Source organism: Apis florea, unplaced genomic scaffold (assembly GCF_048593485.1).
Source record: "Apis florea isolate Af1SG1 unplaced genomic scaffold, ASM4859348v1 contig_3203_pilon, whole genome shotgun sequence".
NCBI classification, from domain to species: Eukaryota; Metazoa; Arthropoda; class Insecta; order Hymenoptera; family Apidae; genus Apis; species Apis florea.
In genome coordinates, this window is record NW_028256723.1 from 5923586 (window position 1) to 6045380 (window position 121795).

Below are 121795 nucleotides of genomic sequence, written 5' to 3' on the forward strand. Positions count from 1 at the left end.
GCCCACCTTTATCGTTATTACGCGATCGTTAACACGTTCGCGCGCTGGCATATACGGGGTGTCTCATTTGCATCTCGACGACGATGACCGCTCGATTACATTATGCATTATATCGTGTCTCGAATTCGAATCGCTTCGAAAATTCTTTTTACGATTTAATTGTGTTTAATTCCGTTAATTCGTTGTTCTTACTCGAATATTGTGAAACTCGATACTTGTATCTTATATATATATTACGGAGGATGAATTTTTTTAATGAATTCTCGAGACACGCATATATATATATACACGCGTGTGACAAATAATCGCCTTGTTCTATTATTAGATGCACATGCGCAACACTGTGTTGACACCTTCGATAAAGGAGACACTGTAACTAACGCCACCTAGTTGTACCTATAATATATGTAAATCTAATGATTATGACGCGAAAATAGCGCGATTCGTTTCATGGAATGATTTCGAATCGCCTTGCAGCGACACCGGTTCGCTCATATCCTGCTGCAATTAGAATGTTGTAAAAAAGGAACAGCGCAGGTAATGATCGGTTATCGAGTCAACTTGTCGGGTAATTTTAAGGTTATGTCGAACCGGGACTCTGAGACGAGTTGAACGAAATCGTGTATTTAAAAAATTTGCAACAAAATTAATTTCTCCCGAGACGAAGATAAAAATATTTTCGAAACGAGAAAGATCGTTTAATTAATTTAGCAATTTTAACAAGTGAAAACGATCCATTCACCAAAAATTCTCGAAGAAAAATAATCGAGGAGAGAGAAAAAAGAAAAGCGTCGCATGAATCACCATCGAGCGGAGAATTAATCTCGATCGAAGTCGTTCACTTTAGACTGCAATCTTGGAACCACCTTGGAGCCCGTGGGCTCGGGAATTACGCCCGCGGAACGAATATCCGGCCGGATGGCCGGAATTTCGTTGGCCAAATTAAAAGGCGGTCGTTTCGTGTTTACAGAGCCGGGGCGTACGTAGAGGAGATTGAAACGGACGCGGCCTAACGAGAGTAAGAGAGAGAGAGGGGGAAAGAGGAAGGGAGAGAGAGAGAGAGAGAGAAGTTCACTTGTAAATCAATTTATTCGTTGACGGGCCGCGCGCGTCCAGGCCTCCGCTTCCTTATTAAAATTCGTGGCACGGCCACGATTTTAACGATCGGCCGGGGATACCACCACGAAGAATGATCCCTCGTCAATGGGGCACAGGTACTCGTTTCGTAGCACTCTTATCATCTCGATGTATATGTCGAATTTTAGTAGATCACAATTTTACTCGCGTCACACGTTAAACGGTTCGAGAGCAACGATTTGCACCGTGATTCTCAAACTGCACGAGTTGTCGAACTCCGCCATCAGATGGAGTGGCGTTGCACGCGATGCGCCATCTTCGTTCAACGCAATAGATTTCGCCACGATAAAAATTCATCGACGATGTTTGGAATGAGGAGTTTGTTAATTAATGGCAAATCGAGAGAGTCGACCATCGGTAAAGCGATTTTTACTTCCGTTACGATGGAATCGAGCCAACGTTCCCTTCGATTGTCGTGGGAATCCGACTCGGTATTTAAAAGAAACGCAATCGAAAAATCAATCCAACCAAACTGTTTAAAGATTGTTATTATTGCAGGATTGTTAAATCGATCGCCATCGACGAAGCGTTCGGGATGTTTCGGAATGGAAGGAAACGAGATCAGAAGTGAAATCGGCGCGCGTGCACGCTCGCGTGGCGTGCAGCGCAAAGCTGGTCGATCGTGGCCGTCGATAACGGCCTGTTATCCGCAACGGCAACAAATTGGGCCCCCATAATCGCGCTAATGCATCAACCGCGGCGTGCACCGGTGTGACGGTAAAATTGCCGCTGGGTCCTCCCGCGAAAAGGGTCGATGTTATCGCGAGCCGAGTTGTAAGTACGCGAGAACCATTGTACTCGCTAATCGGGCGCGGAGACGGCGGCGCAAAGTGCCTCGCATTTTTGCGGAGGAGGCTGTAATCAACGCGCAATACGCGGTTGAATTAATGGCCGAGGAGCTAGAGAGCGCCACCGTCGCCTCCACGAGGAAGGGTGGGAGTAATCCACCTTTGGAAGCATTGGTAATAGCATAGTTAATTGGAGGATTCTTTTTATTCGCAACGAACGATCGGTGTAATTTTTTCTTTTTTATCTTCATCGGGCAGCCACTCGATTAAAATGTTAAATTGACATTGATAAATATTATGAATTTTTAATCGTTCAGTTAACGAATATCGAATATGAATAAATCTTGAAATAATCTATAGATAAAATATATGATGAAAACGATTAATAACTAATTAATCCTCCAATAGTAAATAAATTTCAATTTAATTTTACTCCGTGATAAGCTGATCGTCCAAAAACTTTAATTCCTATAGGAACAGCAATAATCGTCGTTGCTGAGGTAAAATAAGCTCGTGTTTAAACCAAGTGTAAATATAGGATGAGCTTTTAAAAAATTTCTTTTTTCCAGTTTCATTTATCACGACACGAGAGATTAAACCAAATGCTGGAAAAATTAGAACATAAACTTCCAGATGGCCAAAAAACCAAAATAAATGTCAAATAATAATATAGCAATAGCTAAAACTGATATAATGATATAATTAATAAGATTGCTGTGATTGGTCATCAATTTAATTTTTTATTATCACAGTAGTAACTATTCGATTTAAAGATGAAATTCCTGATAATGCGAGAAATTACAGCTTCTCGAATATTTTATTTTTCAAAAACAATCGTAAACGATAATTTTTTAAGAATCCACGTCTACCTATCTATCGCCTGTGTTCTCCTCGTTTCAAAAAAGAACAACGAATTATTCCCCTTACGGATCAGCATACAATCGCCGTAACAACGGTTAAGGATTTTCATCGGCATCCAACCATTCATTACCATCCACATCGTATCAAATAGTTTCTCGTCACAGGTTATAATTCTATTCAAAAATGGACTTCTACCTGTTCTACCGTTGAAAACCGTTATTGAAGACACGTCGCTTCCACTGCTTTGACTTTCGATTTATCTTCGTTCGAGGATGGATTTCGATCCACCTCGATTTTCGAGATTCCCGTTGCGACACTTACGAAGGGGTTGGTTAAACTGTGCAAAATATAATAAACAACAGAACAACGAATTTCACGACCTTCCAAGGAAGTCTCGATCCTCTTCCTTCGAGAATCACAAGAAGAAGAAAAAGAAGGAAACAAAGCCTTTAAAACTCGAGGAAGGCGAGGAATCTCGCGTAGAACAATAATCGGCCGACTCGCGCAATTGCACCGCGGCTCGGCAGTAAAACTCGATCTCTCCCTTTCTCTCCTCCTCCTTCTTGGCGAAATTAGAAAAGTGGCGTGGTGTATAAAGCCGAGAGTCGGTTACAAGCTGTATAAAACGAAACAGCTGCCGTGGCGACTCGCGTAACAAGGACAAGGAGGAGAAACGAGCGAGAAGAAGAAGAAGAAGAAGAAGGAAGGTTTCGGTTGGTGAAAATCGTGGAGAGGGAAGGGAAGACAACGACCCGCCACTCAAAGGGTCGTAAAAAAGGACGGAATGTCACTGAATGACGGGGCTTACCGGATCCATACTCCTGTAAGTAATTCTTCGGCAATTACATAATTACTCGTGGTTAGCGGCGTCAGGGCCGAGGCCGTGGCTCTCGACCGTCGTTACGATATTTACTACTATATAATGGCTGCCCCTGCCAGGAGAGAAGGAAGAAACGCGCGTCCACGCTTCGAGGCATCCTCGACGACGACGACGACGACGACGATGATGATGATGATGATGATGATGATGATGATGATGATGATGATGATGGCAGGTATTCGTCGAGGGACAGCTAGCTGGACGAAATCGACAGGGATGGAAATTTTCGTTTTTATTTTTTTTTTTTTTGCATCGGTTTGTTTCTATCGTTTTATCGATTGGCAAAGGATTTTGTTCTCTTCTTTTGATTCGTGTTCCAGCGAAGCTTGGAAACGAAAATTGACGATTGAAAGTTGTTCGTTGTTATTTTCCCTGCTTCTCTTTCCTCTCCTGAAAGGTGAGGGGTTGGAGAAGTTTCTGGAAGAGGTCGACTTATTCTCTGGGGTCGAGTTATCAAAAAATTATTCGTTTTCCATCGTGTTATCGAATGAAAATACAAATATTGTAAATTTTATTATTATTATTATTATTATAATTATAACGATCGATGACGAAACTTTTATTACGAAGCTTGTAGCTGGCCGTTCACATTCGCAACGAACAAAGCCAATAATAAATACGGAGAATGAGGAACGAGATGGATGGAACGAGGGGGGGGGGGGAGGGGGTGGTTTATTAAGCGGTTGGCCCGTTTCATTAAGCGATAGAGAAGGCAAGAAGAGGGAGCCGTGTCGCGAGAAAAGTGAGCACGATTAGCACGAGGGGGAAGCGGAGGGTGGAACGAGAAAGGTGGATTTCGCCGTGAGCGAAAGTTACACGCGTGAAAAGTGCATCCATTCTGGCCGGCTTATCGTGCGGCAACCACCAACACTACATCCATTACACACGTCGCGGTGTTGGTAACGCTACATCAATTCCCTGTAACCCGCTCGTCGTTCGCCGGGCGAAATCTAGAACCTTTCTCGTATCAAACGATAGCCGGCGATAAATCTGCGAACACGATCGACCACGTGTCGTCGTTGGATCGTCGTTCCTTGTTGTCGAGAAGGCGAAATTTTTTTTATTTTTGTTAAATTTGTCCGTCGAGAAATACAGGTTCAAATATACGATTCTATTTGAGGAAAAAGAGTCTTATCGAAAAAGAAAGTAAAAATCGTCTCTAGGGACTTTTTTTTACCAAATTTGTATCAAATATAAGCATGATTCTATTTAAAGAAAAAGTATTGTCGTTAAATCGTAGTTGTTATCGAAAAAGAAAATAAAAATCGTGTCTAGGGACTTTTTTTCATCAAATTTGTATCAAATATAAGCATGATTCTATTTAAAGTAAAAAAAGTATTGTCGTTAAATCGTAGTTGTTATCGAAAAAGAAAGTAAAAATCGTCTCTAGGGATTTTTTTTTTACCAAATTTGTATCAAATATAAGCATGATTCTATTTAAAGTAAAAAAAGTATTGTCGTTAAATCGTAGTTGTTATCGAAAAAGAAAGTAAAAATCGTGTCTAGGGATTTTTTTTCATCAAATTTGTATCAAGAAATATAGATATAATTCTTAAAGACATGAGTTGTTAACGAAAAGATAAATAGAAATCGTTTCTAGGGATTTTTTGTTCAAATACATACAAAACCGTATGTACTTGAAATTTTTTAGCATCGATATAGATATGATTCTACTTAAAGAAACAAGGTTAATTTTCACACGACGTACCAATTATTTAAAAGATAATTGTATTCTTTATCGTATGATATGCAACATAACGTAACAATAGTGAGCGAATTTTTGAAAGTATCCATTAATTTATCGTTTAAATCTAAAAATTTCTGTCGCAAGACGAAAAAAATACCATATTTTTGCTTCCTTTTGTTACGAAAGAAATACGAAAGAGAAAAATTTCCTATACATTTCGATCATTCCTCTCGTTTCCTTTCGTTATTTCCTTCAACCCAACGTCAACTTATCAATCAATAACGCGTGATATCATCGATTGCATGTGTGACAAAGTGGTGGCCGTATCGAGTATGAAAGAATTTCCATTAGGAATCGTATCTGTCGGGGAAATACGCGAGATAATTAGCCGAAAATAATACATTACGTTTCCGGAATGCAGCCGTGTGGAAAATGCATATCGCGTGCGAGCGGCATCCGCACGCGACCCGCGGATGAAAATCACGCGTGCACAAAGGCGCCACCCAACTCTTCGTGCTGAGACAACGTTGCCGCTGAAACCGAACGTGGCCAAGAACTGCGTGCACCCTGTTGCACGAAAATGTTCCCGCGCCCCCCTCCTCCTTGCTCCGCTCTTTCCCATGCCTTTGTCTCGATCGTTTCGTGGCACGGAAATCGGCCCAACCTGTTTCGTATTCGCCACGCCGAGCCGATCGATCCACCGAGGAGATATTAACATTTGCCTAAGCATCCCCTCCTCTCGTGCGTTCGCCCCGCGCTGGAGACGCGATAATCTCGAAACCAAAAAAATATTATTACGAACCGTCACAGCAACATCGAAAAGAAATTTTAAAACTATTCGAATCGAACGTATGATAATCTCGAAACCAAAAAAAAATATTAAATGGGAAAACTATTCGAAACCTTCATCAACCGAATCAAACGTATCACAATCTCGAAGTCAAAGCCAAAAAAATATTACTGCAACGAGCACAATCATCGTAGGAATACAGAAAGAAAATTTTAAAAACTATTCGAAACCTTCATCAACCGAATCGAACATACGATAATTTCAAAACCAAAAATATATTACTACGAGCACAATAGTTATAGAAATACAGAAAGGAAATTTTAAAAGGGAATACCATTCGAAACCTTCATCAACCGAATCAAACATATGATAAGTCAAAAAATATTACTGCAACGAACACCATCGTCACAGGAATATTGAATGGAAAGGGAAAACCATTCGAAATCTTCATCAACCGAATCAAACGTATAACAATCTCGAAGTCAAAGCCAAAAAAATATTACTGCAACGAGCACAATCATCGTAGGAATACAGAAAGAAAATTTTAAAAACTATTCGAAACCTTCATCAACCGAATCGAACATATGAGATAAAGACAAAACCAAAAAAATATTACTGCAACGAACACAATCGTCACAGGAATATTGAATCAAACGTATGACAATCTCAAAGCCAAAAAAATATTACTGCACAACCGTCACAGGAGTAGAGAAAGAAAATTGTAAAAACTATTCATCAAAAACCTTGGTCGACCGAATCAAACACAGGTGGTAACGAAAGTATTCAAACCTGGCTTGTACTCGCAATTTTCGAACGAAAAAAACCTCATCCAAACCTTCCTTCCTGGGACCTCCAACCCATCTCTCAACAACGACAAACGTACATACAGCTCGAGCAACAAAACGCGAACCGAACCTAACCTAAAAATCGTTCTCTTCGATCGCAACATCCCACGGCCGCCATCTACACCGCAATACGCAGCTTGCACCACGATTACGAGGCCCTTCGAAGGGAAGAAGGTTGTTGGCGCGCCATAAACAGCGTAACGAGTGGTGGACGGTCGTGATCCACCTTCCCTCCCCCCGTGGTGATTCGTTTCCGCGCGAAATCTCGGCCGCCATTAATCCAACCGACAGGTCACTCGAGTAGAACGGCCCCCCATTACAGATATTACCGGGCCCCCATCGAAACAATAATTATTATTGTTGTTTGCTTTTGCGAGTCGCGCAAGCCCTCCCCGCTCGGGGCTCGTCGAGGGTCGTCGAGAGGAACCTGGGCCAATTCCACGGCCGATTTATTGCCGATGACCGATACCGACGCGCGCCTTTCCTATCCGCCTTCGCTATCGAATTCGAATCGCGGCGAGGGAGAGAGAGAGAGAGATTGGTGAGGTGTTCCTCGGGCTAGGGGTTGGTACGCGGGGCCGTACGCGGGGTCAGAGTCACGGGTTGGGCGCAATAAATATGTCGGGAAAGCCGATCGGGGCGCTCGATGCGTTTTCGAGGGGGAGTCGAGAGGCGAGACGCGTCGTTGTTGCCTCGGGTCTGTTGCAAACCCGAGGTTTTCTCCTTGGGTCAGGTGATCGTGAGGAGGAGAGGGTCCGATTTGGAAAATTGGACGAGAATATGTACATATAATTATTTCTATACTATTCGTTAAATGATAATGAAGATGTCACATATATATATATATATATATTTTTTATGCAATGTGAAAGAAACTCTGTTTTCTTTCTATTCTATTCCATTCCATTCTATTTGTTAAATATAATGAACACGGAGTGTCACATATGTCACACATATGATCTTTTTAATATACGTAAAATCATCTTCGTCGAATGGAAGAAAATTAGGAGAATTAATAATGCGAGCATGCGATGTCACATGTATATATTGCGTAATGCGAAAGAAGAAAATCGAAGCGGTCTTTTTAATATGCAGAATCACGTTTGCAGAAATAGAAGAAGAAAAGTGTTAATGGAAAACTTCGATTCTTCCCTTCTCCTTCGAAGAGAACGAAATAACTATAGTAATTACACTACAGTCTCTAGGAGAGAAACGTTTTTTCCACGACAAGAGAAAAAGAAAATTAAAAGACCGAATCCACGGTCTTTCTCACGTTCTCTCGCGTGCAAAGCAGAACGAGAAGAGGAACGAAGAAGGGGGATCGAGAGGAGTGATGGAGAGAAACGAAGGAGAGAGACTTGGAGAAGACTTTGCAAATAAGATGTGTAAAAAATACTGTTTGGAAGCCGGCCTTCGAGACCCGGAGGAGGAAACCTCACCTTAAACACAGGTCACGCGTGTTTTGCCCAATGTTCACCCTCCTCCCCTCCAGGCCCCTGTCCTACCCCTGTCCTGTGCAAAAGTCATCGTTAGAGAAAGGCTGCCCCCCCCCCCCCCCTCGAAATCTCTGCCTCTGAAAAGGGAGAGAGAGAAAGAGAGAGAGAGAGAAGGTGTTCCCTTGTTTTCGGTGTTGGGGAGGATGGAAACGGTGGGAATGACGGCCGTAACGATTCAAATTACTAATCGCGTGCCTCGCGAGAGGGCCCCTTGCCGGGCCCCGCGAATTGTAGCATTCGAAGCTTGGCTGAATTACCGAAATTGCGGCCCACCACTTGCCTTCCCGCAACGCAGTCGCTCTACGTGTCGTGAAGCAGAAAGGAATCCTATAACTCGATTCTTTTCGTCGAGGAAACGAAGGATTTACTTGAAACTTCTTATTTTTTATCGTAAAATCGAAAAAAGAAAGGTTGAAATTTATAGAAATCACACTTGATATGATTATCGCTCGAGCAAAAAATTTTCTTTTCCCTGTCTGCCCAATTTTCAGAAATTCATCATTTTGGTCTGTTGAACGACAACGTGGGAAAGTGGGGAGGAGAGAGAGCCTGCCATCTGGCGGCAATTTTTCGAGGAAACCGGGGAACACCGGTGGAGGAGAGAGGGGGAACGTGGCAGCAACTCCTAATTAAAAATCTTCTCCCCGTGGAATACATTATCGTGGTCGCGAGAAAACAACGCCCATCTATCCCTTTTCGCCATCTTTTCGATTTGACACTTCATCATTCGTCCAGCACCCTGTCATTAAAACGAGATTAGAGTTGGAATCGTCTCGAAAGGGGCCGTAGCCCGCCTTTCGAAGCGGTGTTGATTCTCGAGAAAATGACCATCAGCCTGGGAAAAAAATGGACACTCGTCGTTTCATCGATAAGTATATTATTGACGAATGTATAATTTCGTGACAATATGTGTGTATGGCGTTCAAGTTAGTATCGATCAGACTCGAGAAAAAGGGAAGGAGAGACGAGTGACAAATCAAATTGATCGAGTTAATTGAATTAAATTGTCGAGAGGATTATTTTCGAGCCCGGGGGGGAGAGGGTGTTTTATTTCGATCTTCTTTCTCATATTATATCCGAGTCGATTAATTTATTCCTGTCGAACTCGCGTATATTGAACCGGTCGTAAGGCTTCCTGATCAAATCTTTTGGCTCCAATTGTTGGAAATGTTCTGAGGGGAAAAAAAAAAAAAGAAATTAAAATCGAAATCTGGAAAATTCGATGGAAAGAGTATTGGCGAGGGAGAGAGGATTGGCATTATTTGACACGTGAAAGAAAGAAAAAGAAAAAAAAAACGTACCGTGTTCGAGTTGATATTTCAACTCGTTCTGAACTCCTTTGAAATCCATCTTGACCTTCACCATATAACTCCTTTTCGGGATATGGAATCCTGCGTGGAAAATAATTTATACGTCGTTAACATCCTTTTCTCAAAAATGTTTCCATCTTCTATCGCTGGAAAGAATTAAAAAATACTTACCGCGAGCACGCGGTATTCGAGATGAAAAATGTCGCATCATTTTCACACATATATATATATATATATATGCCTTATATATGTACCAACAACTAGAAATTTAAACTAGAATTTTTTCCCCCCCTTTAAACTCGAATCTCGAAAGGTTAATTTTCCTTTTTCCAAAAAAAAAAAAAAAAAAAACAATTCAACGTCTATCGTTTATCGATCGAATTGAATCTCGAACACGTTCAGGTTCATCTGAAACAAATGGATTCCTTTCCAAATTCTTCCCTCGATATTCCAAACGTTTCCACGATTCGATCCTCTCCACAAGGATCGAGAGGATCGCGCAATAAAAATTTTGACCGCGATCGGGCGGCGAAGGCCGAGGAAAAAGCGTTGCTCGACGTGAAAAGGGGAGGGGGGGAGGGGCGGGGGGCTGGCAGCGAGGTCGAGTTTACGACTCGCGCTCTCTGCGCGAAGGGCGAAAGGGACGACAGCGAAACTCGTTATTATCCGGCCGTACTTCTTCGTGGCGTCCACCGGGAAGACGTGGATGGCGATGGCCGTCCTGCGCGCATTCTCCTCCACACTTTCAGACCGTAAAGAGACAAAGGAGCGTTCCTCCTCCTCCTCCTCCTCCTCTTTTTCTTCTTTCTTCTTCTTCTCCGCCGTTGCAACGCGCGATAAACACTCGTTTCCGCGTGAGGAAGAGGTGGATCGAAGATAGTGTCGATGATCGAGTTTCTTTCTCGATTGTTTGAAAATAATATTTGGTTAGGTTCCCCCTCGAGGGAAGATGAATATCGAATAGTCGAGCGAAATCATAGGTGACGATTATTATTTGGCGATTATTTTTAATGATGTATCAGAGAAAAGGAGACAGCGTGGAGCATCGTTTCGTGTTTAAAGGATATGCTAAAGAGATGGCCTCCATTTTGGGAGGGCGCGACTCGAGGATTGCATTATCGAAGTTTCCACGGTGGTGGACGGATGCCTAAGCGTGACATAAATCCTCGGTAAGCTGGACGTGTGTATTCGGATAGATGCACTTACGTATGCGCGATGGAACGCCACCACCCTCGTTCCTTTTCGCCGGATTGGGTTGAATGGCCACGACGTTGCACCGTCCCGTATCCAGCCAACCTCGAAACACGCCTTGAAATACCTATTTTCAACGGGGTGTCGACATCCCCTCGGTTCGTCTCGAGTCGAGTCGAATCGGGACCTTTCCAAGCAAATTTTCCCTCACCACTGTTCTCGCGCTTTCCGTTCTATCTATTTATCATCTGTTTATTATTATTTGTTTTCTCGTTCTACTCCCTTTGATGTATATTATCCACGTATATTGAAATCTTTAAAATTATTGTTAATCCAACATCTCAGATTCTTCGCTTTTTCTCTATACGCTTCGAATGGTATCTTAAATTCCCTAGATTTATTCTCATCGTGCTCGTATTATTTTATCGTATTACTTTAATCGTTAGAGATGAGAAAAAAATATTCCCTTCCCAATATCTAAGATATCGATTCTTCGCTTTTTCTCTATACGCTTCATATGATATCTTAAATTCCCTAGATTTATTCTCATCGTATTATTACTACTTTTATCGTTAAATTGTGTAATAATATTTGCAGAGACGAGAAAAAATATTCCCTTCCCAATATCTAAGATGTCGATTCTTCGCTTTTTCTCTTTACAGCTTCGAATGGTATCTTAAATTCCCTAGATTTATTTTCATCGTGCTCGTGTCTATTTTACTATTATAATCGTTGGAGACGAGAAAAAATATTCCCTTCCCAATATCTAAGATGTCGATTCTTCGCTTTCTCTCTTTACAGCTTCGAATGATATTTTAAATTCCCTAGATTTATTCTCATCGTATTATTACTACTTTAATCGTTAGAGACGAGAAAAGAATTCTCGTTCCCTCGATTTATTTTTATCATCGTTCGAGTCAAAATTCGTTGGAAAAAAGTAACAAGTGATAGCCTGATTATTATTATATCGTTACATTTGAAATTCTCCAAAGAAGAGAAAGGGAAAAAAGGAACATCGAAACGAATTTATCACGCAACGCGATAGGTCCTCTCAACAGTCCACCCTAACCTCAAAAGGAAGTCCCGCTCGATCGAGCACGTATATCAAGGTGTACGCGCGAGTACAACGCGCAAAGAAGATGAAAGAAGAAGAAGAAGAAGAAGAAGCGATATTTTTTTTTTCTTTTTAAACGCGTAGTTTCCATCGGCGTAACGCAATATTCGAACGGTATTTTTTTCCACCGGTGGTCGGTTAAGAGTTACTGGGCAGGTTATCGGGGAGGGGCGGAGGGGGGGGAGGGGGGGAAGGGAGGGAAGAGAAGACGCATTACCAGATTGGCTCGCGCCGCTCGCATTCACATCCAGTCTTTTACATTCATGAAGCTTTTATTCGCTTGATTTGACTATACGCTTCGTATTCACGGCTCTCGATTTGATTTGCATTGATTGGAGTGCCAGCTTTCCCTCCCCCCCCCCCCCCGATAACCGGCCTCGCTCTGCCCCCTCCTCCTCTTCTCTCGCCACGGCCGATAATATGGCGCGTATGTGCCACCCCTTTACCGGGGATAATTTCCACGGCTGGATATCTAGCTTCGTGTAAGGAAAAGAGGGGGAAATCATTTGCTCGAAATCTTTTCATCTTTTTCCGTCTTATCGTCGAGCTGTTTGGTTATATATTTTCGTATATACATAAAAATTGTTGTTTTTTTAAATGTAATTACGAATAAACAATTACGGATTATTTGAAATTTATTTTGAATCAAAGACGATCGATTTCGTTTCGATCGAACGATCTTTTTCTTTTTGTTTAATTTTTTTAATTAATAGTAAATTAAAAAATATTCCAGCAATCGATCGAGAAGATTAATAATTTCCACGACGGTTGAAAAGATTTCTAGTGTAAGGAATCTTTTATTCGAGGGGGAAGGAAATCTTTTTATCGATCAATCAATCGATCGAATGTGACGAAATATTTGGAAACGATGATATCTCCATACGATACCATTTCCCCTGAATGTAATCAATTCTCGTTTCGTATCCTTCCTTACGTACCTTTTGACCAACCAAAGCGACGTATATTATCCTTTCAAAGATTTCGAATTAACAATCACTTTTGGCAAAGAAGGATCGGAATGCTTAAAATTTCGAATCGAAAGCAAAGAAGACGAACGATCTTACTTTTTCCGTTAATCGCAAATTTACTTGCACAAGCAACTTGATAACTCGCTTAACAATAAAATTAATAAAAAGAAAAAAAATGCCCCCAATAAATCTTGGAAGAAGGATTTGAGAGAGAACTTGTTCAAAGAGGAATCCATCCGAGGACGAAACTCCCACAAACTCCACCGACGCTTTCCACCTTCTGTCCACCTTCTATCGTGGACCACCTTCTAAACGCGGTTGAATTACGAGCCGAGCTACGGTCGAAAGGATTTAATCAGGGCCCGCTCTCACAAAGGACAAGCGGCAATTTGCAGCGGCGCATAAATCATCTAGGGGGGGGAGTCCCCGCGATCTATACACTTTTTCACCATAAATAACTGTGCTAATAGCAGAGCCGCGAGATGAATGATCGCCGCGAACCGAGTCGAGTCGTACGAATCAATTTCGTCGAAGACCTGGTCTTTCTTTCTTTTTTTTTTTCTTTCCTTTTCTAACGCGTTGCGGGGACGACGAGAGAGAGAGAGAGAGAGAGAAGGAATTTTTCAAACTCATCGTGCGACGATTAAACGCATCTCTCCTTTCTCTGTGTGAGAAATATGGCCGATCTTTCTACGGTCGTTGCTTCCGTCGATTCATTTTTTATCGTGAAATCGAAGGGAAATAATCGACGAGTTTTCGCGATTCGAATGAATTTTCGCCTTTCCGAGATGATATGCTTAATTCTTACCTAAGTGGATTTAATTTCGTCGTTGCGATCCTCGAATTGGCGAAGTTTCGCGACGCGTTTGCGAAGATGGATGGAAACTGAAGCCCTTTCAATTGCATCATGCAACGACGCAATTGTAATATGCTGCTACGATTCGAGTTATCGAGCATCTCTGGAAACGTCAAGCATCATCGTCAATTTTCTTCTCTCGGTAAACACGATTTTGACGATTTTTCTCGAGCGCATTTCTGATCACGGCGGGGAAGTCGTCTATAACGAAATGAAAGTCAGTCGCAAAATTTGTACAATTTTCGTTCGAGCATTAAAGTTAAAGTGACGCGACAAGGCCCATTTTTGGACAAGAATCATATTTCTGTAAAAATAAAAAAAAAGGAAACAATTTCGAGCAATGGATGGACAACATTCATGGAAATGAAAAAGGAGCCTGTTCGATGAATAATAAAAATCGTAAAGTGAGAGGGGAGGGGGATTAGTTGGTTCGCGCTCCATTTCCTCGCATAACAGGCGCGGGAGAAGAAAAAAAGAATGAAAGAAAGGAAGGAAGGGGAGAAGAATGGACAGGGCAAGCCCTCGATGTCGAACTGTAAATATTTTCACCCTAACGATCGCATGATTTTTATTAATGAAGCGGGGCAGGATAGGGCTTTGCCCCCAAATATTATGCCGGTTGAAAGGTTATATTCATTGGGTTCCTCTTTTTGTTGCCGCGGTAGCCGTGGAATCCACGGGTTATCCGTGATCGATCAATCATCGTTTTCACCGCTGACATCGACATAATACTGTCGTCGTCGTCGTCGTCGTGAAAACAATCAAGTCGAGAGCCAGGCCACTGCTCCACTATTCCGTATGGGGATGGAATTTTTGAACAGGATCGAAATCCCCGATACTTATTCTCTCGATGGAAAAGAAGGGGAATGGTGAGACGCTTCGTTGATGGCGATCCAATAATTTGAACAATGAGAAAAAAATTATTTTCATTCGCGAAATTAAGGATATAATCATCCAACGTTATTAATTATTTCGATTGTTGATACAATTATTAATCTTAACTACTAAAAAATTATATATATGCATAGGATATAAATAAAAAAATTGTTGTTCTATTGTATCGATTGTATACGTTAGAATTCTCCGGATTTTTACGTTATTGGAACAAAAATTTTTTTCGACAATAAAAAGACCAGTCTCTTGATCTTTCGTCGAAAGTGTTTTAAAGTGAAATAGACGCTTGTTTAATTGTAAATGACAGAGATAAATGACACGTTTTTGGAAGATTGTTAAATTGGATAATAAATTCTCGAGCGATTACAAATTATTTTAAATTTACACAACGTTTTACTTTGCGATTAATTTCACAAACGAACTCGGATAGAATACCACGTTTAATTGGTAAAAGTCGCTAAATAAATGGTTGCCCGCGTTTCAACGAACGACTAGCGCTCCGCGTTTATTTCTATTCAACGGATATCCATCTCTTCGACCGGTTCAAAACAAATTCAAACCTCTCAAAACTCGTAAATCGCGCGCTTCCATCCGAGTCAAAAGCGGCGCGCAATTATCGAAATTACCCCCTCCCCCCTCGATTTCTTTCGCCAGTGATTTATTCGCTTCAATCAACGATCGTTTTTTTATATTTAACCTAATTTTCGAGGATCAAGTCATCATTGGAAAATACGATTAAAAATAAATTGGAATGACTCGAGGATAATTTTATCGATTTATCGAAATTACGCCTCCCTCGATTTCTTTTACCGATTCATTCACGATCGACGATTTTTCGTTTTTTGAAAAATACGATTAAAAATAAATTGGAATGACTCGAGAAGAATTTTATCGATTTATCGAAATTACGCCTCCCTCGATTTCTTTTACCGATTTATTCACGATCGACGATTTTTCGTTTTTTGAAAAATACGATTAAAAATAAATTGGAATGACTCGAGAAGAATTTTATCGATTTATCGAAATTACGCCTTCCTCGATTTCTTTTGCCAACGATTTATTCACGATTATCAACGATTTTTCGTTTTTTATATTTAACATAATTTTCGAGGATCAAGTCATCATTGGAAAATACGATTAAAAATAAATTGGAATGAGTCGAGGATAATTTTATCGATTTATCGAAATTACGCCTTCCTCGATTTCTTTTGCCAATGATTTATTCACGATTTATTCACGATTATCAACGATTTTTCGTTTTTTATATTTAACCTAATTTTCGAGGATCAAGTCATCATTGGAAAATACGATTAAAAATAAATTGGAATGAGTCGAGGATAATTTTATCGATTTATCGAAATTACGCCTCCCTCGTTTTCTTTTGTCAATGATTTATTCACGATTGAAACCATCATTGAAAAATACGAGGAGAAATAAATGATAATTGAAATGACTCGATTTGAAGGAAAATAAGAAAACATTGGATTGGATTTTACCGAGGATAATTTTTTGAAAACACATTCCCGTGGAATATCTTTGGACTGGATTTTTAAAAAATATAAATACAAAAGTTGTCGAGCAAGGCTTTCCAGTTTCTCAATTTTTTACAAACAATTTAAATTTTTGTCGATAGAGGCCTAACCTCGACCGATATATCTTTGTTCCACCCTCCTACGATCCCGTTTCAAGGATATCCACGAACATATATCAACCTTATATAAAATAATAATAAAAGTTTGTAACGAAAAGCTCGCAATCTTTTCAATTATTATTCCCAATTATCGATTCGAGATCTTGGACCACCTGTCCAAGAGCACCCATCCAACCCATCCAAAACCCAAAAAACGCCGAATCGCAACGAAAGCAAGCTTAGCAAAGATTCGTTCGAACGTTCCTCCGCGCCTCCTCGTTCTCCTCGTCGAGCATCCTGAAATGGAAGGTCGGGTATCGCTTGAGCCTGAGCAGCTCGTGCTCGGTCTGCAGCTCGACGAGCTCCGCGTAATTGTCCTGCAGCTTCTTGATCAGCGTGGAGCGGTGCATCACCATCTTCACCTTCCTCTCGAGGTGATCCTTCTGCCTCTCCTCGCCGGCAATGTCGCGCTTCAACTCCATGTCGCACCTGGCCATGTTCATCTCCAGTACCTGCCTGTCGAGCTGCTCGTTCCTCACCTTCAGGGAGGCGATCTCCTTCTCCACAGCCTCGAGCCGCGCCCTCTCCTCGTCCAACGCCTTCTGGAATTTCCGTTTCACCGCCTCTATGTCGTCGTCCAGCTGCTGGGGCGTCTTGTCGTCAGGCAGACCCTTCGCCTTCCGCTTCAGATACCCTTGCATCTCCTTCGTGACCGTGGTCGACTCCGTGAACCGGAGATCCTCCCTCAGATCCTCCAGGTTCTTCTTCCGGCACATGTGCTGCCACTGCTTCAACAGCGTGCCTGCGAACGAACGAATCGAAAGAAGGGTCGGAATCGTGGAATCGTTTTAAATATCAAGAAAACCTCTCTGAAAGCTCAACAGATCGTTCAAAGCCTTGAGCTTGCACTCGCCCGCTGCCCGGATGTACGAGTTGGCCGTGTCGATGGTCGCCTTCGAGACGAGGACCGCGTGCTTCGAGTCGGTCAGTTCCCCCTCGAGGTCGATCTCCACCTGGCCCATCTTCAACACCAGCTGCACCTCCACGTCGAGGTCCTCCATCATCTGCCTGGTCCTCTTCTCCACCAGATCCTTCCTCATGTCCTCCACGTCGGCCTTGCACCTCTCCATCTTCTGCTCGAAACCGAACAGCACCGCCTCCACGTCCATCAGCTCGGTCTGCGCCCCCTTTATCATCAGCTCCAAATTGATCTTGGCCCGTCGAAGCTTCACCAAGTTGTCCCAATTCGCCGCGTCTACGCTTGCCGGCACTGTGACCGGCCTCGCGTCGAAGTTGTGCAATATCCTCAGGTAATCCTTGCACTCGGGGGGCAGGTAGGGCGGGCTGGGCATCTTCCCCAACACGTCCTCGGCCAACTCGTACAAGTCGGACGCGTCCAGGTTCCTCAGGTTCACCCTCGGCCTCCGATTGCACTGCCGCTCCAGGATCTCCAGCTGCACCTTGTGCATGTGGTAGAACTCGGCCTTGAACCTCTTCGCGAACCCCTTCTCCTTGTTCACCAGGGACGTGTACTTGTCCGTGACCTTTTGGTGAACCGTGCGAAATATCTTCAAGTGCTCGACCATCTCGCTCCCGTAATCCTCCTTCCTCGCGATCCTCTCCTTCAGCGTGGTCTCCTCCTCGAACGTGATTATACGACGATGGATCAGGAGCAGGCCCCGCATGTACCTCAGGTTCAACTGGTTGATCGCTGCCTCGATGTTTATTTTCATCTAAGGATATTTCTGAGCTGTTTATGTAATCTTATTTAAATTAAGCGTGGAATAAGCGTGTCTGGAATGGCCAGATTTTTTTCTTTAATCTGGAAAGTTTTCGAGATGTTGTTTCGAGATGAGAAATGTAACGATATTTACTTCATTGTTGAAACATCGCAGGAAACGATTGCTTTCTTGCTACGCGTAAAAACACGTGTTAATTCGCGACTCTTGGTAAGAACGCATCGTTTTTATTGCTAAAACATCGTATCGTTTAATATACGTGAAATAATTCGGTGAATTTGAATAAAACTTTAATATTTTAAGGATGATTTGTCGAGTCAACCTTGCAATAACTATACCTATATTTCCATCTCAATGAATAGAAAAAAAATTTCATTACGAAAAGAAAAATCAAACGTAAGTAAACAAAAATTGTCACAATTCGAATCATGCCGATCCGTCCGAGAATCACAAATTGACTCACGTGAAAAAGATCGTTCAATTTCCCGTTGAACCTGTCTATCCCATCCCTCAACTGCTCCATAACCTTCGAATACTCGGCGTCCAGCATCCTGTGATACCGTTCCCGCTCCTCATTCAGGAACTGCACGTCCTTCTCGTACTGTTTCACCGCCAATATATCCTCGGACGTGTAGTCCTCGGGCTTCTTGGCCAGCATGCATGGAGGCTTCGGTACGTCTATCTTGATTATGTCCTCCCATCGAACCTCCAGCACGCCGTCCATCATCGCCATCAGGGCTCGCTCCCGAAAGTCGTCGGCCAGCAACAATTTTCTTATCCGCTCCTCCTCGGCGGCTTGCTTCATCAACATTTCCATGTGGGACGGGGAGATGTACGGCTTCGCCTTTATCTCGTCCATCCTCACCGTGATGATGCTCTCCGGCCTCTCCTGAACAACGTGGAAAACTCTGTTAACCCGGCCACGGTTGTAGGATGCGATTCAGGGGTTGCAATTTAATTTGATCGAGGGTGTACAAGAGAATGAACGAAGAATTCTTAACCCTTTGCGCTCCAACGGATCGATGCAGCGATTCGAACGACAACTTTTTAAAATATCGCTTTACGAGTAGATTCCTAAGATCTTTAAGTATAATCTTACAAAGATTGGGTTAGGTTAGGTTAGGTTAGGATAAGTTAAGTTAAGTTAGGTTAGGTTAAGTTAAGTTAAGTTAAGTTAGGTTAGGTTGGGTTAGGTTAGGTTAGGTTAGGTTAGGTTAGGTTAGGCTAAGTTAAGTTGAGTTGGGTTGGGTTAGGTTGGGTTAGGTCCGAATTTTATTCGTGAATAGAAATATATCGCGATGGAAATATTATTTTCAAAGTTTCTGAGTTTTGGAAGCGTGGAATAATTTAATATAATTTGATTAAAAATTTTCGTTATTAAATAACGGAATGATTTCTATTCGTTAAGAGATTGTTAATAGAGAGAAGGAAAATAGTGATGAAAATAGAAATGGTAGTATATAAGAAGATGAAAGGACAGTTATAGATAATATAAATATAAATCGTCTTCCCTTATATGTAAAGATAGATAAAAAAAAAAAATGAAAATATAAAGGTTTTACGCGTTAATTCGTGCGTGAAATTTACCAAGTGCGTGTGGAGTGCAAAGGGTTAATTCTAAAACGGGTCGAGTCGAATGTATGAATGGAGCAGAGTCGACCTGCCAGTGCCAGACAGGATCGCTGGGGACGTGGGGCACGTGTTTGTTGAACATGATCTTCAACTCCGAGTCGATGTAACGTATCCTCTCGATCCTGTCGCGTATCACGTTCATCTCTCTCTCCTTCAACGCGTATACCTCGTTGAACTTTATGTTGAAAAAGTCTCGAAGCTTGGCGCAATCGTGTATGAAGAAACGATTGTTTATCTTCGTTTGGGCGAATCCGTAGTAGCCGAATTGGGGATAATAAGGGGACGACTCGACGAATCGGTGGGTCGTTGTTCCTTTAAACGAACGGTGGCTCGATCAATTGAGGCAAAATCGTGACTACACATATTTTTATGAAAAAGAAAAGGAACGAAAGGTAGAATTATCTCTGCTTTTACCGTTCACCGCTTTCCGCTCTTCTACCTCGTTCTTGAACTTCTTCAACTCCTCCTCCTTGTCCTCCAACTCCCATTCGTTCATCAACAGATCGATCCTCTTGTCCTCCTCCCGATATATATTGTGCTTCCTGCTCGCCTCCACCTGCAACTCCTGCTCCGTGTAAATTTTCCAAGGCTCGAACCAATCGTTCTCCAGAACGCTGTACGCTGTCTTCTTGTGAAAGTGTATGTACTTGATGAAGAGGGCGTCGTTCGGGTCCTCGGCCACCGATGGATAATTCACCACCTCCATCTCGTCCAATATCGCGTACAAACTCTTGGCGACTATCTTCTGTGGGTCCCAAAAGTTCTTTCGTATCCACTTGGAAACCCGCTTCGTCTCGTTTATGTTGTGCTCGAACTCGAGGCGCAGGTTCTCGCAAATGTCGCGGCCCACCTTCAGCTTGTGATCCCTGCCCTTGATGTCCAAGTCGAACGCGGCTATGGGCAGCTTCTCTATCTCGGTGCTGGCCTCGTTCTCGTCCAGCAACTTCCTCACCTTCTCCCGAAGCTTCTCGAAATCGTTCAACAGGGCCGTCTTCTGCTCCCTGCTCGCCTCCTCCTCCTCCCTCAGCTTCATCTCGTCCCTCCACTCCGTCCACGTCTTGTCCCCCTCCTTCTCGGGGTCAGGGAATTCGTGCAACGGGCCCGCCAAAATATTGTGAATAGTCGGCTCGAGGCTCGCGTAGTCGACCTCGATCTTCTTCCTCATCCTCTCGTACAGATTGTGCTCCACTTTGCTCGTGTGTTTCTCCTTGGGGGAACGCGATCCTTGCAGGTCCTACGCTGGAGGAAGGAAGCGGAGAATATCAATCGACGATTCGTTGTCTGGCTAGCGAAAAGGGGGGCGTTCTCGAAGGAGGATTAATTGAAAGTGTCTCCAACGATTGTGAGGAAATTGGAAAAGGAAGATCAAATCTTTGAATAATTAACCATCTGAACGAACGAATCGAAACCATCGTTATGAGATTCTTGTTTTTAAAAAATAAAATATTCCTCCATTTTCTGCTTATTTGTATCATTCACCGGTAGACAATTGCAATTTTTTTCTCTTCCTATTCCTCAGTTTACTATTGTAATTACCAGTTTTAGCCATTCCTAAATATTATTATTTGACATTTATTTTGATTTTTTGGTTTAATCTCTCGTGTTGCAATGAAAATGAAAGTGGGGGGAAAGAAATTTTTGGAAACATATAATTTGTGCAATATTCGAGCTCATCGAATTATTGCTGTTCCTACAGAAATTATAGTTTTTAGACGATTATTATTGAGGAAGATTGATTAGTTGTTGGTGTTTTATCAATAGCTAAATGTTTAAAAATTCAATTTATCGTAATATTTATCGGTGTCGATTTAACAACTTCCTGCAAAAACGACCCGATATTTCTCCAAAGATGACAAGTTACCCCTAACCTTTAAAACCTTCCATAGATATCGCTTATTCGAGGAAAATTTTTCTCAAGTAGATCGAGTAGATCAAGTAAATATAAGTGAATACCTTCTTGGTGGAAAACTTGGTGGCCACCAACGAGCCGTTGTAGCCGAGAGCAATGATCAGATCCCCCTGTTTGTTGGCCATCGCCTTCTTCGTGCCCAATTCCTCCCTGTGATGGGTCTTGATACACGCCATCTCCCGCCTAACCGTCTTGTCCCTCACGTGAACTATCCCGTCGACGGCCGTGGTGACGATCCACCAACGGTCCACGAACAAATTGGCAAGTTTCACGAAATGGCCTGTCATCAGGCCGTCCTCGAACGTGATGTTCTTGAAATCCTGCACCTTCTGCACTCGAAGTTGGCGCGTCATGTACGGTGTCCCGACGAGGATCATCGGGTTGCCGGGCAGGTGGTAGAGATTCCGATACACGCCGGGCAAAAGCAGCTCGACGATCGGCTCGACGATCAGATTTTGATTCTCCACGATCTCGTATAGGAACAGGCTGTGGCCCACGTTCCTCACGATCGTGTATAACACGAGGATACGCAGCTTCTTGTACCCTTCGAATATCAGAACGTCGGAGATCGGGTGGCCGACTCTGATCAACGTTTGCACGTCGTACATGTTCCCCCGTTGCATGTTCACGTAGTAACAGTTGCCCGTCTTTTTCTCGGCTGCGATCAGAGACCTAGACAGAGAGAGAGAGAGAGAGAGAGAGAGAGAGAGAGATCGTTCCATATTCCATATTTCGAATGATCCTGACGCTACATACGAAAGTCAGAAGAGCTACAATTTGATCGTTCAAAATCGTAAATATTTGTTTTCGAGCTTATGTTGCAGATCGTGATCGATCCAGTTTGGGTTCTACGCCAATGCATCGATAGATATAATCGTTTCGGATTAGGATAGGATGAAAAGATTTCTAAAATCCACTCACTTTCCGGATATTTGTTTTCGAGCTATAAAACTATTGTTGCAGATCGTGATCGATCCAGTTTTCTACGCCAATGTATCGATAGACAGTCGTTTCGGATTAGGATAGGATGGAAAGATTTTTAAAATCCACTCACTTTCCGGATATTTGTTTTTGAGCTATAAAACTATCGTTACAGTTCGGATCGATCCAGTTTTGGTTCTACGCCAATGGATCGATAGACAGTCGTTTCAGATTAGAATAGGCTGGAAAGATTTCCAAAATTGGAATCCACTCACTTTCCGGATATTTGTTTTCGAGCTATAAAACTATCGTTGCAGTTCGGATCGATCCAGTTTTGGTTCTACGCCAATGCATCGATAGACAGTCGTTTCGGATTAGGATAGTCTGGAAAGATTTCTAAAATCCACTCACTTTCCGGATATTTGTTTTCGAGCTTATAAATCGAACTATCGTTGCAGATCATGATCGATCCGCAGTTTTGGTTCTACGCCAATGGATCGATAGAATCGTTTCGGATTAGGATAGGATGGAAAGATTTCTAAAATCCACTCACTTTCCGGATATTTGTTTTCGAGCTATAAAACTATCGTTGCAGTTCGGATCGATCTGCAATTTGGGTTCTACGCCAATGCATCGATAGACAGTCGTTTCAGATTAGAATAGGCTGGAAAGATTTCTAAAATTTTTGGAATCCACTCACTTTCCGGACAAGGATATTTGTTTTCGAGCTATAAAACTATCGTTGCAGATCGTGATCGATCCAATTTTCTATGCCAATGTATCGATAGACAGTCGTTTCGGATAGAAAGATTTCTAAAATTGGAGGAGGCGAGTGCACTCACTTTCCGGACAAGGAGAACTTGACGAAGTCCAAGGGCGTACGTTGGAGCCTGAGTCGCGCCACGATCTTAGGGTTGGCCGGGTCGATGATGGAGACGCAGTGCAATTCGCCGCGATTTGTGGCCAAAACGATCAACGGGAGTTCGGGGTGGGATGTCTGGCAGAGTATCTCGTCGTCCACGTCCGGTATCATGTTCGAGATCAGCGTCCCCTCGTAGCACTCGAGGATGACGTATTCCTTGTTCGCGTCGCAAATAGCGAACAAATGATGGCACCACGGATAGACGAAGTCGACGAAACGGTACAAACCTCCGTTGTCGAAGCATCTGGAGACAACAGGCTTGTTGTCCTCCTCCGTGATGTCCACCTTTATCAATTCCCCCTCGTACGTGTAATAGAAAAATCGGCGATCCTGAAACGGATTCGTGACCAGGAGATACGGCTTCCTCTCCGTCTTCACGTACCACATCTTCTTCCACACGTTCAGCCTGGCGAATTTCTTGTAGAACGTTATCTGACAGTAGGGCGTACGCAATATGAGGCCGTCCTGGAACCACTTGATTATAGGCAGATCCTTCTCTATACAAATGTTGCAACGTTGCCCGACCATGATCCGATAGATGTCACTCCCGTCGTAATTGCTCAGATAGATGTGGCCTTCTTGGTCGACGAGCGCCAGCAACGGCTCCGTGGACGTCGAGGACCAATCCGCGCCCAGGATTCGCTCGTGTTTCGGAAGCTTTAACTCGTACTCTGAAATTCAATATTGATCAGATTTTGGTGGTGCCAAAGATCAGGTTACTCTCGTAAAATAAATAATCGCGTAAAAATCGGCACGAAGGACAATCGATAAGATTGTTAGACTGTTACCTTTCAAAATAGCGGCTTCCTTGGTAACGATCAGATCCCAAACGTACGCCTCCCCGCAGGTTTTCCCCACTTGGGCAACGAGGAGAGGCCCGATCAGATTGATCCTTATGATCTGGCCAATCTCGTCGTGTATATGGGTTTGCACGGCGGCGATCTTCTGCCCTGTCCTCCAATTCCACACGCTCAATCTAAAGTACGGATAGGAGCCGATCGAGACCAAGTAATCGGTGGCGGTGAATCCGGTGGTCAGACAATGATTCGTGAACCCGTTCACACACTCGGATATTTTGATCAACGACGGGTAAGTGTATACCATGACTTTTGGCTGGGACGTTTTCTCGGCGAACGCGAACACGGGATACTTGGTGTGCGAGGAGAGGCATCGAACTCCCTCCCCTACGTCGTGGGACCAGCACCAAAGGATACTCTTCTTCCTCTGCCCGATGTCGTAGAACACGATGTGTACACCGGAACACCAAGCCAGAACGTCATTCCCTATCCAAATGATATCCTCGAATTTACTGCCGCGTGCCCACGCGGGTTTCCAATTGTCGTGACTTATCGTCATTCCTCGAGAAATTTGGATAACCTCGAAATGTTGCAAGTTTGGTTAACTTTTCATTTATATTTGGAAACAGTTGAATTTGAAAATTATGAAAACGAAGATATATCTCTTTTTTAGGAACGCTTATGAACGGGTTTAGGCTCGGTTTCTAATGAGGTTTGATATAGCGAGTTTTATCCTAGTTACTTTTTTCCTTAGTTACTTAAAATTATCGTCCGTCGATAAGTTATTCCTTTTTAGGTAGGTAAGTAGTTCGATTAAAAAAATTACGATTCAGAGAGGACGCTCGCGAATCGGATTTAATATTTTTTTTTTTTTTTTTTTTTTGGGGAGGAATTAGAAATTAATAAATAGAATCCGCTTTCGCGGATCGTTTTCAAAAAAAACGATGAATCTCGACGCGTAAAATGAAGAAGCGTCTTTTGAAGGAAAGTGTATAAATGAAAGGAAAGCGGAGGAAGGAAAGAGTAAACGGGTGGCCGGTTGCCAGAAGCCAGTAGAGTTTGTCTTGGAAGAAAGAGTTTGGCAGGGTTAAGACAAAAGGTGATTAGGATACGCGCAGTCGATCCTGGGTTTATAAAGACCCCCATAGCGTGGCGTGATGAGGTCAAGCAGCGGGGAGTCATCCGTATAGCAAAGGGTCGATCAAAAACTTATCCTTGCCACGTGATATACTACCCGTGGATGCCTGCCAACCTCCTTCTCTCCTTTCTTTCCCTCCCCCTGTTCGATGACCCGATCCTCCGACTGTCCGACCAATTTAAAAATCGATGCCCCGCCGCCGATAATGGACACCATATTATACCTTCGCATCGATTTTCGATCTCGCATCGAGTCGACTCGAATCGACCGTTTTTTCACCTTTTGCGAATTTTTCGATTATATATTGATGAAAATGATTATTTCTCTCCCGTTTTTAAAATTTTTTCGAAAGTTTCGTCCCTTTCGATCGAACGAATAATTTCTAAAATTCTCTACATTTCGTTAACTTTGATTTTTCTCTTTTTTCGAAATTTCGATCGAACGAATAATTTTCAAAATTCTCTACATTTCGTTAACATTGATTTTTCTCTTTTTTCGAAAATTCGATCGAACGAATAACTTTCAAAATTCTATACATTTCGTTAACATTGATTTTTCTCTTTTTTCGAAAGTTCGATCGAACGAATAATTTTCAAAATTCTGTACATTTCGTTAACATTGATTTTTCTCTTTTTTCGAAAATTCGATCGAACGAATAACTTTCAAAATTCTATACATTTCGTTAACATTGATTTTTCTCTTTTTTTGAAAATTCGATCGAACGAATAATTTTCAAAAATCTGTTAACATTTCGTTAACATTGATTTTTTTCTTTTTTCGAAATTTTGATCGAACGAATAATTTTCAAAATTCTCTACATTTCGTTAACATTGATTTTTCTCTTTTTTCGAAAGTTCGATCGAACGAATAATTTTCAAAATTCTGTTAACATTTCGTTAACATTGATTTTTCTCTTTTTTTGAAAATTCGATCGAACGAATAATTTTCAAAATTCTGTTAACATTTCGTTAACATTGATTTTTCTCTTTTTTCGAAAGTTCGATCGAACGAATAATTTTCAAAATTCTGTTACATTTCGTTAACATTGATTTTTCTCTTTTTTCGAAAATTCGATCGAACGAATAATTTTCAAAATTCTGTTAACATTTCGTTAACATTGATTTTTCTCTTTTTTCGAAAGTTCGATCGAATAATAATAATTTTCAAAATTCTGTTAACATTTCGTTAACTTTGATTTTTCTCTTTTTTCGAAAGTTCGATCGAATAATAATAATTTTCAAAATTCTGTTACATTTCGTTAACATTGATTTTTCTCTTTTTTCGAAAGTTCGATCGAATAATAATAATTTTCAGAATTCTCTACATTTCGTTAACATTGATTTTTCTCTTTTTTCGAAAGTTCGATCGAATACGAATAATTTTCAAAATTCTGTTAATTGTTCATTTCGTTAACATTGATTTTTCTCTTTTTTCGAAATTTTCGAAAATTTTACAATATCATCGAGATATATAATAACGAGATCTCGAATAATCTAAATTTCTTCTTAAATCGTTCCGCGATACCTCGAACGCATTAAAACTTCATTCCCAAATGATTTATTACGCGATCTTGTTAATGCATTATAATTATCGCTCCTCTCTCAAAACGAAATTTAGAAATTATCATCGATCGAAAAAAATAAATATTTCGTAGGATTCTTCGACTTATTCTCGCGCATTGACAAACGCGCGGGACAAATTGCTCGAAAACCTGTGGAAAAAAGGAGAAGACGATCGAAGGCTCGGTTCCTCAACAACGCCCCCTCCTACTCCCTGCCCGAACCCGTGCCCTCGCCATTAAATCGACGCCCGCTGAGCCTCGTATTTGCATAACCCATACGCCATATCCGACCGATCATCATATCGACGTCCTCGCGATATTTCGACTCTCGTGGGAAACAACCTCCTCCTCCTCCTCCTCCTCCTCCTCCTCCTCCTTTCCTCGCTTCGAGTTCTTTCTCAACTAATCCAACGACGCAACGATCGTTAAAAAATCTCTCTCTCTCTCCCTCCCTCCCTCCCCTCTCAAAACTCGTTACTCGAATTCGTTTCGAACGATTTTCAACGATCGATCTTCCAACCTTTCCTCCCCCCTCCCCCTTCCTCTTCCTTTTTCGCCCGATCCGAAAAATTCTGCCGAAAAGCAGTGCGTGCGAGGACGAAGTGTGGGAACGACGGAGGGTCGAAAGGAGGAGGAGGAGGAGGAGGAGAGGAAGAAGAGTCGCGAAAGGAGAAAAAGCGCGGCGCGAAGCGAAAAGAAAACGAGGGGTGGGGAGGGGATGAAACGAGCGAGCGAGTAGCATTTAATCAGGGGAGGAGGCGCAACGTGTACGACGTATACATACGGGTGTATGTATGGGTCCGGTTAGTTTTTGCTTTGGGAGGTTGGCTGGAAATTGGCGCCAAATTAGTAAGGACGAGGAGGAGGCGAGGCGAGGCGAGGCGAGGCGAGGCTCACGCTGCCTTGGGCTGCGTGACGCGAGACATTAAAAGTAACCTCTGCTCTCTCTCTGCTACACCCCCTCCGCGAGATCTCCTCTCCTCTCCTCTCCTTTCTCCCCCTCCTCCTCCTCCTCCTTTCTATATCATCTCCTCTCGGGTTTCGTGTGCCTCGACCGACATCGCCGCCACCTCCACGGCTTAGAATCCCTTCCACTCACCCCCCCCCCACCCGGCCTCCTCCTCGTTGGCCCCCCCGGTAATCACGGCCACTCGAGAAGAAGAAGAAGAAGAAGAAGAAGAAGAAGAAGAGGAAGGAAAGGAAGGACAAAGAGGAAATCGCACTTGAGCCTGCCTTTCCTTTCTTCTCTCTCTCTCTCTCTCTCCTTCTCTTTCTTTTCTTCTCCCTCGCGCGCGTGCGTGTGTGTGTGTTCGTGTGCGGTCGGGGGAGAGGGGTGCAGGTGATAGAGGCGGTCGAAAAAGGGTATCACGCCAACCACGGGTCCCCATCCGCCACCATAGCGCACGAAAACGTTCTCGAAAGTAGCCTCTCTCACGGGGCCGGCACCCGTTTTTTTCGCCGTGAGAACGCCGGAACTGGAGCGGCCTGCCTCCGTTTCTGGCCCTCGAGGGGAGGTCGATCCTGGAGAGAAGGAGAATTTCTGCAAGGAGGGAAGGGTTTGTCGTTTTTAGGGAAACTGATTCGTCGAGGTTCGGGTTCTTCTTTCTCGTGGATGGGCGACAAAATTCCGAAAAATTTCGAGGAGATTCGAAAGTAAAGAAAGAAAGAAAGAAAGAGCAGCTGCGTTTATTCGCAAGTTCGCAAGTCGTGATTATATGGACGGGTCGTCCCGTGGATAAAAGATGGAGAAAACGACGTTTAAATCGCTAAACGTCGAATTAGACGCCGGTAAAAAAAAATAATAGAGGTTCGAACTAGGCTGCCGAATTTCGGTAACGAATTTCCTCCTCTCCTTTCCAGCGATTCTCCTGCCAAGAAGGGTGAGAGACCGGCTCCTAGACTCGGCCTCTGTCTCGAAGAATTAATTCGGGATCCGTGATCAACAACCCTATCATCCACGATCGATCGAGGGGAGAGCGCGTGTCCGGGGCCACTCGTTTTCGTTACACGGATATGGTGGTTAAGAGCGTGGAAATTTGGGCCTTTCGGTTAGTTTTGGCGAAACCTAGCTTCTTATTGCGACCCGCCCGAATGTTCGTTTATAAAGCTTTCTCGATCTTCCTTACCGTCGCTCGGTAAAAAAGTTTCGAAAAATTTCTTCCTCCTTTTTCTTTCCCTCGAACACACGAACTCGAATATCGCGCTCGAGGCGAGGCCGAACGATTAAACGCGGACCACACACACCGAGGCCGGGTCACCTCGAGTCAGTAACATCAATTAGCATTCGCGGCGTGGAACGGCGGGACGAAAGGAGTGCCCTCGTAAATGGCCGCGGGTCTATCGCCGGTGGGACAAAAGGCGGGCCCGTAGACTCGATGCCACGATGACGTATGAGCCACCGGCCACCCCTTTGTGTCCTCTTGAATAAAGCTTAAATTGGGCAACCAGCCGTCCAAAGCTACTGTGAATATCGCACCCACACCCGGCTGGGGGACCGATTTATCATCCGAGCTCTGGGGATCGCGAAGATTTTCGAAATAATCGATACGATCGGGAGCAGAAGGTGTTCATAAATTTGGCGAATTTCGAGAGAGTGGATCATTCGTTGTATTGAAAGGTGTATCGAAAACCAGAGAGGGATTTTTGATATCGAGCTGTTTCCAGAATGAAGTTATGATACAAGTGATGATCTCCCTAAAAATACGCTCTTCCTTTTTTTTCTTTTTTTAAATTCAAACTTTGAGAAGCAAGAGCTTCTAAATTTCTGTAAATCTGGAAGAATGGTCGAGCGAATTCGGTCGACCTTTGACCGAAGTTCTTGGAAGAAGAAGAAGAAGAAGAAGAGAGGAAGGTGCGTGGAATACGGGGGACGAGGTGATGTTGCTAAATCGTCCTTACGGCTCGCCTCGGGCTCGAGAAGAACGCGAGCGAGCGTGACCGGTCGACGAGATTCGAGGAGGCAGAATGTCGAGGAGGGGGGGAGGGGGAGAGGAGGAAGTTGGATCGTGAAAGATCGATACATCGGTTGATCCGTCCGGCCAAGAGTGAGTTATTCTTCTCATCCTCGCTTTTCAGCAGAGAACGAGTTTCATCTCGTCGTTTGGAAACAATTTTTGGATACTTTTTTACCATCGGGTGGTATAAAGAGTGGGTTTCTACCGGTGAAGTGACTGGTACGAAGTGACTGGTATTAGGATTAATTCTCTCGAATTAAATTCCCCTCGCGAGCAATTTGGCTCGTTTGAGAAAAAAGAGGAATTAATTCCTCTCTGAAAGGGATTTTCATCCTTCCTTGATAAACCTTTTAACCACTCGAGTTGTTGCTTGCCGGTTGATCGGTTTTCGCGTTTGAAGAAATTGAGAGGCAATGTTTCGGTGGTAAAAATTAGAAGGATGGTATTACGCTTAAGCGAGGCTAAGAGTTTATTTTATACGAATGTTTGGACAAGTTTTATAGACACATATTTTGTGGGAAAGGTTAGAGGGAAAATACGATAATTTTTATATAAATTGAATAAATATGTAACAAGAATTAATCCTTTTTCGCTACATACAACAATCTATTTTGCTGAGTCTATTTTCATAATTTCCAACTCGTCCAGCCAAAATATACCGAGAAATAGCTCGAGAGAAATGCATCAAATATTTATTATACTAAAACTAAAATCAACCTGACCCGATAACAACAAACGAACAACAATAAGAATCACCTCATAAAAAAAAAAAAAAGAAATGGTTGGCTTCGAAATCGGCATCGAAGGAAAGGAAATTAGCCGGGCGTCCCTCGAGCAACGACCGGTAAAAATTGTTGACCCCTGCTCGTGGCGGGGGCAGAGAGCGGATAAGCCAGGTAGATATATAAGAAGCAGATGCGTCTGTCATTAATATGAGCCGGCTAAGCTATTAATAACCGGTTAATGAGGCCTCTCGTCCCACCCCGTGTCGTGCGTGTACGTGCGTGCCGGCCGAAACATCCGAAAGTCCATGCGCGTGTGTTTGTAACGAGACGCATTGTTGCGTCGGTGAGTCGGTCGTCAAAGGATCTTCGAGAGATCCTCGTGATTTATAATCGGCCGTGTCCCTCCACCCCTGTCGCGATCACGGGAAACTTTCGGAAATTTCCTGTCGATCGAGGAACGATCCTCGAGTCGAGTCGTGTCGCGTCGGTGGACATTTTGATCGAGGAAGAAATGCAAGAAGTGTCGTTCGAGCGAAGACACTTTTAAATATCGATTCTTGAATATTCCGATTTCTAAGAGATTTTTCGCAATTTTCAAATCGATAAAATGTGGGTGGAAATTTTGATGTGTCGTTCGAGCGAAGACACTTTTAAATATCGATTCTTGAATATTCCGATTTCTAAGAGATTTTTCGCAATTTTCAAGCGAGTCGATAAAATGTGGATGTGAATGGAAATTTTGAATGTGTCGTTCGAGCGAAGAGACTTTTAAAAAGTAGAAATCGAAAGATATTGATTCTTGAATATTCCGACTTCTAAGAGATTTTTCGCAATTTTCAAGTGAGTCGATAAAATGTGGGAATTTTGATCGAGGAAAAAAGTGTCGTTCGAGCGAGGAGATTTTTAAAAAAGTAGAAATCGAAAGACATCGATCCTATTTGACTCTTGAATATTCCAAAAGTTTTTAAGAGATTTTTTTGCAATTTTCAAATGGGTTGATAAAATGTGGATGGAAATGATTGGAACAATTGAAGAAATTTTTAATTTTTACGGAGATCGCAGAGAAAAAGAAAAGTGTGACGATTATTCTGAAATTTTGATCTAAAAAGTAAAATAGAAATCGAAAATGAATATCGATCCTATTTGATTCTTGAATATTCCAAAAGTTTTTAAGAGATTTTTTTGCAATTTTCAAATGGATTGATAAAATGTGGGTGGAAATTTTGATCGAGGAACAATGAAAAAAGTGTCGTTCGAGCGAGGAGATTTTTAAAAAATCGAAAGACATCGATCCTATTTGATTCTTGAATATTTCTAATAGATTTTTGCAATTTTCAAGTGAATTGATAAAATGTGGGTGGAAATGATTGGAACAATTGAAGAAATTTTTAATTTTTACGGGGATCGCAGAGATAAAGAAAAGTGTGACGATTATTCTGAAATTTTGGTCTGAAAAGTAAAGAGTAGAAAAGAATGAATATCGATCCTATTTAATTGTTAAATATTCCAATTTCTAATAGTAGATTTTTTCCAATTTTCAAGCGAATTGATGAATGGAAATGATCGGAACAATCGGAAGAAATTTTTAATTTTTATGGAGATTCGCAGGAAATGATTCCCTGATCATTCTGAAATTTTAATCTGAAAAGTAAAATAGAAATAGAAAGTTATTGATTCTTGAATATTCCAATTTCTACGAGATCTTTTTTACAATTTCTTTATTTTCAAACGAATTGATAAAACGCGGGTGGAAATTTTGATCGAGGAACAATGGAAGTTTCGTTCGGGCGAGGAGATTTTTTAAAAAAGTATTCCAATTTCCAATAGATTTTTTGCAATTTTCAAGTGCAATCGATAAAATACGGATGGAAATATGGATCGGAACAACCGAAGAAATTTTCACGAAGATCGGAAGGGAAAAAGACAAATTGTTTGCAATTTCTTCATTTCGAACCGAGTTGCATGGGTTGCGAGTCAAACATAATGTCAACCGAACGTTAACAACGATTAACTTGGAAGAGAGCGCGATGTTTAAGAACGAATTTTCTTTTTTCCGTTTTCGAAAGAAAATAAATTTCTCCCCGCTCGTGACTACAGTTTGCCACAGTCAAAGGATCGATCGTAGGCAACGCGAAAGGACAGCTGTTCGAGGTGGATGCTGCCTCGTTGTTGCAGATTCGACCGATGTGACCCAACCTCGAGACAAACTACCGTCAAATTGCACGTTGCTGCATTGGGAAATAAATAAGCAGGAAAATATGGACGATTCTCGGCCACGTACCGTTTATCATTCAAGTCCTTCGACTTATCCTCCAACCAACGACTTCCCTTCTTTTCGCCACGTGAAAATGTGATAGAAATGTTTGAATTAACTGAAATTCCTCTGAGACGAAGTCAATTATTCGGCAAGTATTATTATTCGTTCCGATCGTTCCACAAATTGTTGTAATCTAAAACATTCACTCGCTTGGACACTTTTCATCCGATCCACCGAGTATATTTCCATAAACGGCGAGAAGATTTTTCTCTCCCCCTTGCACGGGGGGAGAGATAATTACAACCCTTCGAGAAGCTTCAACCTCTCCTCGTTTCTTGGGAATCGAATTGGACGGGAAACCTCCTCCCCGTGTCTCGGAAAATCGAATGGGAAAAATGGCACTCGGTCGTGGAATCGAAGGAAATCTCGTGGTGGGAGCGGTGGAGGTGGACGGTAATTAAATGAGAACCCCGGCGTACGAGCGGAGGAACGCCCACGCCATGCATCAACCGTGACGTGGATAGGTAATGCTGCTGCAGATGGTCCTCGAAGATATAGCCCCCCGGTTCCTACGTTAGTTAGGGTCAGCTATCTCGCGCGACCCATCTCCGCCTATCCAATCACACACCGCAAGTATGGCACGCAAGCGATAATACACGGTGTCCCAATTATATCCCGCGACACGGCAGGGCTCTCTCTCGTGAGACAGGATTATCCTTCGATACAACGGCTTATCCCTTTCTTCTTCTTTTTTGCCTTTTCTCTTTATAAATTCCTTCTTCTCCTATCTTTTTTTCTAAATCCCTTAAGATCGTGAGGGGGAGTGGAGGAAGGAAAGGAGGGCCTGGTTGATGAACCGTTTTACTCTCATTCTCGTCTTTTTTTCATGGGTGGACGGGTTTCTTCCTCCTCGTCGTCGGGAGGATCCTCCCGTGCACAGGCGAGGGCGACAGTTAATGAACGGTTGCGCGTAATGAAAATGTCCGTACGAGGTGACGTTGAACGAGCAGCGTGGAAAGGGTGAAGAGATAATGACGGCGTGCGCGGCCGGCCACAAGTGGAGTAAATTGTGGGACATATCGAGGGAAGGTTTTAAGAATCGCTGGAAACAAAGAAGTCGGGGCTGTTGGTTCGGTAATTATAGTTATTAAGATGTTATTCCTGCGTTGTTCCAGCTTCGGGTCGAGCTGGAATATTTGTCGAAGAGGATCGGCAACGAATACGGAAGGATCGGTCGAATTTTCCACGATGAAATTATTTAGAACGGAAGTATCGTCGCGAATTGTTTGATCTCGAGCTAAGAGGTGAGAGCGCAGGAGGACGCAATTATCGAAAGACAGCGATGGAGGTTAACCACGCCCCTGTCCCCTCGGGCGGCCAATCGCGGCTGTCGCCTGCCGCGGGGACACAGCTCGGCGACATTCCGACTCCGACGCGAACGAATCAGGGACACCACGCTTTCCACTCGCGACACGGAACCACTTTCCCCGGCCAATCAACGCTCGAATAGACCCCCGATAAGGACCCTCTCCACGTTCCCTTTCTTTCCACGTCGCGATCGCTTCCCATTTTACCCAAGATTTGACGCGCTCCAGGAATAATTAATATCAGCCTAGTTCGTAAAATTAAGTATAATTTCTTTGTTTTTAGCCAGTTGCTCGAATTTTTCCATTTTATTAAATCTCAACGTGAATCCCTTAATCGTCTTGATCGACAGAATAATCCAATAATTTAGAGAATCCTCCATTTTGTACGAAAACAGAGGAAGGAAAGTTCCACGTTTGAGAACGAAAAAAGATTTGCAATGAAAGGAGAGGAGAAAGTTCGGGGAGAAGGCAGGGCCCCACCCACGAAGGGCGGCGGAAATCTGTCGCACGCTCGAGAAGAGTGGCGGTTGGTTGACAGTTGGAGGGAGGCCATGCGACACTCGAGAGCTGGCACGCGGGGGTGGTGGCCAGGGAGTGACAATCGCGAGAGGACCGTGACAGGGGCTCGGGCGAATCAGGAAGGTTGGCGACGTCCTGGAGGAAGCCAGGGCGCAAGCGCCTGTGACCGCTGGACACGAGGGCGACACATCGATCCGTCTCCACCACCACGCTTCCTCCGTTTCCGTTATCCGAGACCACCGCTCTTCTCTCTCTCCGCGACAGGAAAAAGAATCTCGAGGAGATATCCTCAAATGTTTATGAGGGAATCCTCCGAAAAGCTGATTAGCGCGGAGCACAACTCTGTTTCTACGTTATGCACGACATGGAAACCTCGCATACCCTCGAGCATTGCTCTTCGTGATCGGGACGAAGAAGAGGAGGAGGAGGAGGAAGAAGATCGTAGCGTGAGAACCGGCTCTCGCGTGAAATTCCAAACGTGGACACCGTAGCAGAACGCATCCTAGATCGTGTGAAAAACGCACGGAATCTGGCACGCCAACCGCATTGCGAGTCGCCTCTCTCATTTCGCCCTATATTTAAAATTTCTGGAGCGACAATAAAGAATTATTAAGCATAATAATTTTCTTTCTCTCTTTAATAAATCACATATTTCGCCCCCATCGAACGTCCGTCCAGATCTGCGCGAGTGAGACACGCGCGTGTTGTACGTGACGTGCACACAATGCCGGAAGAACCGTGCGAGGGACCATTATGGAGATGGATCTTCCTTCGAATAAAGCTCGGGAAGGGGTGGTTTGAAGTGCCGGCGGTGAAGCAGGAGGAGGGGTGGTGGCTAGCGATGGGACCCCTTCTCTCTCAAGCAAGTTTTTGATTCAAAGTAGTAGAGTAGGAATTTGCGAAAATCCCTTGTCAAATTTTCGAATTGAAAGGTCGAAATTTCTTTCAGAAACTTTTGGAAGATTCGTCGGAACGATTGGAACGATTATTGGATTGGAAAATCTTGGTATGTCTGGTTGGTCGAGGCTCGTTCGAGGCCGTCGCTAGCGGCGGAAAACGAAGAAGGAGAGCCGGCAGGGTGGAGGCGGGTGGTTGGTGGCAATATATCACCCTCTTGTCGTCCGTGAGACGCGAGTAAGCCTGTCGGCCAGTACCCACCTTCTTCTGCTCCTCCTCCTGCTCCGAGAGGTGCAAGTGGGAATCGATATCTAGGTACATTCGTGGCCAACTCTCAGCCGGACAAGTAGCATCTCCGACTGGTGTGTAAATAGCTGGTTCTATCGCGCCAATCGATGATCCTCCTCCTCCGGATCGACCTCGTATTATCGCCTTTATTAATCCCTACTTCTTCGTCGTTCCTTTCGAAACGCATTCTTATTCTCCTCCTCTTTTGCCCAACACAAGTAGTCCCCAGACAGACGAGCTATTTATAGTTTTCTGAGTGGAAAGAAATTCGAGGCGATAATTTCAATTATTCTTTCCTCCATCGCTTCGTTTCTCCATTTTAAACGACTTGGATCAGCAACTCGAATTTGTCATCCACCAACGAATAAGAGAAAACAGAAACCCGTCCAGAAATCGCGTCTCGATTTCATCCCCGAAGAACAAGCGATCGGACAGCCCGAAGGGGTTGAATCCACCCCGCCCCGTGTCGATACGGCTTTTCTCGGGCGCATCGTAGCGTGACCTTTGCTACCATTGACATCCGGTTGTCGGGTGCAGACGCAGCCAACCCCGTTTCCAAACTTCGATCGCTTTAAGCGGCCTCGGGCGAGCGATCGATCCGCCTCCTCCTCGCTCTCTGATCCTGATTTAAACGATTTTGCTCGAGACGTTGCTCGTAGCTGGGTAAAAAGGAGGTTGAAGGTTTTGATTTTTGGAGGGAGGGATTTTTGTAAAGAGAAGAAATGTTGAATTATATATATATGTATATATACATGTATGTATATGGAGATAGAGTTTTTGAGTCATGTGGACGAAGCTGGTTTGAATTTTCGATGCGAATTCGAGGATCGTATAAAAAAGTGATTCGAGTGGGTGTGTTAACGGTATTTTCCTCTCCTTTTCTTTTCGCGGATAACGGGAATGAAATAGAAAATAAAAAGTGGGCGTTTTAAGAAGGCTTGATGAAAAATCTCATACAGCGTAGTAGCAATCATTGGTAGCCATTCTGTTTAACAGGACTTTTCGACGAGTTATTTCAATATGGATGCATGGAATGAACCGTGTTTCAAGCAGACATTTGAATGCGCGACGAGTAAAGTGTTTCATACTTTTGATGCTTTTCTGATTTAGACGCATCGATGCGATAGCTCCATAACCACGCGTTATGAAATCCATGTCGTATTGGCAAATTCTTCGTTTTCGAAAAAAAAAAAAAAAAAAAAAAACGAAGCAAATTTTTCAAATTCGATCTCATACGAGAAACATAAAAGTAAATTCTGCCTTACTGGGAAGAGAAGTATACGAATACGAGAGAGAAATTCATCGAATTGGAATGATCTTCGAGGGAGAAAAAATCCCACCACCAAGTTTTCCGCGATTGAAAATTTTCGAACGATAAAAAAATTATGAAAATCCATGGGCGCAGGTGGGACGAGTTTTCCAACGCGAGAACGGATTAAGCTTTAGCGGGGGAGATTTATGGGCGGGCGTGTAACGAGCAACTTTTTCATGCGTCAGGCTTTGACCCGCGGGGGTGGGATTAGCATAAGAAGCGGCAGCTGCGGGCCGGGTGGTGCGTGTCTATGACGAGTTTGGAGGAGACAGGTGAACCGATACGCGAATTTCAATCCGCATGTTTTTCGATCTAAACACGGAGGAGATCTCCTCAAGCCTATGGCGAAAATCCGAGAATAAACCGGGAGCGGATCGAAATTGCTTGGAGAAAATGCTTGGAGAGGGAGAAAAATGGCGTTGCAGAGAGGTCGACGCTCTCCTCCTCGGATGGATGGCAAGCGGGGGATATTTAATTGAATACTCGGAGGATCGATGCACGTCGTCGGTAGCACGGATGCATCGGCCGGCCAATTATGCTAGGCTTTGCGTAACGCGATCGAGAAACGAAACAACTCGAATGATTGCCTCTCTCTCTCTCTCTCTCTCCTTTCCTTGTTGGACAACAGAGCTATGGATTTTTTCGACGCCGAATTTGTCGATTTTGTAGAAATTAGAATGCTAGCTTCGTTCGAAACAGCGGATTCTTAATTATACGTGGTGGCACACAAAATGAAAAACTTCCTCGTGCAGAACGATCCAGCTAGAACCATCCCGCGCATCTTGGCGGATGGAGATGGGATGGGGAGGCCGGGGAGGGGAGGGGGCGCAGGGGTTAGCAGCAAGTAGCAGCGGGAATAAAGTGGAGTAGACCGGAATAGAGTACAAGGTGTATGCCTAGAAGGTAGCTAGAGAGAAAATGGTAGCCAATGGCGTTGGCTCGTTGGCGTCGTTGCTACAGTATTGAACGTCTCCTACGTGGGCTCCAGATCCTCTCTCTCTCTCTCTCTCTCTCTCCCTCCCGCCCTCTCCCTGCAGCCTCTCAAGCTCCGTTTCCTCCTGGTCCACCTCCCTCCTCCTCCTCCTCCTCGACATTCCCTCATCCTCCACCTCTGCTGTCGCTGCAGCACACGCACACACAGAGAAAAGGGAAGGGAAGAGAGAATCGGTTCTCCTCTCTTTCTGCCGGTCACGCCGCCGGCCTTCCGTCTCCGTCCTTTCCCTCCAAAGGCTTCTCGTGACCCGACGACGTCCTCCTCTCCCTCCACTCCCAGGGTGGAGACACCCTCCCTCCATCCGCCTCCCTCTCCTCTTCCACCGCTCTCCTCCCTCTGTCCAGAGCTGCGTGGCCTCGGCCGCCTCTCTCTCTATCCTCTCTCATTAATATCCAGGAGACACCCAGGAAGGAGGAGGAGGGTTAACTCTGATTGGCTCCGAGGCGACATCTCGACGGGTACAGTTTCGAAGAATCGAATTGGAATTGGACGGACCTTCGCCTTCCGAAGGGGAGAGTTCTTCTTCCTCGCGAGGAGGAGGAGGAGGTGGACGACGGGGGCGGGATTATTGATTTTTTGGGTGGACATGGGTGGGATGGCTCGATTTTTCGGAATATCGGATTTGGATAAATTTATTAAGGGACGGGTGGTGAAATGATCGGTGGGGATGGGATGGGATGAGAAACTACTTGTATCGTATAAGAAGAGTCCAGTCTTGTCATAAAATGTTTCGACAAGGATTCGTTTCTTCGTGATAACGGAGGAGGAGTGGGATGCATCGTCCCAGTTGCGTAAACGAGTTTTAATCGATACGTTTTATTTGTAAAAAAATGTATCTTCAAGAAGCTTTTCAAACGAAAAGTGAAAGATTAATAACGAAAAAGTTCTCGTTTCTTTTTTTTTTTCATGGCGAACGCAATGAAAATGGATGGCGCGTTCCCCAAGCTTCCGGAGGAAGCAAAGATTGGTTGGTCGGTAGCGGACTTAGCTTCGAGCTAAATGGCATATGGCGGGAATAAGGAGAAGGCTCTGGCTTCAGATTACGGCAATTATCGAAAACGAAAAGAAATTAAGTTCCAACCACCTCTCCAGGAATAATTTGAAAAAGACGGAAAATTAGAATTCGGACTAGTTGCTCGAATGTGTCGTGACACGTTGATATTTGCGGTTTCTTGAATCGATTAGAATTTTTCCAAGATTTTGAAGAAACCAAGTTTAGGTAAAATTAAGGATACGAATTTTATATCTTGAAGAGAATATTTGACCGGTATCGTTCTGAACTATTGTCGTATTGTGGAAAATATTAAGAGTTTTATATAATCAATCGATATATATATATATATCTTTATTTTAGAAGAATTGTTATTTAAAAGAAATTGGCACGAAAATTATATTACGAATATATTATTTATACGATTAATTTTACGCTAATTGTAAAATCGTAGGGAACGAATAACATCGTTTTCCAATTCCACGGCTCGTTTCACAGAGATATAACAATTTTCACGAAAATTGTTACGATTTTAAGGCCACGTACGATCAAAACTAATATCGAGTTTCTAAAAAAAAAGAAAGAAAAAATTCTTCGCTTTTTTCCCCCCTCGTTCTATCTCCACATACCTATGTTTTTTTCGAAATTTAAATGCGAGAGGAACATTGTCACGAATTGGTATTATATTCAATTTCGAACGTCAAGTTTTTTTTTTTTTTTTTGATGTGCCAATTTTTTTTTATTTATTATTATTTCATCGATCGAAAATTTATACGTGTAAATTTGCCAAGTTGTTGATCGCCTCGAGACTTTTATGCCACGTAAAAATACGTGGATAAATATTTTCGATAACCTATCTTTCTGATAAAATTATGAAAACTTTTATATATATTCGTTATTTTTAATTTGGAAATTATATTCAGAGAAAAATAGTGAACGCGTGAAATCTTGTGGATTGGAATCGAAGGGAAACGATTTCATCATCGCTCACCGTTCGTTTCGTTTCCGTTCCAATAAGACACGCGCTTCCGGTCGACCGCCAATAATAGGATGCTGTGCACAAACTTTTCGCTACAGCTATTTTATTTAAACTCCGGTGCACGCTTCGACGGAATGCAATTCCACGTTCCGCAAACCCGACTCCCGATGCATTAACCCGAGTAATTCAAACGTTACTGCTCGCTACGAAAGTTTTTAGCGGTGGAATCCTCTGGATAATTCACATTACTGGAACAGATTATTCCCATCTACCCTTTTCGCTATGAGAATGCATCCTACGGTGGGGGAGGGGAGAAAAAAAAAAAAAAAGAAAAAGGAAAAGAAAAAAACGAAGGAATCTTGTGAATAGAAGTCGATTTTTCTGTTGTTTGTTTCGGGAATAAAGGAATCGTCTTGAAAATGGAATCGAAATTGATTGTTTTGAGGTTATGTAATTTAGTAGTTGCACAGGAAAGGTAAATAATACGTGTCGATAAAGGAATATTTAATATTTAAAGAGATTCATTCTCTCTTTTGATTTGCGTATTATCTGTTATTATAAAAATATATAATTACGATAAACAATAAATTTGCTTCTTCTTTCTCCTTTCTTATTTCATTCTTTTTTTTTTTTTTTTTTCCTTTTCTTTATAAAATATAATAGATGCTGCATATATAAATCGCAATCTTCTTGTTTTGATCATGCGAAAAGAAACATATTATATCACATAAAGTATATATTGCAATTTCGACATCGAATTTCGATGATGTTTCTTAACGACATGTTTTTAATATTTAATATCGTAATCGCTTCTATCTTTAAAAATATCTTTGTTGCCGTTTTCATCGCATCATCGATTCCGTTTGTTTTTAAAAAAAAATCTATCGATCATGCAAGTTGTTAAGTATTGAACAGATACGTATAAAAATATATAGATATAAATGCAAGTATTTTTTCTTTTTTCTATATTTAGAAAAAAATTAATTTATTAATTTCTAAATACAGATTAAAATTATTCTTTTCAGAAGTTGTGAGTGAATGTATCGTTCCAAGTATACGTATATTGAAAAATTATCTTAAATTTATTGGGTACAGTAGAAAAGATATTTCTATCGAAGCTCAATCGTTACTCGCAGTTTTTTTTTTTTCTCAATTTAAGTATTTTATTTGTATTATCAACGTGTATATTTCTCTTTGAACTCTTATTATTATTATCATATATTCAATATCATATTTCACGATATAAAAGTATCGATATATCAAATATCATTTGTATAAATTATGAGTAAAAATTATCGACATTATATGAATAAAAAATATATTCCATTGTTGTTTATAACATTTTTGAGCAATAAATGAAAATGAAATTCAACGTGAAACATGTGGCACACACAGACGTAACGAATTACATACAATACGTTTCTCAAGTTTAATCTATCATCTCTACAAATTATTATAGAAAATATAGATTTTATAAAAAAAAAGCAATTTAAAGTCCACGCGCAATCCAAATTGTAATGAATCGTTTTTCATTTCTTCCATTCCACATTTATCTTGCAATATACATACAATAGTATCAAAAAAGCGTTCACTATAATTATCTATAATAGCCATTATCAAGCGCCATTAATAGAATATAATAATATATTGCGTGTTAAAAATTATCCTGTTTCATATAACACGATATAAAATTGTTTTTATAAACAATAACAATTAATAATCGAAAAACATGTTCTCTCTTCAAAACAATATTTAATGTTAGATCAAGGTTAAACATTGTCTATATTGTTCCTTAATATACAGCTAGAATATTTATAGTACTCTTGTAATAACAATATAACAATTGTATCGTGTATATGTAAGATAGAAATATCGGATAAATTTTACAAAAATATAAAACAGCTCGGCAGCATTTTGTACACATTTGCAATATATATATACGATTAAATATGTAATACATTATATATTATACGTAGCAAAATGTGAAAAATATAAATATAGGATTCCAAAGCCAAGTTATCGTTTATATTTTCCAATAGCAAATCAATTAAGTCTGTATTAAATATTGAAGTAATTATTTAATTGATTTGCCGATTGAAAATTCGAAATTCAAACAAGCCATGCTGAATGAAAATGTAATTTGTATCGTCGATTATTTCTTTCTGAATCCTTTAAATATGCATGATCGATAATGCAAAACATGAACGCATCGGTAAAAATTCTAAAATAATATCAAAAATACGATTTATTCCATGAAGATGTTATTCGGACAGAAGTTATTCCGTCAAAAACTTTATTTTTTTTTTTTTCTTTTTTTCTCTTTTTTTTTAATCTATATAGAATTACAGCTGTGTCTTTATCACATTTTTGAATTCTTTTCTTTTTCTACGTTTAAAATATTTGAATCTGTTGAAACTTTTTTCACAAATTATTAACATTTTTTTTTTTTTTACTTAATCGCTGTCGATATTCATAGGAGTATCTATAGTTTTGCTCACACTCTTATCTTCGGATACAACATTCTCTGCCGAATTCTCAGATTTCAACGTTATAATACTTATATTGTCATCGTTCGATGATTCTTCTTCGTCGTTTCTCTTCTCCTCTTCAGACTCTGTATGACCCGCAACAAGTCTATCTTCGCTTTCCCTCTTCCCCTTCTTCTCATCGTTATTTTCATTACTCTTGGTGCACAGTACAATTACATCATCCGAATCATTGTTCTTGATCGAACCTTTATCCTCAACTTTCGCATCGTTGACCGCAAAATCTTTCAGCAAATTCTCCCTCGACATTTTAGGCAATTCTTCCCCTCTTTTAACAGAAATTAATCTCGCCCTTTTCGGAGGCTTCGCAGGCTTACTTTGCGAAGCGGTGCAATCAGGTTTGACGGCTAATTGTTTCTTCATCTCCTCCTGGGTGATCTTTTTAGTGAACTGAGTGATCAAAGGCACGCTCTTCCTCTCTTTATCCCTATCCTCTCTCTCCACTTTCTCACCGATTTGCGAGTTATCGTTTCTCGTCTTCTTCTTAGGGATCAGACTGTACGACCACCGGTTCGGCAACGACAGCTCCTCGCTTACGTATCTCTTCCTGATCTCCTCGTGAACGTACCAACAAGCCTTCGCATGCATCGGCCCCTCCTCTGGGCATGGCATCCATTTTCCAATGTCGCGAATCTTTTGCAACAAACTCGCCTTCGAGATGTAGTTATCATTTGCGTCCTCCCTCTTGCCCCAATACGTCATGAACTCTTTCACGAGGAATCCTCTGCCGTGCACGTTCCCGTGTACAAGTCGGATCAGGTCCGGAATAGCCGCCTCCGGGACTCGTGTTTTCTTCTTCGAGCTGGATGGCGCTTGCTGATGCGTGGGCGAAGGCGAGGCGTTATTAGCCGTGTCATTCTCACACGTGGTTGGCGTCGACAGCTGAACCGGACACTTTTAATTCGAACAAATTATTATTACAATACATATTTTTATCTCGTTATAAAGTTAGAAATTCACATTTCATGCAACTACTTGTAATTGATCCAAGTTACGATCTAAGCGTGCAATAAGCCTTCTTTTGTTCCTCTTTTTTCTTTTTTTTTTTTTTTTACAAAATATATGCGAATAAAATAGAATAGAATAGAATTTTATCGAGTAACAATTATAATTAGAGACAATTACCGGTATTTGACGGGTCCAAGCCTCGCGTTCTGTCAAAAAGTCCACGATCCTCGCTGGTACTGAAATGCAAAAAGATATAGATATAGATTTCTTCATCTTTTTTTTTTTTACGACTTACTACTCGGCCAATGCGAAATTTGAAAGTAAATCATGCATACTCACCGTTTGGTGGGAAATTGTTATCGGGCCCTCTCCAAATTATACCGATTATTTTTGGCTTCAATTTCGAAGTCTTCGTATTTCTCTCGGACTCGAATTGTTCCCCAAGCAGTTTCAATCTGACTTTTTGCGTTTCGGGGGACTGGATGATAAAATTAGAAAATTAAAAATTAGAAATTTTCTACTCACCCGTTGTTTTAGAAATTTTAATTACCATGTCCTCCTTGTCCTCTTCATCGGCGCGAAGTTCTTCATCGGATAAGTATCTGAGTTTGAAGAAAAAAAAAAAAGGAGGGAAAAAAATCAAAAGAAAGAGAAACTATATTCGAAAGTAGTTAAGTTTCGAAGATTATAACTTACCCATGAGGTACCATGAAATCGTTGTCCACGTCGTATTCGTTGTCCTCCGGATTCTCTTCGTCCTTTTCATCGTCCGAGCCGTGCAACGATTCACCCGGTTCCTCCTCCTCCCATTCCTCGTCCGAGTCGATCTCGTAATTGAAGTATTCCTGAAACGAAAGAGAAAAGGAAGGAAAGAAAGAGTAGGAGCGTTTTCTTCTTCGAAATTTTTCAATTTGTTGTGCGTTAAACGTTGAATGACGGATGATAAAAGTGAATTAAAAAAAAAAACGAAAGAAAAAAAATTGATACGAAGTTGTATTATTGAAGTTATACGAATAATCTATTAAAATGCGATTAAAGGCTCGAGTCATTTTTTATCGAGCATTTTTTCCGTTGCTGATAATAAAATGGCGGCTAAAAGTAACTGGAAACATTTATTTTATCTCCTTCCGATTTATTATTTTTTTCCTATTTTTCCAACTTCGTTCGAAACTTTAGAGAAAAAAAAATGAAAAGAGAGAGAGAGAAATTCTTTCTCGTTTTTTTTTTCTTCTTCTTCGAACTAACGAATCGAGCGTTTTATCAGAATTGAAGAGATCGATCGTTGATGAAGAAAGGCAGTATTCCAGAATAGCATTTTTGGAAATAAATATGTTTCAATTATACGATAATGAATATTTTACTGAAGTCTAGAGATGATTAAGCAGGACGTGGGTATCAGCGCGACTTCCTTCACGGGCGATATCGTCGGCGCACGTGCTCCTCTTCTCGCCGATTTTCTCTTAGTCGCCGAGAGATACAACGAGTCTCGAGATGTGGATGCGTTGCTCCTGCGTTGCTTCCGCAGAACGATGAAATAAATGAATAAAAAAAAAAAAAAAATCGGAGAAGAAGATCGACGAAGTAATCTCAGTGTCGTTCGTGCGAACGAGGAGGAGAATAAATAGAGAACCTGCTTCTTCTTCTTCTTCTTCTTCTCGTGAAATTTGTGGAGTTTTCTTTTTTTTTTTGATTTTTGAAGAAATTACAAGCTGGAGAGATCTCGAAATACCTCCGCGATCGTGAAAAATGTGAATTTTATCACTGTTCCACCTTTGTTATCGTGAAAGTACGAAAGATTTTTAAAGAAGAAACATCATCGAACGAGATGAAGGAATGAGATTTTTTCTTCGAAAAAGCTGGAAGAATTTCGAAAGAAGAAGTATACATTTTCCCTGGAGAATGGAATTTTCGATACAACGCAAGTTCTGAACGCAAGTGCGAAAAGGCGAGTACAACTGGAAGACCCGTGATGGGAGGAAGTGACTCGTAGGAATGATATTTCCAGACTGTTTAATATCAATTCAATATCAAAATCGTATATTGTGTATACATTTGTCGCGAATGTATTCGAATGGATTCTCTTCCCGAGAAAGAGAAATCTCTGTGTGCAGCTCGATAAGATAAAATAAAAAGGAAAAGAAAATCGGCGAGACGTTTCTCGAGGAGAACATTTCTTTTTTAAGAAGTAATTAGAAAATTAAAATGATGGAATAATTAGTTCGTCGATTGACTAACGTGACTTAACTTGGTAGCTTGTATCAGTAGCTATTTTATTTAAAAAAAAAAAAAAAAAAACACGGTATTCTAATCCTAAATTATACGTCGACCTTCCAAGGCAAAAAAATTCGAAAGATTGTCGAAGAAAGATGAAAAAGTAAAGGAGAAGAAATCTTCTCCTAAAATTCTAAAGGGGGGAAAGAAAAAAAAAAAAGATTTCTTCAAGATTGGAAGAAAGTAGGGAATGAATAAAATTCGAAGGGGAAGCTACACTAATTTTCTACGGTGAATGAGAAAGATTCGAGAAACAACGGGGAAGAGATCGTGATCGATCGGGCACGAAATCAACAACAATCGATTCGATCAATTACATTAATTCACATTAACGGCAGGAAATATAAAATATCGCGAATGATCGGCGGCTTCGACCGTCGTTCGAGGCGGAAAACCGAGGTGAAAAGGAGGAAGGGGCGACTATCTTCTTTGTTGGCCAGCTTCCGGCGGCAACTGGGCAGCAGTGGTGAGTGTCGATGATTTTATTTCCAAGGAGCATCGAATCCTTCCCTTTCCGTCCATTCTTGTTAATTTTCACCTCGATCGACGTTGAAGGTAAGTGGCCACTTTGCGCGCAAATTCGAAGATTTTGAGAATTTTGAAATAATGGAAGCGACGTTTATTCGGTCGTGGTATCTCGAAAAATTGCGCTGGGACGGGATGATGGCGTGTTCCTCTCTTTATCGAAGGCATTTCACAGCATTTTATCTCAGCAAATCGAGAAACGAGGGTCGTTTGCTTAAAAAAAAATCTGATATCACATATCTGAATACCAGTTAAGACCGTAGAAACGAATATAATATAATTCTTTATATCATTCGCAGCAATTTCCAAACTCGTTTTTTTTTTCTTTTTTTCGATATAATAGACAGAAAATTTATTGCGGAGAATTATTGCAACAAATTTTGAAACAATTATTAATTTTAAATTTCAAGGAAAGGAGGTAATTGTAAAACGAATAGAGATATATTTGGAGTAAATTCGTGCTCCATCTGGAAATCGACGGTGTCATCTGGAGAGAGAGAGAGAGAGAGAGATGGCACCGTCACACTTTCAGGACAAAATGCAGTCATCGGTTCGAGGTTGAGGAGCGGACCGTGCCTGGCAAAAGCTGTACGGTCGTGCGTTATTTACGGCGTGTTGTCACCCATCGGGCCATCTGTAATGGCTGTTTTATGCCCCATTAAGATTATAGCTGGTGCATCCCGCGGTTGCACACCGGAGATTAAATCCCTGCATGTCGAATTGATTTATATCCGAAATATTCGGCCGCTTTTTCATCACCGCCACCATGCTTTGTCGATTCAATAAATTCGCGATATCTTAATTTCTTTATCTCGGTTCGAAATTTTCTTCAATTTTTTTCAGCCCAATAATTTTTGGAATAGAAATTGTTTAAAGAGGAACGGTTCGACCAGAAATTTGTTTGAAGGAGAGAAATATAAAAATCGAAGCTGTTTCTTTTTGAGACAATTAGATGTGTTTTAGACGATATTAATTTCTATTCACGTGATTTTTAACGTTTCGCTGCAACGACGTTGATATCTCGCGTTTAAAATTGGATCACGGACGAATTGCTCCGCGAAATTTGTCCGCCAAATTTCACTTCCCTTCGAAATAATGAAATGATGATCTTCACTTCACGAGAGGTGAGAATTGGAAAAATCGAAACTCGAACTGTGAGATCGATTAAGAATGATGAAAAATTGATTTAAAAATGTTTTTTCATCTGCTCGATGAAAATTGGACGAAAAAAAAAAAAAAAATCTTTCGAAGTTTGATAAAAATCAAATTTCGAGAATGAAAATCGAGAGTTGAACGATGATCCTCCAACGAATCGAAGCAAGGATTTTTTTGTCGCAATTAATAAATCTCGAGGATGGATTTTTCATATTTCAATCAAAAACGCGACAATCGTACGCGATGACGCTTCTCTCTCTCTCTCTCTCTCTCAATTAGACAAACCGACATCTCCATGTTGCAATGGAAAACACGAACAATGTAGAAATAATCGATGATCGATTTTCTCGTATTACGTCAGAACTAGATCGAGTTCGAATTTTGTAATTGGAGGGATGGATCAGGTTTAAGTGAAATTTAAAATTTAAAATTCATCACATATCATACATAACGAATAAAACGAACAATTCTGAGTTCGAAAATTTAGAAAAAGTCTCAAAAACAAAATTCCTCCCCATCGATCGTTATATTTAACAACGAATGGAAATCTTTTGCGTTTCGGGGGAAGAGGATATACGTCAATGTATAATTAACAGTGGAAAAGATACGTTAACTACAATAACTGAAATAGAGAGATGTGTAAATGTTCTGCCGAGATACCGGATAGCGGATGTCATCTTAAGATACGAAAAAAGAGAGGACGCGGAGACAATTGGAAACGAGCAAGGTCAGATTATTGAATAAAGCGATGAATAAAGTTGTAAGCGATTATTTTTTCGTTTCAAAAAAAAATTTCCTCATTTCCTTTTCCAAAATGTGAGTCACACGGATAAGAAATTTCGAAGTGACAAGACACACAGATTTCCCAAAAAACGTAACGGGGGAACGCGCGTCATATTTTTTCAATCCTCTCTCGGCTAATCGGAGGATAAAAGAGATCGATATATCGATCGATGTCGACGACCGGTCGTCTGTTTTTCGTAACGATAACTCTCCATTCCCACCACTCGCGAGGAAACATTATCCAATTGATGTTCGTACGATACTTCTCTCTCTCTCTCTCTCTCTTGTTATAGGTAAACAATATTAATTGGCATAAAATCGGAATATAAATTTCGATACGAGGAGGAATACGAAATAAGATTATCAAGGTCGAGATGTTGCACTTCCCTCGGTCATTCAATTTAAATACTTGACATTTGAATTGAATAATATATGGAAAATATGCGCGTTGTATCTAAGGTCAACCCCGTCACGGATAAAACGTAGTACGCGATGCTTTATTTATCATCGGTTTCCCTCTTCTTTTTCTCGCTCTAGGTCAAAGTCACGGCAATTATAATATATAACGTTGCCCTCATTGATACATCGTTTGGAAATGTACTCTCTCCTCCTCTTCTTCTTCTTCTTCTTCTTCTTCTTCTCTTTCCCCCTCTCCCCCCCCCCTCCGCCTCCGCCCCAATCGAGACGAGCGACATGTTTCGCCACCTTTCGAGGTAATAATTGCATTTCCTTTTTGTACAACGATTTTATTGCGTATTTATTGAACAAGGTGAAAAATAATAGTAAAGTAAAAAAAAAAAAAGGTTAAAATTTGTTCCTTGTTCAAAGCCTTGTCTCGCCACATTTCATTTTGTGTATAACGATTGTATTTATTGAATAAAGGAATTGAAAGGATCAGAAATGGTTAAATTTTGCTTGTTGCTCGTTTAAAGCTTCTTTCTCTATCAATGTTGTTCGATGAATGGACGATATTTGGGGGAGGGAAGGGGGGAGGGGATCGAAAATATAGGAAGGAGATTAAATTTGTTCTTAAAAAATTAAACGAAAATGCGCAAGGTGAATCATCGTTTCAAAGCTAAACGGCTATAAACACGCTACTACTACATTTCATTGCCATCATCCCAGATTAACGGCAGACGGGCAAAAAATTGAAACGGCTAACGAATATCCTCTGAAGATCACGGTCTTCGATTGATTTAATAAAAATGATAAATCCTTGTTGCTTTATTGAACCCTCGATCGACGACAAAATGTAGCCGAAATAAATGAGTAACGGTAACTGTATTCATCCTTGAGATCAGACTAAAACTAATTAACAAAATTGACAAAATTAAATGCGAACAAAATCTCCAGAGTTTTAACTTCTTTCCTAAAATTTCGATTTAATTTCTATTCTAAAAAAAAGTATATTAAAAATCGCGTACCAAATGATTCCTAAACGTTACGATAAAATTTTCATACCACTTTTTCAAGTAAAAATCGAAGAATTCATCGCAAAGGAAGAGAAAAATTTCCAGAATTTCCAGAAGTTTCAAGACTTGTTCAAATTCAAATCCTCATCAAAATCAAACGATCTCTAAAAGAATCATTATTCGTAAGAAATTAAAAAAAAGAAAGAGAAAGAAAGAAAGTTTCAAGTTTCTTCCAATTCAAAATCAAAGAATTCCTAAAAAAAAGTATCATCGTGTCCTCGTCACTCGCAGAAATTAAAAAAAAAAAAAGAAACAAAGAAAGAAAGAAAGAAAATTTCCAGAATTTCAAATTTCTTCAAGTTCAAATCCTTATCAAAATCGCAAAAGAACCTCATCACTCGCAAAAGTAAAAAAAAAAGAAACAAAGAAAAAGAAAGAAAATTTCAAATTTCTTCAAATTCGAATCCTTATCAAAATCAAAAGGATTCCTAAATTTCCGCACGGAGAAAGAAAGCCTAAAAGAAAACCAAAAAAGAATCATCACCACTCACGTGCTCAAAAATTAAAAAAAAAAAAAAAAAAAAAGAAACAAAGAGAAAGAAAAAAAATTTCAAATTTCTTCAAATTCGAATCAAAATCAAAAGGATTCCTAAATTTCCGCACGGAGAAAGAAAGCCTAAAAGAAAACCAAAAAAGAATCATCACTCACATGTTTAAAAGTTAAAAAAAAAAAAAAAAAAAAAAAAAAACAAAAGGAAAGGAAGAAAATTTTAGTATGCAAAAGTACGAAAAGTTTCGTGAACTTGCGGAATCGGAACAATTCCAATCCTTCCCAACCAAATACCGAATTTTCTAAACCACCACCATATCTCCATCATCTCCATTTGCCTAGAAACCAAAAGGAACCAAAACGCAACACCATCACTGACGCAACCAACCAACGCGGCTCGCTCGAAAGAGGCCACGTGGTTGTGTTTCCCGTGTTTCTTTCTCGCGGATCTCACCCTCCCCTGTCGAGGCCTCCTCTCCTCGATCGAGGCGGAGGTCGCTGGTGGCCGATTACCGGGGGTGGCTGGTGTCGTAAATAACAAGGAACGCGCGAGCAACAACCGTGGCCGGCCAATTCGGCCGGGGAGCCGTTTCGTTCGGCGCGTCTGCCGGTGTTCTGGGACGCGGTGCTCCCTTGGGAGAAGTACGGCGACGGGACCGGGTGGCACAGCCTTCGATTATCTCGTGTGACGACAAGCCACACGCTCTTTCTCGTCTGATCTCATCGGGATCGAGGGGGAATAGGCCAGTTCGAGACCGCGGCCGCGAACGAGAGGGTGAGTCTTGTCAAACCCCTTTCCATTCTCTCGTTTCGTTCCTGTTTCTACTTGACTACGTTTCTCCTTGCGTCATTCTTTTGTATAATAATAGTAGGGTGATAACAGTTGGGGGAAAATTTTGAAGAATTTTGCTTACCGATCGAGGAGAATTCGATGGATATCTAAATGGATTCTAAAGATATTGGGGATTCTTTTTTTCTTTTTGGCGCGTAGAAGAGCGAAGATAATCGAAAATTTGCGTGGCGATACTCGTAGTCGTTGTACGGTAACCTTGTAACAGTAGTGGCAATCGGAAGTGATAGTGCGCGAGAGGAAATCAAGAGAGTGATTAATGGTGGAATAATTGCATGTAAAGCAAATAATAAAAGAAGGAAGGAACGTTCGTTGTTTTATTGAATATATGGGATATTGGTTGGGACAATAGATAATTCGAATAAAATTGGCAAGATGATAGAAGAAGCTGCTATGTTCGACGTGAGTAAAAATTAATACTTGTTGTTATCATTTAAGACGAATAATTTTCTTTTTTCTTTTCTTTCCAATCTTGACAAAGTATAAGAAAAATATATCACCTCGTAATCTATTAAATATATAACTTTCGAATTGTCGCGCTCGTTGAAGAAGTGACACTTTGACACCAACTCTAATCGAACAATTTCTAAACACCCAATTAATTTAACGCGATTCAGCCAAGAGGGAGCAAGATTCTCTACTAATGATCCCAAGAGAGAAAATAAACAAGAAAAATACAAAAATACAGAAAGCAATATCTCGCGCACGTCCACGTTTTCCACTTTATTTTCACAGCCGATAACTCGAAATAGAACTTAATGTTAATCAGAAACAGATATAGAGCGTTCGCGCCGCATGAATTATTGTCGGTATCTCGAAGAAACCGGCACGATTAATCCGAGACAAGTGATTCTCCGCAACAATAAACAGTTTCTCGAGTTAAATTGCTTGCGAATCGGCGAAAATTCCCCCTCTCCCCGATTATCGTACCGTAACCCGCCAATCCTTTCGACAATTTCCATCCCCCCTCCTCTCCCCTTCCGCTTCACATTTTTCACATTATTCGTATTTCCCTTTCGTTCTCGATCGACAGATGACGGACGAATTGCTGTTCTCCGCGTTGGGCCTGTCCATGGACACGGGACACGTCGAGAGGCAATTGTTCTCCTCCGATCCGGCAACGTACGCGCGCGAATACGAGGGATCCTCCTCTTGCAGAACGACGCCGCACAGCGACGACTCGGAGATCGGCGATCCCCACGCGACCAACGTCGGGAACGGGATCGGTTGTTACACGGATCTCAGTTGCCCGGCCAAGGGGCAATCGTCGTTGTCGTCGTCGTCGTCGTCTTGGAACGAGTGGTCCGACAACAATTCGACGTCCTTGTCAGGTGAGGAGAGGGGAAATTTCACGAATCCAAAATTCGAACTTACGTTTCGAGTACAAGTATAACTGGTTTCCTCTTCAGGCACCGGATGTCTGAGCGAGCTGAGCGAGCTGAGCGAGTTGGACTCCGAGCTGGAATGGTGCTTGGACAAAGGTTGGAACTCGGGCCTTCCCGAGAGGACGCCGTTGTGCACAGCGGGTTGCGAGGGCTTCCTACACCTGCCCTTGCCCGGCCCCCAACAACAAACGTTTCAACAGGGCGAGGAGCCGTTATGGGTGCTCGGGATCGACCTGAGAGCGCTCGACGACACGTTGGAGACGAGAGGTAAATCGATAATTTTCCGATCGATCCTTGCAAATTTTTTCCGACGAGGAGAAATTTGATAACGAAAGGAGAGAGACTCCGCTCGTTTGATGAATGCTCGATGAATGTTTCAAGATTACAACAACAATCGAGTGGAAGGAAATATCTCGTCTGCGGCTGCAGCGGCATTGGCGACGCACGATTACACTAATCGTAGTTTGGCGAGCGCGGCGGAAGATCGATGCTTCCCTTGTACTTATCAAGGATGCGTGAAGGTATTATTATATATATATATATATATGTTTAAGATGCGATATAAACATTTTTCACAGAAATCATCCGAACATTTGTTAACAATTTAACAACGAAACGCAGGTTTATGCAAAAGCGTCCCATCTGAAGGCCCATCTACGTCGACACACCGGCGAGAAACCGTTCGCGTGCACGTGGTCCGGATGTGGATGGCGCTTCAGTCGATCCGACGAATTGGCAAGGCATCGACGATCCCACTCGGGCGTGAAACCTTATCCCTGCGAGATGTGCTCGAAAAGGTTCGCGCGCAGCGATCATTTGGCCAAACATCGCAAAGTACACAGGAAAAACGCGTATTCGCTATTTCACGGAGGTAGAGGTCTGCGTGGAGGAAAGATGAATTCAATTCTACCAGCGGAGATTTAGTCAATTTTTTTTTTTTTTTTTTTTTGTCTATGTCTGTAACGTAATTAATAAGAATGATTTCGAAATGGGGAGGGACTTTCCTTCCAGATTTTCCGAATCAAGCAACTTCGTTATTTTCTTAGGATGATATTTAATCGCGAAGAGAAATTGTATTTCGCTCTTGACGCGTGAATGATCGATGGAAAATAATTTCCATGTAGAAATTTTACACGTAAATATATTTTTTTAATGATTGATTTGAAGCGAGACAATTACCTAATTAATATAACGATAATATCAATATCGACGAAAGAGATCGAATAAGATTACTCGTGTAATCTCTTTCTTCTAGAATGTTGAACTGAATTAAGTGACAAACTTTATAAAATGACAATAAATATTGTTAAAAATACAATAAATTATTTGTCAATCATTAAATACTAATCCTAAAAATGTAAAAGAAATCAGTTGATATGTACAAATTTTTTTTAATAAAAAAAGATTTAAAGATGTTCTACTATTTTACGCGTTAAAGTATTTTTTAAAATTTCAATTGAATCTATAGTGATGCATAGTAAATAATATAATATAAATAATATTACCGTATTAGAAATATATTTATCAGCTCTCTATATAGCTAATGAGGAAAACTATTATCTTTTTGCAACTTTTGTGATATTTAATCATCGCATTTTAACTTATCATTAGTTATAACTACTGTGATTATCATTACTGTGACTAATATGACTTAGTGTCATAAACTAAGAATAAATAAACTTATATTTAATAGAATCATTCTATAAACGTCTATAAATCTTTTAATTTCGAACTTACCATATCTTTTGAAAACGGTCTTCGAGGATTAATATTCTTGCTGCGTTTCCTCCATGTACCCCAATAAGGTGGACGCAAATTTTCAGAAAATTGTAATAATTTAGGTCGTTGTTTCTCTACAACAATATCTTGATTTACGATGTTCGAACTACCTTCGTTTTCTTCGTCTACAAATAAAAGATATTAATGATTGATTGTAAACAGATTAGTTGTTGTTAAAGAAAAAAATAATGCTTACCTAATAAAATTATATCATCTTTTGCTTCAAGTGGCCATGTTTTAAATGATTTGCGGGGAACAATTTTTTTATCTTTAATTTCATTAAGATATAAATCTGATACTTCCGTGTTTCCCTTATTTTTTTTTTCATCTAATATTAATTTCTCCTGTTCTTCTAGGATTCTCCTACAAACTGGAGCTATTTTCATATCCGCCTTAATTTCAAAAGGCATGAAATTTTTTACTGCGGTTATATTTTCATCTTCAATGCATTTCTCGTGTTTCTTAGCGACGAAAAAACTGGCAAAAGTTGTAGCTGCTTTTTGTTTCTTACGTTCTGCTTCTAACTTTTCTTCTTCTTTTTTTCTTTTTTCCTCTTCCTTAGCTTCTTCTCTCTTTCTACGTTCTTCCTCTTTTGCTTGTCTTTCCTTCTGTTTTTGTCTGTAACAAAATAAATATTACTGAAAAAAAATTTACAATTTTAAAATTATAAATTATTAGAATTATAAATATTCATACTCGATTTCCATTTGTTTTTTTTGTTCTTTTATTTTTTTTTCCATCATCTTCTGTTCTTTTTCGGCTTTTTCTCTTTCCTCTTTTTCTTTACGTTTCTCTTCTTTTTCTTTTCTTCGGTTTTCTCGTTCTTCCTCCAATTTCTTTTCTTTTTCCTAATAAATAAATGAAACGATTCGTTGAGAATTAAATCAACAAAATAAAATATTTAATATTATAATACATTATAATAGTATACTATAAATGCCGCAATACCATTTTCGATCTTCGCCTTTCTTCTTTCCTTTTAGCAATTAATAATTTCTTTTCTTCTTGTTTAGGTGTTAATCTTTTTTGCTTTATTTTTTCCATTTTAGGAGTCTTAATATTTTTTGAGATTATTACATCTTTTATTGTATTTGTAGTAATTGATTTTGTTTGTTCATCTTTATCTTCATCGGACGATAAAATAGCAATATCAGAATCAGTCTGATTCGGAGAATTATTTACAGTAGATGGTGAATCTTCTATTTTATTAGTTAAATTATTTTTTGTCTCTGACACGCTTTTTTCAGAAGTCTTTTCAAATAAATCATCTTTTCCTTCTTGCAAAGAAATCTGAGACACTTCCTTTGAACTATTTTTTTGTTTATCAGTCTTTTGGAGGAACTTTGTTAAAGGACTTGACTTTAATTTTTCTTGTTTTTCTAATGTTTTTTGTCCACTCGAAGTCTGTCTTGGAGTTTCACATTTATTTTCAGTTTTTAATTTATTAGATGTTGAATTCTCTTTCAAATTTTCAACTTCTATCTCTTCTATATTATCATTTTCGTTTTCTGTATCAATATCTGTATTATTCGATTTACTACCTACAATATCTGTATTCAAACTTTTTTTCAAAATTTTTATTGTTTTCGCAGGATTATTCTCGATCGAAGGTGATGTTAATTTCCTTTTCTTACTTTGAGTAACATTCGATGACTGTACTTGATTTTGCATTTGAAATGGCAATTGTGCTGAAATAAAATTTCAAATTACATATAATTAAAATATTACATATAAAATTAAACATCAATTATTATAAAGAATTATAAAAAATCACACACACACACACACATTATATATATATGTATATATTAATATTTCAATTTATTAAAATTATTTTGTAATAATTATATAATAATTATAAGATATTATATTATAAATTAAATACCTTGTTTCATTTTTTTTTTCTTAATAGGAGTAATTGCCTCAATACAATCATCTTGTCCATCATTGTCCATCATTTTCATGTCAATGATCTCTATAAAAAAAAAAACATGAATAAAATAAAAAAATATTCAATATTCAATCAAAAATAAAACATAAATGAATAAAATTTAATATATTCTCTGTCTTACCTAAATACGTGTAAATATAAAACTTTTCTTACAACATTACATCAACTGACAAGATCGACAAATCTGTCAATGACACATTAGTATAACCTAACAATAACTTATTACATGAATATGATAATAACAAAGTAAAGAAAAGCATATATTAAATATGTACAAATTTCAAAATTAAAATATTATATACAGATATAAAAATTTTACTATTTAAAAGTCTATTTTCAGAAATATAATACGAAAATACATCACTGTAACATAGTAAGAAAATCGGCGGGAAAATAGAGTATAGAAAGACAAAAATTTCGCGTGTTGCGTATTTCCATAAACTTTAATTTTACTAGATTCGCAATACTATCACTCACATAACAAAGAATTTAGTCAATTGGTAATTGGTTTGAATTTAACCAATTAAAACTTAATATTTTAGATGCAAATTTATAATATATAAAATTATAAATATTTAATTTCAGAAAATAAATCAGAAATATTGATTTATGATTTTTATATGAACAATAAAGTATTATATTTGAATACAAATAATATTTAAATTTATAATAAAAAAACAATTCATATCATAAATAAATTATTTATATTATTTAAGATGATTTTAGAAACTTTAGATTATTAAGAAAACTTAGATTTATTCATAATTTATATTTTTTATTCTCTCTTAATTTTAAAACATTCACTAATTAATTGAAATTTTGAATTTGATGACATCAATAACATTCAAATCAAATAATCTTTTTAGCATTTTATTGAAAAATTTTCTCTTTGTATAAATATATTATTATCCTTTTTATTAAATAAATATATAAATATATAAATAAATCCTGAAAACTTTGAAAATTCATTTAAAACATTAAAATATTAAAAAGTTTTCTTTTCTTTTTCTTTTTTATTCAAAAAATCGAGAGGGCGTTCGATCTTCGAAATTCCTAACCATATTTATTTTCTCCGCCAGATGACTCGTTGATAACTTTGCATTCGTTCGATGAGTATCGGATACCGATCGGACGGCTTACGAAGCCGTTTGGTCAATAAGAAGTTCTTCGCGAAACTTGAGAAAGCATAATGTACATGTGATGCGAACAAAATAACTATTGACGGAGTACGCGATGTGTATTTATTTAAGAATTTCATCAAAAGGAAAATATTAATAGCGATGAAATTGTGTAACAAATAAAAAAGAATAAGAATAGTGTTGACTTGGATCGTAGAAAAAACAAGTTGCAACGGAGTGTTCTTTCTATAGTCGAAAGAAAGGTCAACCCTTGTCTGGATTCTATGCAATGTACCGGCGCCCCACCCCCATTCACTGTTTGTCCTTTAAATCTAACCCCTTACTACGTATTGAAGGGTAGCATGCCGCATACTATGCAAATCTATTATCAGCGTTGTCATTGTTTGAGAGGTAAGATATGATATCATTGAATAATTTTTACTGATATATTTATGATTAGAAGATAATTTTACGAATTGTAGAATAATATAATCTTATCGCGAAATTGTTTTATATCTTGATATTTAGCGGTTATATCAATCTTTTTTTTGAAACGTTCAAAGTAATTATGTTCTGTAAATATGTATATATGTATATGAAAAGAAAGAAATAAGATTATCATAGTATAGTGTGCTGCAAAAATTTTTCAAGAATGAGAGAAAATTATATATTGCAACGTTTATTAGTTCCTGACTTGAATACTAAATCGATTGTCAGTGTGCTCGATGTACTCTATAGTACATATATTTACAACGCGGTATACTTGGTGAATACAAACGATAGATTGATTATTGTTAAATTGAATGATATTAATTACCGGATGATAGACATTCGTTACGAAATAATCTTAGCAACTTCTCGTTGGATAGCTTTTGATTTAATTTTACAAGTTGAAATGTGATTTTAAAAATTTTAATTTATAAAAATATTAATGATATTATATTAATATAAAGTAATTTATTGCTGCTAATGTAAAATTGTAATGTAATTGTAATGCAAAATTGTTTTTAATAATAAATATTATTAAATTAATAAAATAATATTATTAAATAAGTATTATTAATTAATATGGTAATTAGAAATATTTAAAGTTTTATATAATATCAATATTATTTTAATTACATAAAACTTTTATTAGAATAATTTATTAGAATAAAATTATTAAAAATTATTAATAAGAATTATTAATAAAATTCAGAAAAATTTTAATAGATTAATATGTTACTGTGTTTCAGTTACATTTTATTATATAAAGAAATTTTAAAATTTTTTAAAATTATTTTTGGATACACAAACTTTATTGTATCTATGACGTGATTTTGAAGTTGATATTAACGAATTCAACATGTATGCATTAAAAATGCAAACTGCCTGTCAAAGCGAAGGCAGTGGAGAGCCTGATGATCCAAGTAGTCATCATCAGGAACCTGTTAGACCTCCAGCACAGGATTGTAGTTCATTTGACATTGTTAGGGCAACTCAGGTAATTATTTCAACCTATAATTATCAATTAATTCCAAATATTATAATATTTAATTATTTAAAAATATTGTTGTCTGGGTAATTTATTTCTTTTAGTATGGAGCTTTGGATCGTGTGACTGAATTAGTAGAAGCTGGTGCTGATGTAAATCAACCAGATTCAGAAACTGTAACATTATTACATTGGGCAGCAATAAACAATCGAAAAGACATTGTAAAATATTTAATTGCAAAGGGAGCTATCGTTGATGCAATTGGTGGTGAGCTAGCTTCCACACCATTACATTGGGCTACAAGGTTAATTCTAAATTAAATATGTAATTTAAATTTCTAGTTTATAGTAAAATGTAATGCACATTTTAACAAATAAAATAATTAAAACTTATTGTTTCTAGACAGGGCCATTTATCTACAGTTGTGATATTAATGAGAGCAGGAGCAGATCCAACTCTTAGAGATTCAGAAGGATTCTCATGTATTCATTTAGCTGCACAATTTGGTCATACTTCTATTGTTGCTTATCTAGTTGCAAAAGGAGTAAATCCAAATATGCCAGACAGAAGTGCAATGACACCCCTTATGTGGAGTGCCTATAAAGTTAATAGGTAAATGTAAAAGAATAATTAAAATACTTATTTGTAAAAAATTTTATTTATAATTATATTATATAGGTTACTTTGAAGTTTTTTGTTTTACAGTTTAGATCCAACACGTTTGTTACTGACTTTAGGAGCATCTCATTCACTCGCAGATAATTTACATGGTAACACTGCTTTGCATTGGGCTATTATAGCTGAAAATAGTACAGCAATATCAACATTAGTTCATCATGGAGCATCTTTGGATGTACCAAATATAAGAGATGAAACACCAATGACATTGTTAGGTCGTCATATTGGTGCTGCCTGGTTAGGACATAAACTCAGTCAAGAAATCAGAGAAAAACAGGGCAGAACAAGAACATGGTGTAGAGATAAGGTATTTACTTTAATTATTTTTATTTAATTTCATTTTTTAAAATCTTAATTCATTTTTCAGAGAATGCGCTGGTATTGTATGGTCAGTACGCCATTTATAGTTTTCTATGTAATTGGAATGATTTTTCAAAGTGGATTGCATTATCTAGTAAAATTAGGTGCCTTTGTCACTCTTCATATAGCACTATATTTAGCTAATCATTTTATCTTCGACGAACGATTATTTCATATTATACCAATGTCAATTTATTTGGCTACAAAGGTGAATATTTAAAATAATATATAATATTAACTGTTATTATTATTATTATTAAGATAGTTCACTTACATAAAATCGTAATATTAAATAATATTATAAATCTTAAGTATTGAAAACTGATTGAATTATATCAGATAACATCTTTTACACAAGCGATATAGACAATTAATGTCTTATCATGACATTTTAGATAACATATATATAAAGAAATATAATAGAAACTCTTAGATTAATTCTTATTACAACGTGTAAATAATTTTAATTTTTTTTTTCTAATTAATGATTATTATTTTTATTTAAAAATATAATTTTTATTTAACATATAATTTGCATAGCAGATTATTTATTCTAATCAATATTTTTTATTATTGCACATCTGTTATAGATGTGGATATACGTGACATGGATATTTTGGCTAGGTATACATGCTGCTTGGTATTTATGGTTACTATTAGTTAGTGGATCTGTTCCACTTTGGATATGTTTCTTACAATCCTGGAGAGGCGATCCAGGTGTAATTACAGCTACACATGAAGATAAATTAAATGTAATAATCTTTGTATATTATAAGAATATTATTTAAATTATTAAATTAATTTATTATTATTTTATTATTTTATTTTTTTCTGAAATTTTGTTATTTTCAGACGATTATAGAGTTAGCAGAATCTGGTGGTTTTGAACCACAATCATTTTGCAGCAGTTGCTTGGTTAGAAGACCTATGAGGTCTAAACATTGTTCTACATGTGATCGATGCGTAGCACGTTTTGATCATCACTGTCCTTGGATCAATAACTGTATTGGTAAGTTGTATAAAATAATTTAACTCCATAACATGTATAACCAGTATAATTTGAGATTGCATTAATTTTAGATAATTTAATCTTTAAATAATACAGTTGTTTTCTTATAATTTTTAATTTTTTTTTTTTTTTAAACTTAGGTGCGCATAACCACAAGTATTTTCTGGGATTTTTAGCATCATTATTAGGTCTTTGTATTGTTGTTTTATCCGCTAGTGTACAGTATTGGCAATTTGAATGTTGGACAAATTTAACAAATGGGCATAGTGCTGATAATTATTTAGTTGCTGCAGCTACCTGTGATGCTTGGGTAATGTGGGTTGCAGCAAATACATGTCTCCATTTCTTTTGGGTTGGCACGCTGCTTGCGTGTCAGTGTTATCAGGTTTGTTCACTTTTTCTATTTTATTTCTACATGATCAACTACATTACAAATTTATCTGATTATTATCTCTTTTCCATAAAATAATATATATTTTTATATTATTTATTTATTAGATCATGGTACTTGGAATGACAACAAACGAGCGTATGAATGCTGGACGCTACGCGCATTTTAAACAAGGGAATCCTTTTCATCGTGGTGCTCTTCAGAATGCAGCTGATTTTTGCAATTTAAGCTTTTGCGGTGTAAAAGCAAAACCCAGTTCAGACTGGTTGCATAGTTTTGATCACAAACAGAGTATTGAAAAATTACCTCTACTTGCTACAAAAGATAACTTCCAATATATTTAGAATTTTTCTTAAGGATCACTGTCATAGAAGATAAAAGAATTTTGCCATCAGAAGCTAATATAATGTGTCATATCACTTATGCTTGAAGCATACTTTTGGATTACCAAAGAGTTACTACATAATTGGAAGTGACTTTTAAAAAAATAGTGATTTTGCATATATATATATATATATATATATATATATATATATATATATGGATTTAAATTGCATATTATAAGTAATTTCTTATACTGAATGAAATACAAATTTTAACATTCATCTACTATGAAAGACTGTTCTATGACGTAAGTATGCATATCCTATATTTGTGTATTCTAGTTTGTGAATATGAAACAGAAAAACACATTGCACAAGTACTTTGACTCTATTTTTACAACAAATTATGAGCCAAGATTCTTTTTTTCTCTATATATTACTACAATTTACTCGATATAAACGAAATGTTAATATATAATTGATTAAGAAGTAGTTTACTTTATATTGCATTGTAAATATTTATATTTTTCATGTGTAGATATTTCTATACATGATCATGTAATCATTAAACATGAATATGTTAATATTCGATTTTTTTAAATTAAATATTTTACATTCTAACATAAGTATCGTTCAATTTATAATTAATTTACATATACAAGTACAATTTTAATTGTATTGAAAAAGACGATACATATTAACAAAAACAACCATGACAGTCAGTCCTATGAAATCATTGTATAATGTATTTTTATCGACATTATTTATTATTAATTATTTGTACTTTGTAATTTTTAAGCCTTATGAAAAATCGTGAAAAAATCATAAACAGCAACATCATTACAGTTTCTGTTAATATTATAAAATTTTCGTATTAAACATACATGCAAAATTTGGAATATGTAAAAAAAAAAAAAAAACAATATCAATTTAATAAATTAATATAAATTAATAAAATTATCGGAAGAATTGGAAACAATGTTGCTTAATAAAAATACGGCATATTTTTATGTTTAAAAATTTATGAAACAATTTTTCAAAAAAAAAAAAAAAAACAATCAAATTATATTATATAATATGATTATAAAGTAAAGTTATATTATATATTACTGTTAGCAATTTTTCGTACTTACAAATAAGTTTACCTGATTTAAGTGCCATGCTTATATTGTTCAAAAGATATCCAATTGTACTACATATATATTATACATATTTACACGTACGTATTTACACACGTACTTATTTATGCTCTCATAAGATTTGATTAAAGTTTCCTGTTGTATCTAATCTATTATTACATTATGTAAAGAACGATAGCAATATAGCATAGCATATATAAAATTGTTTACTATGTCTGTTTGAATGGATGTCATACTTTATCATAAAAATTTCAAAAATTTATCTTATTAATTGTATGTAGAAATATCAAACATAAAAAAAAAGGAGAGAAAAGAGAGAAGCTTGACAGATACATTTTTTTATGACATATATTTATAATTACAATTGTACGATCACTCATAGAAAATAATTGTTGGACATAATTTTTACATTCCAAAAATTCCAAAAGTAATTTTGAGTGTATAATTGCGCGTTTCTTTTTCGTTTTTAACGTTAGTATGTAATTAAAAATGTATGCTTACTTATAATTCGAGTTTTTAGCATTATTGACACGCACGAAATAATTGCATTGTACTATTTGATTTAAAAATCGATTATGTTGGATTGAAATTAGATTAAAAATAGATTGAAAGTTGCGTTGCGCGTATAATTCAAACAAGGAAAATAAATATTCCTAATTAAGAAGATTGAAAAATTTGCTTTTATTAAAATTTAATTAAAAATAGAAAAAAAATTCCTTATTATACAATTTTTTATCAATGATCCCATTCAATCAACTATTTTAAGTATAAGTACTCGAATTGAAAAAAGTGCATATGTTTTTAACATTGCATTTTCAATAGGTGCCTAAATGTTTAATTATATTGTATTATCTTATATAAATTTAAAAAAAAAAAAAAAGAAAAAAACATTCTGAGAATTCTGATCAAAAATAATTTAAATTTTATTTTACTTGTTAAATAATTTTCAATAAATTTCAAATTGGACATAGACGAATGTCACTTAGGGATAGTTTTATTATTATAGTTTCGTTCGAATTAAATAATATCATTACGATAATGATAGAAGATTATTAATACAATTTGTATAATTTTATTGTTCTCAGATTGTTTTAATTTGCGCAACATATTGTATGTACAGATCATTTAATTTCATCACGTGTATATAATATCAACTTATTTTTATTTCTAATAATTTACACTTCATTCCGATGCCTTTGATACACGCATATACGAAACAAAATTGATATTTAACATATATGTCCAAATATCGTTTGTTAAAAAAACAAGTTTCCAATTTTGACTGCTTGTACAGAACGTTATGAAGTGTTTGTACAAAACGTTGAAACATACATATAATAGGTTTAATTATATATTCGATTGAGCGACGACGATATTGACGGAATGAATACTCTGTATCAGAATTATTATTATGACAAGAAACATGTGTATAAATATTATAAATACAAATGTAAGTTAAATGTAATTACTTCGTAACAAACTATTAACTATTACTTATCGAAATGTGGTGGAATACACATTTAGTATTTACGCATATTTCCATTCTAGTCCGATTGATATTACGACAATTTAGTAGTAATTTAGATTATACGTTTACCTCGTATGAACGACGAGGCATAATCGATTTACGTAATAATAAATAGTTTCTTTCATTTTTTAAACGAATAAGTCAAAAGCAAGAGAATTGTGTAGCTGGTGGCACGTTGTCAACGAATAAAAATATTGAAACTGTATTATAACATTTTGAAAAACATACAAATAAGAAATAGAGATAAATATATAAAAGTGAAACAAAAAAATTTTATAATTAATCAATATTCTTAAATGTTTAGGTTTTAAATTATAAATTGTTTGCTTCGAAAAAAAGTTAAAATAACGAACGAAAGGTATGGAGAAACAGACATGTACGAAGATTTGATTCTAGATAATATTTTTTTGTGAAAAACGAGTAAATATAAATGTAAAAGTCTCTTTGTGACTTGTTGTGAGTTTAAAAAAAAAATTATAAAACTCTTCGCTAGTGTTATTATATTGCATAGACGAGTTTTAAATTATTACATCGGATTATATTATACAGGCTTAATTATACAATTCTATTTCTAATTCAGTCAATGTAAATAACGGTCATTTACTTCGAACGACATCTCAAGGAACAAATAAAATTAAAAACGGTTAAAGCATTGGAGGTGGAAAAATTTTTGGTAACTAATTAAAAAATTTAATCAAAATCACTATATATTGTAAGCAAATAAAGACAAAAAATTGATTTACTAATTATTATTGTTTTGTTATTTATATTTTAATTTTATTTAATTAATAAAATCTTTATATATATATATATATATATATATATATATATATATATATTTCATTTTTTAAAGGATTCAATTTTCAGGATCAAATTATTTTAGATATTGAACGCTGCTAACAGTGAAAGGTATATAATTACGGTATTATAAACATATGAATGTAATTGTTTAGTTGCTGTCATTTGACAGTTTAATTTTGTTTTAATTCGTGTTATCTTAATTTCAATTTTTGTTCAATTTCTGTTCAAGATATGCGTTTATCATGGTTTCCGGAAACGATTGTTCACACAATGACGAAACAGAATCTTCAAATATAACATCTTTGCAGACAGATTCTAGTTGCAAAACTAGTACCAATGTCAAACAATCTTCACACGAGTCTGCCTTTCAAAAAGATTCGTGTAACGATTTTCAACAATTTAATTGTGGGTAAATCAGGTATATGATAATTTAAACATATACAATTTGGATATAAATATTATATTTATTAAGTTAAAGACTGTAAATGTCGAGAGATACATTCAATTATACATGGAATATCTTCGGAAGAAATCGATCCTGTAGAGGAATCATACAATAAAGATCTACCGAAAGATAAAAATTCGATAGAGCAGACGCTATGTCAATGTCACGCTCGTAAGATGTAATACAAATACTTCCATTCTATGTAACAATTATTAATTGACTATTTTTTTTATTTTCTAGCAGAGCTTATACTTTACCTGTGAAGTGCAAGGATGGTAAAAACTTCAGTATTTTAAATTATTTACATTATCACTAAATTATTATTATTATTATTATTCTTTTTTTTCCTTGGTTTTTGTTTCATATTTAAAAATTTTTATAAATTCTTTAATTTGCGTTCGATAGATTACCGATTTTCTTTTTATAATTTTTTTAACTTATTATAATTTCATTTAAAAATATTTCAGATGTACGAAGACCATTTTGGTGCCCTTTTAAGTGGAAGTGGCCAAAAAGAGATTTAAAAAGAAAAAATAAAACGTACGAAGTGAAATTAACACCAAAAAAATGTCCTCATTATAAGGAGGTAGACTGCAATATATAATATATATATATATATATATATATATATATATATATATATATATATATATATTATATACACGTTAACAAAATAATATTGTTTTATTTTTCCTTGTATCATTAAGTACGAACATTGAATATAAAAGATGTATACAAATAACAATTATTATACTTGATGTATAGTTAACAATGCACTTCGTTTAGCCCATTATGTGCTGTGAAATAATGGAAGGGATACCACATAAAAAAAAAATTACCCCTCCTGAACTGGAGAAAGTAAAAACTCATGAAGAGAAAAAGAAAAAAGAAGTAGTAACAGAGAAAATTGACATCTATTACTTCGACCATGGGAACTCTGCGTAGGTATAACTAAATATTTCAATAGTTATCTTTTTATCACTTATCACTTTTATTATGCAGGCATTTGCTCTTACATAATTCATTCAGCTTCTTGTCGTGTAACAACAACAACAAAAAAAAAAAAAAAAAAAATACAAACTTTTAATTGATTTTCAAATGATCATAATTAAACTTAAAGTTTTAAAAGTTTTAATTTCTTATATTCTATAATCAAGACATTATTGTTAAAAAATACTTAAAAAAAAAAAAAAAAAAAGAATCACAAAAAACAACAATTTTTTTTTTATTTGTATGCGTTCTAAAAAAAATTTATGCAACTCGGAAAATATGTTAGTTATTTTACAATTGTGTTCGTTAACGTAACACGTTTTACAATTTTTACAGATATTATCGAACAACGGATTCACCGCCCGTATTACTAACCGAGAAATGTGCCGAAAAAACCGATCAAGCAGCGATTCGTTTTTGGGCCGAAATATTTGGGACTATTCATATCGGCACTGCTTTCATCACAGCATTTATTTTACAATTAATTCGATTTATACTTTACAGTATAATCAGACCACTGACAGTGGGCATTTTGCAATTGTTTGCGGACTATTTTATAAAACCCCTATTGTCAATTGTGTTCAATGCCCTCATACAGCCTATATTGATATTGTTATACAATATCGCAACATCTTTCAAGGATCTTTGTGAACCTATCGCAGAAGCGATAGGATTGTTCCTACGAGAAATCGCTCACGTGTGTGCGGCAATTCGGATCGTCGAAGTGAAACAGGGTACCGCTCCCTCGGTTGCTTGCACTTGATGATTGAATGGAAGAAGAGAGCAATTCTGAATGACGAATATGAAATATAGTTTGTTTTAAGGGGACAAGGTACAAAAACTCATAATATTTTGCGATTCGTAAAAAAATAGCACCATGTAAGTGTTCGACTTAAGTTACTTCAAAATAACCGTTTCCAAGTTATTTCAACCTCACACTCCTATCTTGTTGTACTATATATCTGTTTTATTGTTCAAGGTTCAATAGAAGGTGAAAGAAAGAACAAGAATTTATTACATCTACGTGATTGAATTTTGTCTTGATTTTGAATTATGAAAAAAACTGAAGTAAAAACTGAATTATGATTGAAATAGAGTGAATCAGTTTTAACCCTTTAAGATCTAAGTATGTTAACTAAGTACAGGCCCTTTACTAGATATCCAGTTATATTTAGAATAATCCACGAGGCCATTGTTTTTATAACATATTTATTTCACTGAATATATACGACTTCAAAATACTAGGTCTCAAAGGGTTAAGAAGTAACTAAACTCTTCTATACGATATACTTATAAAAAGAACTTAATGTAAAGTGTGCGTATGAAAAGTATCTTTCTTTTACTAAATCACAAACTTTTATCCGTTGTTCTTCTGTAGATGATGATAAATTATCTCGATCATCAATTTGAAAAGGCATTGTCCCAAGGATAGAATGATGTGAACTGAAGAAAATTTGAAAATAGCTCGGTAATAGCTGTTCAAGTTTTAACGAATATAACACATGCCTTAACACCAGGTATATATTTGGTATTATTTAAACTTTACAATATTATTATCAGTTTCATTCATTTTGTTATTTTTTGTTTTTTTTTTTCTTTTTTCTTTTTGTTTTTACAGAACAAATTATCCTCTTATAGCAACTAACTTCGTCAATAATGATCAATAATCATCCTTCGTCTCTTTCGTATATCTTACTGTTTAATAAATTATGTACAATCTCACAAACAACAAACGGAGGAACCTAATTACATCATGTAGTTGTTCACACTTCGCTATGTACAGGTACTACTAGTTTTTACAGAATTGCGCTTTCGCTCCACCTGCGTATGTAGTCGTTAATGCTTAAACTCTTGTCGTTCGCATATTCTATTTAAAAAAACAAAACAGAAAAGAGAAAGAAAAAAAGGAGAAGAAAAATAGAGAGAAAAAGAAAGAGAGAGAGAGAGAGAGAAAGAGAGAGAGAACGAAAAGAAAGAGAAAGAAAAAAAGAGAAAGGAAAGGGTAAAGAGGAAAAAAGGAAAAAACAAAACGCCTATCGTCACCTAGTCTCAGGAACTGCAACCTTTTGCTTGCTGTGCATCGCGATCTAGGTGGCTGTGGTCGGAGTCTCCTGAATGGCTAAGGTTTGTGAAGAAGGCGCTGATGAAGATGTTGAGTCACCTGCAATTATGGAATTATTTTTAAACAGTAATTCAAAAAGATAGTAATAAAATTATAAAATTTAATATAATTGAACTACACATGAATTTTTTTATGAATAAGCATTTAAGTAAAGTAGCATAGTATTTAAATATATTTTTCATTTATATCTTATTGCAATATTATTTTATACAGTTTCATCTCTCTCATCGGAAAAGATCAAAAACATATTCAATAAAAAGAATACTATTAATAGAATTCAATTTTCGAATGTTCTTTTACCATTAAAACGAAGAACTGTCGTCCTTGGTTACAACATTACGCATGTGTCAACCTACGCGATCATCTGTTACTAGTTTGCCTCATCGAGAAACTTAGCTCTACGTAATATCGTGCAATTTTAATAGATCGTATCATTTTCAATAATAATGTTTCTTTCCAAACAATGGTAATCTCATTATAATACCATTATACACATACAATATTCTTGAATATTACATAATAATATCGATTTTTAGTAGATAAGCTTACCCAAGAGGGCAGCCTCTAAATCTCCTAAGATCTCCGTTTCCTTGGGATCGATAAGGTTGAAGCGTTGATTAAGGAGCGTGAGGTGGGCAAATACACAATTAAGGTGAGCATGCAACCCCAAGAGTGCTACCTCTCTGAAGTGGCAGTGGTAAATGTGTGCCACCACATGGTACAGTAGCCGCAGGATCTTACGCACTATCGATTCGAACGAGCTAGGAAATTCATTTGCTGAAACATCCAGGAAACCGACGAATTAATACGATTATGATTTCATGTATATATATAACAGAGTTAGAAAACATTGATACCATTAAGTATAACTATTTAGTTTAACCAGATTTATAACAATAAATACAATGTAATTAATAAATATAGTTTTATACCAAACTCTCTTTTATTTACTTAACTTTTACTTATTTTTAAGATAAATTTTGATTGTTATTTCGATATAAAAACATTAGAAATTAATAAAAGCAACATGCCTCATATGATTCTCTATATCCCTTTATTCGTAAAATAATTATTCTTGAAATATAAAAATATCATAATTATTCATTAGTTAATAATAGTAGTTGTCATTTTGAGATAAAGATAAAACGAACAACTTACCATATTTCGTAGGAAATATAGTTTCATCACTAACGGTGCGTTGTGTAAAAGTCATAACATAATCTATATATTGTGGCGCTGCCACTCTCGTTTTCTTTCCCTTCTCATCAAACCACAGATAAGTTCTGAAATATAAAAAAGCATGTTACAATTGATACTACTTCTCTTTACGTGAAAAATAAACGAATGTCTTACAAATGATCAATAAATTCATATCTATTTTACCTTATACAGATATAAATATATAGATATATGATGAATTCTAAAAAAAAAAAAAAAAAAAAAGGAAGAATGCAATACACACCTTAAGCCAGGACCGGTCATGTCAGGACAACCCGTCATTGTACAGAACTCGGATATCGTTCCGTAAACGAGATTGATGTGATCGAATAGTGCAAGAGTATGAGAGGCCAGCCATTCGTTGTAATCCAAACCAGGTGGCAAATCGACCAACATCCTCAAGTCCAACTCTGGCAGTTGCCTTTCAAGAGCCGCCTCCTCGAGATACAATTTCGGATCCTCTGTTGTTCCCGCATCCTTCTCCTTTCGTCGGGCTTTTCTACGAACAGCGTAAAATCGCTCATTTAATCTCGTTTTACCTCTTACACCACGTTAACCCGCTACCACATTTGCCCAAGCAATAAAGCATTATTGCTCAGCATAGGGGATTCATGTGTTGGGGAATTGATCTAGGGAAGTATTAACTTTTTTAATTTTAATTAATTTTTTTTTTTAAGGTGGTATGAGTGGTTATGTTAAGTGGATATTTAAAATTATATTTGAAATAAAACAATATCAATTTGTTTATTTTAGTTTTCTATCTTTTATAATGTAAATTATAAATTTTTATAATCAGTTAGTTTAAAAACAGATTATGTTACATTTAAATGAGAAAATATAATTTACGATCTGTAATTCGAAAAGATGAATTGGATGTGTTCCATCAACAATATGTTATTACGAGAATGTGTGAATGCAAGTTGAAATACAATATATGAATGATGTCCTTAGATATAAAAGTTTATTTAAAATTTTCGTTTCCATAACGGATGTAATACTATCGCATGTATGATTGATAACATGTATAATTGCAATATTAATGTGCGTATGTGTGTATATATCTCATTTTTAAAAATTATCTATAAGGCGAATAAAATTTATTTTTTTAATGAAACTAAAAGAATGAAATTAAAACTTTGTTATGATTATTCTGTAATTTATAGAGAATAATAATTCAAGATTTGAAAATACATTCATGTTATATAAGATTAACTCAAATAAAGAAAAAAAAAAAAAAAAAAAGAACAGAAAATAAACTCAATCCAATTTATCGAATCCAAAAACCAAAATTCGATCTAAACTAATAAAATCTTCTGTTGTAAATCCTCATAATATTATTAATTTTACAGAAAATCTATGAACAATAAAAATTGTGTAAAGCATACCGGTGCTCGATGATAAAAATTATTCCAGTGCAAAAACACTGAAGTCTGACCGATTAAAAAGAAAACGGTGGAACATTTCGTAAGCCTTTCAATGCCAGAAATAGAAAATAAAAAGAGGGATGCAATCGTGAATTCGATGTCTCGTTACAAATAGTGCCTTAAATTGTGTTTCGAGTTCGCGTTATCGAAGCAGCGATCGAGAAACTGAACGGATCTAGAGCGCAAAAAATACTCGAGAGGGAAGAGAAGTATAGTTTCAAGAATCGTTTTCGAACGATCGAGACGAAGTATGTGAGAAACTTTGAAAAATTTTTACGATACGCATATGTTAAGGTAGAATATCGCGCTCTTTGTGCCGAATTTATCAACTACCGATAATTCTTTGTTGCAAATTATTTTTATGCAATAAAAATCGGTTATTAATTACTATTAAATAGTAATCAAGTCATTTGAATAGTATTGTACACTTCATATCACATGTAATACAATAATTCGTAATCGACAGTGACTATGTATATTATTATTCGAGAAATAACGATAATTTATATAATGAAATTTGTGGATCTCTAATTTTGAAAGTATATATATATATATAAGATACATTAATATTAATATTTTAGATTTTAATTCTTATTTATAAAAAAAAACTAAAAATTTCGTATTTTTTAAATGAAATATAAAACAAATATGCAATATATAATGTATTTGTAAATAAAATTAAATTTGATATTGATATAAAATTTAATTTTACTAATAGTTACGAGTGATATTAATTAAAAAGGACATGAGAACGTACTACATTCAAATAATAATCATGAATTGTTGAAATTTAACTTTGTGACTGTGCGATCAAAAATTAATTTAATTTTACTCGTAAATGCAAGCAATATGTCAATTTCACTAATGGTTGACGATTCTATGAGCGAAATAATACAAAATTTATTTTCACAATGCAATCATTAATTATGCATTTTACGTAATTCTATAGAAATACAAAAGTCGTTTTTAACTTACATGTATATCTGTATAGAACACTAAAAATAATGCAAATGTTCTACAATCTTCAATTATTTATTTCTTGAATAATTTCAAAGCAAACAAAAGTCCTACGCAGAAATATACATAACCTATACACAACCTGTTCGTCCGTTCCTTGCAATTTTGTCCAATACCACTATCATGCCACACAAATGAATTAAATAGCGCCAGACCATTTTGAGGTTAAATACAGATTATGCGAATACAAATGAAATGTTGCATCCGCATAAAATATAAATTTAATTTCAAGAAATCGTACCCGATTGCAGTTATTAATGCACAAACATCTTTGCTCACCATTGATCTTGACTCAGAGTTATAAGTTATTAATCTGACCTGTCTTAATAACGAGGCCTGCCACGACCTCTAGGATTCTCATTATAACGAAAGTCACGTTCTGTTTGTTTGTCGAGAAGTACGCGAAACTTTTCTATTGAAAAGACTAATCACCGACAAGACAAAGTAAAAAATCTTAAAACTCTATCTAGCGAAATCAATAGAAAAATTACTCGAATCTGTACATTTGATTCCACGTATGTTAATTAACTCGTTTATTTTTTAACGTGAAAAGAAAAAAATAAAAAATTTCTAATAAAATTAAAATATTTTTATGCAAAATTAACAAATCATTGAAAACAGCTAAGTAATTTCAAAAAACCAATAAACGAGTTTGCGTCATACTTCAGATTATTATTTAACACATCATGTCTGATTATTGGGTGCGTGGGCACGTGATTTGTTTGAAATTACATTCCATTGATTTTCGTGTGAATGACGACTATAATTATAGAATTAGAACATGAACACCGTTGGTTATTTCAAATGATCTATTGATAACTTATCAAGCGACTGATTTATGCGAGCAATAAAATAATCGACGTTAACGAATATTTCTATACAGCTTATATAGATACACGAGAATAATTGAGCATAAAAAATGCAATAAACAAATAAATGAATGGAAAAAATAGAGAAATGATATAATAAGCATAATATATATATATATTTAAAGCAAAATCATAAATAATTTTTATTATTAAAACAAATTAAAAAATAAGTTAATATAAAAAGCAAACACGTAATTATATTTTAAATATTTATTGTTAAGAAAGCTAAAACGTAAGCTGTGTGTATAATATCTTTTGATTTCTCAATTCGAAATAAATTACTTTTTTTTCGACTCACTTGAAAATCAAACTTATTTAACACGATATATATATATATATATGTTTCATCTTTTAATTTTTATCAATTTCATTAATCAATAAGATCTTTATAAATCTTAATAAATATTTGTTATAATATTCAGATAAATATACAGATATTTTCTATTGTTTTTATTGTTATTTAATATTTTTCACATTTTCAGTCTGTTAAGATCATAATACATTAAATTATTTAAAAAAAAAAATTATCAAAAATACTCAACATAAATCGATATATTCGTTCAACAATATATTGCGGAAGACAAATTATACGTAGAAATTATATACATGCATATGTATAATTCGAAAATAATATAATTTCATCGTGGAATTGAAGGTTAATATGTTGGCCTAAATGCACTTTGCGACTAGAGGTCGCTCTCTACTGCGATTTTCCCTAACGATTCTCCCTTCTTCTCCACACCATCCTGCGGCAAATTTTGGAACACATTCAAGCTCATTAGCCCAATATCACTAATACATACTGCTAGCAATATGTTTCTACAAAGCTACCGCATTCGCATCGATTTTCTTCTTACTGGTTACGCATAAAGAGCGTATCAAATAAAAACGAATCATGAAAATTACTAATATCAATTCAAATAATAATTACAATTGATCAATCAAAAATGAATTCAACGTCTAGTGTCCAACACGAACGAACACTCTGCCATCTACAATACTCTTGTTCGAGCGTCGATCCATTCCTTTTTACAATTATGGCTGCCATTTGTAGAAAAACGTTTCGTTCGAGATTGCCAGAAGTTCAAAGTAGAGTGCAGGAAAGCGAAGAGTCGCACACGGTTTCCTGACAATAGCATGGGCCGAGTGAGCTTGTTTCGAAATGTTTTGGCGTACTCAGGAGAAGAGGCGACCACAAGTACATCGCCTCTTCTCCTGTCCGCTCGGATGTCTCGTAATTAGCAAGTTTCCATCCGACAGCCCGGAAACGTGGCGCTTCGTAAACCGAAAAATGAAACTCGCGGTCTAATCTAGGTTATACAACTGGTAAACTGTGCTAGAAACTCTAAGTCGTGTTAAAATTGACTCGAAATTTTGATTTGGAAAAATAGTAAAAATATATATTTTAAAAGTTATGAACACTTCGAAGTGAATATTTTTTATATTTTTAAAGATATTACATTGAAATATATATTTGATTGAAAAATTTAACGTGTAATAATTAAGATTCATTTAAATATGAATTAACCATATTGCATATGAAACCGAAGTCCTTGAAACCTTGCCAAATAATAAAGTAAAAATCGAACTATCGAATGTATATAGTTCGAAACGAGTTAATTAACTTTTACTAAAGTAGAGACGAAACTCGATTCGTCTTGATCTAATGATCCATTAAAATGACAGCCATATGTAATATAACTTATAGATTATAGCTTATACTTTCAAATTATTTCACTGAGAAATAAATAATTTCTGCACGAAATATTCGTTAAGATTAGACTCTTTTGGATTAAATTACGAATTAAATATTCTCATTAAAATTAAAGATTCTAGATTTTTAACACAGCTAGGATAAATCATTGATAAGAACTCGGGAAAATTCTACATGCGTATTTAATTACAGTTTATGATACATTCATTAAAGTTGCTATAAACGCAAATTTATCTACTCTTTGAACGAAAAAAATTTTTTTACATTTTTAATTAGAACTGACGATTTTTATTATTATGATGGTTTTATCACAGTAATACGAGAATCTCTAACAACCCGTGAATTTGAAGCATAATTTAAACCGGTAATTTAAATTGGATGTGCAATAAAAATTTCATTGCTATTCGTTACATTTTGTTTCTACTTGTTTCGTGTTATTAAAATACTAGTACTCTTCTATACCGTTTTTCTACGCTTAACAATTTAATATTTTGATATACTATTTACATTGAAGTAATAAAAATTAAGATGATTGAAAAAAATTTCATTCAAATTTGAATAGATTTCAAACAAACACAAAAACAAAATAGGATTCGATGTTCGAAAGTTCATTGATATCATGATTAATCATCCCTATTTTACACTGTGTAAACACGCTTCATGAGCAATAATCATATTATGCAGAGAACATTACATCTTTAATCGAGTGGTTCGTTAATCAGATTAACGAATTATTGAATTTGTACCGAAACAAACGGTCTCTAGGAATAATTTTCCGTTTGCTTTTAATCTATCATTCGAAGTTGTTGGTTGAACATTTTCCTGCTCCCGTTTCTTCGTTCCTCCACTCCTGAGAACAATTGAGAAGAAGCTTCTTCCCAGACAAAAGTTAATTGATTAAAGTTTCTTTATTTCTATCTATTCTCGAATCGCTTTTTCGCGCTTACACTTCGATCTCTAAGTATGAAAAGGTGGAAAGAAATTAATTAATGTTACAAATTGCAAATTGTATAAATATATAAGTCTATTATTTTATGTCGTTTCTTTTTTTTTTTTTTGGATGAATGGATTTTTTAATTTTTTTATATTCTCAATTCGAAGTCGATTGATAGCATGAATTTATTTTATTTATGATTTTTTAGAAATTTTGATGATACTTCACATTTGAGAGAGATATTTTAATAATAATAATCTTTAATTTTGAGAAGAATTTTTTCGAGAAAATTAAAAATGAAATGAACTAGTAAAAAATTATATAGAAGTATTATATTAATTATAATATTATTTATAATTAGATTTTATATTGTTTAGATTATATAAATAAATGAGTCTATTCGATAATGAATAATAATAAATAATAATAAATAATGGAATATAATAAAAGATTGTGAGATATTGTTAGAAAAAGTACAAGTGTTTTATTTTATATTGAAAATTTAACAAGAGGCTGTTTAATCAATTTCCTATCAACCGCTAAAATGCTCTATTCGCATGCAATATAACCAAAGAGGCACAAAATGCAGCCATATCTATGCTCATCAAAGCATCAATCTTTTTCTATATATGTTATAAAGCTCATGCCACTGAAAACAAGCTGCGCTTGTGTGGAAAAAACTGGCCAACCTTGCTTTCCCAATCAAATTCTGTTCGTCATCTTTTACCTTTTATCCTTTTTTCGTAGTTTCGTTACTGCCAGTTTTAACCAGAGATCGTAAAATAAAATCATAGAACATCCATAAAAAACTACGACAAAGTCAAAAAATATCTCGATTGCTCGAGGCCAATTTCTTGTTAGTTATTTATTATATTAATAAAGAAATTTTTATTATTTTTATTGTTTAAAATTGTATCAAATTTTTTTCATTTTCTAACATAAAATTAATATTTATTTCTTTATTCCGATTCTTCTTATTCATTTTCACATTTGTTTCGCTTGGAACATTTATTCTTTATCAATACATTTCATATTTAAAAAATTAAACACTTTTTTAAAATTTCAAATCTAATTTAAAAAAAATCACTATTTAATTGGTAAAAAAAATAACGATATTTTAGTTTATGAAAAATACAGACTTCTCATACATCTACCTTAATATTTTTCTCCACCTAACCTTCATATAATATTATACGAAATGCCTCGAGTATTCAAAATTTTTAACTTTGTCAGAACCTTGATCTTTACTCTATTTACCTAATGAAATCCTGTAAAAAGTTTCAAAATTTCTATTGAATTTCCGTTGATTAAGATGATCTTGAGCAAACTGAAATACGTATGTTCGAGAAATCTTGTTTGACTTCGCGTTTTTGTATTTTCGTGATCGCTTCCACGAGATGTCGCCATAATAGTGTAATCGGATAAGTTTCTTCCGCGCCCTCTATTCTTGCTTAATTGCTGCCGGTCATTGCTCGAACATATTTTGCAACATATCGTATTCTCGTGGTTCTTGGTAGTTTTAAGCATTGGATTGATGCGAGAATGAAAAACTTGCATGTTCTAGGTCGTTGAACAGTTTTTTTTTTTGTAATCATTGTATAATACTTGTTCTATAATGTTTCAGGTTATTTTATGAAGTTCGATGTACGATAATCATCTCTGGATCGTCATTTTGAATTTTATTCTACGTAGTATTATTAGAGAATAACATTGATGTAGAATTGCAAGATTACATTGTAAGGTTAATTAGAAAAAGAAATTATTAATTAATCTTTAAATATCTCAATCAATATAAGCATAGTGAATTTTTATAATAATAAAATACTTATATATCAATAATAATTTATATAAAAAAAAGTAAAGAAAAAAATACATAATTATTTTATATTTAATTATTTTTTAAATTGAAGAAAGTAGGAACAATTTAATTCAAAACTTAAAAAAAAAAAAAAAAAAAAAAAAATTTCAAACTTTTGTAATCAAAAAAGATAATTAAAAAAAAAATTGAGGAGAAAATTGCTGATAAACATGATACGCAATTCTAACCTTGTAACAACAGCGCATATCTATCGACGAAGAAATACACCTAACTTTTAACATTGTGCAATGTACAATATTCAAGAACAATATTCAATTTCACGAACGAATATGCTCCATTTCACTCTTCTCGTTTCCAGCAATTTTCAAAACTATCGATAAACTCTCGATTGCACATATATCGTTTTAATTTTTATGTCGAATAAGCAACGGATGCTCTCGGCGTCAGTAAAAGATTCGAAAGTTCAGATTAGATTTTAGCGCGCAATTTGAAATATGAAAAATAGAAATATACCTAACCTAGACCAGCAAAGCGTTAAACAATGAAAAATTCTCGATCGTCGATGCGCAATCAGAGAAATATGCCATGCAAAAAACATAAACGATTTTCAGCCGGCCACAGATAAATATAATATAATAGATTGGAAAATCGTGATACTATCGAAAATAATTTTTTGAATAATAAAATAATTTATCTTTGTAATACGATTAGTAAACTTTTTTTATTTAATTATTAAATAACGGTTTCATTTTTAAGTAAATATGGATGAATCTTTACGGAGAAATAATTATTTGATTTCAATTAGATTTGGTGGAGAAGTTTATTTCCGATTTTATCACGGTTTCCTATTATTATAATATTTAATGCATAGTGTAAAATTAAAAGATGTTACATAATATTTTAAAAACTATAAAATTTATATTTTATTATATATAAAAAATTTATTTTCAAACGATAAATTATAATATATTTTAATAAATTCTAAAATATAAAATATAAAAAATCCTTAAAATAAGTATAGTAATTTGTATTTTTTACAATTGTAAAAAATCTTTGTAAAAAACTTTAATTTTACACTATGCACAAGTAGAATGTCTTCAAACGAAGAACACTGGCTTGTCTTTGAATAAAAAATGCAATTTATATTCTAAAAAACTTAAAAAAAACATTTAAATTAAAAAATATTATATTGAGAAATATTAGATTGTTAACTTTAATATTTGTATTAGATTGTACTTTTTGTACTTTTTTTAGAATATACTTTAATATTATATGATAAAATCGAATTTGCTATTCATTTAAATAATTCAAATCAAATAGAATAAAGACAAACTAACGCGTATATAGCAAAAAAAAATATTTATCTAATATTTAATTCAGAAACATTTTTTGAATCACATGTATAAAAAAATATATGTTTTATATTTTAAATATAATAAAATTTATATTGCAAATTAGAATTATTTTTATATTGAAAATAAAAATTTATAACAAAAAAATTAATAACTTCTTAGATAATACAGAAATGTTTATTCTAATCTGCAATTTTAACAATAAGAAAAAAGTCAATAACCGAGATTGCTCAGTTCTTTTTCTATTCTTCTTTTTGAAACTTTTGAAAAGTAGGTCAGTTCCCACGATATTATACATCTTCGAATTACTTCGAATTTTAAACTTTAGTTGATTATGATAATATTAGTTAAATTCAAGATGAAAGAATAATTTACATAGACAAATTCAGCTGTTTCATTCAAAGAATGGAATAACATATCTAAGAATAAAAATATTAGTTATATTTTTAATCAAACTATCTAATCTAACAAATAATATTGTTATTAAAATTACATTTATATTCGTTGGTTCGAAAAATAGTAGACCTAACCTCAACTCGATCTGCCCCCTACTTTCCATAAATAGGTGGCTAATAACACTTCCTACTCAACGTCAAGCCAGCGCCCTCTTCATTGAAGACACTTCCGTACAAGTACACGTATATACAATGTACGCGTACATTGTATATATAAATATAAATATAATATATATATATATATATAATATATATAATATGTATATATATATACATAGAGATCTAGAGACGAGATGGAACTAGACGGAGGGACTCACGCGACAAGCTCGCCGAAGAACCTGATCTTCCTGTGGCAGGTGTCGAGGAGGGAAAGACGCGAGGAGACGGTCGAGCTGCTGGCGGCGCCGTGGTGAACTGGTGTCGGTGGCGCCGACAGGGTCGAGGACGTCGAGGCGGAAGAATCCTGGAGAACGACGCGTGCCGGCGAGCGCAGCATCGTCGTCGTCGTGATCGTCGTGGTTGAAGACGATCTCTTCGGCGCCCCGTCCTCGTGCCCGAGGATCTTTTCACGTACGCTGGGTATGCACCAAATCTTGTTCGGTTCTCATCGAACACCGGCTGCGACACCGATTATCGCCTGGTGTTCTCACCTTTGATCAATCCCTCAAACTTCACCCCTCCACAAATATAATTTATTCTATCTATTAAATTTTTATTCCTTCCCGAGTCGATATTTATTCTAAGTCTCTTTTTCAATCGAAATGTCTCTCACACTGTCTGTTTAAATAATCGATTTGCTTTAATACATTCTTTCAAGAAGCTTCGTTGAACACGAGGCAATACACACGTTGCAGAGTCGTTGTTCCGCTGACAGATCTGTTTCGCGCAGAAACATGATCGACGCCATGTCTGTAGCTAGCGTGGCGCCACTATCGGTCCAAGATCAACGAAGAGAGAATCTGGTCGCGGTGACGCGTGCCAAGTCCGTCTCGATTATCATTGAACTTGAGTCGCTCTCGATTCGCGCGAGCTCCAGCTGAATCACAGCTTTCTCTCTCTCTCTCTCTCTCTCACTTTCACGGTATTCTGGGAGAACAATCGTTCGTCGACGTCTAAATAAAGAATCCCCCCGCTTACGACTTCAACCGAGGATTTTATTAGCACGCTATACTAATGCGATGAGTAAAAGCAAGCGAAGTACTCACCCCTAACGACAGAGAGCGTGCTTCCTCGATCAAAATCGAAATCGGAAAGATTGTTTTATATCATCGTTCAAGAACGATTTTACACGCGAATTACGAAATTTTTTATCAGCTTTGCTATTTTTGAAATTTTATGTGCTTGCTTTGGCAAGTAATGCATTTAATCGAGATTACACTCGAGAGATTTCGTATGAAAATAACTTTATTCTCGGGTATCCTGTTTAAGAAGATTGATAAGACCAGATGGAATGATTTTGTCAATTTGAAACTGAAATTTGATTGTTTTTTGAAGATAATGTTATTGTCGAATAAAAAATGAATTTAATAATAAATATAATGTATATTCCATAGTCGAGACATTGATGAATCTTATAAATGAGAAATCGTTATTTTATAACGTGTTTAAATAAAGTTATATGAAAAATAAAGAAGGAATGCACGATAGAACTACAAAGAGAAGAAGATTCATTCTGTATTATTGTCTTATATTTGTGGAATTTTCCGAGTATACGAAGACAGTTGAAGGGAATATAAAACATGCAGATTCAAATTTTTCATTTTTCATGTTTTGTGCAATTATGTAGTAAAAAAGCATGAATAAAAAGCAACTTAAATTTATATATACTTTATAAAGGATGATATTAAAGATTACAAATAAATACCAAAAATATTTATGACATTATATAAAAAAAAAAAAAAATCAATCAAGCGGGTATTCTAATGCGTGAAAAAAATCAATAGTATACCCCGTTATCGACGTGACAATGAAGGCCACTTCTAATGTTTGAGAAGTGATGCTTCCAGTTAAAAATAGCCGAGTGTTTTAAGAATAAATATTTTTAGAATTCACAGATTTATTTTTCACTTCGAGATATAAAACATATCCTGATGTTTGTTTGAGGCGCATTTCTAACGCGTATCCTAACCTAACCTAAAATAAGAAAAACACGTTAAAAATTTATAATTAATTTTTTCCCCTAATCTTATTCACCTCAATTTCGTACTCTCATTTTCAATTTGATTGAAAAGCTAATCTCTTGAATAAGTTCACACAAGATATCTCTCATTTCTCGTGGAACAGCAACAATGATCTCTCAAATGATCGCGAGGCTAAAAAGAAGAAAGACAAAAGCGGGAAAGTTTGGTTTTTCGTAAACGTGCTCGTTTCTCGCCGAAATCGAAACGGGCCACGAGGACGATCACGATTACGACTCTTTGCACGTTTTCTATCCCTATTTCCTGGGGTAGGAATGCGGCGAAATTTTTAGAATATGCGCCACTGGACCATCGCCAAATCGGTCCACGCGTTTCCTCATGGATACCTGGGAGATCTTTGGAAGATTCGCGACAGAGAATCTTCTCTAAATTTGAAGATAATACTGGTGTGCTGGCTAAGATTTTGTAAAAGATAATTTGATGAATGATTATAGCTGACGAGGTAATTTTGTTAGGTATATTTTAATAAACAATTTCTCAAATGTTTCTTTACAAAAAGAATTGTGCAAGTTTATAAACGTTTATAATTGATATTACACGTCAAATATTACATCAAATGATTGTTTATTCTGACTTGTCTCGTTCGAATAAATTCTAATCGATGTAACGTCGTTGCAATCCAATAAACAACAATCCTGATTGTTGATTGAATTAGTCATGAGAACGTAGTTCACAGACCACACCTTTCGCGTGCGTGTTCTTAAATGCTGGTACGAGATGAAAAGTGGTTATAGACATGACGTCTCTAGTGAATCGTGCCAATAATATTTCTAAACTTTCCATTGAATTCATTATATGTTTAAACGAGTTAACGTATTAAAAATTTTTGATTTTTCATTTAAACACGAAATAGTAATGAATAGAAATAAATAATACTAAGTAGAATATTTAAAGAAGCGGAAAAAACAAAAAAATATGGAAAGTATTTTACTACGAATCGATAATATTGGAATATTCCTTTTCGAATTGTTTTTCTAATTTTATTTAAAATGATAAATCTCTCACTCTAAGCAGTTTTCGGCGGATTGTACGTGTGTTAGAATTTCACAGATAGCTTTTGATATCGGACGCTTTGAATATTTGCTGTTGCATCAGGTTACCTATGGAAACGAATAAAGTTCCAATACGTAAAGTTAAACTAAATAAAGTTTCAACTGGTTCAATAGAAAACCGCAATGAGGTAACGCGGAAATATAAATAGCATTACATCCTATACTAAGTAAATTAGTAAGAATTTTCTGATTTCTTTTAATATAAAAATATTTATCAAATAATTTTATCATTAAAATACAATTCATATATATTGAAAAAAAATTTTTTCGACAAATTTGAAACAAAAAAAAATTAAGGAAGAAATTGTACTCTCTATCTTCTGGCTTATATACATCACAATATCGAATATTTCTACAGATATATATATATGGTTAATAAAACTTCGAACTTTTGGTCTCGTTTAAATTGCAAAATGTCTGAAAAAGCTTTTCCTTACTGAAAGACCGCTCAAAGCATCCAAATAATTCGCTTTCGTGATTCGAAATCGTGGCACGAACACCTCTCTAAACTTCCGGAAATTTATCAACTCCTTACACTCGCAGATATATTTCACTAGATATATAAACGGAGTTCCAAGACTAGATATCATTCTTGGCTGAATCAGAAAACTCGACTAATCATTCGAACGTAGCATGTGTGGGAAGCTTTATATTTGAATAAATATCCTTCTTTGTCTCGGTGAGTTATTGTCATCAATGATCATTTTTCATTGAGTAAATATATATTTTTTTTTTTTCAGATTATTATCGCGTTTCAAAAACATCACGAAATATTTGTTTCGGCCATCTATATCGCTGCAAGTTATAATCAGAAGTATAAATATATAATGTTCAATTATTTTTGGTAATTGTATAATAACAAATTTTAGTAGTTAAATGTGAAAAAATAAAATAATTATGACATATGAAACATACTTCAGCAGTGGACAGAGGAAACAGAGATATTAAGAAAAGTTTGTAGAAGTCTGTTCTCGAGTTACAGCCAGTTTTTTTATATTCATTAAAATTCTACGACACAACACAATTTCAGGCGTTTCATTCGAGCCTAAAATGGCCCAAATCATTTCGAGTATTTTCTATACAAAAAATTAAAATACTGCATATTATTGTAGTACAAAAATGGCCGCAACTCGGGAGTAAGGTCAAATAGGGCACATGTTTATACGAACTCTTTTTATTGCTTTTGTATCCTCTATTCACCATTGACGTGGGTCCCAACATGTTACGAAACACCCTGCATAGAAAAATTAAAAAATTAATTACTATTATTTTCTTGAATGATCGCTCAAAAGATCTTTCATGTTATTTTATATAAGATTTTCATGAGAAAGAATTACTTTCGTTAAAAAGTTTTGATTTGTTGTTATTAGATAATTATTTATGAAGAAAAAGGACGATAAGAAATTGAAGCGCGTCGAAAAGAAATCTTGTTCCTTGATAAAGTTTTCATTCCTCTGAAAATATATACATTAACCTAATTACAAGAAACTGATATCGAGCGAGTGAAATATAGACAATGTTTCAATGGAAGATTTCTCGTCCTCCCTATGTTTAACATTCACGATTCATAATAAACAATTCTCAAGATACCACGTTGTTTTTTTTTTTATAACGCCTCAAAGATTCCATAATTTTATTGTTTTATATGTATACTACGATATATTTTATTTTCGTTATCATCATTAAAAAAGAACACATTAAAATGGTTACGAAAAAGTAAAAAATTACGATCGATAAATTATTCTCAAAGTTATATCTTTTCAGATTTCAAGGTCACTATCTTTTTTTTAGAATACAAATAATTTATCACATTGTAATATTTAATCTAGCAGAAATTGAAAAAAAAAAATACTATTAAGTATACACGTAATAAACTCTTCGTTTTCAAATGAAATCAAAATTTTGCCTCAGATTAGTTTATATTAAAAAAACGAAATTTATTCTTTAAGAGAAAAATTGTTAGTTATAACTAGCGTGGTATAGATGGCAGAACCATCATGAAATACACATGCTCATATAGGTTAGAATATAAACAGATATAATGTTAAAGTAAAATTATTAAAATTTGAGATGTAATCAAATAAGTTTAAAGAAATATTGATATATCTTATTAATTAAAACTTTATAACTTCAGTGTCTTATATTGTTACGATCCAATAAGATAAAATAAAATCTTCATAAAAAAATATATTCATAACATTACAAAGAAATAGTTGAGTTCGTACATTCATTAATTCCTTATAAAAAATTCTATTCTATATATATCCAACCGATCACAACAGATTGATTATTTTCTCACACACATTATGCGTGATGAAACATTATTTACAAACGAAATATAGAACATTCATAACCGATCACAAACACTATTCCTTTTTGCAGGGTCAAAATAATACACAATGACGTTAGACGGCGCTCTGTAGCTTCCATCTACATATATGTATGTATGCGCTGAAATAACGAGTGTACATCGAACGTGAAAATACGGTGCGATTATAAATTTGGCTCAATTTATTGAATCTTAAAACGCGAGTAAAGAAATGACCACCGAGCTCGAGAATCCATGATATTTATCACCTATTGCAATATGTGATTCTTTTAGAATTCAATGAAGCAGAATAGAGGTTAGGTTAATTATTTGGAAAATTTGAAAGAAATACGTTGAAATGGGATATATGTTCATGATGATGAAATTTATGACTGATTAAAGCAAAATTCATAGATCTGTTAAATTTTTAAATGATATTTATTTTATTTAAATATTATTATAACAAAATATTATCCAATATCATTAAATACTTGATAATATTACAATTTATAATAAAAAATAATAAACTTTTGCATTAAATTATATAAAATATATCAAATATATAATTAATAGAGAAAACAAATTCAAAACAACAGATTTTATTACTATTCCATTATATCCATACATATAATTAATATTATTGAAGATATATATTTATAGAATTTATATATATCAATAATATATGAGATGAAAAACATTAAACAAATATTGAAATATATTTAAAATGAAATGTAGAATAAACATTCAAATAATTGAAATTAAATAAAATTTTACACAAGAATATAAATATCATATTGATAAAATCGTAATAAAATGGAAATAAATTTTTAAATGTTATAAATATTTAAATAATACAAATACATATTTTTTAAAATTTAATATAATGAAAATTATAACTTAATTTTGTGCAAATATTATTTATAATAAAAAAAAATATATAATATTTCTTTAATCATTTTGAAAATATACTGAAAATTAAATATTAATAAATAATCGTAATAGAATCGGAACTATTTATTTGGAAGTTTGAACTATCAACGCAGAAATGCTTATAAATGAACGCTTGTAGTATTTTAAACACGAATATATGCGTCATTATTTCTTAGAATTTCTGGTAATATATATATGTAAAATGTACATACAATGTACATATGTGACGGTCAATAGGAAATTTTATTATTATTCTCTGACATCGAAGAGATAATAACAACAATAGTAATATATTTTGGTAAATAAAATATAAAGTTATATAAAATGAAATAATTATCTATTATATATAAATAATGATATAATCAATTTACTCAACCACTTAATAATGTGACAAATAGTGTAATTAATATCTAGCTTTTCTTTTTAAATATAAGAATTTAAAATATGCCAAATGAATGGAATCACAAGTAGGCGAAGGAATAAACGAATATTATGAAGTAATATTATGACTATTCAATATATATATATATATATATGTTGAAGCGTAGGAGTCAATTTATGAGAATACATTTGCATAACACTTGTTAAATTGTGGAAAGTTAGTCCTTGTATGATATTTAAATAATGTTTCAATTCAAATTTATTTCCCCGCCCATTTTTTGCTTAGCATAAATTTGCTCTTGCATTGAATTTATAATTTAAAAGTGGAAAATACCAATTTCCTAATAATAAAACAAAAGAATTTCTGGAGAAAATTCGATCAATCACAAAAAAAAAAATATCAAATTTCAATGAAAAATTTCAAGAAGATTCGGTTTCAATTAAATGTTAAAACTTTTTTGTTAAAAAAGCCTAATAAGCCTAAACGATATATGAATAAATATGATCAGAGAATTTATATAACAAAATAATATAATATAATTAATATAATAATTAGATAAAAGGTATTAAACATGTAACAAACAAGGTTTTTCAAACGTTGTATAAATTAAATCATAGTCGCTTACGTCAGTGAGCGTTATATGCGCGCGCTCTTATGAACCGCGCCTTGGTTACTTGAAATCTTCACAACGATACACTTACACACGTAGGCGAAGTGCAAACACGAAGCTCAGGAGGCATCGTAAGGATCAATCGCACGCCGTCGATCGAAATTTATGCTTAACTGAGCATCTCATTAAAGTGACGTCATTAAGGCAAGGGAGACGGATAATAAACGTACGTGACTGGTGTCAACAACGAGCCTAGAGACCTCTTTGCTTCTTTCAGGACACTGAAAAAAACGCTACAACGTCAAGGCATACCATCATGGCGAATATTATATACTCTTAATTGATTATAAAATAACGAGTATGATAACTTGCTCGTTGATATTAAGTATCGATAAGAGTATTTCGTGTAATTGAAATAGATATATTTTTAAACTCTTGCATTAAACTCTTTTAGAGAGAGTGCATTCTTGGATTGTGGAGAATAATTGAAATTTGTTTTTTTAATTTGTTAAAAATAATATGTGTTAAATATGGATAATGAATTGAAAAGTCTGTCATTGAAAGAAAAAGAAAATATCCTCTTCTTTGATAAAATTTTTTCATCTTCAATTTTTTAAAATATTCCCTCCGTCCCCCAATTTATATTTTAAAAGGCACGTCTATGTTGTTAAGAATTCACAACTAAGGTAACTGTGAGAGCACATGAAATATAGCAAGTTTTAAGTTTTACTTGTCCAAGGTCGTTATCCCTACCAGAATTTAAACGATATATGGCCAAGAGATAGTTTGTTTGATCTGGTTATTTCGAGTTTCTTAAAATATATATTCGAAAAAGCAGATTCTGAGAACGTACATGAAATACTATAATATACATGATAATATACATTACGAGAGAACACGCGGAATAAATTTATGTATAAAAGATGTTGATAGGCAGGGGAATAGTCACAAATACAATCGGTTTAGTAAATTTTAAAACGAGCATACCGATGAATAATAATGCTTTGGGTGAAAAGTTATCGGTCGAGCACTTTGATGACTCATGTATAAATGGCAGAAGCATAGACAATCGACGACAAAATTAAATTTATAACCTCAATTTCTTTCCACTAATGTGTTTCCTTATCAAAACACTTAAGAAATTATTATTATTGTTATTTTTTTTTTTTTTTTATTTTAATATGTCCTTGAAGAAGCGAACAAGAATATCATTTTAAAAATTATTATATACGTTTTAACAGAATTATTATGTCTAATTATTCTCGATAAAAATAATAATATACTTTTTTACTATTTAAATATGATGGTTAAAAGCTATTTATTTTTATCTTTTCTTTTCATTTTTAAATAATATAACATCCGTTGTAATATTTCGTTATATTGTTTCGTAACTTTTGAAATGGAAAAAAAGAAAAAAGAACGAATTATTTAAAAATTTTTCTAAACAAATTATATCGAGTATCATCGATTTTTGATAAAAATCGATTTATTATAAATCAAAAGGCAGCAACCTTTGCACGTATACATACATCTATGATGATGACGATACATATATATGTATACTGCACGTATATCTCACACCATTGATATTCATTTTCCATGCTTAATCGAGGACACGTGATGATTGACAAATGAGCCACCAACGGCGACAGTGATGTAAGTCAATTTCGATCAGACTCACGTCGTGCACGCGCCGCTAAACAAATTAGATTAGTCGACCGTAGTCGAGGTGGTATCATCCTGATCACACCGAAGTGAAATCGTATTACGAATTTTCAATTTCGAAAATTTGTTAAAACTTTTTCTTTTCTTTCTTTTTTTTTCATCGTGAAATCGTTTAATACGAATCGTTTAATAGAACGATTTAACGACTTTCTTTCGATTAGTTGAATTTTCAATTTGCTTGATTTACATAACACTATCCAACACCATTCACTCTATCAATATATATTGGATATTAATATTGCATCAAAACGACCGCAATAATACACTTTGATTTCTGTAAATATCAAAATCGCTATCACCAATTGCACACACATCGCGACATCCCAACACAACCAACAACAAACCAACGATAAATCATCACACGTATATAATTCACCTCCAACGATCTAACCACACCAGTTACACGGTGTAAAAGAGGAGGAGGGGGGGGAAAAAAATCGATATTTATACACGATTATTAATAACACTGCTAATTTTAACCGTATGATTCACGGATCCGAGTAAAAGCGATGGGATTTCTCTGACGTTATCTAGGCGTGGAAAGAAGCGAAACTTTCTCCTCGCTATAGGTTAGTGTCAATCACAAGTTTAGAAGAACGTCGAGAGAGGCGACTATACCTACTCAGAGAGATCGTTCGGGTCATCTAGGGATTTTTCATTGCCCGAGGCAGTTCTCCTAGTTCGGCAAAAGTTTGAACGTTACGAACGTTACGAAAGCGTTATCCTCATTACCATGATTTTCTTTTATGCTTTTATTATGCTTATACTTAATACACATATATATCTATATATACATATATATATATATTTGAAATAATTTAATTTTAAATTTCATATTTCAAATTTTACGAATGCTTTTTTCCTCCACTGCGTTTCAAAAGAGCATGTCTTTTAGAACACTCTATACTTACACTTTCGTCGCACATTCCTTATGAACAGTTTCGTATAATAATTCATGCATAACCCACGGGATTCGTATAACGTAGATTCATGCAGCAATGTATCTCCTTCGTTTCGCAAGGATCTACGTATGTTTATTTCTATAAAAATTTTAACCTACAACTTTTTGAAAACTTTTTATTATCGTGCTTCGTAGCTCGCCGTAATTTCAATCCGGGCAAAGGCAATTTTCTTCGAATTTAACCTGTTCCTCCATAAGAGAAAAATGAAACGTTCTTCTTTGTCCAAAATACACGATTGGATGGAAAGTGAAAATAACCATTGTTGTTCGATCAATACGAAGCGGAATGGGAGAGTAATTCCGGCAGATTTAGAAAAATAACTCGATTCGACGGAGGCGCCCTCTCGAAATTCGATTTCGAATCAAGAATAAGGTAGGCATCGAGGTCCATTGCATCCCTTTAACATGAAATTACGGTGGAAAATTGCTCCACGGAGCTCGGGACTCGATCGCTGCTCAAACAACGTTTTCCCTTCCGATCTTTTTCTTTCCACTTTTAACGCGGTTTGCCAACACGGCAGAACCGAGGGGAATTAAATCTTTTTTTAATCGATTTGTGGAATAATTTTTTCAAAACAAATATTCTCTTCGTTTAAAACAATCCTCACATTAAAATGCAATTCAACTTCTTTATCACACACCTCCTTTAAATTATTTATCTATATTTCGGCTACGCCGTTTTCCCTCGAAATTAGAATAACTTTGATTGCGCAATATCATTAGTAGAAACCCGAGAAGATATTTTCCTCGAATAATCGTGATAACCTCACAGCAGCACAATTCCATTAGGGAAATCAGAGAGAGAATTCGATCGTATTAATTCAACGCGACGCGATTTTCGAATAATTAGATCATTGATAATAATAATAAGAAATGATCAAATTGTCGTAATAATCGATCGAGTTGACTCTTTGAGGAAAATACATATATTTGAATAAATTTAAAAAGCGGATGTAATGATTCGAACAAGTCACATCAACGATCAACACCGTGCTTTTTTGGCGTACACAGACAGATAAAATGACAGAGTTGGGGAGAGCGAAATAAACCTTTTTAAGTTAAACAGGAAATATTAAAATTGGATTTCGCTAACCTCACTTTTTAATGCACTTTCCTCCACGACATGCTGTTTACAAATTACGAATTTCGAATTACTTCTCGTGATACGTAAAATAGTTAAAAATTCAGTGAAGTAGATCGTTTGAAATTTTGCAATACAAGAAGAAGTCTTGTATAAAAGTATAATAATGATAATCGAAGCGGGAGAAACCTTTGATTTTTAAAAAAAAAAAAGACTTTATCAACCTTGAAAAGAGTACCATCTAAGAACGATCAACAAGGTAAACGATTAAACGAACGTGTTAACGTGGAACAATGTAGCCGAATGAACGAAAAGACAAACTGAGAAACGCTCGTTTCTTGAGAACTCGGGGAAGATGAACGCGCGATCTAGTTCGAGAAACAAGTTATAGAGGGAGCACAAACAAACCGGAAGGTGTACCTACTCCGCGAAGAGCGCTGTCACAGCTCTGATAAAAACTCGAATCCCCTTTTACAAATATTTGCCATTCCGCGAAACTCTCGCGAGAGAAGTTTCCAACTTCGCTTTAACCTGTGTAATAATTTAATCGCCTCGATGTTGGGAATAATATCCTTCTATAACGTTCCGTTTTCTTTTCGAATGTTGTTTGTCGCTTTTCAATCGATAATACTTGATCATATATTAATACAGAAATATTAATCGTGATACACGAAAAATATTTTAATATCTATGCGATGAAAGAAAATTCATCACATTTTCGTCAATATTTTATTTATATTTAATTCGAGCTAACAAAAGAATATTCGTACAACGACGTTCGGAACTTTGAGAAAAAAAAAAAAAAAAAAAAAGTCGATATCCAACTCAAACTTTTCCGTACTCGATGTCTCGGCACGTCATTTAAACTCCAATTTCAACTGAATCCGCGATTAATCGGGAACTCGACCAACAACTTGTCCGTAGGAACCATTTAAAATGGTCAGCTACGCCAATTCTTAATCTTCCAGACAGCCAATTCCTAACCTATTCTACTCTTGGCATCGATCTCACTCGCAAACTCGGCCGACGATTAATTATAAACAATATCTGAATGGTCCGATCTCGTCGGAACTTAACCTCTTCCATGAAGGTAACGATGATATCGATATCGATTAATTTTATTTAAATACTTCGAGAAGCACGTTAATTGCTGGTAGATCGAACACATTGGTTACTCAACGTGCGTATTTGTTTATATAAATTTGAATTTTCGTGTTCGCAATATTTATAAGAAAATTATAAAGATTGTTATTCCTGATCAAATTTAAGCTGCTCGCTCGCAGCTTTCTTAAATACAACACTTTCCCCTTTGAATTCTTTTTATTCGATAAAATATTACACATCGAACGTTTTTAAACACTTGATGAACACTTTTCATTCATTAATGTTCTTCAATATCTATGACGAATGTTACCCGAGTAACCGAATGGATCCAGTCCATTTGGATTAGGTTCAAGGAAAAAACGCGGCGAACCAATTGAATGAACGTCCAGTGACTGACCGAGACCAAAGTGTGCGAGTGAATGAACAGAGAAGGTTAAAGAGTGGGAGACACGATTCTTTTCGTGTTTGAAAGTCAAATTGAAGAAAGAAAAAAAAAATTATACAACCCACGAATTAATAAAAAAGAATATTAAAAGCCTGTGTTTAAATTCTTGGAAAGTTACGTTTAAAATAAAACGAAAGATAAAAATGCAAAATTGAAATTTCTTAACGTTAAAGATCGAGTCGTTTCGAAGAAACAAAAAGCGCAAAAAACCTATGGATATTTCTTATGAAAAACATTCCATTCAGACCATATTTCTTCTCTCTCATCCCTTCTTAGTTACTGCCATTTTTCACCAAACATGACATGACAAAATTTCTTACTAAAATGTATACTCGATCGTTCGAATATCAAAATTATTCCAACTACTACGAATGCAACGATGAATCAGGAAAGAAAGAAAGAAAGAAAGAAAGAAGATAAACGAGAAATTTTTCGTACCGTGTACATTCACTGGTGTCCCATTCGACAACCGGACTCGAAACCCGTAGTAGAATTCGAATCGATCCGCTACGATCGAGAGCTCGAACGCGACTGAACCGGCCAACTTCTTGCATTTCCCTTCCCACTGCTGCGTCGCGCGACGATACTAGGCGCCATGTCGAGGAGTGGGGGAAACCGTCCAACCGTGCAAGCCTCGTCACCCGGAAACGACGGACAAAGAAGAGACGAGAAGGAAACGAAGGAAATAATGGTCTCCTTTTATGCGCGTCTTTAAACAATCGGTGATAGCGATTTGATCGCAACAAACGACAACACGGCTCTGATAGAAATTCGTTCGTTTTTTCGACTCCTTCTGCCGACGAATCTTCGTTGAATTGACTTATTTATTTGAATGCTTTAATGAGTTTGATTCGAACTTCTCATCACGAGGAAAGGTAAACAGAGACGGAACGCTTATCCGATCTCGTTCGATCATTCGAGGTTGTCACACAATATTTTGTGTATATGCTATATTGGATCGTTTAAACTATTAAATAGAGTATCAAATGAATTATTTGTGCTCTGCTTATTTTTCATACTTACAAATTTTGAATTTGTTACACACGTATTTATTATTTCAAATTGATTTGCATTAATTTCATCTTCCATCGTCGTTTGAATAAATATTTCAATGGGCAATATAACGTGTTCTATAAACAGAAACCTTGTTTTCCTTTTACAATTTCGTTTTGTGTCACGTATATTCACGATATATCCTCCTTGCTACTTTTGCACGTTTATTTTTAAATAAAATTCAAATATGTGGCTGTGATCCCCACAGTTTGTTGCGTTAAAAATTTAAATATTTGGAATCGATAATATCTTTTCATTTCTAGAAAAGACTAATGTCTCGCCGAGAGAAGAGAGCCTTCGAAGTTTCAAAGTCGTTTTTTCAAACGAAGCTGCTCATTTTTGGAAAAGTGACGACAAGACATTAATCATTTATTTAGCAACGACCTTCGAACGACATCTGATATAAACATTTATTTTAAATCATCCTAACATCTCTCTTTTTATTCCAATTTTTCCAAAAAAAAAAAAAAAAAACAACAAATCGATCTATTCCATTTACCATTTAAGAAAAAAAGAAACGGGATGCATCCACTTGGAATGCAACGAATGGATTAATCGAGCGATTAAAAATGATTCAGCCAATTTATACAAAATAAATAAAAGCACAATAAAAGATAAAAATACTCGCAAGACTCGCAAAGACTACCTCGAAGTACCTCGCCTATAGACACCTGTGTGGGCGTTGGAACTCGATAAGATAAAATCGGTGGATTAGGATTGAATCTAAACAAAATCTGGGTCGCGTTTGGATCAAGTTGTAAAATGGGTTAGAAGATCTGGGTTGGCACGGATGCTCGATAAGGGTGCGACGTGTGTGCTTATGCGAGGGTTTGTCTCGATTAGACTGAAAGGAGATAGGATCGCGAAGGATCTCTTTTTATTCCATCCGTCTATTCTAGCCGAAATTTTCATTGCGATAGTTAGGATGAGCTTACTGATGGAATTGCTCTTTGCTGCCACCATGTTTTGAAACGAATTCGATTTTAATTAACTCGAAATAAAACGAGGAGGTATTGACGATAAAAATTTCGTAATGAAAATGTACAGTTTGAATGAGGATGGATCGTGCTAGAAGTGGAGACGTTTCAATTACAACGATCGAAATTATTCAATATTATTTGTTCCGGAGTGGCGAGCGAGAGATTGATATTAAGGGATGAAGAAGAATACGAAAGCGGTTAGGGCGGATTAGGAATGAGGAATAAATATGTACGATACGTGACAAAGCCGCGCGGAATGCATTATTGCAGCGGAACAGCAAACGCCTGGCGAGGCATAATGGGTAAATACGGAGAACGCGACAGAAACTTGGATATTCGAAGCGTCAACCGAAACTGATCGAGGCTCCTCTTTCACCGCACCACGCTCTTTGATTATTTCTTTCTTCTCCCCTCCAATTTTTCCGTATCTGGATTTATATAATCCAACGTGGATTTCGAATGTAATTTTTAGGTTAGGTTAGATTTTTCGAAATGTTCCTTTTCTCTCGCGGGGAATCCCGCGATGGCCCACTTTTCAAATTCCACGCCTCGAAACAGAAACGATCAGTTTGGATCTATTTGCATTTGCTGAAACTTGCGAGGAATAAACGTCGCAACGACATGGAAACGACAAAATAATGGCGGCCCTTCGATGTCGAGCATAATAATCAGCACGGTTGAGCGTGATCTCGGAGCTGACATCCTCGCTATTGCATGTAATTTGCGCGAAGAAAGCAAAGCATTTTATCGATAATTAAATCCAAGAGGACGTACGGACGATTCTTTTCTTAGATCTTTGAATATCTGCCTGCCTCCCCCCCCCCTCGTGTATATATAAGTTTTCCAAAGAATTGGAATTTTATTTCAATTGAATTGCGAAGTGAAGTAGGAGAATAGTATTCTCGATATAAGTTAAAATATGTATGTAATTTACAATATGTTTGTATCTCACATTTTTCAAATGTCATTTATTATATACTTACAAAATATTACGGTAAAAAAAAAAAAAAAAGAAAAAAAAATGGAATCACATTTGTGAGAAAATTATACTTGAATCTCGAATTAATAAATGGCAATTGGATGGACATTCCTCGCCAGATAAGTAGATACGTATTCTTCGTGTACAGTTACGATGTGAAAGATGGATAAGATTAAATGCAATTTATGATTCGTATCGTGTATACACATTAGGAAAAAAAAAAAAAAAAAACACGGCAGATAAGTAACAATATGAAACACGCGAAGAAATATGCTTATCGATTGCACAGGGCTTGAATTTATCGCGAGTAAACGTAACAATACCCCTTCACGTTATGAAAATCGTAATGGCGACGGTTTATTGGGTAACTCTTGGAACGAGCGTAAGGCGAATTTACAGTTAGCTTTGAGCGAATAACTGTCGATTCGACGAAATCGAAAGTAAGGCGAGCAATTTGAATCATTTTAAATGAAAATGAAATTTGAATGAAAAATTGTAAATGTGGAGATAAATTGATACAATTTTATATACCTTTGTTCGAATTTATCAAAATTAAATATAACAAAACGCGGAGGGAAAAGAAGAATATTCATATAATTAATAATTTATTTATTAAACTCTAAACTGGAAAGATTGAGGAAGAAAATTGTGAAAAGAGAAAGGGAATGCGTCGATCAATTAGCAATTAAATCGCAATGCTTTCCCAACTACTCGTCGTGATCACTTTCATAAAGATGATCTGTGGAGTTTAAACCGAATCGAGACTTTCAAAAAAAATTTCTCTTCTTCTTGTTTTCCAATCTAATCGAAATAATAAATTTATATTTTCTAATCCTAAAACAGATATGTACAGTGTTAAACACATAGGCCAAATATAACAGTCGATGCCGCCACTCGATCGTTCAATTTACTATATCTAACACGCGTCTATTTGAACAACAATCTTCCACGCGAACGCACCGTGATCGCTTTTATTACGAAGCGTGCGTCTACATATATGCGAATACACGTACACCGCTTAATACAATGCTTAAGAAGTAACGTTAATCGTACCTCGATCGTTCGTCAACAATTACCTGCCACGAATGATAACCATCCGTCATTTCGATCCAACCACTTACCCACGAGCCAATTTCTAAATAACCATTTCATCTCTTTGGATCGAATAAATCTATCCTGGTCGATCGAAAAGCGAGAAAATCCGCATGATCCGCAAGGTCGGACAGGCGTTCGCACTCGACGTGGTCCGCAGAGCGAGGAGAAAATCGAGAAACACGGGTATATATACCCAGTGCGGGTCGTGGACGCGGGGTGGGGATTCGGTGCGGAAAGGAGGAGTGGGGGTAGAGAGTTGGAGTGGGGAGGGCGGCAATGCGGCGGTAGTTGCGCCGCGTGTCGGATCAGCTGTGAGCTGGCAACCCGAGTCAGCTGACTGGTCGCGGCCCCTCCGCTGCGACAATCGATATCCCGCTGTTATGACCGTGGCTGCGTGTTCCTCCTTGCTCAAATATACACCCTCCAACCCTCTTGACGCTTATGAATCTTGCGACGAATCGACTTATCACCGCCCACTCGTAGGGGTTAACAAGAGAGAAGTTGTACGCGTGTGAACTCGAAGGAACGACGAAGGAAATCCCGGTTGCAAACAGTATCTTATGTGGATAGAAAGGGAGGGATTGTATCGAGTACTCGTGACTGTTAACGTGTTCAGTTGTCGAGGAACGAATATGGTGAAATAACGCGCAAGTTTTAGTAAGATAGATATACTACTTGGAGAAGAATGAATGGAGAAATCGTTTCTTTCTCGATTTTCAAAAAACACCTCCAATGTTTTACATTACAATTTTCGAAGTGAATTTGATCCGAGAGAAAGCAACTAATTGAATTACGATATTGCTACACCCAATTCAATAGATTCAACGTATATATTTGGTACAATATATTGTATTACCAAATCGTTCGAAAAAAAAAAAAAAAGAAAATGGAATTCATTTCCTGGAAACCACGAGAACCATACGCAATAACATTGCGTCACAAAGTTTGGAGTACACAGCGTCGTCCCGTTTCTAATAACATTCCCTTTCCGCTTTGATCATCGTTGTAACATCAACAAAGAGGAATTGAAGTTTGGAAAAGCAAGGCAGACGCGAAAACCTCGTTTTTGCCCTGGCTCTCGTGCACCCAAGGGCGGAAAGTAGACCATGACCTTGGCTCGTCCTCGTCTTTCCGGCTTACACACCAGGCGGGCTTAAGGCCTGGTAACGATGCATTTTGTGAACCCAGCGGAGAAAACGTCGAGCGGAGAAGAAGCGAGAAAAAAGCTTCTCGAGCGTCGTTTCGTCTCGAGGGCGCACTCGTTATTCGTCGTCGATCGAGTAAAAAGAACGAAGAATACGAAAAGAGTTCCTCCCGTTCAAGAGGTGATAATATCTCGTTCTCCCCAATTCGTTAATGAATAATTACCACCGCGTTATTAACTTGTTCTCTCATCCGAAAAATATAATACGTCGACAATTAACTCTCGAAAATTTTACTCTCGGATAAAATCGATTATCTCGATCGATGATTTTCACTGGTGAATAAACCGGTTTCGTATCTGGGACGAATGGGTAATTTCGATCGTTAGAAAGGGGAATTCTCGAAAGGTGGAAAAGTAGTACGAAGTGGTAATAGTTCCAACAAGTGTTCTCTCTCTCTCTCTCTCTCTCTCTCACTCTCTAAAAAAAGAAAGAAACTGTTTATCGAGTTAACGATATCATTGTTTTGTGTTGTGCAAAAATATAATAATTATTGGTCGGCGAGGGTCGATGTAACGTCACGTTTACACGGGATATTTCATTAGGCAAATGACCGTTACACAACGTTACACAAGTAATTTTTTATCGGTTAACACTTTACTTTGAGAAAGATCGATATCGCTATCTTCGATTTATCGTTAAATAAACGAGCTATACACACGGGACACCATATGGCGAGCCATCGTCATACCTTCACTACTTTGGAAACGTAAGCGAGCCGTTTCAATTACCCGGGCTAGTTACTTCGTTTACATGCAATCACTTCCTCCTTAAACTCGAGCGAGATCCCCGCTTTAAACGACGTCGAACCGATAATAAAATTTCTTAAAAGCTGTTTAAACGATCTCTTAAATTTCTTCCTCTTCTTCTATTTGTCCGTCCTTGTTCTTTCAATATCGATCGTTACGCTTCCGGATCAATTAAAACGATTCTGCCCATGGAATTCGTGTGTTTGAGCAAGAGTTTCTTAAAAGAATATGAATAACCACGAAGCATACCATAAAAGAAAAAAAAAAAAAAAATTAAATAAATATCGCATCGATTAAATCATCACGAATTTGTTTCATTTACGAATCGAATATAATCCCTCGCCGTTCATAATCGTTTACTTCGATTTAATCGAATGCACCCGCTATTACAATCCCAACTGGAAATTTACACAACATCGGGAGGAAAATAACTGCACACGGTTCGATCGAGACGTCACAACAACTCGCCGTGATTAAAATATATTCACACCGTCGAATAAATTACCTTTCATTTGCTTGGTAGGTAATCAAGGCTCCCCGAGCCGGGTATAAATCACCCCCTGGCGCACGAATAACCACTCCTCCTCCTCCTCCTCCTCCTCCTCCTCCTTTTCGTAACACCGGCCAGAATAAAAACACGACGGTGGTACGACGACCGTACGTCGGGAGTACACGGAAGTCGAAGGGCGAAAACAAGAGAAGCTTTTAACTGCGTAATTATCCGGACGATCGGCCGGTTTGCTGGTCGAGAACACGGATTGGCGCCAGCAGCCTCCGCCAGGATTACGACGACCAAGGATGCCGATCGATGGGCAGAAATGGCGCCCGAGAGGCGGCAGTGCAACGTCGCCCGCTCGCTCCTTCTACGCGTCAACTTTTCCTAACGTTTGTTTACCCGTCGTCCATCTCTCCTCTTTCTTCGTCCAACGGATCCCCGCGCGAACATTAACCGTCTCTACGCTTCTAACGGTCGTGAAACCGAGTTTGCGCACTCGCCACGCCGAGGAAATATGGTCGTGTGTGAAATGATCGAACGGCAGAGGAACATTCGTTTCTTTTATTCCGTTCGTTTTGAACGCGCCAAAGATATATATATATATAAGGTACAATTGTCGGATCTCGTTGTATTTTTCGCTGCTTTGCTTCGAAACACATTGAAGAGATGTTGAAAAGGAATTAATAATGTAAGTAATGCAATTATATGGTCAAAAAAGGCATAGAAATGTTTGAGTTATAGTAGTGTCTTATATTTCCGATATAAAATTTCCCTCTTTTCTATACACACACCCGAGTTGTAAGTCTTCGTATGAATTCGTGTTGAATTTATGTTCCAGTTACGAAATCAAACGTCTGCTGTTACCCATCGTGTTCCGCTTTGATAACTTTGCAGACAGAGATTTTGGCGAAAATTCGCTTGGATAAATGTGGTTGCGCATGTATACGTAAACGTTCAAGAATAATATTTATTTTTAATATTCTTTATATCCATTCTTCATCGCACTCTTCGTTCGTTTTATAAATTCACTTTCCTACCTATGTTAATATTAACGTTTAGGTTTTTCCTGTATTCACCTTGGGAAAATTTCTTATTTATTCCAAAAATGCGAATACATTCATTTATACATACGCATACGTTCGTATTCGAGATTGACTTTCAAACAACGGTGCGCAAGAGTATACCCATGGGGAACGATGTCCAATGATGTGATTCCGTAAACATAATAGAAGCGTATATGTACTTACGTACGATGAGGAGAGTGGATGTGTGAGCTAGAATTCCGTAGAGGACGACTTGTTTATACCGAGGAGAAGGATGCGTCGATGGAGGAGGGAACGAGGGAAAATTGCAAGATGGTTCGAGAGCAAGATGGGAGATAAGGAATCGTAAGAATAGAGAAAATAAGAGGGGGAAGGATGTTGTGGGACGAAGAAGAGCGAAAAGAGAGGGAGAAAAGTAAACAGTGACAGAGGGGGAAGGAAAGCGTAGCGGTGAAATGGGTCACGTGCACGATTTCTGTGCAGAAACTGGAGAGAGTACGCGTGTGTGTGTGCGCGCGCGCGCGACGTACTCACACCATAAGGAAAGCTGAACGTTAAGTTCGAGTTCTCTCCGTTGTGTTTTCGCGATACGGAATTAAATAAAAAGTTATTAAAAAATAATTTAGAAACGATTCAATTTCAGAATAGCTGATCACCTTTGTCGGGGAAATTCGATAGCTTTTTCACGTCAAATATAATATATTTAATTCGTCTCGTCTCACACTGCGTTTTCACTGTGAAATTTCCATTTGAAATTTCCAGTATTAAAAGCGGAAGCGTGTTATATGTCATCGTCGTGATTATTTATTAATATTATGAAAATTTTACTTTTTTCTGTGCATCTTAAATTCTCTTTATATAGGGATATGCCACGAGCAAATATTAATAACGTTGATAACGTTGGAAAAATCAGAGAAAATCAATTCGATATCGTTATCTTTTACATTGTTTAATACGATTAGAAATTTTTACCTAATAAGGGAGGAGAGCGTACCGTATCGTGCACAGGAAAAAAGAAAATCGTTCCACCGTTAAAAATCAATTGATCGTCGTGCGAGATGAACCTCTTTTTCTCCATTTACTTTTTTTTTACCACGTCTACCGAATATTTATAGAAAAACCGTAATTCCACGTTTAGAAAAGTATAGGCCTCGAATAACATAGGCCATTAAAGCAAACAATTTATAACCAATTCTTAAATTATACATCAGCTATATAGATGTACGTAAAAATAAAACGAAGCGTATTATTATTTAAAGTAAAAAAAAAAAAAAAAAAAGTTACAGAGGAAGGATTATAGAATAATACGTGGGATGATGCTCGGTTCATTTTTTTTTTTTTTAAACGGCCATTTATATTTGGAAACAATTAACTTGATTAAAATTACAAATTATAAATTTTACCGTATTTCTCGTTAATAAAAAAAGAAAAAAAAAAACATCACAGAGAACGATAGATTTTGAGTGATAATTTCATCGAATTATCAGATTTAGATCCTCGAAACGACGATCTAAGATAGATATTATATAAAAAAGAAAAAGAAGAAGAAAATTTTTAATTACGTATTTTAATCGCGCGTAATACACCCGCATTTATGCATATCATTTAAAGTGATTATCTCCTATGGCTCGTACGCACGCGAGAGGGTGTGCTCGATTGATCGTATCCGGGTGAAATATCGGCAAGATGATCGCTAATGCTTTCGCTAAGTTTTATCCATGTTTATAGTCCTCACGTTCTATTTGAACGCAATTTCACGCAATCCCAATTGAAGAAGACACGAAGAGGATAGATCGGGTAATGATGGCCGTAGTGACACAGAATAAACGATGAACGATACAACGCACAGATAAATAACAGTTAAATAACTCTCGCAACGTTTGATATTTGATTCTCAATTTTTTTTTTTTTTTTTTTTGCATTTAGCAACTGTTTCAATGATATCTTCGCTCGCGTAGTTAATTAAAGCGAAGTTCTAATTTCATTTCTCTTCGTCGTGATGTGGATGAAATTCTTTTTTTTTCAATTTACACACGCCACGTCGTAATTCAAGTCTCGCATAATGAGAGATTTTTATAATCCTCTAACTAACTAATGCGTAACACACTACCTGTGAAATACTTGTTTAGAAAAACGGCGCCACCTGTAAATTCTCCGATTATTTCACGCTTTATTGGTACAATTACAATTATATCTCTCGATTATTAATCAAATAAGCTATTGAAAAACTGAAAAATTAATTTAAAAATAATTTAAAAATGTTTTTTTTTCACGACAAATATTTCCCCTCGAGCATATTCTGTTGTTACACTCGCTTGAAAACAGCCGTATCATCCCTCTCCATTCCTCCAACGAAGCGAAACAGAATACGGAAGAAACCGATCTTTCCATTCTCCGTCCATTAAGCAGCTACTTTGACGTTTTCATCGAATCGATACGAGAAAAATACATACGTTTCGAATTGCACCAATCCTCCAGAGAACAGAAATCCTTATTCTTTGTCTCGAGGGGAGGGGAGGGGAGAGAGGGATCGTTCGTTTTCTGCTTCTCAGGTACAGAGAGAGAGAGAGAGAGACACGTACCATTCCATAAGGGAAACCTTTTCGAGACGTTCCTAGCGGTGTTCTTCGGGACGAAAAATGGCGTAACGTGAGCCGATTAATGGACTTCCGGCCTTCCTGAAGAAAGGAAGCCCTTCCTCGAGCCCGTGGCAGGACGCGTAAACGGTGCAAATACAGCGAGAAGTCTGTCAAATGTTCCTCTTTCGTTGCAAATTCGTAACGATTAACGGAAAATATTGGAATTTTAAGCGAAAATTTTATTATCCCGATGGAACGGGAGGGAATTTTTTAATCTGAAATTTGAAAAATTGATCAGATTCCTGGGCCAATCACGATGCCTCGAGGGAAATAATTATATTTACAAGTTATTGTTACACGACGAAGAAATATTCTGGGAAATCGTGAGAAACGAGCGGAAGGCTCGACGTTTCCAGGGTTGGAAAAAAAGAAACGAGCGAAGGAAATACAAGTTGGCTGTTCTCGGCTAAAATTAAATTTCTCAAATGCGGTTAATTAAGCGAAGCACGCGAATGTCCTCGGTTTTACTCGATCTTCCTCCGGACAAGTCCAGAGATAGTTACTTTTCTCCCTCCCTCCTCCTCTTCTTCCCTTTAAACACCGTCTCCGATTTATAACATCTATTGATTGCCAATTTTTAACACGCGAAATTTTGGAATAACGAGAGGAAACGTGCCTCTTAGTAATTAAACGACACAATATCGAATCGACGAATTCAAGTCAAAGTCTCTTTCTTCTTATCGCTCGAGGAATTTGAATAATCCTTTCGATCAAAAATCAATTACATTTGAGAGTGTGAAAAAACATCACATTCTTCCAAACCAGTAATTCCTCTGCTCAAAATCACAAATCGAAACGCATCAGTCACGGTTCACTTCCAAGGTCACGGCGGGTTTCGTTCCAGCGCCATCTTTAACTTACCCGTTTCAAGGGTAAAAGGTGTCAGGGTCGAGGAACGAACGAACGAATTCGTTGCGACTGATTGGACAGTGATCGATTCGCTGGTAATCGAGGGGATAAGCCGAGAAAGCGATCGTGACCATTGAAAACACGCGGAAGAGCTCGGAAATTGGGCCACGCAAACAGACCTCCGTGTGGTCTAGCAAGGGCGAGCAAGGTCACTTGTGCTTACTCTTAACGCCGAGGTAACGTAGAATGATGATATAATTAACGCGATGTTTGTTTCTCGATTAATCGAAGTGTTTATAAAAATTCAAGTTTTTCATAAATTAAGGTCGATTGTTAATTTTTTTTTTTTTTTTTTATTATCAAAGTGTCTTCTAATGGCAGTTCGTCGATAAAGATTCGTTCATGTAATGGGAAATTAATTACTACTTTTTTTTTTTTTAGGTTATGTAACACGCGTTACAGTCTATTATATGTCATGCGTTTGTTTTCGTTCGTAACGCGGGTTCATATAATCAAAGTGACGCACAACGGTCTGCAATAGGAGGTTGGTCGCTTTTAATTAAGAGATATCGATGAAAATTTCGTTTTCGAGTAAATGGAGGATTCTACTCTGCTCTACCTATTGAATCTATCAGAGAAATGAATGGATGAAACGGACAATCGAGTCGGCAAGTTGTTCGCAATATTAATCAACAAATTGCAATTTCACAAGTACTTGCACACCGAGCATAAATAAACTCAACGCTATTTCGATTTATAAATTCAAACGTTTCGGCATTAAACGGCGTATTGTATTCATTAAACTCGTCAATTATTTAATTTTGCCAGAAATATTGCACGATAATTGCAAAAAAAAAAAAAAAAGAATTAAAATTCGAAAAACCAGCCAATTTTTTTCGAACTGCTTCCGCCGCTGTTGATGATCCATTTAATTCCCCTGATAAATTTTTTTCACCGACCAGTCCAAATATATACCAATTACGATACAGGTTTTCCCCGAACGGCCAGCGAGCGGGCATGAAAGTTTTATCCGCGGAACACGCGGGTCAATATTGGCCCACCAATTATTCCCGCCGGGGAGAAAATTAAATTTCGCATTCTCGCGTTTGAAACTCGCGTATTCGAAACCGAAGAAGATGTCGCATATTAATTTTCGGCCGTGCGGTTTCGGCGACACGGTTTCATGGAAGGGGAATCGATCAAACATTGACATAACCTCGATACTTTAGGCCGCATTCGAACTTCCGGAAGAAATCGAATCGGTCACGTGACGTCGATACCGCTCTCTTTATCATTCCACGTTCGTCATTTCGCTCGAGAAAATGATTGGCAGATTAAATGTTATAAAAACGATACGCAGGAAGGTAACTTTACAAGTTGAGCTTTCGTTTTAAAACGGGTGATTATTTTTATGCAAAATATAATTCTTTTCGAAACGAATATTTTTCGTATTAAAATGTTCGTGCAGCTTGTTATTCCTTGAGATATATGAATATTCTCGAGATATACGGAATAAAAAATTCCATCTTTAAAGAATATCTCCTCCGCGATCAACAAATTCCAAGTTTTCCACCGTTCCACCTTTGTTCTTTCTCCTCGTCCATTCTCAACATTCATAAAATTCTTTGCTTTAAAAATTTCATCTAAATCATCGATCCTTGTGAAACGTATAAATTCGCTTAAATGCGAATCGAAATATAATATAAATATATTTTAAAATTTTTTAGACAAAATAATCTAAAAATAGTGAAAACGTATCGTCACATTTCGTCGAAGCACCACTCGATAATTTGTGTAATCTACGTTTACGTTTAATAATAGTTTAAAACACGAAATCGATATTCTTTTCAGACGTTCAAAAAATATTGTTTCGAATTAAAATTAAAAACTTACTGGAACAGGTATGCGCGTAAAGTTGACGATACGTTGGTATCATTCCATTTAATCCATCGATGTCGAACCAATTTCTATAATTTTTCACGTCACCAGCACACCGCGAAAGCGAAACATCCTTCGACGAGTTTTATATTCGAACGTTTTCGTTTCGTTTTCGCTCGAAGGCGCATCTTCAACTGACACGGGCAAGAAAGAAAAAAATTTTACGGTTGGACGGGTTCGAGCGTACCTAACCTTCTTAACAGCCATATTCCTCGCGAGCAGCGGGAGGCATAAACGAGCACGAGCGCGAATGCTCGTTTCTTGGAGAGGCGCCATAAGCGGCTGGACAATAACGCCACTTCGCTTTCCAAGAATCGTTCCCTCGCGTTTCCACCGATAATGGCTGACTTCTCGTCCTTGCTTTTTCGTCGCCGTCCCGATCCTTCCATTTTTATTATTATTAACGACACGTGAAGGATTATCGACACGTCCAGGATTAGAAAATCGATCAGAGAACCGGTGAAAATCGGACGATTTAAAATTTAAAATGTTCAATCAAAATTTTTATCGACACAAAGTTGGGAAGAATTATCGGATTATCGACATCGACAAAAATTCGGAGGATTAGAAAATTAGATTAGGTTAAGTAACCGTCAAGTCGAGATATTTCTGTGACTTTAACATTTCTTTTTTTTTTTTTTTTTTCCTCCCCTTTAATTTTCACAGTTTTTATTTTCGTTTCAATTTTCGTTCCACTTTCTAATTTCTTTACGATCGATATCAGCGCCGACATTCACGCAAATTGGCAGAGACGAATTACATTTTGTGACTTGTGTACTACGTTTTGATTCCGTTCGTTGATCTACAATTTGTGAATGGATGTTATACAAAGAGATATATCATACGTGTCCAAATTTTTTTCCCTTCTTTCCTTTTTTTTTTTTTCCTCCCCTTTATAAAAAATGTTGGCTAGCAGCAAAATGCTATAATCCAGAACCTGTTATTCAGGGCAAACAGGTTAATCCGTTAAAGTCAAAGTGCCAACTGGATCGTGTGTAGGATGCTGGAGAATCTACTTGATGTGCCAACCAATTTGGCAATGTTCTTCGTGTAATACATCGTGTAATACGTCTTGATGGATCGCTCATCACAGTTGCCTTTATACCAACGGAGTAAAAAAACTTTGATACTTGAATCGCATAAAACCATTTCATTTTGCTTCGTTCATAAACTTGTGCCATCCTCGACTTAAAAAAATTCTCATTTTAAATTGAAAAGAATCTTAACAAAAGTCTAATTCGAATAAAATTTCGAACATATTCTAAAAAATATGTTTTCACTCAACCGCCATGTCATCCCGCTGACTGATCGTGGAACAAATACGAAACAGGGAGAGTAGAACAAAAAAAAAAAAAACGACGCGAAGGAAGCAGAAGGAAGATAAAGGAAAATCGCGGATTGCGTCACATTTCGTGCAGTGTTCGCGGCCGTAAATCACGAGAACGTCGAGCGCGTGTAAAACACGCGCTTTTCTGGGAAACGCGAGCGATCGAAGAACGGCCTTGGCGTTGGCTGAAGTCGTCATGGCGGAAGAAATAAACCGCGTGAAAGGATAAATCGAGAATCTTGACTATCTGCGATCCGTTTCACCATGATGATTCGAATTAGAATAAATCGAATGTTTCGTGAAACTTATAATAAATTGACTTTTAATCACGTTCGAATTTTGAAGTGGATTCGATCCACCATTTCTATAGCCAAACACGTAAATTTTTAATCACACTCGTTTTTTTTTTTTTTTTTTTTTTTAAATTTTGAGAGTCAATAAAATTCATTTATCGCGACATCGCTTCTATAATGATACTTTTGAAGAAGATATTCGCCCATTCTTTGCGAATAAATTTCTTCGATATATTTCTGTTAACACGTTTTCATTTGGAAATTGTTCGAACGAATACTCGAATCAACTTTCTTTCTTTCTTTCTTTCTTTCGTTTTCACTACTTTAGAATTCGGTTTAGAAGGTTGTGAGAAAACGAATTTATCGGAAAATCGATACAATTATACGCCCTCCGTTCTATTTTTGATCGTGGATTTATTGTTAAGAAAAATCTTTATTAAATATCTTTCCCTTTTATTTATATATCTTTTTTAGAAAGTTTCACGAGGCGGCCGATAATTATCAATCGATTAAGCAATAATATACATTGGATACGCTCAAATGGTTGATGAATTTTCCAATGGATTTCACGAAACACGTCTTGGTTTTTTTCTTTTCGATATTATGATGAAGTTAGACGATGAAAAATTATTGATTAATTACACTTTTCGTAATAATTTTCGTCGTTCGTTTCATCGGGAGTTGAGGAAAGATTCGTCATCAAGGAAGCTTCCCGAATGAAATGTCACACAGGTGAGTCCAAAAATAATGCATGCCAACCGAACTGAACTAAATTCAACAGCTGCAGATTTGGTTAAAGTAAGTATATCCGGTTTGTCTCAATTAAATATACGTCTCGGTTCGTAACTATTTTTAATTCGATTCGGGAGACGAGCGATGCAAGCGTACGCCTCTGATACAAGCAATTTCCTTACCGATTCACTTCAATTCGAATTTCAACTCGAACGAATTTCAATCTAACTCCTGAACCTAGATTATCGCACCAAGTCGATTCTTTCCACTTTATTATTTACATCAGCGAACTTTAATAGGAACAAATTTTGAAATTCCTCAAATGCGTTCATATTTTTATTCACTTATTAAAATATTGTTTAAAAACGATTTTTACGTATTTTTGTAACGTAAAAAAAATTTCGATCGGTTTTGAATGAATTTTTTTTCGACCGTATATTTAATTACAAACGTTTTCGAAATCGAATTTTAAATTTTAAACCGATCAATTCCATCTTTCCAAAAAATTTAACGTACTCTTCTAAAGTTTCAACATCTATCTATAATGAATCATCCACTTCCCACGATTATTCCTCTAACTCTCGTCCAACTGACGAAATCGCAATCCTCGAACGTTAAAGAAAACGCTTGACACGTAATGCTGTTCAATGCCATCTTGATTTTCGCAATCAGAAAAACAATCCTCGACAAATCATCGTTATCTAGATATCTACACATATATATTACTTATTAACTTAGTTATTAAGAAAAATTGGATCGTGATATTATTTTTATTGTTCTTTTCTTTTAGCCTCATTACCACGCACCGATAAGCCTGTTAATTCCTTCGCCACCAATTGTTTGCACATCGTCTCAGCATCGGCTGACGTGTCAAGACCGATCTCTCGCTCGCTTGTTATCGCGCCGTTCAAACAATTCTCGAGACAAACAGATCTCGAAAAGTTCTACCTCGTCAACACCGAGTGCACGTTTGTTTCAGCCTAGAAAAACTTGTAGGGCAAACCGAAATACATATATTTGCTTTATATTTGCTCCTACGTGAACAGGATGTTAGAGCAAGTATCGATTTTATTTTAAGTAATTCTGAATATTCACACTGCTGAAATGAAAATTTGGTGTAAATAAGATTCGAGTTGAAAAGAACATAAAAGTACGTAATAAATGATTAATACATTCAAGATTCTCTCTCTCTCTCTCAACTTTTTTAAAGAACGGTGCGTAATTTATTATTCAAATGATTTGCTAGCGTTGATGTAATTTACAAGCATTTATGTTTCAATACATTACTTTCAATAACTTATTTATATTTTATTGAATCGATTTATTGATCGATATATTACAAGTTATCTTGGCCCAAATTCTTAGAAATACGGAAAATAATATTATAATCAGTAATAATTAATTACCATAATTAATAAAAGTCGTTTTAAAAATAAATATTAATAAATTTTTTGCATGTAATACAATTTCTATTTAATTGAACACGTGAACAAATTATTTGCGTTTTTTGTTTAACTAGACGAATACATAAGATGGTACATGCAACTGGAATTGTTTGAGAAACTTTGCAAATATTGATTTTAAACCGAAAACGATTCATACGTGTAATCTTCCAAATGTATTTTGAAGTAGAAAAATTCTTATATGTACTCATAATCATAACTTATTATTTCGAAAATAATATTTTTTAACGTTTATTATAACCTAAATTAATATGCTAAAACTAATTTATTTTTTCTAGTATCTCACTATTTAAACAATTCGTATATTAATTATAAGCAAAAGCACATGTTAGTATCACAATTTTCCAAAATTTACGAACACTTATTTCACCTATTCATTTTCCTGCTATTTCTTTCAATCCGTATAATTATCTGTGTTACGCTCGAGACGTAACAGTAAACATTCATTATTGTTTCTCATTAACACAGCATACATAGAATTCTCGAAAAACTTATATAACTCCTAACAGTTCCCCACTTAACCTCAAACTGCATTTGCATTCCAGAAAAAGCGCCTTAATATCAACCAAATTCTAAATTACATTATATTAATGAAATCTTTCAGTTTTGCATCTGTTCAACTCTATTCAACAAATTCGACTTCCCTCAAAATTAGTCACGATCACGGCAACAAAGAAAGTTCGTTAGGTAGAATATTCAAAGGACTCTCGCGAATCCTTGCCGGTTGAGATGCGCGCAGGCGCATGATGCGAAGACTGACCTGCAGAAACACGTGACGGTGTCCTCGACGTCGATGGAAAGAGAAGTGTCGATGGCCGAGTATTTGAGTACCTTTCTGCTTCCTAGGCCAAACATCGAACCAATTACACTGAACACTTCACGAAAAAGGCACAACACACCAACCGCTTTGTCGCAAAGGATCACGAGAACTGACCAGCGAAACGACTGGAACGAAGGAATGGGAACAGGGGAACGGTATAAAATAGGACCAGAAGTATACCAACCAATTGAAATAGGAGTGGGCGAAACAAGAAGGAAGGGGAAGAATGCAGATAGAGCACACGAAGCTAGATACGCGTGATCGAGACGCGCACGGATACAACGAGTAACGAAGCACAGACTGACGTCGCCGTTCTCCAGGCGTTCGCCAGGTACCAGTGACCGCTATCGGCTATCGGCCGCTACACGATAAACGGAGAAAGCGACTCGCGGTCGTCGTTGCCTTTTCGGTGGGGGAAGATGGGTCTCGGAGAGGGAGTAGTAGTGAGTGGTAGGGGATACGAAAAAAAGCGGGGAATAAAGGGAAAAATAAAATATAAAGTGCCTATACGCACGATTCCTTTATTTTGGTCTAGCGTCCGTCCAAATTCATATAATATATTAAAATCATTGATTATTTTTATATACGTATTACGATTTGTTATTGGATAATCATATTTTAAAATGTTTTCTTTATCTATAAGATAAAAAAAATCAATATTGAATTGTCGAGAATTGTAGAGAAGTTATACATATTAAAGTACACAATTCAAATATCCTTTGGTTATTATTTTGGCCTACATGTGCAGTTGTCGAACCAAAAATATACATTTATCCTCTTTGATTCGATGACACGTAGGATATATGTAAAGAAGAATTGTACAAAATCGACACGTAGCAGGATCAAAAAATATTTCCATGACCCGCGAGTATAACGATACTCTAGAAACATCGAAAGAAGAGGATAACGTGTAAACATTATCGATGGATTAAAAAGGAGATACGGAAAAATGTGGAAGCGGAATACGTGCGTGTAAACGTATTTTAGAAAGGAGCAAAGTGGGGGAAAGCTTCGCACAAAGGGGCTTCCCCCGAGCTCAGATTGAACTCTGTCTTTGTTGCACTTTTCGATGTTTTTAACGTCATTTCATATAATGTGTACACGCATGGATATCTGCCTGTCTCCGTCTTTTGTTGTAATGTAATTACGGGAGAGGCTAGGCGCTCAGCGAAACCAAACAAGTTCTTTCTTCTTAACATCCGCACGGCACGGGAGCGTGCGTACCTGTTCTTCAGGGTCGCGAGTGATGCAGCGGACGATGATGGCGGAACGACCGGGCCGATTCCACGAAGATGAGGTCGAGGAACGCGCTAGTGAGAGGGATAGGTCTGTGCAGATACGTCGGTGTTTCAACTCGACGGGATTCTGTGCTTCGTGATAAATGATGCAGTATAGTCATTTTTCACGTTTTTTTTTTTTTTTTTTTTTTAGCATTGTATTCATCATTTTGAGAACGAATCTTTCGTGTTAAAAATTGTTTTTAAATCTTGGAATTTTACGATACGATACGTATTGATACTCGTATCTTTTTCCTAATCTTTGTTTTGTTTAGATAAAAAATCTTTTATTTTGCTATTATCTCTCGATATGTTCAATTTTAAAGAAGATAGAACCATAACATACAAAGTGTATATATAAATTTATACGTAAAATTATTATCATTATATTTTGTAAAAATACTTTTTTTACATTTTAAGGAAGAGTTTAGTGTCAGAATTACTTTGTACAATGTCACACGTATTAAAATTTATGGAAATTGAAAATTATTAATAACGCATTCCTGACTTTTTAAAACGTATTTTAATACTGGGAGACTGAAAAGAAAGAATCTTCTCTTTTATTTTGTTTTTAATACCCAATGCTTAACGGTATTTCCGTTATGAAATGAAAATTAAAAGTTTCTTTTTTTTTTTTTTTCGAAATACTGATTAAATATAAAGCATAGAATACGACGTATCTAATTATCGAAGTAATATTTTCGTTTTAATTGTATAACGTGTCTGTTCTCTATTTTAAAGAAGCGTGAAGCTCGTATTAAAAATCACACAGCGAATAATTTTTTTTCGGAGCGACAATGGGGGGGAAAAAAAAAAAATTACACATTACGATGTTATTTTCAATCTTACGCATTGATTAAATTGCGATTGTTCTCCAGTTTGATATTAATAAATTTCAATATTGTTTCGAACGATAGGAAAACTTTTACAATATTTATCATACAATAGATAGATTTTTAGAATTCGTGCGTGAATTAAAATTATTTATAGTTATGTATAGTTTCGAGTATGTACAAAAGTAACCATTAATTTTTCAACGTTTTAAGGTTATCGGAACGAGGGGATCGAATTAAAAGTAAAAAAAAAAACCTTTTTAAAAATAAACGCTGGAGGTAACTTTGTTTGCGAGAAACGCAAACGGTATTGCGTTACCAACTGGTTATACCTACTATATCCCCGTTCACAACTATTTAAGACACTTGCTGGTCCCGCACAAAATGAGATATAATTGACCCACATTATCAAGGAAGGGATTAATCAGCAGAAAATAATGGTTCAAAAAGATAGAAAAATTTTCCCCCCCTTCTTTTAAATTCTTCTTTGCACAACAATTGATCGTGTTGCAATTTACAAGATAAGATTAATAACAATTCTTTTGATATGGATTTTTTTTTTTTTTTTTTGCATTTTTCAAGTTCAGCAAATTTTTCCACGAGTGTTTTAATAAAATTGCGAACAGGGACGGGGCACATGCATCGCCACGAGTCGATACACTTGTCTCGTACTTGATGAAGCAAGCGCAACTAGTTCACCAAGGTTTGGCGAAATACGAAAGGTTAAGGTCAGCCGATGCACGATATTATAACATGTGAATATAAGCGTGAATTGAAATACTACGTTATCGTTCTAGGAGAAAAAATTCACTTTCACAACGAAGAAAAAAGAAGAAAATTATATTACACATTTTTATAAATTCTTTCCAATTCCAAACTTTTCACGCTCTTTACGAATCTCTGCTCGTGAATCTCGTTTAAGTGATAATGAAATTTGATAATGACGAACGAATTGTTTGATCCAAAAAAAAAAGTGAACGAAACTTTTCAATTGGAAAAAAAAAAAAATTTTTTTCAAAACTTCTCGTCTCTACATTTTCAGAAGAAAAAAGAATACAACTCCAAGTGGAACGGTATTTACGAAAGTGGCTGGCGAAAAATCGGCTGGTGGAAAACACCGTAAAGAATATTCAACCGGTGTAACGCGATTTCGGCCTAAAATTGTTTGCGCATCCTCTTCAAGCGTTCAACGCGTTGTCCATGCGGAAACGCGATTTTCGCCTGGTGGGAGCCACTTCTCTTTGTTAAGTGTTTCACTCTCGTCTGCTACTTATGCGAAAACAGAATTTTCGACGCGTTTGTTGCGTCGCGCGGCGGGATTTTCAAAACAAAAATTTCCAGGCAATGATGCTTGCTATAATATATTTTTCTTTTTCTTATATTATAACTTGACGTAACGTAATTTTTTAAAAAAAAAAAAAAAAAAAAGGTAACAATAAAAATTTTAATTCATCGAATAAATTTTACTTATGTTGTAAAATATATTTAAAATCCATAATATTTCCAGAAAGATATCAATTTAATATTTTGATCGATATTTTGTTAAATTAAATTCGTTAAATCTCGTCCAGGAGAAAAAGGATCTACCAAAGAAACGCGAGAGAATTAAATGGAAAGAGAGGAAGACCGCTATCTGGCCAAAATGCACGCGTATGTAAAATTAAAAAAACCGCGCGAATCCTTTTCGCGGTCGATAAAAAAGGGCAAAAGGAAAAGAACTCGAGAAAAGTCACGAACGACGAAAAAAGAAAAAAAAAGAGGAGAAAAAAAGTCAGAGGAGAAAAGAAAAAGGAAAGAGACGTATATATATATATATATATATCGGTTATCGAAAAAAATTCTGGCAAAATGAATTACATGAAATCGTCGCCACGATGTCGATTTTCGATGGACGAAACGAGTTGGTATCGACGAAAGATCAATGAAACGCAGCATCCGGGGCCAATTATTCAATTATCCCGTTTTTCTCGGTGACAGGAAAATAAATATGGACGAAAGATGGATCGAATCACGTGATCGTGAATTAGCGACAATGGTTCGAGATTGGTGCGAGAATGGAAGAAAAAAAGAAGAAGAAAAACTATCGAGTTATCTCTGTGCATGTGAACACTGTGGGATTCTATTTATACACGGAATTGTCGAGCGAATAAGCAGATTTGCTAACGTAATTACGAATAATACGATGTAGAATTCACTGATTCTTTGTACGATTAGAATTAATCCTAAACACGATGTTATAATATTCGACGAATTGATTTATTCGAAGCAGACAATTCGATTTGCTTGATTTCAAGCATTTTGCGTATTTAACAATCATCTAAATGCTAAATGACTCGAGAATCATTTTGAATTTTCGCGCAGAATATTGGCTATCTTGTCGAATCGATCGACAAAACAACACAAAAAAGAAAAAAAATGTGAAATCGTAAGTTAATATATTAATGTGTATCGATTTCGAGAATTACGTAATCCGTCCACGCCGTGGCTCAAATTGAATCTTTTTATTTCGATTCCGTATAAAGGTAAGAATCTAATTGAGTTTGCGGCAAGCATTACGCAACGTCATTATCCGCTATTTACTCGGTTTAACTACAATGGACAGTATCAACAGCGATATGATTGGACGTATTATGACATAATTACAAGTATATCGAATTCTTAAGATGACGAGAACTCAGGAGACACGCGATCGTAATTACAATATCCAATGCTATGTAATGTAATCTAATAATAACAAATATAACAGACATTCTAGAGAGGATTTCGATTTTTAAATAAAAATGGCATACGTGACAAGTTTAAAAATATCAAAGAGAGAAAAAGAAAAAATATAATTTAAAATTTTCGAAATTATATTCAAATCATGGCTGAATAAAATTAAACGTGTATTCATATGTGACTAGTAACTTTGAAAAGGTTAAAGATCAATAAATGTCGCGACGAAATTTTATACTAACACACATGGAAACACGAAAGGGTATACGTATGTAGAGGCGCATCCGGTCCTGAATTTTGAATAGTGTCAATTATTTTGGCCGTGAATCACGGGACATTTATCCATTCACGAGCAACGTTGCCAACAAACGTCGGTCGACGTTACAGTGAAAAATGAACGGCAGGATAACGAGAGTACCGATGAATGTCAGGTAAATGTGACACTCGTTCGGTCTTCACGCTCGGTTAACATGTTCTCAACACGTTATTCCAAAATTAAGACGAACTCCTTGAACTCTCCGTCTCTTTTTTTTATTTGTGTATTAACGGTTTAATATGTCTCGCTCTATATATATATATATTATCGTATAAATATAACAGATCGATGATAAGAAGAGAAAATTGTGAAAAAAAATTTGTAAGAGGTAGTTAAAGGAAATTGTATTCTAAGAAAAAAATATTAAATAATAGCGCTTTCGATAAGATTGCTAAAATCTGTTTAATAATTTCTAAATATAATAATTAACATTTAATAAACGAGCGATCATTGGCTTATTTACGTATTTGCCTATTTACATATCTAGAAATACGATTCTTGTATCTATGTGATAAGCAATAATCGAAGCGGATATACCGGTTTACTTTATTCAATACGAACTTTCTCCGTACGTCTATAATTCAATTTTCAAGAACGATATTCGAGGAAGACGTATTATTAGCACTTTCCATTTACGAATATCGAAATAAAAGAAGTATTGATTAGTCGAGAGAAATGCGAAACAGCCGAGGATATAATTAATAAAGATTTTATTAATATCTGTTGCGGAATTAGAAAGTAAATTGAGGGAAACTTGCCATCTTCTAATACATCTCAAGTGGCCTCAATGATCACCGGTAGATGTCTCACTAACTCCTATTTTCTCGAAAGTGTTCACCTTTATTAATTTCTATAAATACGAATTTCAAACCCGTGATGTTCCATGTCCTCGTATTGTTTCGAAATTTTCGTGAGCGCAAGATTCAGCTATTAAAGGCGCTTCGACCGATCGTTTCCGATTATTGCCGAGCCAATCCGAAGTTAAATTGCCACTCATATGCCGAATCGAATTTCGCGATTCCGATTAATATGAGAGAGAGCTCGCGTATAATTTCACAATTCCATTCAATATATCTTCGTATGATTCTGTGATAATGATCATTATTACGTAACGGAAATATATAATTTACTCGCTTATTAATTTCTAATAATATATAGTCATATTCGCGTAAAATAGTACAGAAAGGCGACCTTGAACGGTTAAGACGTACGACTTTCCGCCTCGACATATCGCTATCATATACTCCAGTTTTCACCATTTACCACGGCAAAATATGAGGCACCATATACGATGATGAATTCTAACGCTCGTTTAGTTTCTATGCGAGGAAATGCTTCACATACGGAATAGGATGCGGGATATATACGTATATTTCGCGAATACATACTGTACCACAAAACCACAAGCAGCGGAGAAAGGACCTCTTTGTCAGAGGAACGTCGCATAAGACGATATTACGCGATAAGTTTGTTTGCGGGCCCGTCGACAACACGAAACCCACGTGTTATCGTTGAAACTGTTGATAAAACTGCTTTATCTGTGTGGTCTTATATACGTCACGGATTTATTTAAAGAATATGATATCGTGTAACACTTTGTGTTCTGAACACGTTCGCGAACCGTTCAACAACCCAAGCCTAATTTGTTCATCCTTCCTTTTATAAATAGAAATTCATTAATTCGTTACGAACAAGAAGAATATTCATTTACGATAAACAGAATTTGCTAGTTATTTTTCATACAAATTCTTAATAAACGAGAAGCAACACCAATCACCGTGCGACTCTTATTCTCTTTCATTCTATTCTGTTGATTCTATTTCTACGTTCGGTAAAACGCAAAAGGAAAGAAATCTTAGAAATCTTTTTTCGATAAATATCCAATTTGTCCCGATTTCTTGACCAGTCTCTATCCAATTCTTACTTATTTCTTGCGAAAATTGCAACACGTTACGTTGTCTCGAGGCCGTTTAGCACGCCACAGTGTCTCCGTTTTGGCGAGCTGACCGCCGCGTGATTCACCGAGGAAGCCGATCGCGGCGCGAAACAACATCGTGACTCATCGGGTCCACTCGGTTTCAGCCTAGCTACACTGTGCTGTTACTTTCCGCGTAGTTGGGCAGCGCGCGACAGGCACACATTGCTGCTCTTCTGTTCAAGTGTTTCGTGTGCACGACCAACACGTACACACGTGACCAATGGACCAATCACTGAACCATTGTCTTTTTTTTTTTTTTTTTTTTTTTTAAATTTCTTACAAGTGTCACGGAACAATTCGTTCCTCTGTAATCGGTGATACGGTCCGCCTTAATGTTTCTGATTCTAAGAACGATGATGAATGCTAATATCTTCCTGATTCTATTTCGTTTTACTTTTCTTCTCTTTTTCTAAACTCTTTTTTTAAACTTTTAATAGAATTTTCATTTTAAATTTTCACGCAAATGAAGATATTATAAATTTCTCTTTATAATATTAATTTTAAGAAAACTTGTTGTTTAACTTGTTGTTTGCAATTTATCACTAGGAGAAGATAAAAAAATTTTTTGGAAATCTGTAAGAATATTAAGGATCGAGAAAAAGTATTATGACAAATATTGAAAAATATAAATAAAATGTTCGCAAGAAAGAAAGAAATAAATAATGTTGTATGAATGGAAGAAAATTTATATTTTGATGAGAAATCTTAAAAAAAAATGAGAGAAAAGTTCGAATATTAAAATTGTAAATCGAATAATAATAGAATACAGTAAATATAAATAAGAAATAAAAATATGAGAAGCGAAAAGAAATTTAGAAATTTAATAAAACTAAACTTAACTTTGAGACATGGAGCAACTTCTGGAATAATATTAAAATATACTTTAACTATTTTTTATTCATATATGTATATATATATATATATATATTTACCAATCATACTTTAAATATAGAATACTATAAATAATGTTCATCTTTTCATTATTATGATATTTAAAAAAAATATTGTTTAATTAATTAACTTTCTCCGTAACCATGATTTTGTTCTGTTCTCCCTCCTATTTCTCCTTATAGTTATTTTTACGCTCTAAAAATTACATTTTCTATTAATAAAATGGTATATAGTTTTTTTTTTCTTAATCTTATACTTTATCTTAATTTTTTATCGATTGTCAAAAAAAATATAATCTTTTCAATCAATTGAACGTGTATGTAATTCACTCGATAACTCACTCAAAAAATTCTATCAAGAGAGACGTCGATCTCGACAAATATAAAGAGATTAAAAGCATATTTTTAAGTGATACGTTGCAGCGATCGAAGATATTAAATCTTTTCACGAAACGATAAATTAACATTTCTAGCAGTTCCTAATTAAAACGAACTGTCTATCTATCTATTTAATTTCTCGTGTGCTTTTTTATTTTTTATTTGTTCCCTCTATTATGCGCCGCAATAAAATCATACGTTTTTTAATCGCATAATACGGTTGAACGGAAATGGAAAAAAAAAAAAATAAAAATAAATAATAAATCACAAAGCGTTAAAAATCACGCTAATAAAAACTAAAAAAAGCTAAAAAGAAAATCAGTTCACGTAAATCGAAAAAACTTCTGTCTGGTGGAAACGAAAAAAATAAGCAATTGTATATTTCACGGTATATTTCGCTCTTTTACGGTTCGTTTCTATGAACTAACGTTTTGCGCGCTCTCGATGCGTGAAACTAGCATAGAAATACTTAAATCGGTCATACGCGAAGATATCGCGATTTATCGCGTTGTACTTTCTTCTCTTAAGGGCAGTTTATGTATGAAAAACGTAATTGGTAGTTGTAAGAGATTAATTTTATCGTTACAATAGCGATATAGCCATGTTTCCATATCGTGAAAATTCGATAAAGCAGTAAGATATAAAAGACTCGAACCATTCGATAAAAATAATTTTGAAAATAATTATTAGAACTCGTTACAAAACGAAATTCGAAAGATATATGTTTATGTCAAGCCGATAACGCGAAATTAAATTTTGTTTTCTTAGAATAATTCGTAAGTAACAATTTTATTTTAAAATTCGATACTTTAAAATTGTACATATCTTTCGAATTAAATTAATAATCGCAAATCTATACTATTAATACAATGAATAATATATATTATTATTCTGAACATATAAATATTTCATTTGTTAAGAATATATAAAAATATACGTTAAATGCAATATCGACTATTATTATTAAACATGACAAATATAATAAATAATCACAAGTATAATTAAAAAGGGAAAATTACGTTAAGAATAATGTGATACATTCTTAATTATGATTCTACAAAAAGAGGTAAATCTATTTAAATCTACTGGTAGCCAACAAAACAGAAATATAAAATTGAACAAACACAAAGCTATCTTGTTTTGTACGGTTTTCTAACTACTTACATTATCCTAAATAACACATTTATTAGTAAAATATTTTTAAAAATATCTAGAAACAACAATTCGCGTCATTGATAGACAAAAAAAAACAATAATGTAATATAAGTGAATCCGTGAGTACATTCAAGTTTATACATTAAAAAAAATTATTCTTTTATCGACAATCTTATAAGTGACGTTTACATAAGTCTTCTTGATTACTCCTCTCTGTTACATTATATTACGATATAAAAGTAAAAAGAAAAAGATTAGAAGAAATTCAAAAACGGCGAACGTTTGACAAATATATAGATATTTTTAACATGGCTATTCGAAACTATATTTTCACATAAAATATCGATATCATTAACGCACGCGATCTTTGTTAACCTTACTGAATAATCGACGAAATAATCGACGCTGTCATCATTGTCAGCAGTTTTTGTGAATACGAAAACGGAAAAGCAAAAAAGGGAAACACTGTGCATTCAACAGTGGCATTCTATCCACGCGTTATTTTCAAGACAGTAGCGGACGAAATTTTAGATGACATCGTATGTAGAAATGCACGACACAATTCCGCGATGACACAGAAAGTCCCGGAGATTACTTTCTCTCAGAAAAAGGGAAAAGACAAGACGATTATTAAGAGCGAGGCAAAGTAGCGTACCGGAGCGAAAGAGCGTCAATCTCGACGGGGAGGTTAGGCCGAACATCGAGGTTAACCTTTATTCCGTGACTCCGGTAATTCTTATTGTCGAGAAAATTGTTGCCGAAAGTGAAAATTTCACTCGAAAACACTTACCCCATAAACCAGTCCACGGTATCGCGGAGATACTCGGGTAACCTATCCAGCTTGGATGATTTTCAGTTGGATCACCGCTGAGGAAAGTAGCACGAGAGTCGAGAAAACAAAATAAATTCTCTCTCTCTCCACTAGCACCAGCAGCAGCAGCGGCGCACGTTTCGCGATCTCGTAAAATCTAACATGGCGAAGCTCTATTGTCACCTGTTCCCGTCATGCCTCACTTGGCCCCCTTCACAAGAAAATACTACCGATTTATCGCCGCCACCGCGTACTATCGTTGCTGTATTTATGCCACGGCTCGAATTCTATGCTTGTTACGTGATCTCACAGATCTATGCCGATCGAGCGTAAGACTCTGAATGTGCACGACACCACACCACAAGGGGAAAATCCACCTCAAATCGCACAGCTGATCAGCCGACGTCGAGAAACAGCTCACTCTCACACCCCCGTTTTAATACCTGACAGCAGAGGGTAGTACCTACCGCGCGTATGAACTTACAAATGATTCTAACAAAGGCATTGAGTATGTAATAGACAGATGATAAACTATTTCAAGTCGGTAACATAACATTTTTTCATGTATCATTCTTTATTTATAAAATCGAATAATTTTGACACTCATAAATATCATGTTTTTCTTATAATAAATTTTCTTACCGTTTCATTTTTGCTATAAATTTATAATTCTTATTTAAAATTAATTTTATTGATAAATTTAAAAATTAAATTCTAAACGAATTCATCTGTGGCTAAACGATAACTACCGATAAAATGCACGTAGATGGCAGTATCTGCCATATAGAAACATTCATAAAGTGTAAAATAGACAGCATAGACAAGGTATAAAATAGATTTAACATCCATTGTATTTTCATATCTCATGCTTAACAGACACCAGAGCCCTCTTACCACTTTAGTATTATTTTTAACGTTATCGATTTATCGTAATATTTCGTACTGTAATTGCAGTACTGCAAAACTATAATTAATATTTGAAATTGAAATCAAATTTTAATATGAAGTTGCAAATAAATTGCAAAATATTATCGTATATATCGTATATTTTTGTTGGATGATTTGTGGTTCTAAACAAATAAAAATATGTTAAATTGTTGTTACGTATTCAAGAAGTTAATTAGACAACAAGATAAAAAATATATAATAACATAATTTAATAGCTATTATCATTCTCTACTACTATATAAAAAGTATAATATTTCTAGTATGATTTTAAAATTGAAAATAATACATTTTTTAAAAAATAATAAATTTAATAAATCATATTATAAATAAAAAATTTGTATAAAGTTAATAAATTT

The 121795-nt window shown here is 36.0% G+C and overlaps 6 protein-coding genes and 1 long non-coding RNA gene across 14 annotated transcripts; 3 read left to right on the plus strand and 4 right to left on the minus strand.

Moving 5' to 3' along the window:
• Positions 1 to 9344: 9344 nt before the first annotated feature.
• Positions 9345 to 10795, minus strand: LOC147657183 (uncharacterized). Its single transcript, XR_015293039.1, has 3 exons — positions 9966 to 10795; positions 9786 to 9875; positions 9345 to 9656 (listed from the first exon to the last, which is right to left on the minus strand). It is a non-coding gene; the product is annotated as an uncharacterized LOC147657183 (long non-coding RNA).
• Positions 10796 to 16686: 5891 nt separating this feature from the next.
• Positions 16687 to 24926, minus strand: LOC105735484 (cilia- and flagella-associated protein 43-like). Its single transcript, XM_012486705.3, has 8 exons — positions 24359 to 24926; positions 23491 to 24241; positions 21772 to 22399; positions 20233 to 21052; positions 19847 to 20130; positions 18650 to 19075; positions 17313 to 18180; positions 16687 to 17249 (listed from the first exon to the last, which is right to left on the minus strand). Exons 1-8 carry the CDS (start codon positions 24924 to 24926, stop codon positions 16687 to 16689), a joined length of 4908 nt encoding a protein of 1635 aa, XP_012342159.3.
• A 16559-nt stretch (positions 24927 to 41485) lies between these two features.
• On the minus strand, positions 41486 to 56923 carry LOC100867691 (uncharacterized). The gene is made up of 11 exons (XM_031916673.2): positions 56626 to 56923; positions 56439 to 56528; positions 55502 to 56241; positions 55250 to 55401; positions 54750 to 55171; positions 54512 to 54678; positions 44540 to 44688; positions 44394 to 44445; positions 44183 to 44321; positions 44021 to 44079; positions 41486 to 43789 (listed from the first exon to the last, which is right to left on the minus strand). Exons 2-11 carry the CDS (start codon positions 56515 to 56517, stop codon positions 42803 to 42805), a joined length of 2946 nt encoding a protein of 981 aa, XP_031772533.2. The 5' UTR covers positions 56518 to 56528; positions 56626 to 56923; the 3' UTR covers positions 41486 to 42802.
• LOC100867810 (uncharacterized) lies at positions 45306 to 54197 on the plus strand. Of its 2 annotated transcripts, none has more exons than XM_086911307.1 (5): positions 45306 to 46580; positions 52423 to 52720; positions 52799 to 53041; positions 53156 to 53295; positions 53396 to 54197. In XM_086911307.1, the coding sequence occupies exons 2-5, from the start codon at positions 52423 to 52425 to the stop codon at positions 53696 to 53698; spliced, it is 984 nt and encodes a 327-aa protein (XP_086767433.1). In that variant the 5' UTR covers positions 45306 to 46580; the 3' UTR covers positions 53699 to 54197. The 2 variants fall into 2 exon arrangements, with proteins under 2 accessions (XP_086767433.1, XP_003693980.3); XM_003693932.4 differs by lacking the exon at positions 45306 to 46580 and adding an exon at positions 51283 to 51791.
• Positions 56924 to 57602: 679 nt separating the features above from the next.
• Positions 57603 to 65271, plus strand: Hip14 (palmitoyltransferase Hip14). Of its 3 annotated transcripts, XR_015293040.1 has the most exons (11): positions 57603 to 58033; positions 58858 to 59105; positions 59201 to 59400; positions 59499 to 59708; positions 59787 to 60081; positions 60142 to 60342; positions 60725 to 60886; positions 60987 to 61143; positions 61284 to 61528; positions 61642 to 64882; positions 65074 to 65271. XR_015293040.1 is itself a non-coding variant. In XM_086911308.1 (10 exons), the coding sequence occupies exons 2-10, from the start codon at positions 58968 to 58970 to the stop codon at positions 61876 to 61878; spliced, it is 1845 nt and encodes a 614-aa protein (XP_086767434.1). In that variant the 5' UTR covers positions 57603 to 58033; positions 58858 to 58967; the 3' UTR covers positions 61879 to 65271. The 3 variants fall into 3 exon arrangements, 2 of the variants coding, with proteins under 2 accessions (XP_086767434.1, XP_031772566.2); XM_086911308.1 differs by having other exon boundaries at positions 61642 to 65271; XM_031916706.2 differs by having other exon boundaries at positions 59802 to 60081; positions 61642 to 65271.
• Positions 65050 to 68718, plus strand: LOC100870345 (uncharacterized). The gene is made up of 9 exons (XM_086911312.1): positions 65050 to 65197; positions 65408 to 65730; positions 65798 to 65948; positions 66011 to 66057; positions 66238 to 66356; positions 66557 to 66711; positions 67097 to 67639; positions 67740 to 68277; positions 68379 to 68718. Exons 2-7 carry the CDS (start codon positions 65568 to 65570, stop codon positions 67521 to 67523), a joined length of 1062 nt encoding a protein of 353 aa, XP_086767438.1. The 5' UTR covers positions 65050 to 65197; positions 65408 to 65567; the 3' UTR covers positions 67524 to 67639; positions 67740 to 68277; positions 68379 to 68718.
• Mob2 (MOB kinase activator 2) lies at positions 68264 to 121005 on the minus strand. 5 transcript variants are annotated; one of them, XM_031916707.2, is made up of 6 exons: positions 92919 to 93013; positions 80002 to 80770; positions 70345 to 70599; positions 70041 to 70165; positions 69432 to 69659; positions 68264 to 68921 (listed from the first exon to the last, which is right to left on the minus strand). In XM_031916707.2, exons 2-6 carry the CDS (start codon positions 80178 to 80180, stop codon positions 68848 to 68850), a joined length of 861 nt encoding a protein of 286 aa, XP_031772567.1. In that variant the 5' UTR covers positions 80181 to 80770; positions 92919 to 93013; the 3' UTR covers positions 68264 to 68847. The 5 variants fall into 5 exon arrangements, with proteins under 5 accessions (XP_031772567.1, XP_086767435.1, XP_012342202.1 ...); XM_086911309.1 differs by having other exon boundaries at positions 80002 to 80796; positions 92919 to 92987; XM_012486748.3 differs by lacking the exons at positions 80002 to 80770; positions 92919 to 93013 and adding an exon at positions 120471 to 121005.
• Positions 121006 to 121795: the final 790 nt, after the last annotated feature.

Excerpts from the sequence above, each read along its gene's own strand:
- Hip14 (XM_086911308.1), top strand. The coding sequence starts at position 58,968 with ATGTATGCATTAAAAATGCAAACTGCCTGTCAAAGCGAAGGCAGTGGA. Across the intron at positions 59,709-59,786 it reads AGTGCCTATAAAGTTAATAG|TTTTTTGTTTTACAGTTTAG; the intron begins GTAAATGTAAAA and ends GTTACTTTGAAG. Across the intron at positions 61,144-61,283 it reads TTGGATCAATAACTGTATTG|GTGCGCATAACCACAAGTAT; the intron begins GTAAGTTGTATA and ends TTTTAAACTTAG.
- LOC100867691 (XM_031916673.2), bottom strand. The coding sequence starts at position 56,517 with ATGAAAATGATGGACAATGATGGACAAGATGATTGTATTGAGGCAATT. Across the intron at positions 44,080-44,182 it reads TAACAATTTCCCACCAAACG|TACCAGCGAGGATCGTGGAC; the intron begins GTGAGTATGCAT and ends TTTGCATTTCAG. Across the intron at positions 43,790-44,020 it reads CTTGGACCCGTCAAATACCG|TGTCCGGTTCAGCTGTCGAC; the intron begins GTAATTGTCTCT and ends TCGAATTAAAAG.
- LOC100870345 (XM_086911312.1), top strand. The coding sequence starts at position 65,568 with ATGGTTTCCGGAAACGATTGTTCACACAATGACGAAACAGAATCTTCA. Across the intron at positions 65,949-66,010 it reads CAATGTCACGCTCGTAAGAT|CAGAGCTTATACTTTACCTG; the intron begins GTAATACAAATA and ends TTTATTTTCTAG. Across the intron at positions 66,357-66,556 it reads AATGTCCTCATTATAAGGAG|CCCATTATGTGCTGTGAAAT; the intron begins GTAGACTGCAAT and ends CACTTCGTTTAG.
- Mob2 (XM_031916707.2), bottom strand. The coding sequence starts at position 80,180 with ATGCTGCGCTCGCCGGCACGCGTCGTTCTCCAGGATTCTTCCGCCTCG. Across the intron at positions 70,600-80,001 it reads TTCTTCGGCGAGCTTGTCGC|AAAAGCCCGACGAAAGGAGA; the intron begins GTGAGTCCCTCC and ends CGCTGTTCGTAG. Across the intron at positions 70,166-70,344 it reads ATGACCGGTCCTGGCTTAAG|AACTTATCTGTGGTTTGATG; the intron begins GTGTGTATTGCA and ends TTTATATTTCAG.
- LOC100867810 (XM_003693932.4), top strand. The coding sequence starts at position 51,765 with ATGATAGAAGAAGCTGCTATGTTCGAC. Across the intron at positions 52,721-52,798 it reads CAATTCGACGTCCTTGTCAG|GCACCGGATGTCTGAGCGAG; the intron begins GTGAGGAGAGGG and ends TTTCCTCTTCAG. Across the intron at positions 53,042-53,155 it reads CGACACGTTGGAGACGAGAG|ATTACAACAACAATCGAGTG; the intron begins GTAAATCGATAA and ends GAATGTTTCAAG.
- LOC105735484 (XM_012486705.3), bottom strand. The coding sequence starts at position 24,926 with ATGACGATAAGTCACGACAATTGGAAACCCGCGTGGGCACGCGGCAGT. Across the intron at positions 24,242-24,358 it reads GGAAGCCGCTATTTTGAAAG|AGTACGAGTTAAAGCTTCCG; the intron begins GTAACAGTCTAA and ends ATTGAATTTCAG. Across the intron at positions 20,131-20,232 it reads AGAGCGGAAAGCGGTGAACG|GAACAACGACCCACCGATTC; the intron begins GTAAAAGCAGAG and ends GTTCGTTTAAAG.